Source organism: Lygodium microphyllum, chromosome 6 (genome assembly GCF_053477565.2).
Source record: "Lygodium microphyllum isolate KBCC chromosome 6, Lygodium_microphyllum_v1.1.10, whole genome shotgun sequence".
NCBI lineage: Eukaryota > Viridiplantae > Streptophyta > Polypodiopsida > Schizaeales > Lygodiaceae > Lygodium > Lygodium microphyllum.
The window spans coordinates 50,414,824-50,559,002 of NC_141140.1; the positions used below are offsets into that span (position 1 = coordinate 50,414,824).

The window sequence follows — 144,179 nt, forward strand, 5'->3', positions numbered from 1 at the left end:
TTTTTAGGCATGCAATTACTGTGCAAGTAGCAACACCTATAATTTTAGCTCCCTTTCATCCGTCTTGAACTTTTTTCACATAATGACCTTGCTTGAGATTCTTCATTGGGTACAAGTAATGCCTATGGTACCCAACAAACAATCATATGATATTAAACATCATGAGACCCAAGTGAAAATAATTAAGGAGTGCTTGCTAGGGGATGTCACAGAAGAGTGCCAAATGGGAGTCTCTTTATGTGGATATATACATTTTTTACTATTCGACAACCAAATCATATGATATTAGAGCATTAATCTTACTACCATGACTACTATTGAGAGAGAGAGAGAGAGAGAGGGAGGGAGGGAGAGATCTATGTGGAGTTTTTATGGCCAACAACAATTGTACCACATGAAGTAGGGCTTAGAACACCAAGGGTAGTCCATTTTCAAGATGTTGCACACAACATTTCAAATAAAGATTGATTTCTTATAGAGATCATTGTCTGTGCCCACATGCACATGCGTGCACACAAACAACATGGCTTAAGAGACCAAGCATAGTCCATTTTCAAGATGTTGCACACAACATTTCAAATAAAGATTGTTGTATCATAAACTTTGCTATTTGCTACTATGAACAATCACATTCACATGCACATGGGTGCACACAAACAAAAATCACACTCTTCATTCATTTTTTCACATGGTTGAGATATGCAAAAATTGTATTGTGCATTAATCTATTTATGATACTTCAATATCACTAAATGTAGGGATATTGCTTATATATTCGTGTGCCAATATGTGTACGGACAATTTCTGTGAACAATATGAACAATATTCTTGATTATGTTTTAGATACATCCTTAAATCATATCAAAAAATAGTTATTATTTGTTACATCTATAGGGCATGTTTATATGTGTGAAGCTATGGTCTTGAACACACACTTATGCATAACACGAAAGCTTTGGGGTTTATCACGCTTGGTTTTTTTGTGAATCAACCACCTATGAACTATTGCGTTGAGACATGACAATGCACCAAGTGTTACTGACATCAATGCTTCAAACCTTGGCGTGAACCACCAAGTGGACACCAAGGCGAAGCACCAAGGTGAGGCGCAAAGTGCCCAATTCTTATTTATGGATTACCTGTGAGCAAAAGTGTGCACAAATATACTTCAATGCATTTAGCACAAATGCACACTAAGTGCACATGCACACATTGAGAGCACCAAGACCCTTTTGACAAAATCACCTCCAATTAGACACCCAATTCAAATTGACACCTCAACTTAGTTGTTATAAGAAAACTTCTTAAATGCATCTCACAGTGTATACAATGAATCATTTTGTACATCTATCACGATTATAGGTTCAATGTTCCTCTTGCAACACAAGAAAACCACTCTTTGAACAATCATTTTGTACAACCTAGAAGTTCCTTCCATACGATACACTCTTGAAGTTTAATGAGATAGCATTTCTTAAAGTGTCCAAAATAACATTGACATATACAATCTACAATCATAGACATTAGCCTTGATTTGATGAGCTCTTCAAGGTTCTTAGTGAAATAAGAAAATATGAAGCTATGGCATAAGATCTTGCTCAAGTATACTAAAGAAAGATGGTATGTGGTCTTGGTTGAGTATATTAAAGAAAATTACATCTTGCAATCATTACAATTGCCTATTGATCTATGATATGATATTTATTGAACTATGGCAACTTTCACATTGAATGGACATGCATGGTATGTATGAGGGCTTGCAAAACATCCAATTAAGAACCAAATGACATGGAAATTTTCAAGATGGGTTGTAAGACAGGTAGCGGTGGGGACGGCGGAATAATACCCTAGGCAATAGCCTTTTCTTGGTAGAAATGACCCCGCGCAATCAGTTCTGTTAGTGCTAGCAGTTGAAGACTGGTTGAAAAATTAGTGGTTAGGGAATCACAGTTTAGCAATTGCATAGTGCTAGCAGCAGTAATAATAGTGCTAGATGTGGTAGTAGGTCTGCTGTTGGTGATGGATATAATCTTACAAGAACAATGGTCACAGTCATGGTGGCTGAGGTAGTCTTGTCATTGTGGTGATGATATCCATAGTAGCTGTAGTCCTTGTAGTCTTGCAAGTTGCAAGTCATGACAAAGTGGATAGTGGTGCTAATGGTGGTGGTGTGCTCCTTATGGTACTAGTAGTAAGGGTTGTGATGACAAAGTGGATAGTGGTGCTAATGGTGGTGGTGTGCTCCTTATGGTACTAGTAGTAAGGGTTGTGATGGTCATAGCAATAGCAGCAGCCAATGCAGCAACAACTGGCACTGGCACACATCATTAAAACTTGGGACCATACATTGATACTACAATGGCCTAGTGCTACCATCTAAAAGCCTCCACTAACCTAAACGTAAATTCAACCACCTGTAACACTCGTAAGACCGATGCACAGAATAAGCAATGTTCTGATTCCTGAGCCCAAAAGCTCATTCAGAAAGCATGAGAATCCATTCTAAACTCTGCAACCTAAACATGCATTCAACAACAAAGTACAGAAAAAGCGATATTGCAATTCCTCAGCCCAAAAGCTCATTCACAAGGCATGAGAATCCATTCTAAATATTCAACAACAATACTAAAATCCTGGTCTTAATAGCTGATCCGCAAGGTATTAGTATTCGCTCTGTTCCATGCCAGCATGTTATCATGGTCACATGCAGACTTACACTGTTACACACTAGCAACCAGTGTTGAATCTCCATGCTTTTACAGCCAGTGTACCCCCAGTAAGTGGGGTAGTCCGAGCAACTTTGTAATTATACAAGCCCAAGGAAAAATCATGCAGTTAGCTTAATCTAGCTTACTACAGAGTCTGTCAAAGCAACTTGATCCTCAAGTTTGTCAATTGTTTCATATTCAAAAATGTATAGTAGCATCTTAGAATCCAGTTGAAACAAGTATACATCTGCAACTTCACTATACATTCATCCCACCATACGGGTGCTCCTGTAAAATTCCCTTCGTCTTCCATCAGCCTCTTACATCTCTATCATGTTACCTGATAGTAAATGGGCAGTAGTGCCTCTTTCAAAAATAGAAGGAATGGGGTGGTAAGATTTAGTGTGCCGATGTATATACAGCTTCTCTCTCTGCAACACCCACTTGTAAAAAAATAATTGAAAACAAACGGCATAAAGTTGCCTTCAACCAGTAGAAGCTGCTTCAAAGGTAAACTGAATAATATAGACAATCATTGGTAAGATTGATTCCAGAACAAAATGGATCTGTAATGAGATCAAGAAAACTGTCATCTCAAAAGCTCATCAATCCGTCTCTGTAGGTCAGCTATGTCTCTTGTCAGCTGATCCAACTCAGTGGGATCTAGGGCACATTTCCGCTTAAACTTCTCATGCTCCTCTTCTGCCTTTTTCATTCTTTTTTCAGCATCCTATTAATTTTAAATCCATTGTGACTTAGAACTCACTCACAACAGTCAACAAAGACAACAGTAGATACATGCATAACTGAGGGCCTACCTTCCTTGCATTTTTGGATAGTTCTTTCCCCTCTGCATCATGAGTTGGAACACCTCGGTGGTCAAAAGCACTAAACAAATTTTTCTGATTGACAAAAAGTTCCTTTGGATCTGACAATGCTGCTCTGTACCTCTCCAAATCCTTGACCTTCATACCAAAAGTATGCTTAGCTATCAGGCACTCACAATATCTAAAACATGCAGTGTATCTGCTCACCTCTTTTTTACAAGACACAGAAGAAACACACTTTCTAACAGTATGAAGCCAGTTCAATCAATCTACATGTGTAGATTCTCTATACCCAAAAGAAGCTAGCAGTGCACTGTAAAGTTCTAAAACCTAACAAAACTAAAAGATAAACGAGACCAAACTTCTTTCAAGTCCAGACAATAGAGATGACAGCAGATATTTTTCGTGCATTGTTAGCCATTGATAACAGATTTTTTTGTGCTTACTTTATTACACATTCCACAAAAACACCTTATATCTTATGCAAGGAACAACCATGCTTGTACAGTGTACTTGGTGTTGGAAAATGGCAGCGAGCTATGGAGAGAGAGAGAGAGAGGAAAGACAATGACAGCAAGAGAGTGCGCTAAAGCAAAAAGAGTAGAGTGTACTTCCTAGAATGAAAGATAGAGTGAAAGTACAACTTATGTTTAGGTCAAGGGTTGACCTAACCAGTCTTCCACCAACTAACTAGAGTTAGGTTTATTTTACTCTAGAGCCTAGTGTCACTACTTTAAGTTTCTAAGACACTAGGTGTACACACCTTACATTGACACTTTAATAAGTGTCCACACCACACAAATTACATTGGGCACTGCCCATAGAATCGGCAAATTCTAACACCCCCCTACAATGCCAATGTGATGAAGTACAAGGATGATCAATCACCAAAGGGTAACAAGTTTAAGGACTTTCGAAAAGCCTTAAACTTCTCGTGTGGTAGTGCCTTGATGAAAACGTCTGCAGCATTTTTCTGTGTGAGTAGCATCAAGCTGATCTCCTGCATAGCATGTCTCTCTATTATAATGGTAATACACCTCTATGTGTTTCGTGCGAGCATGAAACACACGATTTCGTGCTACTGCAATAGCACTCTGACTATCAGAAAGAATGGGTGTAGGACCCTCCCATGGTAAATGTAGATCAACCAACAATCTTCCCAACCATACATATTCCACAGTTGCCAAAAAGGCTGCCCTGTACTCAGCCTCACAAGACGAGGTACCCACTGTAGGCTGTTTCTTGTTTAGCCATGAAATGCATGAACGGCCTAGAAAGAAACAGTGTCCACTAGTAGACTGCCTAGTGTCTGCATCACCAGCCCAATCTGAATCACTATAGTGCAAGTCTCCCCCTCAAGAAATAATAATGCATGTGATTGAGTACCTTGCAAAAATCTCAAGATCCTCTTAACAGCTTGCAAATGTATAGTCCGTGGGCTATGCATATACCAACTCACCTCAGATACTACATACTAAATGTCAAGGCATGTGTTGCAAAGATAAATAAGACAGCCAATAGCCTGGCTGTAAATTGCAACATCAGACATCTCTTCGCCATCATGCATAAATAGCTTTAAGCATGGCTCCATAGGAGTGCACATAGGTTTGCAATCTTACATACTAAACCTATGTAACAGCTTATCCACATATTGTGACTGTGACATGATGATACCATGCTGATTTTGGGTGAATTGAATCCCCAAATAATAGTGTAGGAAGCCCATATCTGACATAGCAAATGGATGTTTTAATTCAGCCTTAAAATCTACAATTTTTTCTTCTGTAGGTCCAATGAGCAGCATAAAGAATGATAATCAGCAAGTCCCCCCCCCCCCCCAAAATTAATTTTGGAGTACCATGCACGAGGAGCCTGTTTGAGACCATACAGAGCTTTATGCAACTTGCATACCATGTGCTCTTTCCCTTTAACCACAAACCCTGGAGGTTGTAACACAAAAACATCCTCATGCAAATCCCCGTCCAAGAATGCTGTCTTAATGTCCAACTGATGTACTTTCCAGCCATAATTTGCAGCCATTGCAATCACGCATCTCACTGTACTCATACAAGATGTAGGAGCAAAAGTTTCTTCATAATCTATGCATAGCCTTTTGCTACCAACCGTGCTTTGTACCTGTCAATTGTACCATCAGCCTTGCGTTTGAGTTTAAAAACCCATTTTGTGCCAATGGCCTTCTTGTCAGGGGTTGAATCCACAAGATCCCATGCAGAGTTAGTGGCAATAGAGTCTAACTCATCTTGCATGGCCTACATCCAATGTACATCTTGCTGAGCTTCGTCAAAGGAAATAGGCTCATCATCATCCTATAGTGAGCTCATCAAAACACATGCTCATCACAATCATCCACTTCTGTAAAATCAATCAAATGTGCCCCCCTTGCATCATTTGCTGCATTTCTGACACCCCTTCTAGTGCGTTGAGGTATAGGAGCATCCATTTTACTCTCCTGGAGAGTCTGTAACAACCATCTTGGGACTCTTTTGGCTGCATTTATATCATGTTGTACTACTTCCATTGCATGTGGCAAACCATCATCGATACCCTACTGTTCGGGAGCATATGATGCACCAACAGCTTGTTGTATTAAGTCTGTCTTGCCATTTACAACAAGCACAAACTCCAAAGTAAGTGGCAAAAGACCCTCAAAGATATCACCAATGTCATGGGTGGCTGGCATTTGAAACAGATCATGTGAAAATGCAGCATTTTCAGCAAATAGGACATCCCCACTAACAAAGACTTTCTTCGTACAAGGATCATTTTAACAATGGCTTGATGCGTAATGCCATGATCAAGCAAATATGTCTCAAAAGTACGAGACATGTACTCCCCCCTCTATCTGTGCAAAGTGTTTACACTTTTAAGTCAATTTCAGCTTCAAGATTTGCAACATGCATGAACACATCGGATTTTGCCTTCAACCCATACACCCATGTATACGGAGAGTAGTCATCAATAAATGTAACAAAGTACTAATGACCTCCAAGTGCACATGTCCTCATGGGAGCACAAACATCAGAGTGAATATGCTGCATTTTTCGAACAGCACACACTGCACCATCCTTTTTTAAGGCAAACCTATGCATCTTACCCAAAATACATCCCTCACATGTATGAGGAGGTGAAGTGTCCACTGGAGGCAATGCACCTACCATATGACATCTCTGAAGGGTCATCAAACTCCCAAATCTCATGTGTCCATAGCAAGCATGCCATAGCTCTGCATTTTGCATAGCGGGCAAAAGAGTAGTGACTACTAAAGCATCATGAGACTATCTATCATATGTATCCAACAAAAATAGACCCTTATGCAGAGTGCCGGATAACCCAAATGCATAATCCATCTCTCTATCTCTAACAATGCATTTGTCATCCTCAAAGGTGACCTGAAAGCCATACTTATTAAAAGCAGAGATAGACAACAAGTTCTTTGTAATGCCAAGTACAAACAAAACATCTAGAAGCATGAAATCACAACCATCTGCAATAGTAATAATGACTACCCCAATGCCACATACATCATAACTGCTGTTGTTCGCACATGTAAAACGCTTCCTAGCAAGGGTTGAATGCAAAGAGATAAACAAACACTTCCTGGAAGTGATATGCTTTGACGCCTCACTGTCAAAATACCATGTTTGCTGCGTTTCAACAGCATTAAATGCTGAATCAGCCATTGAAGAATCATAACTGCATGTAAGAAATGCATAGTCCTCGTCTACAAAGTTGACTCTCCACAAATGTAAGGGGTGGTTGTTCCCCCCCCCTCAAAAACAACATCAAAGAAATGTGAAAACCAAGATATGACTCTGGAAGAGAGTTCAGTGTAATGTTTACCAATTCAACATCCTGAATGACCTCATCAATATTGAGTAGATGCTCACGCAAATCCTGTATGTGAGTAAGATGCTCTGTCATGCTATCACCTTCATCCATAGTCACATTGGCCATCTCTCTGCGGAGATAGGATATCATTGCCTCATTGCGTGCTGCAAACATACACTCAAGTACATCCCATGCTCATTTTGAGGTCTTATAAGACTGAATGTGCGGAAAATTTGTCCTTTTTACTGACAAGGCAATCAAAGAAAGTGTCTGTGTATCTCTTGAGTCCCATTTCCTCTGATCCTCGGTAGGAGGAAGAGGAGTAGTAGCAGCAGTAGCAACACCAATACCACCATCAATAGCACCAGCAACCTGTCCTCGAGCGTTACGCTAAGGCATCTAAGGTGCAAGACCTCCTGGTCACTGCAAATCACCTACAATATAGTCCCACAAGTCCTTCGCCACAAGAAGATTACGGACCGATGGACCTTAAAACTCCATAGTGGGTAGTTTGAGCCATCAAGTTTGTCCTCCTGAGTGAGGATACCAAGGATGTTGCTTTGATCATTATTCCCCTAACGGGCCATGCTATCAATGATAGACAAATCCGCAACGAAATACTTCCATACTAAAGTATAGAGTATACTTCTCAGAGTATGAAAATCCCCCACAGGATTAAGAAACAAGTACCAAACTATCACTCAAATGCTAAAGTGTGCACAATGCCACCCAAATCAGCACTCAACCAGTAAATTACAGCAGTATACTACTGTACCACACCCGCCTCAAAATATGTACCCACAAAAGTATAAAATACAGCAACTTAATGCTGATTCTTACCAAAATTTACTACATTTTTTCAAAATTCTCTGCGCAATCTCACTGTAACAGCAATTAAATGTTGTATAACTTATTGCTTGCCTTGGAGTGTGTGTCAAATAAAAGCCCCAAATTTCTTTCTAAAATTTCGAAGAAATTGAAAAAATTTCTACCTTACATTTGAAATTTCTGCAAAAATGTCACCTCCGGATGTGTGTGAGCAATGAACAGCAGCTGAAATCTGCCTTGTGATGCGTGCCGATCCAAAAAACAAAAAAACCCAAATTTTCTTGAGCCAATGTGGAGAAATTGCGCAATGTCTATGAATTTGGTAACAATTTAAGCAAAGGGCCTCCAATTGGGCAAAAGCCCCAAATTTTTGGTGGAAATGTCCAAGAAATTGAGAAATTTCTTCGAATTAGTTGTCAATTCGAACTCTGGGAGCAAAAATTAGCAAGAGGCCCAAATTTTTTGGGTAGCACAAGCTAAGATTCGAGAAAAGATGGTTGAAATAGACTAGAAGTTCCAAAAATTTCGAGAAAACCCCAAATCTGAAAATTAGGGTTTCTGCACTTTTTAGGGTTTGCAGAAATTGGCGGGCAGGACTAAGAAAATGGAGGGCAGAGTTGAGAAAATGGCGGGCAGAGCTGAAAACAGCAGCATCTCTTCCAAAACAGCAGCTCCTCCGACTGTGTGTGGGACTGCGCGTTGGACTGCGTGCAGGGTTGCGCGCAGGCTGAAAACAGCAGATCTGGAGCAAATGACTGAGCTGGACAGAGCTGGAGCAAATGGACAGATTTGGAGGAGACAAGAGACGGCTCAGCTACAGCTCCTCTCCACTTCAGCAGCACCTCACAACAGCTGAAAACTCTTCTTCGAGCTGAGAACCAAGCTGGCAGCAGTAGGACCTTGGGTGGGATGGCACCGGCTGACGGTGGCTGAACGGAATCCGCACGTACGAGTTGCTCTGATACCAAATGTTGGAAAATGGCAGCCAGCTATGGAGAGAGAGACAGGAGAGACAATGACAACAAGAGAGTGAGCTGAAGTGAAAAGAGTAGAGTGTACTTGCTAGAATGAAAGATAATAGTGAAAGTACAACTTACATTTAGGTCAAGGGTTGACCTAACCAACCTTCCACCAACTAGCTAGAGTTAGGTTTATTTTACTCTAGAGCCTAGTGTCACTACTTTAAGTTTCTAAGACACTAGGTGTACACACCTTGCATTGACACTTTAATAAGTGTCCACACCACACAAATTACATTGGGCGCTGCCCATAGAATTGGCAAATTCAAACACTTGGCCAGAAAGATAGTACACTCCAGTTAATTATCACAGCATACAATGATCAAATCTCAAGAACTTGCTTGACCATATTTAACCGAAACAAACAGTAAGACTTTGTTTTCAGCAAGATTTCATTACTTTACAACTTGCAATATCATTCATCTTCAGTTATGTGGCCCGCATAACTCCCACAGAGCAAAGGTGGCTGAGGCCAGAGAGTGCAAGTAAATTTCTGTCATCATCATTTAATCCCACATCCTCTGACACACTTCGGCCATGGGCATTGTCTTGCTATGATTGGTGCTTGCAAGGTTCCCTAATCCTGGATCAGCACTCTAGGTGAAGGGGATAGCCAGGCAGCTTTTTCTGGGCAGTCAGCCAGCACTTGGCAGTGGCAGACAGCAGAGTGGTCAGCCTTACCATTTTCACAGCTTGACAGCAACCTACAGGGTGAAAAACAGTAGACTTGCCTTGCCAGTTCAGGCTCAGGTGTTCCCAGACATAGCTTTTGGGTGACAATTTAACATAGATATACCTAGAAGGGTGTTCCACACCAGCAAACTGTCATAAAACAGCCATTTGCTAGCATGTGGCTTAAGATAGCTGTCTACAATCTAATGTTTTTCACTTATCAACTAGTAACTACTAGTCTCATTTAGGAGTGTCGTTGCTCTCTAGGCTGACTTCCATTATAACCTATTCCTTGTGATTTTTCGGATGCTTAGAGCCACTTGTAATTCTTTTTGCTATTAAAGCACTTGTACAATCAGCAGCTTTGATCCTTTTTGCATTTCCTGGCCTCTTGACCCATGCTGGTTTTCCTTGTTCAAACCCCTCCTCCTCTACTTTGGAGGACAGATGGTATCAAAAAGTTGCACATCTGTTCTCAAATTACTTTGGTCTTGACAAAAGAGGCTGATGTTTACCTTCCTGTCAACCTTTGAAAGCAAAGAATTAAGCTTGGCCTCCTTTGCTTCACGGATCTTTTCATCACGCTGCCTTTGAAGGGTCTGTGCATCTACAAGCTCCCAGATAGATCCGTTAGGTGTGTCCTCTAGACGAACCCCAAGATCTACCATGGTGTAGTCTCGAAATCGATCTGCAGCTTCAAGTATTCTTTCCTGCACAGGCTTACTAGTTTACTTATGATTTAACCCTTCAAATGAGATATGCAGATATAAGTAAAGGCGCTGAACACAACCTTAGCAGCACCCTCTTTGATTGCTCCTCTAACCTCATCTCTAAATGCTGCAACAGCATCAAGATAAGGTCCCTGCAGAAATGAAAGTCATAATTAGTGATAAGAAGAATTTGATGAGGTAATGGTGTTGGTAGACCAAAATTTTAGGTGTCACAAGTTCAACTGAATCACCAGAATAACTTCAGGATTTCCAGAACTTGTCCCTACATCAGACCCGAAACCTATTTCACCTTCTCTTGCATCCGAAAGTCCTTCAAGTGAAAATTGCAGTGAGTAATACGATAAACCAGAGACAGCCTCGAAAGACATGAACACCAAAATATCCATATAACCCACCAAAGATCACCAGTATTTTTGTGACGAACTCTGCTGACTTTTTCACAAGAATTGCCCTTGGATTGCTGTTTGTCTGTTCAAAAAAGTAGATCTCCAAATGAAAACATAACAAGAAAAGATTGAATATAAACAGCATAATAGTATGCAAATAACAAGTCTACTCATGTCTATCATATTTAAGTGCGACTGATGGCTGTATCCAAGTGCCCTCGCCCGCACCCATGCTCCCACCCCCCCCCCCCCCCCCAAAAAAAAAGGGGGGGAAGGTTTACCTTATCTCCTAAGTTTGAAGAAGGAAAATGAGGCTAGAGATGTGCTATGGGGTAGCATTGGAGTATAGGTAAGGGAGCTGAGTCAGGATAAATAATCACAGTGGATGCTTCAGTGCAGGAAGCTACAAACAGCCACATAAAGCAGTTTGAGTTATCATTAAACTGGATTGCCACTGCATCGGTATGCTATTTTCTCGCTACAGCAGCAAGCACATATTTACGTCAAGGTTGTGTAAAAACAATGTACCTAATAGCAGGAGCAACTAGACTCTACATGCACAAAAGGGAAGCTATAGAGAGAGCAAACATAGCCAGTCTACAGACCGCAGTCACCTTGTAAGGCAGCTAAGGCATCACATGTTATTCATAGATGATTTCGCACATGATTGATGACTATCACTTCAATGGACTGAATGCTACATATGAATAAGCAACAGCATAAAGTCCCCTCTGATTTACTGACAGCCAAAGGTGTGTTATGAGTCAAACTTACGGAGGGGACCATGCTGGAATAGAGTGCACTTGAATTAAAAGAATGAGCTGAATCTAGCATGGCTGTGGCTAGTAGAAGGGAAGCTTCGTGCAGTATTTGGATGTCATTGAAGAATGTACTTTTGACAATAAAGGAAATTGCACGATTAATTGATAGAGAGTGAAAGAAAATGCAAGAATTAATTGATGCACAATAACTCAATCACAAAATGAGAGGTATTGAATTACTAAATGAGAGAAGTACAATACTCAAGGCGATCACAATGAATAATGCCACACTCGTGTGCACAAAGTGCCTTTCTGTACTAAATTGTAATTGAAACTAGAGGCAACAATTCCATTTAATAACAGTTTAAATGCCTAGGGATCCCGAATCATGGATCAAAGGTTAACGCATAGCCCATGAGATCACCTACAAAACCCCCTCCATGGAATGGCAGGACTGACATAGGAACAGTAAGAAAATCCTGGAAACTAAAAATGAGGTATAAGGTCATGGTTGCACAAGTTCATCAAGTGCATACAGCAACCTATGATAGTACAGAGTATGAAAGATCATAGAACGAATGGAATCAAATTCAGGGCTTGCTGAAAAGCCTAGGACTTACATTGATGAAGAGCCTTCATGAAAAGATCTGCCAAGTTGTCTTGAGTGGGTAAGCAAGACAACTCTTATATCTCCAGCTCACAACCGCTCACGAACATAACATGGCCGATCCTTCTACTCAGCTTGAATTTCCAACATCTCCAGGTACATCACAGCAGCTGAATCAGCCTGATTTACAGCCACAACAGCAGTTTGATACCTTATCCCATGAGCAGCCCACTATTGATGATCATTTAGAGCACACTACAGATGAAATACAGCAGCCGAAAAGAGTCCCTTTGTTGAGAAACCCAATCATTAAGTGTACGTCTTTTCCTTAATTCCCTTTTGGTATCCAACTTACAGCACCAAAAAGGTTGGCCACTCATACTTTTGGGGTGTTACCCTAGATAGTCTAGGGCCTATAAATAGGGCATAGACTTCATTCATCACACCCTGCACATACTTTTCATTCATCTTCTCTCCATATCAGATCCACTCTTCCTTCTCCATCTCTCCTATGCTTGGTGAATGCTTGTCATAGGAATGGTTCGAATGATGCCCATTGGAGCTATCTGACTACCACCCACTGATTTCTGGAGCTATCCCCATCACCAGTTGGTTGCTGCCTACATTTACATCCATGTCATCTGCATTTTCATCTTCAGCCTGGGCAAATTTCCATTTTGCTGTCCTGTCCCTTCCGGACTTCGCTCATGGATCCCTTCCGCAATTTTCAGACTGGGCAGATTTGTGTTTTGCTAGTGCAATTACATTTGGTATCATAGCAGGCTGCCCAGCTGTTCTTCACCTCCTGGAGCACACGGTTACTACTAATGCCTCCCGCAGCATCTACTTCGATATCTTATTGCTTGGAGGATTGCATTTCACTCCCTTCACACTGCAGATTCCCTATAGGAGCTGCCTCCAGAGCAGCCAGAACAATGCAATCATCTTAGAGCTTTGCTCCATTGTATCAACATGATTTTTCAGCAAGATTCATTGTTCATCATTCTTCACTCTTCTTCTTCTTCTTCTTCTTCTTTTTCTTCTTCTTCTTCTATGTTGCTGAGTTTTCTTTGTCACAATGTCTACCGTACACTTTGTGTTTCTCCTTTCTCCCCACAAACCCTACCATTTCTTTCTATGATATCAAAGCAAAGGTGCTCAGAGTGCTAAAGATCCTCTTCATTAGTGAAGACAAAGAAAGATTGCGGGATTGGCAACATTCTCCAATTCCAAAAATTTTGTTTTCCACTGTGCCGTCAAGAGGACACTACTATTTTCTCCCTACCACCCTCCCTTTGCAAGTTTGGCAAGCTGATGTTATGGCTCCTCCACAAACAAAAGGACAAACTACTGGATGCTCTTCCTCTAGCCAGAACGGTCATACCATCGAAGATTGTTGACATCAACCTTTACTCCCTATCCCACCAGAGTGTATGCATCTACTCCCTCGGCACTCCTTGTACCACCTCACCGTTCTAGGCAACAAAGATCATTCTGCATCAGCTATCAATGTTTTATACTCAAGGCAATAAGACGCATACAACCCACACTAAGTCCTTGCAAGCAAAAGGAGGCTCCAAGACCCCACAAGGCAATAAGTCATCCTAGTGACCACCGCAATGCACTATGGAGGTTTTCCCTATCTATTTTTTGATCCAGCAGCCTCCATGGCCCGTAGTTATGCAATCTACTACACTAAGAGACAATGGTTATTGGATACCGTCTCCTCCACAGTTTGCTTCTTTGAGAGACAATGGTTGTTTGACTCCTTCGGCTCCACAATCCACTCCACCAAGAGACAAAGGTTGTTGCCACCCCGTAGGTCCTCAAAAGCTTCATCTTACCCCACCTGCTTCTACTCAGGTTCGAGAGGCCACCTTTGGAAGCTATCTAGCTTTTATTCCATTGTAGCCCCGGATACCTTCTTTGACACCACCAGCAACATTTCCTTTGTCATCCATCCATGAGTTTTTTAGATTCCCTCTCTCTCAAAGGGGAGTTCAGAGAGGGATCAACCATGACTTGGTGCTTAGGCTTTCATATTCCTACCAACATGGAGACACAAAGCTTGTGGCTTCTCTCCCAACGTCGAGTTTCACGACTATCAACTCATCATGTCTACTATTCTTCACGATAGATCTCCTTTCAAGTGAAATTCTTGATTACAAGGTGGATCTATTAAAATTTTCCAATTCTTTGGGCACTGCCCAATGTTCTAGTCACTTAGTTTGCAATGTGAACACAACTAGGTTAATAACTTATGTCACCACATTTAGAGTTAGTACTAGAGTTAGTTGACTTCATTTAAGTTAGGGGTTAAGTCTACTTTAGACCTAAGGCTATACATCCATTCTATCACCTTCAATTTAGCAAGTATATTCAATCATTTTCAACTCACATTATCTACAGCTCTCTTTCTTTTCGTAAAAATCTACAGCTCTCTCTCTCTCTCTCTCTCTCTCTCTCTCTCTCTCTCTCTCTCTCTCTCTCTCTCTCTCTCTCTCTCTCTCTCTCTCTCTCTCTCTCTCTCTCTCTCTCTCTCTCTCTCTCTCTCCATTTTTTCAACAATAGGTATCAGACCTAGGCATATGGGTTTTCTCTTTCTTGACGGGGTTTTGCACGTGCAAGCACAAAGTTCCAGATCTGTGCAAAATTGGCCCAAAATTTTAGGGCTTTTCCCAAATTTTGGGATCTCAACACAGAATTGGACAATTTGACTTAAAATTTGCAAAGCCGGTACACATTTGCCCTGGAATTTTAGGGCTTTTCACATTTTAGTGAAATTCTTTCAATTTCACTAAAATTAATGCACGCAAGACTTGTAAAATTTGGGGATTTGTCCAGATTTGGTGCGAGCGAGATGCAATAGTGATATCTGTCTCAGAAATTGCAGGAATTTGTGACATTTTGTCCCCAACATTAGGGGCTTTCAATGTACATGTGCAAATTGGGCTGAAATTAACGTAATTTCTCGACATTCAAGGACATTGGACCCGTGCAATTTGGGGCTTTTGCAGTTTGGGCAAAATTTGTGCAACATTTGCTCATGTTATGTACATACAGGTTGAATTCCGCGCAATTTGGACATCAACACTTGGTAAAATTTGGGGGTTTTGCTGAAATTGCTTTATTTTGGCAAAATTGGATTGTCCTATGTATGACAGAGAAAAAGCAGATGTGTGTTTGATGCCTTGAGCACAAAATTTTGGGGCTTTTGACCGTTCTATCAAATTTTATGCCCATGGGTACATGTACAACAGAAATTGCAACTGAAATTTTCCGATTTCTCATGTAATGTGATGCACATGCCCTTGGAACAGCTGTAATCAGTTGGATAATGCTGTAGCACATGGTTTGGTGCTTCTGAAAATTTAATTACAGATCTGAAATCTGTACTTCTGCATGGTCATTTATTGTTGATTGGTACTTGTTTGTACCTTGGTCACTTGGGTGACAATTTGAGCTTGCATTTGCTGGTTTTTTTGTCACATTTGGGCTGAAAATCATGGCTGGCAGCAATGACAGCAGTAATCTGATGCACATAAAGAAGCTTGAAGGCACACATAATTTTGCAATGTGGCAAAAACAGTGCTACAATATCCTGTTACAAAAGAAGCAAGCAAAGCCGATCAAAACCAAAGGGGCAAAGCCTGCAGACATGGATCAGGACGATTGGGATGAGTTGAATGAGCTTGCACGCTCAACCATAGAGCTATCGATTTCTGATGCCTTGCTCTTCAACATTGAAGGTTTGGATTCTGCATATGCTATATGGACTAGACTGGAAGAACTGTATGCACAGAAGAGTGCTGTAAGCAAAGTGTATTGGCTAAAAAACTTATGGATTTGCATATGAAAGAGTAGATACATGGCTATTGCCAGAGGTTGCAAGAGTGATACTTTGTATCCACTTCATGTATCTAGTGTGCATAACCATGTTGTTGCCGTGACCGAGCAGCCAAGCGTTTCTTTGTGGCATGGCCGGTTGAGACACATGAGTCAAACACGAATGAAAGTGCTTTCTCATTTGGGTTACTTGCCTTGTCTTTGTTATGCTGATTTTGAGCATTGTGATCATTGCATTTATGGCAAATATGCATAGACATCACATAAAAAGTCTCTTTCTTTGAAATCTTCTCCTCTAGAGTTAGTACATTCAGATGTATGTCAAATGCCAGGATTATCTTTAGGGGAAAAGAAATGTATTACACCTTTGTCGATGATGCTACACGGAAAGTATGGGTTTACCCTATTTGTAGCAAGGATGAAGTGCTTGATAAGTTTAAAAATTTATTGGCATTAGCTGAAAATCAGACAGATAAGACACTTAAGTATCTTCGCTCTGACAATGGTGGGAAATATGTGTCCAAGGCCTTTCAGGCATTTTGTAACAGCAAAGGGATAAAGAGGGAGCTCACTGCCCCTCATAATCCGCCCCAAAATGGAGTTGCAGAGCATATGAATCGGACCATACAAGATAAGGTCCGTATGATGCTGTCTCATGCTGCATTACCCCATGGTTTTTGGGTAGAGGCTATTATGACAGCCATTCACTTGATTAATCGGTCACAAAACAGGTCTTTGGGGAGGAGGAGTTGTTAGGATTCAGATTTTGTCGAAGGGCAGTCCACGTGGCAGTCCGACCTGTTGCTAGACAGTCAGCTGCATTTAATGCAGTCGACCTACATTTGCTGGACGCCTATTTTGTGGCTATTTATAGCCGATATTTCAGCAGTCTTCACCCACTTCTATTAGCAGATTACACGCTGGAGGCTCGTGCAGATTTCATCTCTGTCTGTAGATTTCAGGTTGAAGATCGTGCAGACTGCAACGGACATCGAGGTGAACAGCAGGTTGCATCGTCGAGGTGGAGACACGCAGCCCCGCACACTGCGCCCGTGTACATATCTGCATATCTTTGTATACAGCACACTTATACAACAGATCTTCATCTTCCACTGTCTCTTTCTCTCTCTTCTCTCTGTGTTTTCTCTCTCTCAGTCTTGGTCCCACGCTTCCGCATCACTGCACTCTGACATGGTATCAGAGCAGTGTAGAAGGGCTGACTCAGTGAAGAACCAACCTAAAGAAGAGTTTCCATCGCGACACAAGGCTGCGTTTCCAGCATTTGAGGGCGAGTGAGAGGGCTGCGCCTCGGAACAAGGCTGAAGCGAGCGTGGGCGCGCAGGAAAGGAGTCCAATTGGTGGATTTGCTGCTGTTTGCTGCTGTTTGAAGAGGAGGAAGGCTGAGTTTTCAGTCTTCAAGTGCAGGTTTTGCTTTTTCATCGCCTCCGGCGAATGAAGAAAGTTCGGGACGCAGAAGAAAGAGCCCTAGCAGGCTGCGTTTTCACAGTCAGAGGGGGCTGCTTTTGCGTTTGTGAAGGCATTACATGTGAAGATGTCTACAGAGATTGACTTGGAGTTCCAGACGATCATGGACCGGAAGGTGCCTGTCTTACTGGTTCTTCCCGCCGATCAAAAACTCGATGGCGACAATTACCGCATCTGGCGCGTGATGATGTTGGCCATCCTTGAGTCCTACGATTTGGCAGAGCTTGTACAGGAGAAGATCGACCGGCCCTTGGTGAGAGATGAGTCCAAACTCTCTTCCGATGCTCGTGCGGAGTTGGCCAAGGCACAGTCTCACTGGGACAAACTGAATGCCTGGATTCGTTCTTTTCTTTTTTTGTCTTGTACTACAGCCGTGATAGCCCACATCGAGCACTTGACGGTGGCTTGGGAGATATGGCTAGAGCTTGATCAGATGTATAGCCGGATGACCCTTATGAAGCGGGTTTCTTTGGAGGTACAGATGCGGACCTTGTCCGTGAACAAGTCTTCTTCGTTGCGGGAGCACATCAACAAGCTTAGACAGCTTCAGATGCAGGTTCAGAACGCAGGAAAGCCGATTTCCTCCGAAGACATGGCGATCACACTTTTGTCCCAGTTGCCGCCACGATTCGGTGCTTTCTACTCCGCCCTTATTGCTTCGGGGCGTGAGTCTACTCTTCGGTGGGAAGAGTTGGTTCCTATGGTCTTGGACCAAGACGAACAACTGAAGGGACAGCATGCTTCCAAGTCGGAAGCCTTGACAGGTCAAGCCTCTCAGAAGAAGGGGAAGGACCAAAATAAGAAGAAGGAGGACAACAAGTCAAAGAAGGACAAGGACAAAGAATCCACCTGCCATATTTGTGGAAAGACTGGCCATTGGAAGAAGGATTGCCCTAACAAAGACAAGAAGGACACGAAGGATTCTGGAGCGATGGTTGCACCCTCATCAGCTGCATTTCTTCATCTAGCTATCATTGAGGACTCTACACCGAATGCTTCTGATGCTGCGATGACAGCTCCCCAGGCTCGAGAGTGGATTGTTGACAGTGGTGCCTCCCGGCACATGACTCCTTCATCAGTTGGTATTGCCCAATTGCGACCTTCACGTGGGCAGATTCTCATTAGAGATAGCTCTTCGATGTCTATTGCAGGACGGGGTGAGATGCAGCTTATTCCAGATGGACGTGGTGGTACTCATACTTCAGAGGTCTTGCATGTGCCAGGTTTAGGGTATCATCTACTTTCGGTTCATAAGATTTGTTCCCTTGGACTTTTGGTGGAGTTTGACAGTGATTCGGTGCGAGTCCTTGATCATGCGTCAAGGAAGGTTCTCTCATCAAGATATGAGGAGAACAGCATCTACAAATTGATGTCTTCTACCGCCCTCCCTACTCTTCTTCTTACCTCTCAGACACAGTCAGAGCTATGGCATGCTCGGTTTGGTCACCTCAACTATGATTATCTTCGGAGGGCGTCATGTGGACAGCTTGTTCGAGGGTTGCCGGACATAGTGGTGAGCCAGCAGCCATGTATCTCCTGTATTCGTGGAAAGCAACATAGGGATGCGATTCCCAACAAAGCTTCGCGGGCGGTCTTCTTCACCGATGGAGCTTGTATCTACGGATCTTTGTGGCCCTATGAGGAACGAGTCCTTGAGAGGCAGCTCGTACTTCATGTTGATCGTAGATGACTACAACAGGATGCCTTGGGCCTATTTCTTGGCGTTGAAGTCGGCGGCCTTCTCCCACTTCAAGGATTGGCTTCTCTTTGAGGAGAACCGATCAGGCCGGCGATTGAAGACCTTGCGATCCGACAAGGGTGGTGAATTTGTTTCTAATGAGTTTGCTCGTTTCTGTGCAGATAAAGGTATTCACCAGGAGTTTGCTAATACCAACACTCCTCAAGAAAATGGCATTCTTGAATGGAAGAACCGAAGTGTTATCGAGATGGCGCGCACCATGATGGAGCACCGACAGACACCTCAATTTCTGTGGGCCGAGGCTGTGGCTACTGCAGTCCACATCCTTAACCGATTCCCCACTTCAGCCGTTGATGGGATGACACCGTTTGAGGCTTACTTTGGGACTAAGCCCAATGTTTCTTATTTTAGGGTTTTTGGGTGTGATGCCTATGTTCACATTTCCAAGGCTCATCGTGATAAATTTGAAGCAACTTCCCGAAGACAGGTGTTTGTTGGCTACAGCTCTCAGTCCCAAGGCTATCGTTTGTATGATCCCGTCAAGCGGGATGTGTACACCAGTCGAGATGTGCGGTTCGTGGAGGTTCCGGCCATAGCAACGGGTGAGGAGCATCCTGTTCTTGGAGATCAGAGGAGAGTTGGGCTCCCGAGACACTTCCTTTGGAGCCCGCGCCTTTTGATTCCGATTCTGTTTCCGATACAGAGTCTATTGTTCCACCAATTACCCCCGAGGAGTTACCACCGGTGGATATTCCAGAGTCTTCAGTTGATGGAGAGAGACAAGGAGAGGTCCGGCCTCCTCCTCGTTGGACCCGTGACACACTCCGTGATTCGGGAATCGAGGGGGGTCCTAAGGAGTGGGGACCCCAAGATGGTCCGCGGCGGTCACGGCGGCACCAGGCACATTCTACAGAGCTTGTTTGCTCTAACTATTGTTTGATGACCCGTGTTATGCAGGATCGAGAGCCCACCTCCGTGAAGGAGGCTTTACAGTCCGTACCATGCAAGATAGCTATGGAAGCCGAGTTGGAGGCTATTGAGAAGAATGGCACTTGGTATCTTGTGCCTCGCCCCTCGAATATAAGGTGATTGGCGTCAAATGGGTCTTCAAGACCAAGTACCTTAGCGATGGTTCTTTGGACAAGCACAAGGCTCGCCTTGTTGCGAAAGGTTTTGCACAGCGCCCAGGGATTGATTGTCATGACACTTTTGTCCCCACTGCTCGTATGGCGACTATTCGAGTTGTTCTTGCCTTGGCTGGCCATAGGAGATGGCCTGTCTACCAGTTGGATATGAAGTCAGCTTTTCTCAATGGTGATTTGAAGGAGCAGAAATATGTAGAGCAGCCTCCTGGCTTTGGATCTTCAGATGGGCAAGTCTACAGGTTAAAGAAGGCTTTGTATGGCCTCAAGCAGGCTCCGCGTGCATGGAACGAGAAGATTGATTGTTCTTTCAGTCACAGTTGGGATATCAGCGTTCCAAGGCCGATCCGCAGCTTTATGTACACACTTCCGAGACTGGTTGTGTGCTTTTTGTGTTGTATGTTGATGATTTGATTGTCACAGGTGATGATGCATAGAAGGTCAAAGAGACGAAGGCAACTTTACATCAGACGTTCGAGATGACAGATTTGGGTCTACTCCATTTCTTCTTGGGCCATGAGATTTATCAGTCTCAAAGGGGGATTTTCATCTCTCAGCAGAGATATGTACAGGAGCTCTTGGTTTCTTTTGCGATAGAGGATTGTCGGACCATTTCTACTCCTATGGATCCGAACTGGAAGGCCACTTCACATTCAACTTCTCCGATGGCGGATGCTTCCCGCTATCGTCAGTTGATTGGATCATTGATTTGGCTCCTCAACACTCGTGTTGATCTTTGTTTTCCTGTTGGGCTCTTGGCAGGGTTCATGAGTGAACCTCAAACGGTGCATTGGCAGGCACTCAGAGGATACTTCGGTATTTGAGGGGAACATCTGATTTAGGGATTCATTATCCAGCAGGCACAGGTGGTTCAGATCTTGTACTTGCAGGTTGGAGCGACTCGGATTGGGCTGGTGATGTGGACCACAGGCGGTCTACAACAGGTTACTGCTTTACCTTGGGTGTTGGTGTTATCTCATGGAGTAGCAAGAAGCAGCCCACGGTAGCCCTTTCGTCTACTGAGGTGGAGTACCATGCCGCGTCTTCCACCACATGTGAGGCTGTGTGGCTTCGGAGATTGTTGAAGGAGCTTGGCTGCCCCCAGACTCGTCCTGCTTTGTTGCAATGTGACAATGAGAGTTGCATTGCCTTGGCACGGAATCCTGTTTTCCATGCCCAGACGAAGCACATAGAGATCCAGTACCACTTCATTAGAGAGAAGCTTCTGGATGAGACCATCGTTGTGGAGTACTGCAAGATGGAGAACAATCTTGTAGATTTGTTTACGAAGGCGCTGCCCCAGGCTCTACTTCGAAGACATGCCAAGTACCTCAGGCTTCTGCCCCGCCCAGGCTTTGAGAGGGAGTGTTAGGATTCAGATCCTGTCAAAGGGCAGTCGGACTGCCACGTGGCAGTCCGACCTGTTGCTGGACAGTCGGCTGCATTTAATGCAGCCAACCTGCATTTACTGGACGCCTATTTTGTGGCTATTTATAGACGATATTTCAGCAGTCTTCACCCACTTCTGTTAGCAGATTACACGCTGGAGGCTCGTGCAGATTTCATCTCTGTCTGCAGATTTTAGGTTGAAGATCGTGCAGACTGCAGCGGACTTTGAGGTGAACAACAGGTTGCATCGTCGAGGTGGAGACACGCAGTCCCGCGCACTGCGCCCGTGTACATATCTGCATATCTTTGTATACAGCACACTTATACAGCAGATCTTCATCTTCCACTGTCTCTCTCTCTCTCTTCTCTTTGCGTTCTCTCTCTCTCAGTCTTGGTCCCACGCTTCCGCATCGCTGCACTCTGACAGGAGTTTCCCAAGAAGCGTGGTCACACAAGCCACCTTCATATGCTCATCTGAAAGTGTTTGGCTGCGAGGCTTTTGTACACATTCCTAAAGAAAAAAGCAGCAAACTTGAGCCAAAGTCCTGTAAATGCACTTTTCCTAGGATATGGTGACGAGGGTGAAATGGGGTATAAATTGTGGGATCCTGAGAAAAGGAAAGTAGTACACAGCAATGACGTTATCTTCCGGGAAGATCACGCGCACAAACAACACGAAAAGACTGAGGAGGTCCATAGGGTTGTATTCCGGGAAGAAATACCTTTTGGACAGCAAAATGTGCCCGCTGTACAGCAGCAAATACCATCTGTAAATGAACCTCTAAATGCAGCAAATGATGCTGAAAATGATCAGCCAACTATTGCCCATGAAAATGAGCCATTACATGTGCAAGAACAGCCAGGACAGCAAGCTGTTAATGCTGATTTGCAGGCTGAAATGCTAGGATAGCATGCTGAAAATGGAAATTTGCAAGAACAGCCAGCAAACAATGACCATTGGATTAGGAGATCGTCTAGGGCTACTAGACAACCTGATAGGTTTGTTCCTGGTGCAATTAATGTGGCTGATTATGTCATGTTGACAGACTGTGGTAAACCGTCTTGCTTCAAGGAAGCAATGGATAGACAGGACAGCAAGAAATGGTATAAAGCCATGCTGTCAAAGATGGAAATCTCTTTTAAAAAATGGCACTTGGAACTTGGTGCAGTTGCCTAAAGGACAAAAAACCCTTCCATGCAAATGGGTTTACAAGATGAAGGTCACTTCTCAATCCTCACCAAAGTACAAAGCAAGATTGGTTACAAAAGGGTACAAGCAGGAGCATGGAATTGACTTTGATGAGATTTTCTCTCCTGTAGTCAAGATGACTACATTGAGAACCATTTTGGGCTTGGTTGCAATTGAGGATATGGAGATCATACAGATGGATGTAAAGATTGCGTTTTTACATGGTGATCTTCATGAAGACATATATATGCAGCAGCCTGAAGGGTTTGTTGAACAAGGGAAAGAAAATTTGGTATGTAAACTCAAAAGGAGTTTGTATGGGCTGAAACAAGTACCAAGAGAATTGTATCATAAGTTTGATACATTCATGCAGTCCCAAGGCTTTCATAGAAGTCAAGTGGATCACTGCTTGTACACCAAGAAGGCAGCAGATGGTAGCCTGATTATCTTGGTTTTGTATGTTGATGACATGCTAATTGCTGGCAGGGAGGATCTCCAGGCTACAAAAGTGTGTTGCATTGTCTACTACAAAGATAGAGTAAGTGGCTGCCACCACTGAGGTATGCAAGGAGGCTTTATGGCTTTCACGTCTGGTGGGAGAGCTTGGCATCACAGAATTACCTATTCTCCATTGTGATAGTCAGGGTGCTATCATACTAGCACAAAATCCTGTCTTTCATGCAAAGACAAAGCACATACAGGTGAAGTACCACTTCATTAGAGATGTACTTGACAACAAAAGCATTGAGCTTGTCAAAGTGCACACAGACGATAACCCTGCAGACATTCTCAGGAAGGGTCTTCCAGCAGAGCGGTTTACTCATTGCCGAGACAGATGATGGGAGTTGGATAGATATATGTATTTCAGCTTTGTACATACCTAGACTTAGCTGATTCTTTTTTCTCCTCTCAAGGCACATTGCCTTTAGGTGGGAGGTTGTTGGGAATAAAGGCCTCATACCTTTAAATGTGCTCGGGTGTGAACGCACTCTTAGCACTCGTACTTACACATATATCTATCTAAAAACCTAAAGATACACACTCGTCATTGTACCTAAAAACATGCTCATGCTCTACTCTGCTCACTCTCACTCTCTCTCTGTCTCAAACTGCGCGTAGGACAGTCTGTCTCAATCGTCGTGCTCAATCGGTCCCTACATACTATTGATAAACAACTCGTCAGGGATTGAAGAAAGCTTCATAGCATTGGTATCTTGGTTCTCAACTTGTTTGTGGGATGTTTGAATCAAACATTGGCTGGAAAATAGAGCAGGTCTGCTGTTAATTATACAAGGACAGCATACATCTACTTGGTTGTAGCTCATTTGACCTCTAGTGATATCTACTAATGCTTGGCAATGTATATGCCTTTACTCTCATGTATTTTGGCATGGCTTTGAAGAGTTCAACACTCAGATTTAAATGGTAATAGCAGACTGAAATCTATCCAAAATGCAGGCTGAAATCTGTCCTGGAATTTCTAGCACTAAAACAGGGCATTGTTTGATCAAGAAAGGCTTGAGAATGATGCAGACAATCATCCTGGATGCTTGGCAAGTGTTATAGCAACACTTATGTATACATGGGCATGATATTGGTACCCATAAATGCTTAAATGTTGGTCCATGAATGTAAGATGTTTTGTGGATGTAAATGAGCATTAAATGCTCAAATCTGGACTGAAATACTACTGGTTATAGTAGTGGACTGGCTGTAAACAACCTATGGAAAGAGTATTTGGCACTACTACTTGCATATAGTACAAACATTGATGCTTGTTTGGTCACATATTGAATCCCCAATGTACTGGGATATGTGTATGGTGGTTTAAGGATATTTTTGAGCTGAGAATACCCTGATTATTGCAGAGTTTATGCTGCTGGTCATAACAGGCTGCTTGCCTGTCATAAACTATGGCAAAGTCTAGTAAATGTCAGCATCAGTTCTACGCATCTATTGATGCTTGTATGGACATAGTTTGTTGCTGGGATGTTTTGCCACTACCATAGAATGTTTTGAACTAATTTGAGCTTGGTTTATGCTTAGTTGACTATTTTTTTCATTGCTAGAATATAGTATACAGCAAGCAGGTTATCAAGGAATTGTACCTGAAGAACTGTAAGGAATTGTTCCTAAACTACAAGAAGACTGTTCCTGAACTGCAGAAAGTCTATTCCTGAACTGCAGGAAGACTGTTCCTGAACTGCATGAAGACTATTCCTGAGCTGCAGAAAGTCTATTCCTAAACTGCAAGGAGTCAAGCACTTACAGATTGCATATAGCATTGAACACCTTAGTTGCAAATATGGCAAATGCTCAAGGCACTGACAATATTACTCAAATTGTCGGAGAGAAGCTTGACAACAAAAACTTTGCTCTATGGAAGTTCAGGATGCAAAACTTTTTGATTGGCAGAGGTTATTGGGATTTGTGAACGAGGATTGAAGTTGAACCCGAATTGCCTGAATGGAATCCGACACAAGAACAACGGAGAGCTCACCGACAATGGTCAAAAAGAGCTAGTAAAGTATTGCATTGATTTTCTTTATGCATTTTTTATGCGATGGCTATGCAGATTACCAATTGCTATTCCCCGAAGAATGCTTGGGATGCACTCGTGAAGAATTATGGTAATGTCACGTATGCAAGGAAGATGCAACTGAAGCAGCAAGTCAACATGTCTGGGAATGGCAGGAGCATTCAACCATACACGACGAAAATAAAGACCATAGCTGACCAATTGGCTACTATTGAATCTAGTGTTTCAAAGGATGATATAATTGCAGTGACATTGAATGGGTTAGAGAAGGAGTAAAAGGCATTTGATACGTCCATTTTTGTGAGAGTAGAACCCCCCGATTAGGATGAGTTACTTGCACAGCTGCTACATAAATAAGTAAAGCTTGGCTTAAATACAAGTTCAAGCACATCTCAGGGCAGAGACAATATCTTTTACTCTAGTCAGCGAGCTAGAGGTGGTAGAGCCCGTAGAGCTTTTCGAGATCGAGAAGACACTCGAAACACACATGGACAGTAACAACAAAATGCTTGGCACAGCTCAAATACGCAAGAACAGAGAGGATCTTGAGCCTTCAGAGATAGGGGGAGATCACCTAGAGGAAGAGGTGGCTCTGGCAGTCGTATCAGCAATCTAACAAGGATAAAGACTGTCATTATTGCAGAAGATATGGGCATATTACAAAGGATTGCCATAAAAAGTAAGCTTATATGAAGACAAAAGGCAAGCAACATGGACATTATACATCTTCCAGTCGTACTCAAGATGACTAGGGAGATAAATTGTTTGCTATATACAACATATATCAAAAAATACACCTAAGCAAGGCAAAGCTAAGAAATGGTACATAGACTCGAAGCATCCAATCATATGATGCCTCATGGCAAATGGTTTGACGAGTTAGTAGCAGGGTCTCATGGATTTGTATGTACTAGTGATGATACACAGCATGATATTCAACATATAGGTGTGGTTCATTTGCTCATGCCTAATGGCAAAAAGAAGAGTCTACATGATATACTACATGTACATTCTATTACCAAGAATTTACTATCGGTTGGATAATTGGCAAAACAAAATCTGCAAGTTAGATTTAACTGAAGGGGTGAGTGCGCAATGGAGTGCGAGATCAAGGCATTAGCTGAAGAGCTGACCTGAGCTAACCTGAGAGTTAGAGGAAGTAAATGCAGAGATAGGTGTACCATTTGTGATGGTATACAAAGAATAAAAGAATGTATTTATATGTTAGGGTACATTAAGGGTGTGTTCACACCTGTAAGTCTATTTACACGGAGACGAAAGGACTTTACACCCAACAACCTCCCACTTAAAGGCCCAAAGTGGTACCTTTAAGCTAACCAACTCCCACTAAATGAATGCAATGCTCATGATGAGCCTTAGTAAGAGACTTAGTGAGAACATCTATAGGGTTATCTTGGGTTTTGACCTTAGTCAATGTGACAAGACCATCATCCAAGACCTGTCAAATAAAGTGATACTGAATATCTATGTGTTTGGTACGTGCATGAAACATAGCATTCTTAGCCAGACATACTACACTCTGGCTATCACAACCAAGCATTTAAGTACTTGAAGAAAGGCCAAAATCCTTGACCACAAAGCCAAGACAAATAGCTTTCTTAGAAGCTTCAATGGCTGAAATATATTTAGCTTCAATAGTACTGAGTGCCACAATTTTTTGCAATCATGAACACCAAGAGATAGCCCCACCAACCAAAGTAAAAACATACCCACTGGTAGATTTCCTAGTGTCAAGATCTCCTGCCATGTCTGAATCACAAAATCCCTACAACTCTAGTGTACCCTTTCCATAGCATATACACTTTTCTTGTGTACCTTTCAAGTATCGGAAGATACATTTTACTACTTCCCAATGTGGCTTGCTAAGGTTAGACATGAACCTACTAACAACTCCTACTACATGAGTAATGTCAGAGCGAGTTACAACCATGGCATACATCAAAGATCCACAAGCTGATGCATAAGGTATTCCCTTCATGGTACTAGCAATTGCATCATCCTTAGGGCAATCAAATTTGCTAAGCTTTGTATGTGGCGGTAAAGGCACACCAAGAGACTTAACATCAGCCATATTAAATCTGTCAAGTACTTTGCTGATGTACTTGTCCTGTGAGAGAAACAACAAACGATGCCCTCTCTCTCTTTTAATACGCATGCCCAAAATGTGTTCAGCTACCCCCAAATCTTTCATAGAGAAGGCTGAACTCAGCTGCCCTTTAAGAGCATTCAAAGAACTCTTATGTTGTCTTGCAATTAGCATGTCATCCACATATAAAACCAGCACAATAAGACTGCCATCATCAATCTTTTTAGGGTATAAGCAGTGATCTGCATGACTGCGTTTAAATCCATGGCTGAGCATAAAGGTATCAAATTTTTTGTACCATTGTCTAGGGGCTTGTTTCAGCCCATATAAGCTATGTTTCAACTTACAAACCAAATCCTTTTTTCCTGGAATGGCAAATCCTTCTGGTTGCTTCATGTACAGCTCTTCATCCAACTCACCATGAAGAAAAGCAGTCTTCACATCCATCTGATCTAACTCTAAATCCAAGGATGCAGTGAGAGCAAACAAAACACGGAGCGTAGTCATCTTCACCACTGGTGAAAAGACCTCCTGGAAGTCTATGCCTCCCTTTTGTGTATAGCCCTTAGCAACAAGCCGTGCCTTGTACTTGGGCTTCCCATCAATACATTTCACTTTGTAAACCCATTTATTAGGACTAGCTTTCCTATCCTTGGGCAAAGGTACAAGCTCCCATGTGTTATCTGCATATAGAGACTTCATCTCTTCCTACATAGCAAGCTTCCACTTTCTCTTGTTTTCACACGACTCTGCCTCTTTAAATGTCACAGGCTCACCCTCATCAGTCAACAAAATGCAATCCAAAGATGGCTGAAACCTCTGTGGCTGCCTTCTGACACGTGTAGACCTTAACCAATGATCTATATTATCAAGCAGTGGGCCTACATCCTGAGGAATGGGCACACCATCACCAAGTGGCTGATTTTCAGCTTTTTCTTGCTGCTGTAATCTGTTTTCAGCATATTCTTCTTACTATTCTATTTCATCCTGTGCATCTATTTGTTGTCCATGATCTTCTGGTTGTAGCACAATAGGTTGCTGCTCATTTTCAGTATCAAAAGGGACAGAATTTTCAGCTAATGGCTGCTGAATGACTAGCTGTTCATGCTGAAATTTGACCTTCTTTTAGTCAAAATCACCATGTGTAGCATTTTTCAGCAACTTTGCCTCATTAAATACTACATCTCGGCTGCATACTATCTTCCTTCCCTGAGGAAGCCAAACTCTATAACCCATCTCTCCCTCATCTCCATATCCCATGAAGATGCCCTTGATGGATTTCATGTCTAGTTTGGTCCTTTGTTCTACAGGTACATGCACAAAGGCATCACAGCCAAAGAAACGCAAATGGTCATATGAACCAGGTTTGCCACACAAAACCTCTTCAGGAATACCATTTTTCAATGCACCATTGGGAGAGCAATTGCATACATAAACTGAAGTTTTAAGAGCCTCTCCCCAAAACTGCTACAAGAGATTAGCTGTGGACAGCATGCATTTGACTCTCTCACAAAGTGTACAGTTAAATCTTTCAGCCACACCATTTGATGCAGGATTATAAGGGGCTGTCAACTCTCTCTTAATGCCATGCATCTCACAAAACTTGTTAAATTCTTTTGAGACATACTCACCCCCATTATTTGTTATTATGGCTTTCAACTTAATCCCTTTTTGTATGGTAACAAAAGCATGAAAATTTTTAAAAGAGTCCAACGCTTCCTTTTTGCTCTTGAGTATTGGAATCATCAATGAAAGTAACAAAGTACCGTGCACCCCCATACGAATTTAACAGGCATAGTGCACACATCAAAGTGTACTAAGTCAAGAGCATTAGACTTCTAAACGACGCCAAAGTAATAAGGAGACTTCACTTGTTTTCCATAGAAGCAATAATTACAAAATTCGAGACCAGAGCCTTTTACATCAAATCTCCCTAAAGAGGAGAGAACCTGAAGGCCTTTTTGGCTCATATAACCAAGTCTTTTGTGCCAAAGCTCCATCTGTGAACGAACTTCAGCCACAATGCAAGTAATATAAAGCCCCCCTTTTGCTACCTTTAACAATCAGCATAGATCCCTTATGGACCTTCCAAGATCCACCACCAAAGTTAGTAAAATACCCCTTAGCATCAAGCTGCCCAGCTGATAGTAGACTCTTCTTTATGCCAAATACAAATCTGACATCCTGCAAAATCAACTCTTGGCCATTTTCAAGAGCCAAGTAAATGGTGCCAACACCCTCTATCTCACATGCATAGTTATTACCTAAGTAAACATTGCCTAGACAACCTGCAGTAAAAGTGTATTCAGAAAATGACTCCAAAGAGGGAGTAACATGAAAAGAGGCACCGCTGTCCACTATCCATGATTGTGACAGTACATCATGAGTTGAAAGTAAGGCATCAATTACCTCCTTTTTGGTGATGTGCATATCATTTGTTGCCGCTATAATATCTGCATCATTACATGAGGCTACAACAAGTATCTCTTCAGTGTCAAGAAGCTCTTCAATGACCACACTAGATGCAACATTTGCCTTTGCAACTTCTTTTGCAGAAGAGCTGTCATCATCTTTCTTATCATTCTTCTTTTTATTACCCTGTTGTTTCTTTATTTCTTGCTCTTTCTTGAAGTACCGGCAATCGGGCTTTTTATGCCCTTGATGCCCACACTGATAGAAATGTGAGATCTTGTTGTTTGCCCTTGCTTTTATCTTTATTGGCTGCATTACCCCTCTTTTCAGACCTACCTTTCATATGGTAAGCTGAGCCACTGCTTTCACCACTAGACTTTCTTTTAATTTCTTTATTAAGGATTGAACCTCTTATACCATCAAAAGTCAAAGCAAGATTGTTGCTAAGTGACACAACCAAAGATTCCCAGTTGTCAAGCAAAATCATCAATAAGAAAATAGCTTTCAATTTATCACCGAAAGCCGCCAAACCAAAGTCTTGCAACTGGCTCAAAACCACTGTGAAAGCACTCAAATGCTTAGATGCTAGCTTAGACTCATCCAGCTCCATGTCCACAAGTTTACGCATAAGATGCACTTGATTCACAGGAGTTGTATTTTCATAAGTATCCTTAAGCTTTTTCCATATAGCATAACCTGTATCAAGACGCCTGATATCTCTAAGTACATCATCAAACACTGCCATCTTAAAGTATGCAATGGCCTTCTTATTAAGTCTAGCCCAATCCACATCTATCATAACTGCAGGCTTAGTCTCCAAGAGAGCATCTTCACAATCCTTGAGAAACAAAATGCTTTGCATCCTATCCTTCCACAAGTCAGTGCCATCAAACCTCTTGATTTCAAAGAGGAATTTAGTGTCACTACTGCTAGAAGCATTTGCAGCCATTTTTCAGCAATAAACCAGAAATTCAATGCTGCAATTTATGACAACAAAAATGAGCCAAATTTTCAGCTGATTTCAGCCCAATTTTTCAGCAAATAATAGCAAGATTCGGTCCAAGTACAAGTGCAGCAGTAGAACGAATGACTTTCAGCAGTATGACTGCAATTTCAGCATACATTAAATGCATACATCACTGCCAAGTAACTCCCACTTCAGCAATATCACCAAAAATACATCTACACCAATCCCAGATCTGCAAATGATCACCTAGTCTGCTGCAACATGAATAATCAGCAATACATCAATTCAATGGGAGTTGTCCAACAAGTGTACAGCATACGTATGTGCTCGTATCATCTTCTGATACCCAAAACACCAAGAAATCTCTGCAATTTCTCCAAAGTTGCACAAACGGGAGATAAAAAATACTCAAATCACTCTGCTTATAGCCACAAGATTGTTTTTGCAATGTTCCCAAAGTGCATTGCCAAAGACTGCTTCAGCAATATTCCCAAAGTGCATTTCATGCATTAACTTTGCCAAAATTCACAGATTTCAGCAAAAGCCCCAAAATTTCACTATCAAAACTGCCCCAATTGCATTAATACATGTTCCCGAGAGCATAAAAAGGGCAAAATTAGTAAAATTTCACAAAATTTTGCAAAAGCCCTAAATGTCTCGGGTCCAATTGTGCACCAATGTCAGCCAATCTGACTCAGGTAAACAAAATTTCACCAATACAGCAGAAGCCCCAAATTTTATGGGTCCAATGTTGAGAAATTTCAATCAAATTAGTAGAATTTCAGTCAATTTGGCAAAATCCCCAATTCAAACGCGCACAATGTCTGCAATTTCTGATGCAGATACCTCAATTTTGCATGAACAACACTCAATCTAGGAAAGCCCCAATTTTCTGGGCCTAAATCTGCGCACTATGCTTGCGCACGCGAACACTCAGAAGAGAGGAGATAAAATAACCCAAAATTTTCTAGAAAAAGAACGGAAGATGGGTCCGTTGACCCACTGTCCATGTCCGTGACCTGTCAGACGTCACGTCTACCCGATCGCCGCCCCGTGATAGTCGCGCTGGCGCTTGGTCGCTCACATGTCACATTTGCCTGTGCGCGCCTTCTAGCGCCTGGTTACTAGCACCAAGTCGTAGCGCAGACACGAAGTCCAATTGTCTACCGGACACAAAGTTTAGTGCTGTCTCTGTCGTCACGTAGGTCACATCAAGACTCCATGCAGCTGTCGCTTACACATTGGTTCCCATGCTAGACTTGTCCCGTCACGTCCAATCCTTCGCCTACGTTGGTTGTCAATTGCACACTCGTCCTAGACTTCGCCGCATGCAGTTCCTATGTGCTGGTTAGTTACACCTGGTGCCCCTCAGTCAACAATCCCATCAATTGCTTGCCCACGTCTGCCTTTCACCTCGGGAAGCGTGCACTCTGTGCTCTGATACCAGTTTGAAGGGGTGAGCACACAATGGAGTGCAAGATCAAGGTGTTAGTTGAAGAGCAGAGCTGAGTTGAGAGTTAGAGGAAGTGAATGCAGAGATAGATGTACTATTTGTGATGGTACACAAAGAATAAAAGAATGTGTTTATATGTGGGTACATTAAGGGTGTGTTCACACCCGTAAGTCTATTTACACTAAGACGAAGGGACTTTACACCCAACATCAATAGGGATGGTTATTTTATTGAAGAATATGGCAATGGCTGTAAACTAATTGCCAAAGGCAAGAGAGATGGCAGAAAGTTTACATTGGATGCATCTATCTCGGAATTGAAGGCAGCCATGTTTGCCCGTGATAATGGAGCAATTCGGGATGTAGAAATCTAGCACAAACACATCGGTCATGTTAATGTACATAAGCTGAAAAATATGCAACAAAAAGAGGTTGTACTTTGCTTACCGAAGTTCAAGTACATTGATCTTGGACATGTATGCTCTGCTTGTCACTTTGGGAAACAAGCGAGATTCCCCTTCATGAGACATGTCAAAAACAATTCTTGACCTTTGCAATTGATACATTCGGATGTATGGGGTCCTGCCCATAATGCGTCTTTTGGTGGTGCCAAATATTATGTATCCTTCATTGATGATTTCAACCGATACACATGGCTGTACATTCTAAAGCACAAGGATGAAGTGCTTGATGTCTTTAAGGACTTTAAGAAGCATGCTGAAAATGAACTTGGCTGTTATATCTCATGTCTAAGATCTAATGGAGATGGAGAATATGTATCCAAAGAGTTTGACAGGTACCTTACTAAATATGGCATAAAAATGCAGCTCACATGCAGTTATACACCTCAACAGAATGGTGTGGCAAAGAGAAAAAATCGAGTGCTTATGGAAGCTACCAGGGCAATGCTTAATGAAAAGAATTTGCCAAATGCTTATTGGACTGAAGCAGTGGTTACTGCAGTTTATGTACTGAACCGAACACCTACAGCTAGAGTTCATGATTTGACTCCGTATGAGAAACTGTATGGACACAAGCCAGACATTGGTCATCTAAAAGTATTTGGCTGCATTGCCTACATACATGTGCCTGATGAAAAGAGGAAGAAGTTAGACCCAAAAGCTGTCAAAAGTGTTTTTCTTCGCTACGCACAGGAGAGAAAGACTTACAAATGCTATGATTTATCCATTTGGGAAACCCTGATCAGTAGGGATACAGTTTTTTATGAGCTGGCCTCATGGTATGGTAATCTGAATGCAATGATCTCTGATGGACCAACCAGCCTAACTTATATTGAAAATTATCCTTCAGCTAGTACGTCTATGAGTGGACCGGTTCATCTACTATTAGTCCTTGGACAAGACGACTCCGCAATCGTGCTACTGCATCCACTGACACGGATATGGCAGTGAGGGGGAAATTAGATAAAGGCAAAAAACAGATGTTTAACGATGTGACTGGCCCCCTTACAACTCGATATGAGTCACCCGGTAGTGACAGTCTTGACAGTGAATTAGGCATACCATCAATTATGACATCTTGTGCAAGGCAAAGCAGGTATGTGCTGCCTCATGAGAGGTAAGCCTAGAGTGCACCACAGTTAAGGAGGTCTGAAAGGGTCAAAAAAACAGTTAATAGACTAACACACAATGGATATTCAACCAGACATTATGCAAATATGACTAAAGTGTCAAGCTACAGAGAGCCTACGAAGTTCAGTGAGGCAGTTAGAGATGAGAATAGGTGTGCTACCATGGATGAGGAATACATAGCATTGGCTGAAAATGAGACATGGGAATTGGTCTATTTGCCTGAAGGCAAAGTACCCATTGGCTACAAATGGGTTTATAAAGTAAAATGCAAGTCAGATGGTTCATTGGAAAGATATAAAGCCCAACTAGTTGCAAAGGGATATGCACAGCAATATGACCTAGATTATGAGGAGACTTTTAACCCAGTTGCCAAGATGACAACGGTGAGAACAGTTATTGCATTAGTGGCTTCTAAGGGCTGGAAATTATAGCAGATGGATGTCAAAAATGTATTCTTGAATGGTGACATACTTGAAGAGGTGTATATGGAGCAGCCTGAGGGTTATGTACACCCTGACTATCCGACATATGTGTGTAAGTTAAAAAATGACTTGTATGGGCTGAAACAGGCACCGAGAGCATGGAATTCTCGCATAAGCACTTATTTGCAACAACTTGGTTTTCAGATAGGTCATGCAGATCACAGCCTGTTTACAAAGAAGACAGAGCATGGTTATGTTTTTCTAGTGGTTTATGTTGATGATTTAATCATCACAAGAGATGATGATCATGGGATTGCTGAAATTAAAGCAATATTACATGCTGAATTTAAAGTCAAGGAACTTAGTAAGCTGAAGTACTTTCTCAAGATTGAGGTTTGTTTACACCTCAAGGTATATGGCTGTTGCAAAAACAATATGCTCATGATATGTTGCTGAAATATGGCATGATAGAGTGTAAAGCCATGGAAACACCATTGGATGAGAATGTCAAACTTGCACTTGATGTTGGGAGTCAGATCAAGAATGTCACTATGTACAGACAGTCTAATTTACCTTGCTATTACCCGTCCTAACTTGAGTTATGCAGTGTGATTGATTAGCCAGTTTATGCAGAAACCTCGTAAGCCACGCTTAGATGCAATTAGGAGGATTATGCGGTACCTGAAGGGTACTGCTGATTATGGGTTGTTTTATGAGCATGGGAAATAATTCAACTTGACAGGTTATACGGATGCTAATTGGGCTAGTTTTGTCTATGACAGAAGGTCAACCAGTGATTTTGCTTTCAGTTTGGCAGCAGTATGATCAGCTGGAGTAGTAAGAAGCAGCTGACCATTGCTTTATCTAGTATAAAGGCAGAATACAGGGGTGCAACCTTATCAGCATGCGAAGCAATTTGCCTTGTGAAACTGCTACATGACTTGGGTATACAATTCGACAGGAATGTCACATTGCATTGTGACAATCTCAGTAGTGTGATACTCGCTAGCAACCCCATCTATCATGCTAGATCCAAACACAGAAGTTCATTACCATTTTATCAGGGAGATGGTACTTGGTGGAAAGATTGATCTACTCCATGTGAAGACAAAAGACCAGGTAGCAGATATCTTTACCAAATCACTTGGTAAAGGAAAGTTTCTGCATTTCAGGAAGCTACTTGGAGTACAAGAGTTAGCTTGAGCTTAAGGGGGAGTGTTGAGAATCAAGCTCGTGATCAATATCACCGACTGTCAAAAGATGACGTACCAGCGAGACAATAGGGTTTGCGGAAAGGAACACAGAGTGAACTCGGCAAACATGGAGAAGAGAAGAGGAGAGAAGAAACTCTAATGAATGGAATGATGAAGTTCCGAATCATGGAGTGAATGTGATACAAGGGAACAAGGGTGCCGTAGCACAAGGAAGATGGTGAAGACAGCCACGAACCACGAACCGCAATGTCCTCCTAAAGAGGTATGAGGGTAGTGGAGAGACTAGAGAGAAGAGGTGACATACTAATAAGGAATGAATGAGAGAGTGGCCTATAAATAGGCACAGTCAGTCTAGGATGGTGGCCCTTTTTGGGGCTGCAAACCCTAAACGCAAAACGCAGAAACGCAAAAACGCAAACTGCGAGTGAATGGTAAAGGGTTTCTCAACACCGACATAACCTAGACAGTTGTCGTCTTAGCTATCACTCTACATGTGTGTTGTAATAACTAAGTCGGTCAGACTCAACCACAGTTAGTGGTACGGTCAATTAGTGACCTAGTGTGTTTTCAATTATGTGTGATTAGACTTTAGTAAGCATTATGGAATAATGAGCAGAGAACAATGGGAGTTCATGACTCTCTGTTACAACTCCATGTCTTTGTCTCTCTCTCCCTCTGAATCTTGAACACTCTCAACCGTGCCTACATCTTTCTCGACCCTACCTATCATTTTTTGCAAATCTAAAAAAAAAAACACAAAAACTCTAATTTCTCAATTTGGGGGTTTTCGAAAATTTGTGCAATTTCTCATTCATCTTGCTTGACTCATCCCTAATTTCAAAGAAATTTTCAATTTTCACACTCGGTTTCAAGAAATATTGGTTTCTTTAATTGACTTGGCTAATTTTTAAAATTTCTTCAAGAAAATTTTGAATTTTTCCTTGATTCAAGTTCCTATGCATGAATCTCCATTGAAACTGCCAACATTTGCGCAATTTCTATTGGGTGTAAAGTCCCTTCGGGTCTAAAGTCCCTTAATCTCCGTGTGTATAAACTTATGCGGGTGTGAACACACCCTTATTTGTACCCTAGCATATAAATACATTTTATTCTTTGTGTATCATGATAAGCTAGTACACTCTTCTTGGAATTCTCTCACTCTCACACTAAACATTGCTCTTACTCCATTTTTGCCTCACATTTCCATTGCACACTCATCCCAACAAACTACTATCAGAGCTACAACAAAAGTGTGTGCGCTTCCCAAGGACAGTGCAAGTTAGTTCTCTGTGCGTACGCAAAGGAGTCAGGTTGTCATTTTTCAATCAATCAAGGGACAACAAGTGTTTGTTTTGATCAGGCGACAGGGCTTCTGATCGGGCGACAAGTCAAGTTGGTCAAGCATAGCTCTTTCAGGCCAGTGTGGCAATAGGCATGTGCAGCGTGGCAACAGGAGTCTGTCAAACGAGACTAGGCAACAGCTTGGCAGTCAGTTGAAGGCAGGCATCAGTACCCGAAAGCTAATGAAGATAGGTCGCAAACTGCGTGGACCCAAGCGATGGCGGCAGGCGACAACACGTAAGACATCTTTTATGACGTGGCACATCTTCCTAAGCCCCGATCCATGCATGTAAACACAGTTCTCAATTTTGTGCAGATTTGTGCTCGAAAATTTGTGACTTTTCCCAAATTTGATGCTATTCATGCATAACATTGACATTGGACCCGAAAACTGCAAAAATCGTGCACATTGGTCTTGAAAATTTTGGCGATTTTCATGTATCTGTGAAATATTGCTCAGCTGAGTCGGATTTATTGACATTGCTGCACATTTTGGACTCCAAAAATCTGGGGCTTTGCAAAATTTTGCTAAATTTGTCTGTTTTATGCTCTCGAGAACATGTATTAATACAATTGGGACAGATTGGTCAGTGAAATTTTGGGGCTTTTGCTGAAATTTGTAGATTTTGGTAAAATCAATGTGTGAAATGCACTTTGGGGACATAGCTAAAGCAATCTTGGTGCTGGAAGCAATATAATTCAAGTTTATTAGTCACCTTGCAGTGATGTACGCATGGAAGGTATGCTGAAATCTCAGTTATATTAATGAAAGTCATTCTTTCTACTGTTGTACATGTATTTGGATCAAATCTTGCTCGTATTTCCTGAAATTTTGGGCTAAAATTAGCTAAATATTCAACTTGTTATTTACTGTCATAAAATACAGCATCGGTACTTGGCACTTTGACTGAAGAATGGCCACTAATGCTTCTAGCAGCAATGACACTAAATTCCTTCTTGAAATCAAGAAGTTTGATGGCACAAGCTTTGATTTGTGGAAGGATAGGATGCAAGGCATTCTATTTCTCAGGGACTATGATGATGCTCTTTTGGAAAACAAGCTTGCAGCTATGACAGATGAGGATTGGGCTAGACTCAACAAGGCCATTGCATACATTAAAATGATTGTATCTCATGATGTACTTACAGACATTAAGCGTCTTGATACGGCTTATGCCATATGGAAGAAGTTAATGGACACTTATGAAAATACAAATCCAGTGAATAAAGTGCATCTCATACGCAAGCTTGTGAACATGAACTTGGATGAGTCTAAGCCAGCATCTGAGCATTTGAGTGCTTTCATAGGGATTTTGAGTCAGTTTGTAGGACTCTTGTTTACCGGCCTTCAATGATAAACTGAACGCTATTTTCTTGTTGATGACTTTGCCTGATAGCTAAGAGTCTTTGGTTGTTTCACTTAGCAACAACCATCCTTTAACCATTGATGGTGATAGGGGCTCTATTCTCAATGAGGAGATCAAAAGAAAGTCCAAATGGAGAATGGTTCAGCCTATCATCTTAGAGGCAGGTCAGAGAAGAGGGGTGATGTAGGAAACAAAGGCAAAAGTTGGAGTAAAAGCAAGGGCAAACAGTAGGATGTTACTTGCTATCAGTGTGGGCATAAAGGGCATAAAAAGCCCGATTGTTAGTACTACAAGAAACATCAAGGAAAGAAAAAGAAGGATGACAAGAAAGATTATGACAACTCTCCCTCAAAAGAAGTTGCAAAGGCAAATGCATCTAGTGTGGTCATAGAAGAGCTCTCTGACACGGGAGAGATACTTGTTACAGCCTCATGCAATGATGTAGATGTTATGGCAACAGCAGGTGATATGCACATCACCAAAAAGGAGGTAATTAATGCTTTACTTTCAGCTCATGATGGGCTGCCCCAATCATGGATAGTGGACAGTGGTGCCTCTTTTCATGTTACTCCCTCTTTGGAGTCATTTTCAAAATACACTGCACGTTGCCTAGGCAAGGTTTACTTGGGCAACAACTATGCATGTGAGATAGAGAGTGTAGTTACCATTCACTTAAACCTTGAAAACAGCCAAGTGCTGATTTTACAGGATGTCAAATATATACCTAGCATAAAGAAAAGTTTATTGTCAATTGGGCAGCTTGATGCAAGAGAATATTTTACTACCTTTGGTAGTGGATCTTGAAAGGTCCACAAGGGCTCTATGCTGATTGTTAAGGGAAGTAAAAAGGGGACTTTGTACTATTTGCATTGTAAAGCATTACCTCGTAAGTTTTTGGTTGTGGCTGAAGTTCATTCACAAATGGAACTTTGGCACAAAAGACTTGGCCATATGAGCCAGAAAGGCCTTCAAGTTCTCTCCGCTTTAGGGAGATTTGATGTAAAAAGCTCTGTTCTCGAATTTTGTAATGATTGCATATATAGAAAACATTTGAAGTCTCCTTATTACTCTGGTGTCGTTAAGAAGTCCAATGTTCTTAATTTAGTACACTCTGATGTGTGTACGATGCTTGTTAATTCACATGGGGAAGCACGGTACTTTGTCATTTATTGATGATTCCAATAGAAAGTCATGGGTGTATGTGTTAAAGAGCAAAAAGAAAGTGTTGGATGCCTTTAAAAGGTTTCATGCTTTTGTTACCACACAGAAACAGCTTAAGCTAAAAGCTATACGAACGGATAATGGGGAGGAGTATGTCTCTAATGAGTTCAAAAAGTTATGTGCGATGCATGGCATTAAGAGGGAGTTGACAACCCCTTACAATCCTGCATCAAATGGCATGGCGGAAAGATATAATCACACACTTCTTGCTCCCCGCAAACCCTACCATTTCTTTACACCCCTGTTGGTTGCTCAATACTCTTTTGAACAACAAGCAACCTCTTCCTTTGGCTGCCCGCACACAAGCCTCTTCTCATGATGAACAAGGTAATCTTCTTGTATATGCATTGGTGGCTACGGCACATGACGAACTTTTATGCTATAAAGATGCTTTTCTCAAATGATTATTAGGTGAAAGCAACAAATGCATAATTTAATTCCCTCCATCAAAATGACACTTGGGAGCTATGAAACTTGCCCTTCGGCAAGCTTGCAAGCGTACCAAATGGAGTTTTAAAATAAAGGAAGTCAAATAGTTCTACTAAGAAGTACAAAACCCGCCTAGTTGCTAAGGGCTATACCCAACACTAACAAATCAATTGTAGGGAGACCTTTGCTCCTATCTCTCGCATCACTACCATCAACATTATTGCCCTTGCTACCCACTTTCATTGGGAGGTACATCAGTCGAACATCAAGACAACACTTCTCCATGGATATCTCACTGAAGAGATATATATTTCATACCCTCCACAATTTGAGGTCAAGCACACAAAGCATAAAGTTTGTCATCTCAAAAAGACTTTGTATGGTTTAAAAAAAGCTCAATGGGCTTGGCATATACAAATATATTCTCATCTATTGCGTCTTGGCTTCCAAAATAGCCCTACAAAGGCTCTCTTTATATACAAAATCAAGGATCAAATTTTATTATACTCATATTTTATATTGATGACATGCTTGTTATTGAAACCAATGTTGGTCATGTCGCGAACACATGAAATTTGGAAATTCTCTAATCTTGCTGATAACATTTAATTAAGGTATTAATCAAATGTGCAAGGTTATTTAGCACATGTAATGTACATGTCAGCTACTTCATGGTAACAGGCCAAGGACTACGATAATACAATGGGTGTCAAAGGCAAAAGTTGTGGTAAGTTATGCCAACTGGGCTTTGGTGGTCGATTCGTGTCAGTTTTGACCCTACAATAGTTGTTTGGCCAATAAGTGTCAATGGTGACACTAGGGACTAGCATTAATTAATTAATTAATTAATATCAGTCTAAGGGCAACAAAGGTTAGGGACCACTCCAAGTTGCAAATGGCCTAGCCAATTCAATTATGGATGGGCAAATTAATTTTGGGCAAGGTCAAAAGGGCTAAAATTAATTTTCAAGATTATTTAATTCTGAAAATTAATTCAATGGTTGGATGATGCTAAAAAATGGATTTAGAAGGCTACCACTTGTCAAAAGATGATGCACCAGCGAGACAGTAGGGTTGGTGGAGAGGAACACGGAGTGAACTCGGCAAACATAGAGAAGAGAAGAGAAGAGAGAAAAAAAGTCTGATGAATGGAATGATGAAGTTCTGAATCATGGAGTGAATGTGATACAAGGGAACAAGGGTGCCATAGCACAAGGAAGATGATGAAGACAGCCACGAACCATGAACCGCAATATCCTCCAGAAGGGGTGTGAGGGTAGTGGAGAGGCTGGAGAGAAGAGGTGACGGACTAAATGAATCAGCCGTGAGGAATGAATGAGAGAGTGGCCTATAAATAGGCACAACCAGTCTAGGATAGCGCCCCTTTTTGGGGCTGCAAACCCTAAACACAAAACGCAGAAATGCAAAAACGCAAAATACGGGTGAAGAGTGAAGAGTGAAGGGTGAAGGGTTTCTCAACACCACTTGGCAAAAATGCCCATGCAAACTTACAAAACGTTTTTGAAGGTTCGGTCTCAGCCATTCAGTCAGTTTTCAGCCTAGGAGAGGGGGGGGGTGCTAGTCCATTTTCTGATCATAGAACAGCAATTTGCTACAAAAGACGGCCATCTAGGGACCTTAGTAGGCAATGGACAGCAAGTAAATACCTTCCAAGGGCTTGCAACAGCATTGCTGATCAAGTGATTGCATTTTGGAGGTATCTGGCAGTAGGTGACTGCATTAAATACAGGTTGGAGCAAGCAACAAGTAGATTTTAAGATTTTCTTGTGAAGAAAATCAAATTTTTCTCTTATTTGGCTCTCTCTCACCTTCTCCAACCCATTCTTAAGAGATCTCAGCATTTCTCAACCATTTTGAGTAAATCTCAGTCTAATTAGGTAGGCAGCAAAGGGATCCCTGCCATAAACCCTAAGTTTAAATTTAGGGTTTAGCGGCCACGTAGGGACCCGTGAAAACAGGATAAGGCATCATACATTGAAATTAGCACCTGCAATTTGTTGTATTGTCAAGCAAAAGGGCATTGTTCATCGGTACACTACTGCTTATACTCCATAGCAAAATGGGGTTGCAGAGAGGAAGAATCGATCACTCATGGAGATGGCCAGATATATGCTCAAAGCAAAAAGCTTGCCACACAGTTTTTGGGTGGAAGCAATTATGTGTACTTGCCATGTTTTGAAGCCCCACCAAAGCATTAAAGAATATCACGCCTTTTGAGGCTTGAAACAGCCAAAAACCTTCGGTTGGACACTTTTGTACTTTTGGGTGTCTTGCATATGCACACATTCCCAAGATACTTAGAAAAAAGTTGGATAACAAGGCTGTCAAATGCATTTTTGTGGGATACAAAAGTGAGAGCAAAGGATATAGATTATATGATCTTGTCTCTAGAAAGGTATTTGTCAGTAGGAATGTAGTTTTCAATGAAAATCAAAATTATCTCTTGCTAGTTTTGCCACATATCAGGCTGCCAGTGATGTATTTGAAGGGTTGTTGCCCATTTCATTTGGTGATTCAGCTGGAGCTTCAACAAGTGAACTTAATGTTCAGCCAGCTGCTCCATTGGATAATGCAGAAAATCAGCTCATGGCTGATCTCAAAATTCAGCTAAGTGCTAAATCTGAAATTCAGCAAGAGCTTGTGCACAGTCAGGAGGCTAGACAAATGCCTAGATGGTATTTACAGACTATGAAAGATAGTCATTTGGATGCTCCCATGGCTGGTCGTACTAGAAGGCAAGATCATATGCATGATAATGCACATATCATGGAGTTTGTTATGGCAGCAAATACAGCTGATGATGGGGAGCCTGAATGTTTTGAGGATGCACAACATAGTGTGTATTGGATGGCAACAATGCAAGTTGAGTTTGATTCCATCATTAAGAATCAAACATGGGATTTAGTGTCTTTGCCTATTGGGAAGAAAGCCATTGGAACAAAATGGGTCTACAAGCTAAAAAGTAATGCAAATGGATCCATTGACAAATATAAAGCTAGGCTTGTAGCCAAGGGCTATGCACAGAAGAAAGGCATTGACTATGAGGAGACATTTGCTCCTACCTCCCGCATGACTACCATCAGGTCTATGGTTGCTTTGGCTACCCATTATGGATGGACTGTGCATCAACTAGATATAAAGATTGTATTTTTACATGGGGAACTTCATGTAGAAGTATATGTACAACAACCCATTGGTTATGCAGTTGAGGGATCCGAACACTTGGTTTGTAAGTTGAAAAGCTACACTCACTGAGGAGTGTCGATGATCTTCAATAGGACATTGGGGCACTTTTTACTCTCCGTATGAGAGGTTCTTTCCCCTAGATTTATTCTCTTTATTTTATGTGCCTATGTTACACAGTTTCAAGCAATTATCGTGTGTGGGTGTGAACACCCTCTTTTAACCCTAAGATTTAAGGGTTGTACTTTGTACTTTCATTTTACACTGCAGTCTATTGCATTGGGTGTCGTGCTTTCACTCTCCACACTGTCTACTTCACTCTCAGCTGAGCTTCGATCCACTCATGTTCTCACACATACAACAGTGAATCACTGGTTGCGTGGGCACCAGCACTGGCTCCTCTCCCGAGTAGAAGATCCACAAGTGTGATGATGAGTAACTAAGTGAGGAGGAGGAGCCTGAATATATAGGACAAAAATATGTCCTCGATATGATCAGGTCAGGCAGCAATAAATGCTAAATATGACCAAAATGAAGACCTTAAAAATGCCTAAAATATCCTAAATAATGCACCCAACCTCTGCATGCACAAACTTACACATGAACTGACATATACGCTAACAAACCCTCGTCACTAGGGAAACTCACACAACCGTGAGCCTAAATCTTGACCGAGTTATTTCCAATATGGATTCTCCCAACTGCATGGGCTTGGGAGATGAAAATGTCCTCAATGTTGGTCATATGATGTGTACCTCCATTTTCTACAATCCCTCTCGCAGTGAGAACCTTGTCGACTATGATGGATGACCGATGTTAGTGTGAATCTAACCTCTCCACTGTCCCTGAGAATGGTTGCCACCACCTTGCCGCCCTTGCTAGGGATTATCTAGAGGCAAACTATGGTCCCAAATGCTTCACATTTGATGTTGTCCCTATGGGTAGAAAGCCTAAAAGTGTATGGGTGGAAGGATGAGCCTCCATCATGGATACACCACCCAAATAAGAGAAACGAGATGTCTAAAGGCTATGCCTAAGTGTCAAGAACCCCCCTGTTTGGTGTATAGAGTGTAATGAGGTGCACTTAATGGAGCCAAAAAGGAGTGTGTAATCGAAGATGAGGGAGGGATGGGTGGCAGATTAAACAGATTTGTAATTGGTGTGTGCAATCAGATGTTCCTTTTGTCCATTAAATGCAAATGATGAAAAAGATAATTCACCAAAATTAAATTGACCATGAGATGCAAAAGCAAAAGGAAAAGATGGAGAATAAGCACTCATCAATGAATCTTGCATCTTTGGCTTAGCTTTTCTTGTGTTCAAATGGAGAACCTATCTTCTTCAAGGCTTATGAGCGAATACTAAATTTGAAAAGTTCCTTTATCTTGAGTTCCACCAAAATCTTGCGGAAAAGTTATAGTAGATGCAAAAAAATGAGAAGTATGAAGTTACATACCTCGCATAGGAGAATAAGAGAGAGCTATGGAAGTTGTAGGCTTATACTCCATGCCTATGGCCATGTCATACTAGCTAGTCCTTTATGCAACTTCCATCCTTTCTGCAAAATCATTAGACTGATGCATCAAATCTAAAGGGAAAAACTCAGATTTACAGTCAATCTACTACTGAGCCCAATGCATCAAGATAAGATCGTACTCGCCTCGTGTAATCTCGTAAGGTCCAAGGACTCCATAGTAGTCTAATGACTTGCCGACAATGTTAAATCTTTGCGGAGTAGACTGTGTAACCTACTCTCGATGTGCTAGGCCTGGGAATATCTGATGTGGTAAAGATGTGTTATTTTCCCTTTTGTGATTCTGGCTTCTGCGAGGAGCTTTAAAATCAAGGCTAAGGTTTCTTTGAGAGCACTTGGCTTTTGTACCATGTGAAGAAATGCTCTAAACACAAAAAACACAAAATAATCGTACAACAAAGCACAAACCGAACATAGAATACAATTAGGGTTAGGGTAACTCAAAGACAATGAACACATTGAATGAAAGAAGCAAATGACTACTAAATATGCAATGTTTATACAATGAAAAAACCGCGCAAGGATGAATACTAAAACTCAAACTCTCATGTCTCAAGGACCAAGGCAAAGATACTGAGCTGGAGAGTGTGTCATACTCCTGAATGGATCCCAAAATGCAAACAGAAGACTCCGAAGGTGTTAGACAGCAGCAAACATAACTGGGACAGTCAAATTTTATGGATAGCAAGTGTCTGATGATGAAGAGTGATGATGGATAACTCTGACTGAGCCATCCTCCATGAACGGGGTGTGGACAGCAAAGCTCTATCACGTGCAATCCGCAAACACAAGACTGAGACTAGATGGAGAACAACAACCTATTTATAGAGATTTTGGGTCCTCAACAGTCTAGAATTCTCTCAAACTGCTCCCCATTTTAGGCTTCTTACATTAATTAAGCATGTTTTGGGGCAGCTCCCCATTTGAACTCTCTCAAACCACTCACCATTTTAGGCTTCTTACATTAATTAAGTATGTTTTGGGGCTGTTTAAGAGGCTAATCAGATGTAGTGCATATTTTAGTTCAACACAAGGGACAGCTGGGTTGGTGTTCTCATGGGCACTCTCCCACACATGCATACACATCAACTCCGATGTCATCTCTTTCACACATATATGTTGAGCAACCAAAATCATTAGATGCATTAATATTTTATTGTACTGCATTAACTCCTAATTTTGGAGTCTATTAATAGTCCCAAAAACACAATTATTTGTTTTTGCAAGAGGTACACTTGACTCTTTCAGGCCAGAAGTTAGCTTTGGAATCGAGGAGGTTTGATTGTAGGCCATATGTATGGGCCTTACAGGAAAAAGCCATCGCCAGCTAAGATAGATGGGATTAACAGAACACAGGATGTGTGCATAAGTGTATCAAAAGTTTGAAAACTCTTGGGAGCATGTGTGTTCTACCTAATATGGATTCCTCATTTTGCACATGTAGCTGATGCTCTTGATAAGTTGTTGAGGAAAGGTTAGAGGTTCTATTGGGAGAGAAAACACCTTCAGCACTCTCCACTGTTGTCCACACCACTGCACAGAGGACATCTCAGTTTCTGGAGTCTACCCAAGCACCAGAGTCTTCTTCGAGGTCTCTACATGCAGGCAACCTGATTTGGACTGTTCCCTCAGCCCGAACATTATCACAAACATCTCTCCCTACTGCCTATGACCTCTCTCAAACCTGGGGACATCCCTCCAGCTGATGGCAACAAGATTTGCTCCCCTCCCTACGCTGCGTTTTCTGGACAGGAGCATCTGCACCAGCTGATGTGATCCTCCACTCTGGGCCAGCTGCATTTCATGCTGATTCTGGCTGCCCAGCATCCCTAAGGCTGCCTTAGCCCTGCAGCATCTGCATTTGGTGATCATCCTCTCTTACCTGTAATTTTGACTGCTATACTCATTCCAGCCAGTCGCCCACCTCCTGGCAGCTGCCTCCAGAGTCCAGCCAGCTACATCTGCATTTTGGTACAGCTGCTCCTAGATATCTCTTGTTCATCACCTACAGCTCATGAGGATGGCGTTTGGCTCCCTCTACCTGCTGTCCAACGCAATCCAATGTCTTCTCCAACATCCCCCTGCCAGGAGGACTGCATTTGTTCCCTCCACAAAGCATTCTCATCCACAGATCCTGCCTCCTGATCAACAAGGACAGTGCAGTCATCTGCGAGCCTTGTTCGGCATCATCAACGCAACTTTGCTCACCTCAGTACAAGTCCCAAAGACACGGAGCCCTGAGGCTCACTCTACTGTATCAGCATTGTACACAATTCAGTATTTTATTCACTTTTTGTATTTTTAAGTTCTATATCAATCAGTACATACTCAGTGCTCCTCCCTGCAAATCCTACCATTTCTTTACAATATACACACACAAACACTCACATATTGAGGCTTATAAAGTTCTTCCTTATACACCATTGTTAAAGACATATGAAATGAAAGCCCAATTGAAGCTCCAAGTGGCAATCAAACACAGACAATGTAAGGAGCATGCATAAATTGAAATCCCGCATTCTATGTCGTATCCGTCCCCATTTCCTAGGATTGGGTGTCCCCTATCCCCAACACTGTCCCTATGCTCATTCCCATCTCTGCTCCCATGTTTCTATGCTTTGTGGCATTACTAGTCTTTGGGACGCTCAATCTGGCTTGAACAAACCCCTCACAGTAGAACAGACAATGAAAACTCAAAAAGGATCATGTCAAAAAGTAAGTTTGATGCTGAGTGTAATTGTCAGCAAGAGGTAGCACTCCGTCGTCTCAAACTCAGGAAATATATTCTATGCATCCTCTCTTCATGGGCACTATGTGAGAGCAAGAGAGGAGTGAGACAGATACCATCTTCGTATAAATGAAAACAACAGTATAGACTGCAGCACAGGAGATTGGACACCTAATAACTCTGAGCCGTCATGGAAAAAAATTTGCATCAGGGTGTAGTGACGGCAGAATATCAAAGTCAATGCTAAGTAGATTACTATGGTATACAAACTAGCTCGTATCTATGTACTCACATACAATCCTTAAAATAAAATAATAATGAACCTTGAAGTACAATAGCAAACTAAGGGATGTTATTCCTTTTGAGTAGGTTTAAGTACAACAGTCTGACCATCTTGGCAATATATGAGTTCACTGCACTTGCTAAGTTCAGAAGAGCAAACAAAGCGCCTCCTGTGTCGATATTATCCTCAAGCTTTTTGTCAACCTGATCAATACATAATTGCCTTCTTTCACTCAAATCAACTCCAAAGTTGTAAAACAGGATATAAAAGAAGCAATATCATTGAACATACTTCCTTTTCAGCTTCCTGTAAAGCATATTGTAATTTTTTTTCTTCATCGCCTAGTCTTTGAAGGCAATTGAAGCCCTTTGAATATGACTTCCCTTCCATATGCTTCATGTCATTGGAAGAGAATTAATCAGCTTCCTTTGAGAATTTATTATGCATTAAAACAGTATAAACTACTTGTTCAGAATCACTGAAAGCATCTTACAACTTTTCTTAAGAAATTTTTGACAATCTTGAAGAAGTTTTGAAGATCTCGTTCTTTCGCAAGGGCTTCCTTCATGACAGAGTCACTGAAATTGAGTGGCTGCCAACATCATTATCAGATATCGGTCAACCATTCACTAACAAGTACTTTCCTCCACACTTCACATGAAACAAGAAAACTGGAATATCAGGGGGAACAGTGAAAAATAAAGTTTTTCAAAGTACAAATGAGAAGGCCTTAGAAATGACATATAGACATATCAGTAACCCATCAGCTAAAATTAATACACCCTCACCCAGGCAATAGTAATAATATTATATACATTCAACTCTTATTGCTTAAATAATAAATAATACACCTTCACTCAGGCAATATAAATAAAATCATACACCTTCAACTGTTATTGCTTAAATAATACAGCTTCACCAGACAAAATAATCAAATCATTCACCTTATCCCATGCTTGACTAACAAACAAAAGTCGTAACTGCCTAGCTGTATATGACTTTAATGCCTGTATGGAGAAGCATTCCAATGTCAGCTCAAAACCCAAAACTTCTAGCCACAAAGGCAACTCAAAAACAATGCACGTACCTCTCTGATTGTAATAAAATTCTTCAATGATTTCGACATCTTCAAGCCCTCAATTGACAGATGCCCAGAATGTAGAAAGAAATTAACCCACTGCATGTAACAACTGGAATGACCATGAGACTTGTACTCCGCTTCAGATTGAAAACCAAAACCTTAGATTATCTCAGTGTAACCCTTGTGTACCTGAGAGCAATCATGATACGCCTCTGCTTGGGCTAACTCATTGTCATGATGCGGAAACATTAAATCTCTACACAACACATATACAGATCATCAGCACCTTTTCCCACATAAAATATCACATGTGATTCTTTCTTTCAGGGTCAAGCTGCTACTTCTGCATACATGACTTCTCTGTTCAATCTGGAAATCTACAGTCCAATCAATAGTATCTAGTTTGTTGAAAATCTGCAAGTGTCAGCGTACACATAAATACTTACTGTCCACCCGAATGAATATCCATGACTGGTCCAAATACTTCAGAAGCCATTGCTGAGCATTCAATATGCCAACCAGGCCGGCCACGTCCCCAAGGGGATTCCCAATAAGGCTCTCCAGGCTTACTTGCCTGTGTTCACAGCAATAACTCACTCAATGTGTTGTAGCAATATTTTCAGCTTCAAAATCAGAAACAGAGGTTGGACATTCTCACACATTTACTTATCCATAACCAAGAATTCTACTTTAGCCTTCGATTTCCCATCAACAAAGCCAACAGTTCACAAGTAGAAAATGCCAAATTTCTGAGAATTGCGAATTTGCAACACTAAACATAGAACCGTACTTTCCAAAGTGCAAAATCAATACTGTTCTTTTTCTCCATAGTTTGAAAATCTGCCTCACTTTCAGAGGCTAGTCCCAAACTCCCAACTGCACAAGGATTTAGTTTTCCATATTTATGACCAGCATCCCTGTCACCAGTCACCACAAAAGCATAAATAAAATCCCTTAAACAATTCTTATTCAGGCAAATGACAAAAGGCAGATAGATCCTACAGATCAGTAAAATAACCAGATTCAAGTACGAAGAGTTAAGAGTTATCACCCCTTGCTTATAGCATTGAAAGCGTGACTCCTGTAACTTTTCCCTCAAAATAGTCCATTTCTAACCATGCTTTTGAAAGAAGTTGAATGGACAGCAATATCTTGGCATTTCTATAGAATGCTAATCCTAGTGCAGCTCTGACCAGCCTCTCCTTTTGCAGTACGTTATAAGTTACAGCAAGGAAAGAGCTAAAGTGCACTCTTGAGCCCCAGCCGCAAGAGTAACCAATATTAACACTGAAGTGTGAATTACCATGACAGAGGCCTTGGTTCATTGAGTTGCAGACTTGAACATCATAGTGTCAGGGAGAGCTCTTTGGATATCAGTACAGATAGATGATTTGCTCGTGGCATTATTGGTGGCTTACACCCCCATCATACAGAGAGATGGGAGGGAAGTTTGCACACCGTTGAGAGATACCTACCTCAAGTTGACAGAAAGAGAATTCAATATGCTAAAGACTGTTGACACAAGAGGCAGGAGCACAGTGGCTACCAGAGCCAGTAAGCAGGCAGCCTGGGAGGAGTTTGATTTTCATTTCTGTGTACACAACCCCCAGTTTGCTTTGGAATCTCCACAGGCTCACTTCAAGTTCCTGCGAGATAGCTGCAAGTGTTAGGATTTTCTCCAAGATGACATGTTCTATGCAGAAAATTGCCCTTGGGAAAGAGGAGGCCTTGTTAGCAACATTTTCAGACTCCACTCTCTCAGAACAAACCCGGCACAGATGGTCTTATTCATGTTTATTCCGAGCAATATGGAAAACACACCATGCTTGTGCAAACATTGGCAAAAAAGAACATATGCTACAGAACAGATTATACCATGCTTGGCTAGGATTTCCTTTTCTTTTACAAGCCTCTGAACTATTACATCTTTTACTAGTTCCTTTTTTATGTGGCCTCCGCTATCTTTCTAAAGCCTAAGCATTGAAAATAAGGCTGAAACAGCCATGAATCCCCACCTGGCACTGCTAGCCAGTGCCAATGACGATGATGATGATTTCTCCATGTACTCTTTTGCAAAGGAAGAGTATGAAGGAGAAGAAAAGGAAATAAGCATTGGACCTATCACTTTGGGGCTAGAATCCTGAAAGAATAATCCACATTTTGTATGCTGAGGACTACCTCAGTTTAAAGTTTGTCTAAAGCTTTCAACTTTAACACTTTAAGTGGGAAGGTTTTAATAGCCCTTACCCCATGTCTTAAGCCTTATAAAACTTTGCTCATTGATTTATTTGGCAAATGATGAATCATAAAAGTCGATCTATGTTATGGCTCTAGTCCTTTGTTCAAGTCGTATTAGTAAATGTATAAGCAGCTGAACCTTTAATTTATTACCTACACCTTGTTCCTTGAAAGTATAACGAAGTTTAGTGCCATATGAGGTTCAGCCAAGGGTGCCCAACCATATCTTTTCAATATCTGCATATATTACATATGGAAAGTGTATACCTTCTCAATATATGCATAGATTACATATGGAAAATGTACACATAAAGAGAACACATGGTGTTTGAGAGGTTCAAAGGTCATTCATCATGGGTAAGGGTCCTAGACTACCACTAACTTCACTTTATAGGAGGCAATGATGCTGGCCAGAGATCCAAGGGGCAAGACCTTATTACTCTACTTCTTGACTTCAAGATGATTTTTGATAGATTCTATTTGGAGTTACTACAAGGAGCAATGTGAAGACACACCCCTCACAGCAATGGAGTAGGGTTGCAGCCTTCGATTCTTCTATGCACAGCCAAGTGCTTGTAACAAGTGTCAAAGTAGAGACATTTAGCATGCAGAGGTTAATCAAAAAGGGCTAGCCCCTGGCTGCTCTTCTCTCGCTTCATGGTAGTAGCATGAACTTTTTTTTCAGTCTCACAGCTTTCCATATCATGATGAGCTCATGGATATGGATATTGCAGATAACAAGGGTACTTGTGCGGATAGGAATGAGAAGAACTTTAAGATTATTTGTTACCACTATAGAAATCTTGTCTGCATCGATTGGCACAAGAAATATGATGTTGGGTTTGTGATAACACACGTGTAACCTGATTGAGTGCTTGGGTTCTCATATTGGAATTGATGTCACTTAAAAGTAGTAGCCAGTCTACCTCTTATTGAGCATCGGACAGATGGTCCTATATAGAAGGACAGCTAACATTGAAGAAGTTCTCGCTCTAGAGACTGGAGAAGGAGACAGTGATTGGAAGGTCCCCAGTAATCAAGCATCTTCGCTCAATTTTTCATCAAAGCTAGAGACTATTTCTATGCTTCATCTCTTGAAAGAGATTTTCGTCAGAGATTGTTGGCACAGTTGAGCAGCAGTTTGCTTTCCTTCATCTCTCTCCGGATGTTCACAGACAAGCATTCGCAGTACTAAGAGATAAATTGTCACAGAATTTACTTTCGAGGCAATGCCCACAAAAGGATGGATTAAGCACCTCTCGTAGGTAGGGAACCTTCTCATCATGAGCAAGATGACTAACTCATGAGGGAGGAGGCAGTATTCAAGCCTATTAACTCATAAGGAAGAAGGCAGTGTTCAAACTTGAAATTTGTGTCAAACATAATGATAAGCTTTAAAAACTGATTTTCCTTGAATATATTCATGACATTTTACTTTACGCTTCTGAAGAGAAACAAAAGATAAATATCCTATGATCAAGTGCCACCCAAACAATTGCGGAGATTGGTACAACAACTAATTTCCAAAATTACTGTCCAAATGGACCCAATAAAAAACGATGATGATAGCATGCTCAACGTGGGTTTGGAAATTTGTCAATGGGCAGAAGTGTATTGACGGGCCAAACATGTGACAATCTGCATGTGTCAAAACTGATCAATTGACCATGGCAAGCTTGCTAATGGCAACATGAGGCCACCATGTGATCATGGAGAACTTCTAAATTTCTTTTTCTTGCTTCAATTTCTTGTGCTTTCCTCTTTCCAAGTGTGTAAATAAGCTACAGGCAGAGGATTGCTTTCTATTGGCATTTATAATCAGCAGATCAAAAACAATGTGCAGAGGACATTATAAAATGTCCAGAAAACCTATCCAAGGTCAAATTAAGAAAGTGTGCTCATATGAACAACAAATCTCTAGAAAACCACATCTAGGTTGAAATAAATAAGAGTGATCATTTTAGCATCAATGACAGACATACCACCAAACACTTACATGAATGCTTTTGTATCAAAATAGACACTATTGTTAGCAACATAGGCCAAGCCCCTCTCCACAATCTTCACAATGTAGCGAATAATGACATCAATATACCTGTTCACAACCACCAAGAAAAAGATAACTTTAGAAATCACTATAGATGGTGAAGTCAACCAACATAACTTAGCCATTACATTACAAAGCTTTGCAAACTCACTCCATAACCCTTGTAAGTACATCCGGGGGCTTAACCCCCAACACTTCCATGTCATCAAAGAATTCTTCTTCATACCTGCAGAGACAAGAGGAAACCCTAAATCCAACATGGAAGCAACCCCCATAAATGACATGTAGATATTGGCACTGCCCTTTTTGCGAGAAATAATAAATCTATAAGCAAAAACCTCATATAAACTACTCCCCAAGGTGAAACACAGATACAGAAGCATGATGTACAGAACTCCAATGATACAACAAATTTAATTTTTTTTAAGTCTTATACAAGGTTGGGTGAACAGTCCCTGGATCCTATGTTAATACCAAACAGCATGTCACATATTGGACGGACCTGAAAAAACCCTGGTAACTAGAGGTGGCCAGCCTCGTCAACCTTCACATCTCCCTTGAGTTCTTTGCCTATGCTAAAGCAATAAGAAATGTTGGTGTAGGAAAATGAGTAGATGCTGTCAGAAGTGGAGCAGCGGTGGAAGCATAACATGTGCTGAAATAAACTGCTGAAACACAAGACAAAAAGAGAAAAGAAAAGAACACGATACAGATGAGAACTCAGATGTATGCACGGGAAATGGAATCCATATATCTGAACATGAGACAGTCGCATACAACAGTGAGTCACTGGCTGCGTGGGCACTGGCACTGGCTCCTCTCTCCACAGAGTCTGCAGATGGTGAAGATGAAGTGACTGACTGAGGAGGAGCCACTGAGTATAAATAGGCTGAAAAAGTGGGGAGCAATAATGCTGGTCGGACAGCATTAAAGCTGGCCGACTGGTGCATAAAATGCTCCACTGGCATAAAATGCCACACCAGAAAAATACCTAAAATACCTAATAAAAATTGCCCAGCCCAGATCAAGCTCAGACTCACACATGAGCTGACAAATACTCTGCTAACACCCTCTCTCAGATCATGAGTGATTTGATACAATACAATAGTACAATAAAAAGGGATCAGAAACTATACAACATAGAACCACCAAGTAGAACCATGGATACCCAAGCAGTGGGTGATCAAGCCACCACCAAGGTGCCTCGGAGAGAACCTGATGTCGATGTCGATCGTACCAAACACCTGAAAATAGAGAAGATCATAGAATGTCTCTGTGTCCATCACCAATGTCTCGCAGTAGCATACAAGACCATCCTGTCAAAAATGCCTCTGAACATAGGTGACCATGGATTCTCTGCCTTTGGCCAGACCGCCAAAGTGTCCCCTCACGTGAGCTCCAGACGAAAGCCTCCCGCTCTCTGTCAGATAACTAGCTCAGCATGAACCTGGATGTCAATCCCAGCTCTAGGATTTGATTCCGCCAGACTGAAGTCGATGCGTCAGGGACGTCCCTCTCTGGAACCTGTGCACCTGTATAAAAATATAGATGAGGCGCGGCTGCCCCATCTGAACACCCGCTCACACTCCCTCTCTGGCACAAGAGAGTCGTGAGGGATGACCTCATCACCACCACTAGAAAGCATGTCACATATTGGACGGACCTGAAAAAACCCTGGTAACTAGAGGTGGCCAGCCTCGTCAACCTTCACATCTCCCTTGAGTTCTTTGCCTATGCTAAAGCAATAAGAAATGTTGGTGTAGGAAAATGAGTAGATGCTGTCAGAAGTGGAGCAGCGGTGGAAGCATAAACATGTGCTGAAATAAACTGCTGAAACACAAGAAAAAAAGAGAAAAGAAAAGAACACGATACAGATGAGAACTCAGATGTATGCACGGGAAATGGAATCCATATATCTGAACATGAGACAGTCGCATACAACAGTGAGTCACTGGCTGCGTGGGCACTGGCACTGGCTCCTCTCTCCACAGAGTCTGCAGATGGTGAAGATGAAGTGACTGACTGAGGAGGAGCCACTGAGTATAAATAGGCTGAAAAAGTGGGGAGCAATAATGCTGGTCGGACAGCATTAAAGCTGGCCGACTGGTGCATAAAATGCTCCACTCGCATAAAATGCCACACCAGAAAAATACCTAAAATACCTAATAAAAAATGCCCAGCCCAGATCAAGCTCAGACTCACACATGAGCTGACAAATACTCTGCTAACAGATGCCTACCAAGACTACATTGGTAGAGCTAAGCAAAACTAAAGCTTTTGAACATTGCTATCAAGTTCGTTTTGGGACAGCTAGCAACCCAAGCAGCTCTCCTTCATGTGACCAATGGCTCACATTGGCCATGCTCTCACAGCTAGCTGATGTAGAAGCAACAAGAGGGTATTTGTCAAAGTTCCCAAGTGACGTTTAGAAAATCTGAAGCATTGGGATTGGCTAGACACACGACTTGTGTAAAGAGGAGCCTATAAGATACTTGGTTGGCTAGAGCCAAGCCTTGGATGCATCTCTTAAGGGCCTTTGATGCCTTCCAATCAAATGCAAGCCACCAACTTTTTTTCTATAATCAAAAAGCTGAAAAACATGACACTATAGTCTTGGAGATAGTCAAGTTTTGGAAGCCTCAAACTCTTGTACAAAGGTTTGGAAAACCCTCAACACATCTAAAAGGCCCAATGCAAAGTCATCGTCAATAGAGACAAAGCACTAACAATCTTGCCCAAGCTTTGAAGCTCTATTGTTCAAAATCTCAGAAGAGACTAGGACCAACTTCAAGGACCTCTCTTCACCAAGAGGATCTCAAGTGGCTGTACCTCAATATTTGGAAGAGCACAGCCAACTTTTCACAATGCATCATGGCAGCCCCACATTGAATTTTTACACCCCCCCAAAAAAAAACCCAAAGAACCTGAAAGTCAGCCTCAAAGGTTTTGTATATTCTTATATTTTGCTCCAGCCCCTATGCAATCTGCTACTTAATTCGACTAATACAACTTGACCCTCTTTCCATTGCCCCAAAAGAACAGTTACAAGAATTTACTTGGCTGCATTAGCAAGAAAATTGCCGAATCAGGTTATTTCTGGGATTCCCGCAGACATGACAGTGTTACAACTACTTTAGCTAAAATTCTGCTTATCACTTTTTAAAAAGCACACTGAAACAGCTAAAATATTGAAGAGCTATAAAAATTTTATGCAGCTACATGAGCAGGAAAATTGCCAAATAGATTGATTTTTGGCCCACACAATAAAATAACAAAATGCTATGACAACTTACTTGGCAGCATGAGCACGGAAAATCGATAAATCAGAAACACCATCTTTTCCAATGTTATCAAGATGTGATGCAAGGACATCAGCGGCTCCATCAGCAAGAAGAACCTCGATTCCTTCTTTCATTTCTAAAGATGACAAGTTTCCTTCCTTTTTTTCCAGCAGTGCAAAGGATTCACTCAGTTTTTCTAGCTTCAAGTTTTCTTGTTTCAATTTCTGTCATTATAAGTCCCACCAAAAAAGAAATCAGTATAATGTTATGTTATAGTAAACTTCCAGAATATTGCATATATCCAATGTTATGAGGGTTTAATGTGTGTATGCACTAGCCTTCCTTCCCCTAATAACAAATGCAAAGCAATGTTGAGCTAAAAATGCATTACAAACCGATTATTCTTTAAAACAGTCCCCCAAAAACATGTAAATTACCAAAAGTTTCATTAAATGGTGTGTGGTCCTAGAGAGTTTCTATGTCCAATAAGAAAAACCCTAATTTGGGAGGATCCTTTCACATCTATAAATAGACAAGCTGCCACCTTTCATCCCATCCTTTGTTGCAAATTTCTCAATCTACCATGCAGATTTAGGCCATCAACCTTCTTCCCCTAGCTGTCCAGCTCCCAATGACTGCTGCTACATGGTTTACAATTGTCATCCAACCTCCCACTGCTGCTAGTGATCAGATGCCATCATATTCAAGCAGTTACAATGTTGAGTTTACCATTGGGCAACCCATGTCTCCCCACCTCCTTCATGTAGGCCGTGCCTCGTGGAGCAACCATCGTTTTTGCCTCCCGGCTAGCAGGATTCTCATTTTGAGCGAGGCAGCCGGGCCCCCTGTTCCGAGTTTGAGTCGCCATGACTTATTATGAGGAGAGGTGGATTATGAACCGTGTCGCCCCCGTGGCGCCGTGTTCCAAGATGGTTGATTGTGGATCCTTGTGAGCCCGGAACTCTTCCGTGGTGTGATTTGGCGACTCCAAGCACCATGTTACCCTTGTGCGAGTTAGACAAACGCATTACGCGTGCTGTGAGCAAGCCGCCACGCAGGAGGGACATCAAGGGCGTAACGGCCCATGACGCGACGCAACGCAACGCAACAGACTCATGCTGTGACGCAATGGCGTGTCGCCTTGACATAGCTTGCGAGTTGGCTTCTGCTACGTGTTCAGGACGTGACGCGGTGCTGTGTGCCATGTTGCTTGTGCGGGTTTCGCGTGCGGACCCGTGGGACCAGGTATGCACCGTTACTGCATTAAGGGTTTGCATTTATTGCATTACTATCTAAGTTATCATGTTTCAGCCATGTTCATACATGCTATGCCTTCTCAGTGCAAACCCTAGCATATCTTCACAAGCAACACTCAAGCAAGCCCATATCCATAGGCAACACATTTGTATTTGTATGACATATGAATGCAACTAGCAAACCCAAGCATTGAGCGTCATTCAGTTGTTATTTGTGTGCATCATGTCCAACATGTCAAGAAGTCTAACTTTTAACTACAATCAACTTCTCTATTAACATGAATGACAGCGCACAAGTGAAAGTTTTGATACTATATGAGTACTAGAGACTCTTACACTAACATATGACAAGTAGTGCATAATCAAAAGGTTTTCTAGAGAAGACATTTCAGAAAATATATTATACTAGGCAGCTAGTATTTTAACCTCAATCTTTCACAGGAATAGACCGAAAATCCATAGTAAAATTAATGGTATTTCATAAGATGAATAACCTACACCCTCCCAGAAGAGACCAAGTAATTCTTGAATTTTTTTCTAGCAGAAAGTAATCAATACACAATCCTAAGAATCTAGGTCTTCTGCTCATTCCAGGACCATCATCCCTCAGACAGTCTGGACAAGTGCACGAGAACCGTTACTCCCTTGATCCAAAACAGTCATGCTTCTCGAAGTAGCCTAAAACCAGCATTGGATCTTTTCCTGATGTCCCCGTTTCATTTGCTAAAGTCTGATTTACTTAAGTAACTTCTCTTTAATCTCTTGCTTAAGTTTGATTTACTTAAGTCGAGGTGTCTTTCACTTTGTCGTTTTTGTGGCTGCCCAAAAAACTTGTGACAATCCCTGCAGCTCATCCAACATGGAAAACATTCAGGTCAATGGACATTTTGACCTGGGCATCAGATTGCCGAGTGCCTAAATTGATGCAACAGTGTTTTCAAATGCTTTCACACTTACACAACACTTTGGAAAAATACTGAAGTTACATATTGTGGTTACATTGTAGTCAAAGCTGAGGGGTAAATCACAAAGACCCATGACTGTCATCACTTTAAATGCTACCTTCCATTGTAGGATGACACAACTTTCCTTTTCCAAAAGACTAGGAGTTGTGGCAACCTGGGAGCCATAGGGAATGAACAACCCATTGCAATGTAGTGCTTGGAATGGCAAATAATTCCCTAAAAATCAATCATTTTCAGGACACTTGAAAGCCTCAACATACAGAATTAGATTGGAAACTCCACTTATTTAGAGAAGATAAAAGCTTTCCCTTACAAATATTGGGCTTATCACAATATGCAAAGAGTAAAAATATTGGGACAATCTTCTGACTCTACCACTATACATCTAGTTGTATTTAACACAATAGATTAGATGTGTGTGTGTGTGTGTGTGTGTGTGTGTGTGTCTCAAATCTTAATTTGAGCAGTCCTTGCTTACATTGAGCAAACCTTGTAAGTGGAATGAGCAAAGAACTACTCAAAAAGACAGCTCAAAAAATATTTAGCTTCTGAATCCATAGCTACCTTAAACAAAGTTAAAATTGGAGTGGCACAAATGCCACACCATTTGCATCTTTACCTAACTCTGAAATATGGTTATAAGCGACTGGCACAGATTATGGATCACATATCTGCAAAATCCATTCTGTGACACAGTGTAAAAGAGCCAAACATGCATCTAAATAAAAAATTGTAAACATTTGATCGTTATGCACCATTTGCAGTGTGACTCACCTAAGAAATTTCAGCTTCCACAAATAAAAAACTTACTTCTTCAAGTTCCTCATGTTGGCGGGCGGAGGATGCACTTGAAAGCTCTGCCTTCACCTCATCTATCTGCACAGCCAAGTGGAAATGGCATTAAATTTTGACTTTCTAACAAAATACACATGCATGCACATGACAAGCTAGATTTTCAAGTAATCATTTGAACTGGTTAAAGACTGTTCTGAACTCCTACCGACCCTTCCATGTAAGTTTCACAGCAGTCTGAAACTATAAAATGGAAGTACCTTCTTTATTTGCTTCTCCTTCTCTTTGGCAAAAGCAGTCAACAGATCCGCAAGCACCTAAGTCAACAGCGAAGATATTAGAAATTTGTTTGCAAAATAGCACCTGCATGTAAGTATTGACTTGCACAGAAACATGAGTGGATTTTTGAAAGACTACAAGGAGGGACTTCAAATGGTGTACAGTCAGAAAAATGGGGAAAAAAGTCCATATGCAATGGCTCAAGCTGATGAAGCTTGATACTAATAACTATGCACCAAGGACTGCCCAGTAAATGAGGAAATATGCACACTTGGTCAATACACTCCACACAAAATACAAGCAGGTTTATTGCTGTCTAAATAGTCCAAAGAGCCCAAAACATGTGCCATCAAAGTGAGGTGCAACATCTTGATCCATAGTCGGATTCCCACACATGAGTATGCAAACTTCCCACATGGAAAAAGCTGTTTCCAGATGTGGGGTATGGAAAAAATATCATTCTTTACTTTTTTCTTTTTAAAGTTGTAATGTGAAAATTTTAACAGACCTGGGGTATGGAAAAGCAAGCGTGGCAAATTCTGGGGATATCATGCTTGACCTTCCCCAAAAACCCCCCCCCACCCAAAACATAAAATTTATTATTACTTTTTGAATGCTAACACTTTTATGTTTTCATGAAACATGTGAACAATCTGCGTGTAACTGTGTGACATTGTAATTTGTAATTATGATGCTTCGAAGTTTGATCTTCTATGCTGCTTTGAAGCTACAAATTTTGAAGATTAAAAATGTATATAATATTTTATCTTTTAGGTTTTTAAAGATAAAATTAGGGCCATGTATGGGGCTGAACCATACTCCAATCATACTTCCATACGTGTACACATATGCTATATGGAAACATATTGGAAAAACTATGTCTTGATCCATCACAAGAATCTGGATTATTTTACGACTTCTCATCTCTTGAATCATCGCGGAGTAAGATGGAGTGCTCTCCTATCCAAATTTGACTTCATCATTACCTATAGGCCAAGCGACCAACAAGAAAAGCTAGATGCTTTATCTCAAAGATCCTACCTAACACCAAAAGAAGGCAATGAAGCCCATGACCAACAAAATTCAATAATCTTGAAACCTAAGCAACTGAAGTTAAGGGCAATTATCAGCAAAGCCTCAGAGGACTTTAGGTTCTTATGAAAGGTCAAGAGGGAAATTACAGAAGGCTCATTCACAAGGACATAAAGACACAATTACATCAAGGCCATATTTGCCTTGGTACGACGTACGGACGGATTACTAGTGTACAGGTACCGTACGAATTTGTACAATGTTTTTGATGCATTTTTGCCTCCTATCCTATGGACACGAACCGGCTGTCCAGAACTATTTCAGCGAATTTTCGCAGGGGTTTGGAGTAGTGTTTGGCAAAAAGGCACAGGTGTTCGACTCGGGACTCATTTAGGCACACACTCTCAAGTCTCACTCTCTCCTCGAGGCTCATCCCCACCCTCTTGTCTCCAAGCGTCAACCTCCCATCCCCTCCCTCTTCAAGCATCATCTCCTCTTCCCATCTCCTCTTCCCCCCATCCCCTCCCTCTTCATTGTTCTTCCCAGTTCCCCCAATCCCCTCCCTCTTGAAGATTCATCTCCCCACCCCATCTCTCTTGGGTCTTCAAGCCTCTAAAGCTCTCACTCTCACCTCTTCCTCCCATCCCCTCCCTCTTCAAGCAAAGATTGGAGAAGGTGAGAGAATGCTAGAAAGAGAAATTTCAGGAATTCTTCATAGAGAAACCCTTCAGATTAGTTGCTGCATGTCAAAAACTGCCAGTTAGCCATCCGCTCCTGTTGCTAGCTCATATTGACCCCAAAATTGATGTCACTTGCATCAGATGGGTTGATTGCTGCTATTCCAACCTCCAGAAGGTCACCCACGGTAGGAATATCAAACCAACAGCCTATCCTCTCTCTTTCCCTCAGCCTACATGAACTAAAATTCATCTCTCCAGCCTCCATAAACGTTTTTCAATCTTGCATGGGCATTTTTGCCAAGTCGCAGCCTTCTAAACCCATTTTCCAGCATTACACACCCATTTAATTAATTTTCAAAATTAAATAATTCTGAAATTAATTTTAGCCCTTCTAACCCTACCCAAAATTAAATGTGCCCATCCATAATTAAATGGGCTAGGCCATTTGTAACCCGGAATGGTCCCCAACCTCTATAGACCCTTAGATTGATATTAATTACTAGTCTCTAGTGTCACCACTGACACTTATTGTCCAAACAACTGTTCTAGGATCAAATCTGATACCAAACTAACCACCAAAACTCAATCAACATAGCTTATCACCAATTTTGCCTTTGACAACCATTGCATCCTCGAGGCCCTTGGCATGTTACCATGAAATAATTGCCATGTGTATCACATGCGCTAAACAACCTTGCACATCTAATTAATAACTTAATCCAATGTTATCAGCAAGATTAAAGCATCTCAAAATTTCACGTCCTCGTGACGCCTGATGATATTGCTTGTGATCGCAGCCCCTAGTTTATATCTAGGTTTTGGAGAAACCTCTTTAAACTTCTGGGAGTACAAGTGAATCTTTCTTCGGCCAATCGCCCACAACATGATGGACAAACAAAAAGCATGAATAAATGCTTGGAGGAATACCTTAGATGCACCACAATCAACTATCATCAAGATGATTTGGTAAATCTATTACCCCTTGTTCAGTTTGCATACAATAATTTATTCCATGCCTCCACTCAATTCACATCATTCTTTGCTAATTATAATCAACACCCTAGGATAGACAATCATGTAAGATCAAGGAGAAGAATCTAGCTACTACATACTTAGCTCGACACCACTTTGATATTCATAAAGAGTTGCAAGCACAAATAAAACAAGCTCAAGAAAAATATAAAAGTAATGCAAATAAGCTTCACTTACAACATCCATCATACAAAATTAGAGATAAAGTTTGGCCTCTTCGACTTGATCTATGTTCTTCTCACCCCTCCAAAAAAACTAGATTATCAATGACTTGGACCCTTCAAGATTCTTGGCCTAGTAAATCCACTCACCTATCATCTCCACCTTCCCCAATAGATGAAAATCCATCCTGTTTTCCATGTTTCATCTTGGAGTCATATCATACATCCAATATCCCCATAAGAATACTAGAGCCATCGCCTCCAATCATAATTGAAGATCACTAAGAATATGAAGTAGACAAAATCCTGGGTTCAAGAATTTGAAGAGGCAGATTACACTATCTTGTCCATTGGAAAGGCTATGATGCAAGTGAACGAACATGAAAGCCAGCTCCATATCTTCAAAGAGCTCTTATTAAGGTTCATAAATTTCATCTTCAACACCCAACCAACTGTAGATGTGCTAGGATCAAGATAAAGTGCAAATCGCTTTGAATGCAGAGTTTAGAGTAGTATGAGTGAGTAGAAAAGAGTGAGAGCATGACACACAAAGTGTTTGGTACAATGACAAGAAGTACCACTTTAGGTTTTGATTTATATATATATATATATATATATATATATATATATATATATATATATATATATAAAGTACAAGTGTAAGGGTGCGTGCACACCCAATACCGAAAAAAAGGCACGATGAGCCTTTTTTCCAACAACCTCCCACCTAAAGGCAACGTGCCTGAAGGTAGAGGAAAGAATCACCTCAATCTGTATATGTACAAAGCTGAAATACACATATACTATCCAAACCCTATCATCTCGCGGCAATGAGCAAACCGCTCTACTGAAAGACCCTTCGTATAGCAATCATAGCATACATCAAGATACCAACACCTGAGACACAAGGAATCTTGGCCATCTCAGCCTTTCCATAATCAGATGCAAGGCTGTCATATGCACTAAGTTTCACATATGGAGACAATAGTACACCAATGGCTTCCCCTCCCCCCTCCATATTGAAACGCTACAAAACCTTAGTAACATACTCTTGCTGTGACAGATAGAGAAGACCCTTCAATTTGTCCCCGAGTATACGCATGCCAAGAATATGACTGACCTCACCAAGATCCTTCATATCAAAGCTAATGTGTAAGCTCTGCTTTAAGGAGTCCAAGGCATAAACATCCTTGCCTGCAATCAACATCTCGTCCACATACAAAACCAAGAGAATAAGATTGCCATCTGCTGCCTTCATAACTTGAGAGCCATGGAATCTGTAACCAATCTTCCTCCTCGGTATTCCAACTCCCCTTGCTTTCCAAAATGACCAACAAGTCTTCAATTTGATTTGTCCCGTGATTCGGGCAATCAATTGGTATTCACCTACTTTGATGGAGATGGAAAATGCCCCAAATTCAATGATTTGTTGGTCCCTCCACTGGAATAGGCTAAAAATAGCTTTAGCCCTGTTGAATCCAAGTCTTGGAGCTTCCAATTTCTAGCACGCTTGTCGAGGCTGCTGCTAAACCCTAATTTCTACTACAAATTTGTGGAAATTCAGAGTTGGAAGCACAAGAGTGTGCACAAGAGGAAGAGAGAGAGCTCAAGTACAAGAAGATCTTGCTTAGTAAGCTGTTCAAAGGTACAACTCGTACACTCTCCTCAACTGTAAGAGTGACCTTTAGGCAGTTTATATAGCCTCTAGAGAAGTTAGGGTTAGGGTTTCCCCTTGCTCCCTTGACCTCCAGTTCATTTACACCTAGCTACCCTTATTCTCTCCAATATAAGGAGAGTTCACATGCTTACTTCTCAACACCCCCCCTCAATGCCAAGTGACATTGGATAAAGCATGATAGGATGCCCCCCCTTAATCCACAATGAGATGCCTTTATAACTCAGGCTACAAAAGATGGTTATAGGTAGAGAGTGTAGGGACCGGTTAGGCACGAAGATCGAGGCAAGTAGTCGTTACGTACAGTGAAAGAGACAAAGAGAGTGCGAGAGAGCAGAGTAGAGAGTGAGCACGTTTTTGGTACAATGACGAGTGTATCTCTTTAGGTTTTTAGATAGATATATGTATGAAAGTACAATGTGCTAAGGGTGTATTCACACCCGAGCACATTTAAAAGGCACGATGGCCCTTTCTTCCCAACAACCTCCCACCTAAAGGCAATGTGCCTTAAGAGGAGAAAAGAATCAGCTAAGTCTAGGTATATACAAGGCTGAAATAAATATATATATCCAACTCCCATTATCTGTCGGCAATGAGCAAACCGCTCTACTGGAAGACCCTTCGTAAGAAGGTCTGAAGAATTATCATCTGTATGCACTTTGACAAGCTCAATGCTCTTACTATCAAGTACATCTCTAATCAAGTGGTACTTCATCTGTATGTGCTTTGTCTTTGCATGAAAGAACAGGATTTCGTGCTAGTATGATAGCACTCTAACTATCACAATGGAAAATAGGTAACTCTGTGATACCAAGCTCTCCCACTAGACGTGAAAGCCATAAAGCCTCCTTACATACCTCAGTGGCAGCTACATACGCTGCCTCTGTAGTAGACAAGGCAATACACTTTTATAGCCTGGAGATCCAAGAGACTGCTCCTCCTATGAAAGTAAACACATACCCAGAAGTGGACTTCCTGCAATCCGCATGACCAGCATAGTCTGCATCCGTAAAGCCAACAACAGATGCCTTCTGCTTTCCAAAGCAGATGCACAACTCCTTTGTGCCTTTGAGGTATCTCATAATACCTTTCACTACATCCCAATGCTTCTTGCCAGGGGTTGCCATGTATCTGCTAACCACTCCCACTGCAAAGGCAATGTCAGGACGTGTAGCAACCATAGCATACATCAAACTGCCAACAGCTGAAGCATATGGTAACTTGGCCATTTCAGCCTTCTCATCATCAGATGTAGGGCTGAACTCTGCACTGAGTTCCACATATGGAGGCAATGGAACCCCAATTGTTTCCCCCCCCTCCATATTGAAACGCTGCAAAACTTTGAAGATATACTCCTGCTGAGATAGATAGAGTAAGCCTTTAGATCTATCTCTGAGTATTCGTATGCCAAGAATGTGATTTGCATCACCTAGATCTTTCATGTCAAAGCTTCCATAAAGACTTTGCTTCAATGAATCCAAGACATAAGTATCCCTGCCAGCAATCAGCATGTCATCAACATACAAAACCAAGATAATCAGCTTGTCATCTGCTACCTTCTTGGTGTACAAGCAGGGATCCACTTGACTTCTATGAAAGCCTTGGGACTATATGAATGTATCAAACTTATGATACCATTCTCTTGGTGCTTGTTTCAGCCCATACAAACTCCTTTTGAGTTTACATACCATTTTTTCCTTCCCTTGTTAAACAAACCCTTCAAGCTGCTGCATATATATGTCTTCATGCAAATCACCATGTAAAAACGCAGTCTTTACATCCATCTGTATGAGCTCCATATCCTCAACTGCAACCAAGCCCAAAATGATTCTCAATGTAGTCATCTTGACTACAGGAGAGAAAAATCTCATCAAAGTCAATTCCATGCTCCTGCTTGTACCCCTTTGTAACCAATCTTGCTTTGTACTTTGGTGAGGAACGAGAAGTGACCTTCATCTTGTAAACCCATTTGCATGGAAGGGTTTCCTACCCTTTAGGCAACTGCACCAAGTCCCAAGTGCCATTTTTTTCAAGAGATTCCATCTCTGACAGCATGGCTTTATACCATTTCTTGCTGTCCTGTCTGTCCATTGCTTCCTTGAAGCAAGACGGTTCACCACAGTCTGTCAACATGACATAATCAGCTTGCACCAGAAACAAATCTGTCATGTTGCCTAGTAGCCCTAGACGATCTCCTAACCCAATGGTCATTGTTTGCTGGCTGTTCCTGCAAATTTCCATTTTCAGCATGCTGTCCTGGCATTTCAGCCTGCAAAGCAGCATTAACAGCTTGTTGTCCTGGCTGTTCCTGCACATGTAATGGCTCATTTTCATGGGCAATAGCTAGCTGATCATTTCCAACATCATTTCCTGCATTCACACGTCCATTTACAGTAGGTATTTGCTGCTGTACAATGGGAACATTTTGCTGTCCAAAAGGTATTTCTCCCCGGAATACAACCCTATGGACCTCCTCAGTCTTTTCGAGGCTGTTTGTGCATGCGATCTTCCCGGAAGCTAACGTCATTGCTGCGTACTACTTTCCTTTTCTCGGGATCCCACAATTTATACCCCATTTCACCCTCGTCGCCATATCCTTAGAAAATGCATTTACAGGACTTTGGCTCAAGTTTGTTGTGTTTTTCTTTACGAATGTGCACAAAAGCCTCACAGTCGAACACTTTCAAATGAGCATATGAAGGTGGCTTGCCCATCCACGCTTCTTAGGGAACTCCCCCCCCCCCAAAGACTTGTTTGGTGACCAATTAATTAAGTGAACGGCTATCATAACAGCCTCTACCCAAAAACCATGGGGTAATGCAGCATGACACAGCATTGTACGGACCTTATCCTGTATGGTCCGGTTCATACGCTCTGCAACTCCATTTTGGGACGGATTATAAGGGGCAGTGAGCTCCCTCTTTATCCCTTTGCTTTCACAAAATGCCTGAAAGACCTTGGACAAATATTCCCCACCATTGTCAGAGCGAAGACACTTAAGTGTCTTATCTGTCTGATTTTCAGCCAATGCCAAGAATTTTTTAAATCTGGCAAGCACTTCATCCTTTCTACGAATAGGGTAAACCCATACCTTCATTGTAGCATCATCTACAAAGGTGACAAAATATTTCTTTCCCCCTAAAGATAATCCTGGCATTTGACATACATCCGAATGTACTAACTCTAGAGAAGAAGATTTCAAAGAAAGAGACTTTTTGTGAGACGTCTGTGCATGTTTGCCATAAATACAATGATCACAATGCTCAAAATCAGCATAACGAAGACAAGGCAAGCAACCCAAACGAGAAAGCACTTTCATTCCTGTTTGACTCATGTGTCCCAACCGTCCATGCCACAAGGAAACACTCGGCTGCTCCGTCACGGCAACAACATGGTCACGTACACTAGATACATGAAGTGGATACAAAGTTTCACTCTTGCAACCTCTGGCAATAACCCTAGATCCCTTACAGATCTTCCATTTTCCATCACCAAAGGTGGTATGAAAACCATCATCTAGCTGCCCTGTGCTAATCAAGCTCTTCTTGAGTTGAGGTACATGCCGTGCATGCTAAAGTGTAAAGACAGAGCCATGCTGAAACTGTAATTGCACACTGCCAATACCTGCAATCTCACATGCATAGTTGTCCCCAAGATGGACAACACTATGTCGACCCCCTGTATAGGCGGAAAACCACTCACGATGAGGGGTGACATGAAAGGAAGCACCTGAATCAAGAATCCAAGTATACATGGCATCATCTGTATCTGCAAGTAAAGCATGTGCATCAAAGTGTGAAGAGACAAAGAGTACATCACTCCCATTGTCACTGTCATGAGTGACTCATTCATCTCTTCAATTTTTACACTGCTCTTCTTAGGCTGATTGTCCTTCTTCTCTTCCTTGCTATCATCTGTCTTCTTGCCTTTTCCCTTCTCTTTCTTCCATTTATAGCAATCACATTTAAAGTGACCCTTCTTGCCACAATGATGGCATTCAACATCTTTGCCACGTGATTTACTGCGTTCCTTGCCACCATATTTTCCCTTTTGCTGTGATCTGCCCCTAGTGTGCAAAGCACTGGAAAACTTACTGGATGCATTGTTATGCCGATTCATCTCTTCCATAAGTAGAGCACTCTCTACATCAGCATACAAAAGGATCACATTAGAATTGGTCATAGCAGTCCTGAATGTATCCCAACTCTCTGGTAGAGAGCAAAGCAAGAAAGTAGAGTTAAATTCCTCATCAATCATGAACTTCAAGGCAACCAACTGGCTCAAAATGGAGTTAAACTCACTCAAGTGAATAGACATTGCTGTACCCTCTTTCATACGCAAATCCATAAGCTTTTTCAGCCAATACACTTTGCTTACAGCACTCTTCTGTGCATACAGTTCTTCCAGTCTAGTCCATATAGCATATGCAGAATCCAAGCCTTCAATGTTGAAGAGCAAGGCATCAGAAATCCATAGCTCTATGGTTGAGCGTGCAAGCTCATTCAACTCATTCCAATCATCCCGATCCATGTCCGCAAGCTTTGCCCCTTTGGTTTTGATCAGTTTTGCCTGATTCTTTTGTAACAAGATATTGTAGCACTGTTTTTGCCAAACTGCAAAGTTATGTGCGCCTTCAAGCTTCTTTATGTGCATTAGATTACTGCTGTCATTGCTGCCAGCCATGTTTTTCAGCCCAAATGTGACCAAAAAACCAGCAAATGCAGGCCCAAACTGTCACCCAAGTGACCAAGGTACAAACGAGTACCAATCAGCAATAAATGACCATGCAGAAGTACAGATTTCAAATCTGTAATTAAGTTTTCAAAAGCACCAAACCAAGTGCTACAGCATTATCCAACTGATTATAGCTGTTCCAAGGGCATGTGCATCACATTACATGAGAAATCCCAAAATTTCAGCTGCAATTTCTGTTATACATGTACCCATGGGCATAAAATTTGACACGAACAGTCAAAAAAGCCCCAAATTTTTGTGCTCAAAGCATCAAATACACATTTGCATTTTCTTTGTCATGCATAGGACTGTCCAATTTTGCCAAAATAAAGTAATTTCATTAAAACCCCCAAATTTTACCAAGTATTGATGTCTAAATTGCGCGGAATTCAACCTGGATATACATAAAATGACCAAATGCACCAAATAGCACGGGGTCCAATGTACATCAATGTCGAGAAATTGGGTAAATTTCAGCCCAATTTGCACATGCACATGAAAAGGCCCAAATGTAGGGGACAAAATGTCACGAAATTCCTGCAATTTCTGAGACAAATATGTTTGTCCTGCATCACATTCCTCAAATCTGAGAAAAGCCCCAAATTTTGCAAGTCCAATGTTGAGAAATTTCACTCAGATGAGCAAAATTTTAACAATTATGGCGAAATCCCCAATTTAAATGCACACAATGTCTGCAATTCTGACGCAAATGCCTCAATTTTTCACGAACAGTACTCAATGTGAAGAAGCCCTATATTTCTGGGCCAAAATTGCACAAATCTGAGATTTTGTGCTTACACGCGCGAAACCTCGTCAGTGGGTAAAAGAAATTTCAAAAAAAATGAATTTTTCTGAAAAATTCTGGCGGGTCCATTGACCCGCCAAGCGTCGCCGTGAGCTTGGAACCCCGCCGGCTGCCATCTAACGCGCGTCGCCTGTCCGTCACGGGCTGGTCGCAGCTCCCTGCAGACGTTGCATGTGCTGCCCGCTGGCCCCCTCTGTGAACCCCACTGCTGCCTGTTATGCCTGCTACTGCTCGTCAACTGCTGTGTGGACTGGCAACTGCTACGAGGCTTGGCAACTGCCGCTCACGTTAAGTGCTGCTTGTCGTGACCTGTCCGTTGACTCTCTCCTACTCGCCTTTGACTACCCACAATGCTTGCAACTCACGACTTGCTCGTCTGTCCTGTTCAAACTTCGAGAGACACGAACGCCTCAACCACTTCTGAATCACATCGCAAGCTCGCTCGCCTAATTCGTCATATGTTGACATGCCCAACCTACCATCTTGGGCCTCATGCACTCCTGAGCTCTCTCTTACCCACTCTGATACCAGTTTGATATAGATGGGCTAGGATCAAGATAGAACGCAAATCAGTTTCAATGCAAAGTTCAGAGTAGGATGAGTGAGCAGAAAAGAGTGAGAGCACGACACAGTGTTTGGTACAATGACAAGAACACTTTAGGTTTTGATTATATATATATATATAAAGTACAAGTATAAGGGTGCGTACACACCCGAACACCGAAAAAAGGCACGGTGAGCCTTTATTCCCAACACAACCAAGCCAAGGTCTATTCAAAGGCACACCACCGCTCCTCATGGAACTCAGTGCTAGAAGAGAGGGTAATGTAATAGACACCCAAGCAAGGATAGCCCTTGGTTTGTATGCAAGTTGGGATAGCCCTGTTTCCATGATGTTTCTAGAACATTCTAGAAGATATTTGCATCAACGTTTACATTATCGCTAATGTCAGGGTACCATGTGTCAATATGAATGTCATACCATACGTGCAAGTCATGCCATGTGGCATCCTCTTGTACCCCTTAACCTTCCTGGGCTATAGTATAAATAGGGGTCATGGGCTACAAGCTCTTCAATCTTGCCAATACTAGTTGTAAGGCTCTTATGAATTCTTCTCTTATAAGTTGTCAGAGCAATCTCATCGCTCTGGAAGAGCACTTATCATGCCCATAACACTTTCACACAATAAGTTAACCCCAAAGTTTTGGCTTGATGTTATTGTGTATTCAATCACACCCCCACTAAAGCATTGGCTGAGTGTACGCCTTATGAGGCTTGGAAATGGCCAGCAGCTAGTGGTATCACACATTCGTGTCCTTGGTTGTTTGGTATATGCTTTGGTAAACCACAAAGACATAAGCTACAAGACAAGACTATCATGTGTATTTTCATTGGTGCAAGTGCAAAAAAGTAAAGGGTACTGCTTGTATCAACCCTCTACAAACAAGATTTCCTTTTTCAAATTGTAAAGTTTAAACTTTTATGCTTCTTAAATCTTGATTATTGAATATCTCCACCTCTCCCTCTCTACATCTATTTTTACCTTCATTACCCAATTAACAAGACTCTTAGTGAGAATATTTGCAAGGCTATCTTGGGTTTTGACCTTAGTCAGTGTGACAAGACCATCATCCAAGACCTGTCGAATGAAATGATACCAAACATCTATGTGTGGTACGTGCATGGAGCATGGCATACTTAGCCAGACATACTACACTCTAGCTATCACAACCAAGCACTGGAGTACCTGAAGAAAGACCAAAATCCTTTACCAAACAACCAAGCCAAATAGCTTCCTTAGAAGTTTCTATGGCTGAAATATATTCCACCTCTATAGTACTTAGTGCCACAATTTTTTGCAACCTTGAACACCAAAAGATAGCCCCACCAGCCAAAGTAAAGACATACCCAGTGGTAGATTTCCTAGTATCAAGATCTCCTGCCATGTTCGAATCACAAAATCCTTGCAACTCTAGCGTACCCTTCCATAGCATATATACTTCTCTTGTGTATCTTTTAAGTATTTGAAGCTACATTTCACTATTTCCCAATGTGGCTTGCCAAGGTTAGACATGAATCTACTAACAAAACCCACTACATGAGCAATGTCAAGGCGAGTTGCAACCATGGCATACATCAAAGATCCGCAAGCTAATGCATAAGGTATGCCCTTCATAGCACTAGCAACTACATCATCCTTCGGGCAATCAGCTTTGCTAAGCTTTGTATGTGGCGGTAAAGGCACACCAAGAGGCTTAGCACCAACCATATTAGCCCTGTCAAGTACTTTGCTAATGTACTTGTCATGTGAGAAACAACAAGTGTTGCGCTCTCTCTCTTTTAATGTGCATGCCCAAAATGTGTTCAGTTGCCCCCATATCTTTCATTGAGAAGGCTAAACTCAACTACCTTTTAAGAGCATTCAAAGTACTCTTATGCTTTCTTGCAATCAACATGTCATCCACATATAAAACCAACACAATAAGTCTTCCATCATCAGCCGTTTTAGTGTATAAGCAGTGATTTGCATGACTACGTTTAAATCCATGGCTGAGCATGAAGGTATCAAACTTTTTGTACTATTGTCTAGGGGCTTGTTTCAGTCCATATAAGCTGTGTTTCAGCTTACAAACCAGATGCTCTTTGCTTGGAGTAGCACAACCTTTTGGTTGTTTCATGTACATCTTTTCATCCAGGTCACCATGAAGAAAAGCAGTCTTCACATCCATCTAATACAACTATAAATCCAAGGATGCAGTGAGAGCAAACAAAACACGGAGCGTAGTCATCTTTACCACTGGTAAAAAGACCGCTTGGAAGTCTATGCCTTCCTTCTGTGTATAGCCCTTAGCAACAAAACACGCTTTGTACTTGGGCTTCCCATCAATATATTTCACTTTGCTAACCCATTTATAAGGGATAGCTTTCCTATCCTTGGGCAAAGATACAAGCTCACGTGTGTTATTTGCATACAAATACTTCAAATCTTCTTGCATAGCAAGCTCCCACTTTCTGTTGTTTTGGCATGACTATGCCTCTCTAAATGCCAAAGGCTCACCCTCATCAATCAACAAAATGCAATCCAAAGATGGCTCAAACCTTTGTGGCTTCCTTCTGACACGTGTAGACCTTCTTATCCAATGATCTGTATTGTCAAGCAATGGGCCTATATCCTCACATATGTTCACACCATCACCAAGTGGCTGATTTTCAGCATTTTCTTGCTGCTATAACCTGTTTTCAGCATGTTCTTCTTGCTGTCCTATTCCATCCTGTGCATCTATTTGCTGTCCATTATGTTCTATCTGTAGCACAATGGGTTGCTACTCATTTTCGGCGTCAGAAGGGGCAGAATTTTCAACTAATGGCTGCTGAATGGCTGGCTGTTCATGCTGAAATTTGACCTTCTTTTTGTCAAGGTCATCTTGTGTGGTATGTTTCAGCAACTTAGCCTCATTAAATACTATGTCTCGGCTGTATACTATCTTCCTGCCCTAAGGGAGCTAAACTCTATAACCCATCTCTCCCTCATCTCCATATCCCATGAAGATGCCCTTGATGGAATTCGTGTCTAGTTTAGTCCTCTAATCTACAAGAACATGCCCAAAGGCATTACAACCAAAGATACGCAAATGGTCATATGAAGCAAGTTTGCTAGACCAAACCTCTTCAAAAATGCCATTTTCCAATGCATGATTGGAAGAGCGATTGCATACATGAGCTGAAGTTTTAAGAGCCTCTCCCCAAAACTGCTACGAGATTAGTTGTGGACAATTATATCTTTCAGCCATGCCATTTGATTATAAGGGACTGTCAACTCCCTCTCAATGCCATGGATCTCACAAAACTTTTTGAACTTATTAGAAACATATTCGCTCCCATTATCCATTCTTCTAGCTTTTAACTTAAGCCCTTTCTATGTGGTAACAAAAGCATGAAACCCTTTAAAAGCATCCAACACTTCCTTTTTGCTCTTTAACACATACACCCATGATTTTCTACTGAAATCATCAATAAAAGTAACAAAGTACCGTGCACCCCCATGTAAATTGACAGGCATAGTGCACACATCAGAGTGTACTAAATCAAGAGTATTGGACTTCTTAACAACACCAGAGTAATAAGGAGACTTCACATGTTTTTCATATATACAATCATTACAAATTTCGAGACCAGAGCCTTTTACATCAAATCTCCCTCGCTCATATGGCCAAGTCTCTTATGCCAAAGTTCCATCTATTAATGACCTTCAGCCTCAGCCAAGTACTTGCTAGGTAATGCTTTATAATGCGAATAATACAAAGTCCCCCTTTTGCTACCTTTAACAATCAGCATAGAGCCCTTGTGGACCTTCCAAGATCCACCACCGAGGTTAGTAAAATACCCTCTTGCATCAAGCAGCCCAACTGACAATAAACTTTACTTTATGCCAAGTATATACCTGACATCCTGTAAAACCAGCTCTTGGCCGTTTTCAAGGGCCAAGTGAATGGTACCTACACCCTCTATCTCACATGCATAGTTGTTGCCCAAGTAAACCTTGCCTAGGCAACCTGTAGTGTATTCAAAAAAAGACTCCAAAGAGGGAGTAACATGAAAAGAGGCACCGATGTCCACTATCCATGATTGGGACAGCCCATCATGACCTGAAAGTAAGGCATTAATTACCTCCTTTTTAGTGATGTGCATATCACCTACTGCTGCCATAATATCTACATCATTGCATGAGGATGCGCAAGTATCTCTTCACTATCAAGAAGCTCTTCAATGACCACACTAGATGCAACATTTGCCTTTGCAACTTCTTTTGAGCTGTCATTATCTTTCTTGTCATCCTTCTTTTTCTTTCCTTGCTGTTTCTTTCTTTCTTGCTCTTTCTTGTAGTATCAGCATCGGGCTTTTTATGCCCTTCACACCCACGCTGATAGCAAGTAACATCTTGTTGTTTGCCCTTGCTTTTACTTCTACTTTTGCCTTTATTTGCTGCATTACCTCTCTTCTCTCACCTGCCTCTAGCATGATAGGCTAAACCATTGCTTTCTCCACTGGACTTTCTTCTAATCTCCTCATTGAGGATAGAGCCCCTAACACCATCAAAGGTTTAAGCAAGGTTGTTATTAAGTGAAACAACCAAAGACTCCTAGCTATCAGGTAAAGTCTCAACAAGAAAATAGCCTTCAATTTATCATTGAAGGCCGACAAACCAGAGACCTGCAAAACTAACTCAAAATCCCTATGAAAGCACTCAAATGCTCAAATGCTGACTTAGACTCATCCAACTCCATGTTCACAAGCTTACGCATGAGATGCACTTGATTCACCTAAAATACCTAGTAATACCCAGCCAAGCTCAAACTCACACAAAAGCTATCTAGACTACTAACATCCTCTCTCAGATCATAGGTGATTGATACAATACAATGATACAATAATAATAACTCATCATACGCTATACAACAAAGAACCACCAGAATAGGACCATGGATACCAAGGCAAGAGGGTGATCAAGTCACCATCAAGGTGCCTCGAAGAGAACATAATACCGATGTCGATCGTACTAACTCTTGAAAAATACAGAGGAGTCATAACAAATCTCTGTATCTATCAACAATGTCTTGCGATAGCATACAAGACCATCCTATCAAAAATCCCTCTAAACATATATAGCCATGGCAGCCTAAAGCCAAGACCGCCAAAGTGTCCCCTTGTATGAACTCAAACGAGAAGCCAAAGCCGCTCTCTCTGTCAAATAACAGCCCATCATGAACTAGCTCCAAGATTTGAATTTGCCAGACTTCGTCAAGACATCCCCCTTTGAAACCTGTACACTAGTATACCTGTATAGATGAGACTCACTGGCCCCACCTCACCCCCCTCTCACTCTCCCTCTCTAGCACTAGAGAGTCGTCACGGGTGACTACATCAACAATACTAGAAAGAAAAAGGAGGGCATGCCCAGCCCTTCCCAAGGTTTAAAGAAGATAACCATGTCCGCACCTTGGCATTGGCCTTGCCATAAGGATCTAAGTCAAAAGTATGAGGAAGAGGATGACTCAACAAAGGAGTCAAGATCATGCTTCTTCTTTTGCTACTTTTTCTTCCTCGAAGCTACTAACTCTTTGCAATCCTTGTGCAAATGGCCTTTCTTACCACAATGACAACATTGAGTCTTCACCTTCTTCTTCATGTTAGCCCTCTCTAAAGCTATAAAGACCTCACTAAAACAACCAAACTGCGCTAGAAGCCTCCCTTGTAACCACAAACAGATCTCATGCTCAAGCAGCATTAAGGACATGAGTTGAAAAACTGATGCATGTAAATAATATTTGACCCCGCAAAGCATTGGCCACTCCATCAAACTCTAAAGGAAATTTGTAGCGCATAGCCCCCACAAAATGAGCCTCTAGAAGGGCGGAACACGTGTCGAAGCTAGTCTTGTACTTATGTGACACGAAGTAAGAAAGACTGAATAGTGTCCTTAGGCTCAAACTTCATCTGCTAGATATTGGAAAATGGCAGCCAGCCATGGAGAGAGGAGAGACAATGACAGCAAGAGTGAGCTGAAGCAAAAAGAGATGAGTGTACTTGCTAAAATGAAAGATAGAGTGAAAGTACAACTTATGTTTAGGTCAAGGGTAACCTAACAAGCTTTCCACCAACTAACTAGAGTTAGGTTGATTTTACTCTAGAGCCTAGTGTCACTACTTTTAAGTTTCTAAGACACTAGGTGTACACAACTTACATTGACACTTTAATAAGTGTCCACACCACACAAATTACATTGGGCGCTGCCCATAGAATCGGCAAATTCTAACAGCCCCCTGCAAAGCCAATGTGATGAAGTACAAGGATGATCAATCACTAAAGGGAAACAAGTTTAAGGACTTTCGAAAAGCCTCAAACTTCTTGCATGGTAGTGCCTTGGTGAAAATATCTGCAACATTTTTCTATGCGGGTACATACATCAAGCCGATCTCTCCTGCATAGCATCTCTCTCTGACATAATACTAATGTACCTCTATGTGTTTCGTGCGAGCATGAAACACAGGATTTCGTGCTACTACAATAGCACTACGACTATCAGAAAGAATGGGTGTAGAACCCTCCAATGGTAAATGTGGATCAGCCAACAATCTACGCCCCATATACATTCCACTGTTGTCGTGAAGGCTGCCCTGTACTCAGCCTCACAAGACGAGGTACCCATTGTAGGCTGTTTCTTGCTTAGCCATGAATTGCATGAACGGCCTAGAAAGAAACAATGTCCACTACTAGACTGCCTAGTGTCTGCATCACCAACCCAATCTGAATCACTGTAAGCTTGTAAGTGCAAGTCTCCCCTCCTAGGAAATAATAATGCATGTGACTGAGTACCTTGCAAATATCTGAAGATCCACTTGACAACTTGCCAATGTATGGTCCGTGGGCTATGCATATACCTACTCACCTGAGATATTGCATACTAAATGTCAGGGCGTGTGTTGCAAAGATAAATGAGACAGCCAGCAGCCTAGCTATAAATTGCAACATCAAACATCTCTTCACCATCATGCATAGACAGCCTGGCTCCATAGGAGTGCACATAGGTTTGCAATCTTGCATACTAAACCTATGTAACAACTTACCCACATATTGTGACTGTGACATGATGATACCATGCTGATTTTGGGTGAATTGAATCCCCAAATAATAGTATAGGAAGCCCATATCTGACATAGAAAATGCATGTTTTAATTCAGCCTTAAAATCTACAATTTTTTCTTTTGTAGGTCCGATGAGCAGCATGTCATCTACATAAAGAATGATAATCAGCAAAGTCCCCCCTCCCCCCCCCCCCCCCCTCATTCTTAATGTATAGAGTGGGAGCAATTGGACTATTTTTGAACCCTTTGCTAGCCAAATAAGCATCAATTTTGGAGTACCATGCATGAGGAGCCTGTTTGAGACCATAAAGAGCTTTACACAGCTTGCATACCATGTGCTCTTTCCCTTTAACCACAAACCCTAGACGTTGTGACACATAAACATCCTCATGCAAATCCCCATTCAAGAATATTGTCTTAATATCCAACTGATGTACTCTCCAACCATAATTTGCAGCCATTGCAATCACACATCTCACTGTACTCATACAAGAAGTAGGAGCAAAAGTTTCTTCATAATCTATGCCCTTCTTCTATGCATAGCCTTTTACTACCAACCGTACTTTGTACCTGTCAATTGTACCATCAGCCTTGCGTTTGAATTTAAAAACCCATTTTGTGCCAATGGCCTTGGGGTAAATCCATAAGATCCCATGTAGAGTTAGTGGCAATAGAGTCTAACTCATCTTGCATGGCATGCATCCAATGTACATCTTGTTGAGCTTCGTCAAAGGAAATAGGCTCATCATCATCCTAGAGTGAGCTCATAAACACATGCTCATCACAATCATCTACGCTTCTGTAAAATCAATCAAATGTACCCCCCCTGCATCATTTGCTGCATTTCTGGTAGCCCTTCTAGTGTGTTGAGTTATAGGAGCATCCATTTTACTCTCCTAGACAGTCTGTAACAACCATCTTGGGACTGTTTTAGCTGCATTTATATCATGTTGTAATGCTTCTTTCACTGCATGTGGCAAACCATCATCGATACCCAACTGTTCAGGAGCATATGGTGCAGCAACAGCTTGCTGTATTAAGTCTGTCCTGCCATTTACAGCAAGCACAAACTCCAAAGTAAGTGGCAAAAGACCCTCAAAGACCACCAATGTCATGGGTGTCTGGCATTTGAAACAATTCATGTGAAAATGCAGCATTTTCAGCAAATAGGACATTCCTACTAACAAAGACTTTCTTCGTGCGTGGGTCATACAAGTAATAGCCCTTGCTCTCCAAACTGTAGCCAATAAATATGCATCTTACAGCCTTGTCATCAAGCTTCCCACGAAGCTCTTTCGGAACATGTGCATAGGCTATGCAACCAAACACCCGAAAGTAGTCTACTTTGGGTTTCTTGCCATGCCAAGCTTCAACAGTGTGATCGTCTTCAAAGCCTTAGTGGGTGCACGATTCAACACATGATTTGCACACTGATGGCCTTCTAGCCAAAATTTATGAGGTAGCCCCTTGCTTTTTAGCATACAACGAGTCATCTCCATAAGAGTCCAATTCTTTCTTTCAGCAACACCATTTTGCTGAGGAGTCATTCTATGCGTAATGCCATGATCAAGCAAATATGTCTCAAAAGCACGAGACATGTACTCCCCCCCTCTATCTGTGCGAAGTGTTTGCACTTTAAAGTCAATTTCAGCTTCAAGCTTTGCAACAAGATGTTTGAAATGCATGAACACATTGGATTTTTCCTTCAGCCCATACACCCACGTATACCAAGAGTAGTAATCAATAAATGTAACAAAGTACTGATGATCTCCAAGTGCACATGTCCTCATGGGACCACAAACATCAGAGTGAATAAGCTGCATTTTTCGGACAGCATGCACTGCACCAACCTTTTTGAAGGCAAACCTATGCATATTGCTCAAAATAAATGCACCAACCTTTTTGAAGGCAAACCTATGCATATTGCTCAAAATAAATTCCTCACATGCAGGAGGAGGTGGAGTCTCCACTGGAGGCAATGCATCTACCATATGACACCTGTGAAGCATCATCAAACTCCCAAAGCTCAAGTGTCCATAGCGGGCATGCCATAGCTCCGCATTTTGCATAGCGGGCGAAAGAGTAGTCACTACTAAAGCATCATGAGACTGTCTGTCATATGTATCCAACAAAAATAGACCCTTATGCAGGGTGCCAGACAGCCTAAGTGCATAATCCATCTCTCTGTCTCTAACAATGCATTTGTCATCCTCAAAGATGAATTTGTAATGCCAAGTACAAACCAGACATCTAGAAGCATGAAATCACAACTATCTGCAACAGTAATAGTGACTGTCACAATGCCACATGCATCATAATTGCTATTGTTCAGGCTTCCCAGCAAGGGCTGAATGCAAAGAGGTAAACAAACACTTCCTAGAAGTGATGTGCTTTGACACCCCACTGTCAAAATACTATGTTTGCTGCGTTTCAGTAGCATTAAATACTGAATCAGCCATTGAAGAATCATAATTGCACGTAAGAAATGCATAGTCCTCTACAAAGTTGACTTAAGTATCATCATCAGTAGATTTGTTGGCTGATGTTTCTTGGACAGCCAAACCGGAGTTCTTTTTGCATTGATTCTCTTTGCTAATGGTGCACGAGCCAACTTCATCTTTGTTGACATGGCAGCCCGTCTAGGCATCAAAGAGGATGAGGTGGAACTCCCGAGGAAAGTTGGAATAACATGTAAAGGCCATGCAAAGCCCCTCACACCGCTCAGTAAGAAGCTTCAGTTGCATATACAAGAACATGGACAGCGAAGAGTTCTTCATTGCTCTACTTGAGGGTTGTGATATATTGCTTGGTATGCCATGGTGTCATCGTATGCATTCAATGATTGATTCTCATGCAAAAAAGATCACTATTCAATATAAGAGAAAAGTATTCATACTCGGTGTAAAGTTGAAAGGTAAATCTGTCCCTGTTGTATCTACAGTTGCCATTTCTAAGGGAATGAAAAATCATCTTTTAGTGTACTTGTTTTTTTTCTAAGGATCACATGTCATTTCTGAAAATATATGCTAATTGCTTCTCTCTGTCACTTCCAAGGCAGCTACTGCTTGAAAGGCCAGAAGATCATGGCGTAGATCTTATCCCTAGAAGTAGTCCCCTAATAAGCCACCATAGAAAGTCAATGCAGCCCAACAAGAGATTGAGTCAGGTGAATGAGCGATTAGAAAAAGGGTTGATTCATCCCAGCTCATCTCCTTTTTGTTCTCCATTAATTTTGGTGCAAAAAAGGACGATTCATGGCATATATGCATTGATTATTGTGCTCAAAACAAGATCACGATAAAGAATCAATTTCTGATTCCTCAAATTGATGATGTTATGGATAGATTGCAAGAGGCAACCATATTCAGCCGTATAGATTTAAAAAGTGGATATCATCAGATACGCATTAGACTGGAAGATGTACCTAAGACAACTTTCAAGTCATCTTTTGAATTGTATGAGTTTCTTGTTATGCCTTTTGGACTTACGAATGCTCCTGCCACTTTTAATCGGATGATGGATCACATCTTCAAGCTGCATAGAGGATTTATGGGCACTTTCTTTGATGACATGATTGTCTATTCAAAGAACAAGGCAAAGCATAGGAGACACTTGGACATTGTGTTCAATGAATTGCGTGGGCATAGGCTAGTTATCAATAACAAGAAAAGTGAATTCTTCTTGCATGAAATCCACTTTTTGGGGCATATTCTATCGGCTAATGGTATTTACATGGACCCTGCAAAGGTTGAGGCAATACAATCAAGGCTACCTTTGAGAAATGTGCATGAAAGTTATAATTTCTTAGCATATGAGATGGGCAAATGTTCTCTCTATGTTTCACTTTATGCACTGTCACGTAAGCCACAAATTTCAACTGTCAGCATGGTTTATCACCTTGAGTTGAATGCCATGAAAGAGCAATAAGTTGCTCATTTGGACTTTGCTAATGTTTATGATCAGCTTTCCAATGGCCAAAGGCATGAACACTTTGTGCTAAGAGATAGATTTTTTATGGTGCATGGACAATTGTGTATCACAAAGCAGTTAAGGCCCAAATTTATCACTGAAAGTCACAGTCCTCCGAATGCAAGACACAAAGGTATTGATGCCACAGTCAAGGCAGTGAAGCATTTTTTTATTGGCCAACTTTGAGACATGATATAGAACAATTTATCAGGACACGTATCATATGTCAGAAGGTAAAGCAGGACAGGCAAAAGATATCAGGTTTGTTGCAACCCTTGCCTACCAGATAGACCTTGGCAAAGCATTGTAATGGACTTTATTTTTTAGCTTCTTAGGACACCTACACGGAATCATGGGATACGGATTATCATTTGCAAGTTTAGCAAATAAGCCCATTTTATTCTGGTGAGGAAGAAAATAAAGGCTAATCGTATGGTACAATTTTTTTTGCAGCATATCTTTAAGTATCACGGTATACCAAGGTTGATCATTAGTAATCAAGACCCTCAAATGACTGGTTTATTTTGGAAGGGGTTGTTTGAGAATATGGATACTACGCTGAAATTCTCATCGTTTTTCTATCTACAGACAGATGGTCAATCTGAGGAAGCAAATTCCACAGTGTTAGATCTTTTGAGATGCTAGACCACAAGACATAGTGAAAGTAGTATTTGCCCTTGGTTGAATTTTCTTACAACAACATAGTCCATGGTTCCACAGGCAAAGCTCCATTTGAGGTGGTTGAGAGTAGCACGAAGGTACCACCTATTCTGCAAACTAAGGATAAGATCTTTGAGACTGATCGTTATGTAGAAAACTTGGATATAGCCTACGCAAAGATAAAGTAAGCACTTCAGAGATCGCAAAAAAAAGTAAAAGAGGACAGCTGATCGCCACAGACGTGCTTTGTAGTTTGCAGAGGGCAATTACATATTGTTGCGAAAGGCAAGGCTGAAAAAGATGAAAGAAAGAGAAAGATTGTATTCAAAGTTGAATATGAGATACTATGGGCCCTTCTAGGTGTTGGAGAAGATCAACGATGTGGCATATCAGCTGAAATTACCTCCACATTGGCGGATACACAATGCCTTTCATGTCAATTTGTTAAGGCCTCTTTATGGTGATGTGTGAGAGAATGTGTAAGTGAAATTCAACCTAAGGTTGAGGAGCTGGATGAGATTTTGGTACCCAAGCAGATTTTAGCACATAAGGAAAGAAAGGTCAAAGGTAAAGTTTCCAAGAGATGGTGAAATTTTAGAATTATTCACCAATGGATGCTAAATGGATGGAAGAGGATGATTGGCAAACCATCCTCAGTTGTTGTAGCTTTACCTAGATGCCTTTCAATTAGAGCTGACTTTATTTCATGCTCCATCAGGTTCAACAGAGCATGGGTCTGGAGTATTGCCTGATGCTCTAAGGCCTTTTCATGGTGATGTGTGAGAAGATGTGTCTATGAAATTTAACCTCCTCAGCTGAATGAGATTTTGGTACCCGAGCAAATTTTAGCACATAAGGAAAGAAAGGTCAAAGGTAAAGTTTCCAAGAGATACTTGGTGAAATTTCAAAATTATTCACCAATGGATGCCAAATGGATGGAAGAGGATGACTTGGCAAACCATCCTCAGTTGTTGCAACTTTACCTAGATGCCTTTCAGTTAGAGTTGACTTTAGTTCATGCTCCATCAGGTTTAGCAGAGCAGGGGTCCGAAGTATTGCCTGATGCTCAAGGGGAAGGTAGCACTTCCACCCTCCAGTTATGGACAGGTCTTGTATGTAGTGGATCTCTAATATATTCAACATGCATCCAAGGTGCTGTGGTGACAATATGTTTGCATGAGGTCACTACTTAGTATACTAGTCACTATGAGATGTGTGCAGATGAGTATGAGTTTCACTCGAGCATTGGAACTGTACTTTTGCACCACCTTATGATTAATTTGACATGAATTTTGCCTTAATTTTGAGACAAAAATTCTGATTAGTTTCAGCTCAATTTTTATCAACTTGAGAACCGTTTATGGTCACTTTTGGGATCAGTTTTGCATCAGTTTTTGCATCAATTGGCTGGTCAGTTTTTGCAATGAGTTTGTGATCAGTTTGGAGCCACATTTAGAGCAGTTTGTGATCAATTCTCAGATCAGCAAGTGATCGGTTTATGATTAGATTATGCTCAATTTTCAATGGTTTACATCTCGTTCTATGAACAACAGCATATGTTATGATACCATTGATGTTTTAGCCATGGTTTATACTTAGTTATGCTATGCTATGGTTCGGTTTTACCAGATGAGTTGAGCTCATGAGAAATGGACATGTCACATGATAATATGGCGTTGTTTTTGAGATTCTTTGAAAGTCTTTATGTTATGTTATGATAGGCTGATAATTTTCAGCATGTGTTGAACATATGGAACGGTTGAGCAACAGTGCGCAATGTTGTGTTAACTATGATGCCTTGTGGAATTTCCAGTCTACTATTTTGCTTTTGATGCATCTAGCAATGCAATCAGGGACGATTGCAAGGATTTTAAGAGGGAGGGTTGTCATGAGGATATGTATTTTTAAAACCTCACTTAATATGTGGATTAATTTTTAATCACATGGTTAAGTAAATGTTGCAGTGTGAGGTGTTACTAGGATTAGAGTAAATTTATGAGCCCGGGACACTAGGAAATAATGAAATGTCAAAGGCAAAAGTTGCTATAAGTTATGCCGCACAGGTACTTGGTGGTATCTGGTGTCAATTGTTGGCCTAGGTCATTCATTTGGCCATTGGTGACACTAGAGAAGTAGCGTTTAATGGTACCTAACACTAATCTGATGGTCAAAGATGGCGCAGAAACACTCAAGAATGGAAGTTGCCTAGCCAAATTAATTATTGACCAATCAGATTACTTTTTTGGGCATCGAAATAATTATTAAATTAATTTTTAGTGTTTGAAGACTAAAAATTAATATTTAATTATGGATAATGCTGAAAAAACCATTTGGAAGGTTGCCACTTGCTAAAAATACCCATGCAAGACTAAAAAACGTCTTAAGAGACTAGAGAGAGACATTTTTAGTGCATTCAACCTACAAGAGAGAGGGAGGAGATTCTACTGGTCTGATTTGTAGCCATTGAAGAACCTTTTCAGGTAGCCAAGGCAGAAGAAGACCAATCAACAGCAAGTGATAGCACCTACAAGTTGTTGAGACAAGGCAACAAAGTTTCTTCATTTTTCGCAAAGAAAGTCCAAATTTTCTCTCTCCTCAGCATTCTCTCTCATCTCCCAACCTTTCTACTTACAACATTAAGATCACCAAAGGCTGAGAAATTTCAGATTTATCTGCTATAAACCCTAATCTACAACAGACATTAGGGTTTAGTAGTAGCTTTGAGAAGCGTGCCAACAATTGAAAACTCCAAGACTTGATTCAACAAGGCTGAAGCTGTTTTTAGTCAAATTCAAATGAAGGGACCAACAAATCAATAAATTTGGAGCATTTTTTATCTCCATCAAAGTAAATGAAGGCCAATTGACTACCCAAATCAAGGGACAAATCTGATTGAAGACTTGCTGGTCATTTTGGACGGCCAGAGAAGTTGGAATTCTAAAAGGGATTGGGAAAATCCCATTGTATATCAACTTATTCTTCAATTAAGTTAAAGAAACACTAAAAGGGACCAACAAGGTGCCTATTGTCCAAGATTGTACATTAGTTTGCATTTCTCAGTTTTGCAATAAATGTTCCTACTGTAACTAGTTGTAATCAAGGAATTACCACCCATCCACAGAAGGAAGGTTGGTTTCATCAACTACTGCAATTTGCAGTTTTCCTGTTGTTGCCACCTGTCAACAACCCCCAAGAGTCGTCATGAATGCAACTACTGCTGCATTTGTCTGTCTAGGAGTGCTCTTGCTATCCTCGCTATGTTGCACAGCCTTGCACCCTCTCGAACAAGCCCAAAACAGCTGCATTTGGCTGTCTAATCCTACTTGTAGCTGACCATCATCTTCATCATCCAACATTCAATGCAAGGCTTGATTGTCGATCTTAGGATCCTAGAAAGTACAACACGCTTCTTATTAGCCCACTTTGTCAAAAGAGAATGGCTGTGGGACAGCCCTTTGCTCCTTGAGCATCCAATATATTATACCTCGTATACTCAATTTGTCCATTGAGTTTATAACTTTATTCATCTGTTTGGTGTATTATCCATTTCATTCCATTCTTTGCGTATTCTTTTGCCAATTGTGTTAATCGTATATTTTATACACTTTGTTAGCCCTTGGGTTCTCACTCATAATCCTATGAGTTCCAATTCTTAGGATTCATATCCTCACAAGACCTCTCGAGTTTATTTCAATCTCTATTTTTAGCTCTTCAAGTAGCCCCTCACCCCTTGTGGAAACTTCCTTTTGTTGACCCCTTAAAACTCCCTCCTAACCCATTTCAACATCAAAACCTTAATCCACTGCATAATTACTTATACAGGACTTCCTTGCAAGGTTGATAGGATAACCATATACAATCTCAGACGATGTTCACTTGGTCAAGGCCTAAACAATATCATCAACCTCCTTGAGAGAAATGAAGTTGGTAAGGACCCTACCACCAAAACACAACACCACATTTATTTGTCATGCCTAGGTAGTTTGGTCTTCACGTTGAGCAATCGCAAAGATCAAAACTATAGGGTGTGATATCACATTCCAAACCTAGTATCCTCTTTCACATGAAACCAATATGAGCAACATAAAAAATTTGCACTAGCTAGTCAAGAGCACAGTGCTTTTATAGAAGCAATGAAAATCACAACATGAGAAAATCGTATAAGTGCCAAGCCACTAGCATCCAAAGACTAGGAGACCCGCTAAGAAAAACTGCCCAAGGATCACATTATTATGAGAAAATGCAATCTTACGTTGCCTTAGGGTTGTAAATAAAACCTATTATACACAACAATCCTCTTTTGATGCCCTTCAACCTCTACAAATAAACTGAAGAATGCAAAAAAACTTAATGACAATCCATAAACAAAACATGATACTTACAATCTAGTAGATTTGTGCACCAAAATTGAGAGCATGGCTTTAAGGAACAACTGGTGTCAAACCTGCATGGTGTGTGAAGCTGACTTCAAATAGTCATCGAGTAAATAGTTGCGTCGAGCTCGGTTGATTATTTTGTCATCCACATCGGTCACATTCATTACATAAAATACATTGTAATTGAAGTAACCCTGAAAAGTGCAATAGATGTTACATTGATGAAAACCAAAATGCTAGAACCATAACATAGACTGCAAAGAAAAAAATCTGATGTACCTCAAGAACCCTTCGTATGATGTCAAAACTAACATAATTCCTTGCATGACCCACATGGGATGAGTCATAAACTGTTGGACCGCATATGTACCACTTAACTGCACAATCCACAAGAGATCAGTTTTCAACAATGTGGTACCAGGTGCTCATCACGTTCACTCTCCACACTCACGGTACATCAACCACAAGTACCGTATTCCTAATCCTGGTCTGATTCGTACCCCTTTGCATTGATTGAACCTTTTAAACCACGTGTGCTCTCCAGAAACCTTTATCATCTAGTAACTCATCTCACACATGCAATTGACTTCTGTATCATGGGTCCTGCAGCATATTCTAACTGAGGTCTGTGCAACATTTTTTTCACTTTTACTAAGAACCAAGCACAGCCGTTGCATCCTATGTTTGGAACTATCGAAACATAGAGCTACAGATAGAGCGCCAAGGGATTACAGAAAATGCGTGAATAAAGAGTGAAGAGGATACAGGGCAAGCCTGTGAGAATGTCCATGGAAGGAGGGAAGACTCACTCGTGCGGGAGCCGTCCTGTGTGCGGAAGGGGACTTTGGAGCCGCATAAGGTGTTGTTCAAACGCAGGCCGTGCGAAGGGGTTTCGGATGAAGGGGGGGGCGGCTTCCAATCGCGGTCCATATCTCTGGAAGCAGATCCATTGTGCGCGATCGTCATCTTCGCAGCCCGGCTTCCCGACCTGTGCTCCTCGTTTGCTTTGTTGTTGCTTATTACTTACCACTCTGCTTCAGTAATTAGCCTGCTGTGGTTCGTCACGTTCCAATTTGGACTGCCATTAGAACTAGTACGACTCGGTTCAGTCTTTAAGCGAACATGGATTAGTCTTCACGCGCTCACGTGGTAACTTTTGGTTGGCTTTAAAGAGTGCACTAGTCGCTCCTCGGCCCTTCGTGGTGAGCTGGTATGTGCTTCCCACTTGGGTTCGAAGGACCAATGTCAATAACAATTATAAAGGGACTTCATATCTTAATGATGTTTCATAACAAAGTGGGGCAACAGGGAAGCAAATCGCGCGTGGCAGCTTCACTTTCCTATCGCATAGTAACTTTGTCATCTTTGAGTGTAAAAACACTATATAATTCACTTCCATTGCACAACTATAGCATCTAAATAGTTGTAACATCTGTACAATTGCACAACCATAGCATGAACACATATTCTTCTTTTGCGTCCTCGAGCATAAGAGGTCACATGTGTGCTCACTATTTTCTCTCTTTTTTGAATCTATCTCACTATTTATTGCTAATCTCTCTCTCTCTCCCTACCCTTTTCACACCTCTCCTCTTTGTGAATTTTCTCACATGTATGTTATCTCTCTCTCTCTCTCTCTCTCTCTCTCTCCAACACCCATCGCTTCCTCTCTCCCCTCCTTTCCACCTCTCCCTTCCTCCCCTTGTTTATCCCTCTCCTCTATTTGCAACCCCTCACACAACTTTTGCATCTCTCCCCTCTGTTTTACTCTCTCTCTCTCTCTCTCTCTCTCTCTCTCTCTCATGCATTCACAAAAGGATAGACATGTACTTGCATTTAGATGTATAGAGACTCATATATGTATAGAACACCTTTTATTATGCACCAGACGTGTAAACTTTACCCATACTTGCTTTGCATGTTACAATTAGAAATAACATTACACCTGACCACAAACAAAAGACATACGAAATGCATATTTTATATTCTCTCTATCTTGAATCTCTCTTACTATTTTTTTTTTGGCTCTCTCCCTCTCTCTCTCTACCCCTTATCACCCCCCATTCTCTCTCTATGACTCTTCTCATATATTCTCTCTCTCTCTCTCTCTCTCTCTCTCTCTCTCTCTCTCTCTCTCTCTCTCTCTCTCTCTCTCTCTCTCTCTCTCTCTCTCTCTCTCTCTTGCATATCTCCTCCTCGTTCCCTCCCTCCTCCCTTTTCATCTCTCTTCTCCCTCTACAACCTGTATGTCTTCCTTTTGCCCTCTTTTTCACCTCTCCCCCTCCCTCCCCTTTCTTACCCCTCTCCTTTACCCCCAACCCCTCCATCTCTTCCCCCGCCCCCCCCCCTTTTCACACACACATGCACTCTCTCTCTCTGTCCCTCTCTCTCTTGTATTTGCATGTATAAAAGGCTAAAAATGCATTTGTACATAGGTCCACTGACACTCATATATATGTGTAATGACCATGCACCAAACTTGTAAACTTGTATATATACTTGCTTTGCGCAATAGTTAGAAGTACCTCTATATTATCCTTGGATATCACAATTACAAAGTCTAAGTGTGTCCAAGCATCACAAAAAAACCCTCAGTATTAATAATACACATAGATAAAGTAGAGCCTAAAACCAAAGTTTGTTCTAGAGATTGCGCCAATGCGAACCAAAAAACCAAAATTTTCATAGGGAGCCTAACCAAAACAGAGCTTTCTTTTCTTCGAGGAAACAGGGGAAATTTTCAACGCTCCAACACAACATGGTAGGTGAAGCAAGTCCCGTTGCCACTCCTCGCCTTGGCGATGCTATAGGGGACATGACAGTCTTTCCTCTCTTTTTGTACACTCCCATGGAATGTTTCGAGTTTTGTCGCCTAGGGGGGTTTCCCGAATCTGCCTTGCAATGGAACGTTCACAGCCGAACTCACTAGGATCGACCTAAAATTTGGGGTCCTAGTGGCCAAGGTCTCCAAACAACATTCTCTTGGACATCCTACTTTACACAGAGATACCCAAGCCGAAGTAGACCCGTGTCACACTTGGTTCAAAGAGAACGGGAAACAAGACGGATGCGCCACTCAACCTCTCTGCCCGTAGGGAATAGTCCCATCCCGATCCCCTAAAACGGTATGAATCGAGGTTCTATCCTAACAATTTCTAAAGGTCGAATGACGGTAAAATCTTGCGAGAAGCCTCCCAATTCTTTGGGACCACCCTGCCTTAGAACGGACCCGTCAGGGGTTCCTCCCACCCGCTTCCCTCAGTAGCTTTAGTTTTCTAATGAGCTTCTACCACATTTATGTGTGACATTTAAAGTCAGCTTCATTAATTAAGCCTTTTAGGAAACAAGGTTCATTCGGATAACTTATAGCACAGAAACGAAAATAGAGCAAAGCAATCTATTGACAAACAAGTTCCTTAACTTATCTTCAAGTTAATCTTTGTCTCCCACCCATACAGGAGAAATTATGTATCCCTTCTGTCCAATAGAAGTATCCCTTCTGCCCTACGGAAGTAACTGGTCCAAATCACATAGCACCACAAATTCAATCCTTTATCTAGAATAGGATCTCCCAACATGCCCAGACGTTGGGGGCCACGAAGGTCTTCAACTCCATTCTAGACCTAGCAAGGGGTGTCTAGAGCTCCACCTGACCTGCAAGCTGTCTAGGAGTGAAACATCATTCCCATGGTTAGCCTTTTCACCACTCGATCTTCGGCCCATGAATCGAGCAATGCCCTCTTTGGGTTAATCCATGGTGCAATCATGGAGGTGATCCACACGTGCAATATATCCTTCCTTAATTAAATCCTTTAGGAATCGAGCACAACAAGGCTTTCAGCCCTAATATCATTTTCTAGGAAACATTCCTTTATCCCCATGGCAACTTGTCATCACAGACCCTTGCCATGCATTTAGTATAAATCACGAGCACTTGGAAGAATCATCCAAACAACAAACTAACAACTAGTTGAATGTAAAAGCATTTAGGATGTTGTTCGATCAACCAACAAAAACCAATTGTATTCTTGCCAAACAATGCAAGAATAGTCGCAATAACATTTCCATCGCATATACGCTATTCCCCTTGGGATCAAAGAGCGATTCTATGTAAATTTTACTTAACTCTTGTATGCTCAATTTTTAATGTCATGATTATGCTATCCATAACCCCTAACCAATTCTTCCTTGTAATTGCTCTATCAACAAACAAGCCATATGCAACTAGGTGCAATTAACTTTCCTTAATACATGCACTTTGCAAGCTCGATCTTTTGGATTTGTGAGATAAAATTTATTACTTCCGATGACCTATACCCGTGCATAATAGTATGGGGCCTAACGTATCTCATACGAGAATCAAAATAAGCATCTATCAATTTGAAAATACATTACTTACGACCGGTACCGCAATTGGATTGACAGTGATGCCTTCGTCTGAAGCTTTGTTGTTGGTTATGGGATTGCCATCCGCACGTGACATTCTTCGCTTGGGGGCCATCGTCTGCAAGTAGACTTAAGAGATTAAGGTGGAATAGATTTGAGATGGGAGAGTGTAAGAGAAGATGGTTAAGTCGAGGATCGAGATAGAGAGAATTGTGCAACCTCTCGGGGTAACTCTTCTCTCTCTCTCTCTCTCTCTCTCTCTCTCTCTCTCTCTCTCTCTCTCTCTCTCTCTTGGAGGATATCCTTATCTCTACCTCTCTCTCACAGCCTCTCAGGGTCTCCTTATGCTTCCTTGTGCCTCCCCATGCCTCATATTTATAGTGAATTAGAGAATAGGGCTTGTGGCTGAGAAGTGGAGCTCTTTGTGGAGGGGGATCTTGGAAAGATCAGTGATCTGATGCTCAAATCATAAATCTGATGGTTCCATTGGCTCCAAAATGGGGGTAAAACTTTAAGACACTTGCTTAAAAAGCTCTTAGTTCACTCCTTCTTCTTTCCTCTGTTCGAAGTGTTGTTTTATGTCCGTGGACTGCGATCGTGACACGCGCGATTTCGCAAATCCCTCTCTTTATTTTTTTATTTTTATAAAATCTCCAAAACTAACTAAAACATTACTTGTCTTTTTTTTTAAATGACATCCAGTTTTAGAAATCTCCATATCTTTTTTTAGGATAATATCTAAAATATACTAGTTTTGCCCAAAATCTAATATTTTTGGACCATCCAAACTGTACACATTAATACTAATGAGTAATATAGCTCATAAGTCTCATTCACGTTGTAACTTACGTGAAGGGTAGCTACGGTCCTTGTCAATCTGAGAAAAATATTGAATTTACGACTCTCAAAATTTTAACATATATATTTTAATTAAATAAAAATCCTTAATTATTAATGTTAGTTAGTTTTTACCTTAGTTAGTCTTTAGTTCGTAACCTTACTAACTTATTAATTGACTAACTAACTTTCCAACTAACTAACTAACTTCTTTTGTGTGGAAATATTACACTTTCTTGCACCTAAAATTTTAGAAAGCCACAATGTAAACGTAAACACATCTAATAATTGACAAAGATTACTTAACTTTAGAATAATAATACCTGGCGTAACATCTTCAAACCACTCAGCAAGCATTGTCATAGCTTGATGTAGTATCACAAAGCAACCGAGGTCTTTAAATTCATATGTCGGCCACTCCCTTGGTATTCTATCAGTGTGAGATCGTCGAAACCTCTTATCATGTTCAACTTCACCCATATGCACTCGAAAACACTGAGTATATCCACAATGCACCACCTCAATAAAAACTGGAAGTAAAATCTCTATATTCACATCATCATATAAACGCTCAATGACCCTTGCAAGCGTTCTTCTTATAATATCATGCGTTGTTACTACGCGCAAGATACATTGTAGTTCCTTATGATACTCAGAAGCTAGATAATAGCCCCAACATGGAGCAGGCATCTGCAAAAGTGGAGTAAACACTTAAACATAGTGCAGGAAATAATAGTTACTATTGAGTATATACCAATCAAACGTGGCATAAAGGCCATTTCACATATGAGCCAAGCAATGACTACAAAGCTATTAAATTTCAAAGGATACATCCCTGCAAAAAAGCAAGCATACCATTGCACCCTCCAAAAAACCACATATTTGCATGGATCCTTGCAAGAAAGTAATACGCCTTATTGCATCTTCTGAAGCACATCCTTGTATACAATGTTCGTTGTGACATTCATAATGCTCCCATTTTCATCTAGCAAGACTCTCACACCACATGAGGATTTCACCCTTGAAAATGCAACATACAATTGTCCATGTGTAAATATCAGTGTCTTCAAGTAAAGACCAACAACAGACAAAGTCTACCCCTGCGACTTATTGATGGTCATAGCAAATGCCAATCAAATAAGAAATTGCCTCTACCTCATAGTAAATGGAAATTGCAAAGTGCTAGGAATAAAAGCGATCCTAGGAATGAAAACTCGTTCCCCTACATTTGTTCCTGTTATTATCTCAGCATCTATCACCTTTCTATTGAATGCCTTACATATTAATCGTGTACCATTACATAAACCTTTTCCTAGATTTAAGTTCCCAAGCAGAATAATAGGTGCATTCATCTTTAGCAGTAATAGATGGGGAGGAAACCCACCTCCAATATCTAGTGTATTTAAATACTCTATAGAGTACAAAAATGAGCTACCATCTGTCTTTGCAATCAAATCCGCACTATAGTACTGTATTACCTCTCCATGCATCAATTGCAATGCATGATGATTCAAAGAGTCCACCTCCGTATTCCACGTTGCAAGTATAGCAGCTCGCTAAAATATGCTCCAAAGTTTATCACAGTGGATACTTCACTGTACACACTATCAACCAAGGTTTCAATAGAGTGTCCTTTTAACACCATGCAAAATGGAATATGTAACTTATCACAATTCTCTGTAATACCCACTCCATCCCCTATCCCTTGAATCCAACCAATAAACCCATTATCGATTACATCACCAACAATTGACATCCGCATATTCCCAGACAACCTTAGCACCTTAACACACTGCCATAAATGAGAGTAACAAAGTGTTGCATTAACAATATCTTCATGGGAGCCCTTCATTATGACAGGAAGGATTTGTCTAAAATCACCTCCAAGTAAAGTGACATTTTCACCAAATGGTTTATCACAACTCATAATATCCCTTAAAGTTCTATCAACTACCTCAAATGCATACCTATGCATCATTGGAGCCTCATCCCACAAAATAAGACTCCACCGTTTCAATAGTTGAGCAAGATCACTCTGAATAGGAATATTACAGGTGGATCGATTACTTAGATCTAATGGAATTTTAAACCTCGAGTGAGCAGTACAACCACCCTGTAGAAGCAAAGCAGCAATGCCAGATGATGTCGTTGCCAATGCTATATGGCAATCACTGCGTAGCCTAGCAAGCAAACACTTATAAAGAAATGTCTTCCCAGACCCACAGGGACCATCCAAAACAAAAACATCCCCAGAGTTTGCACCAATAGCATCCATAATTGCAGTATATGCAACTCTCTGTCCATCATTCAACATTGCCTCCATAGAAAGACAAACTCTGCGTTGCTCTAGTAGATTATATGCATATTCATCTTCTAAAAGAGGGTTAGCACACAACTGAGAATCTGTTCAATGAGGCTCTAGCAATCCATCAAAGTCAGACAATCTTCGCCCATGCTGCCGCAAAATTGAAAGGTGAGAAGGATCGAAGCTTGCACACGAGCTATGGCGGGAGAGCAAGAGCAAGAAAGAGAGAGACAAGAAATGGGAACTCCAACAGTCACAATGTGTGACCGGGCCTTCCTTTATTTACTAGTCACTAAAAAATGAATGTAAAGAATAAAGTGACGTGACGGGCGCCCGCCACCTGCACTGTGCAGTGGCGGGTACTGTCAGTGTAGTAATACACGGGGCGGCACGGCGGAGGCGCCTTTACGCCAACAACCTCACTTAAAGGCGAATCTGCCCCAGTGAGAGAGAAAGAAAAGAAAAAGACAGTACAACTGTACATAGGTACAAGGGATGAGGAAAGGCAACATCTCATCCAACGCCCATCAATCTCCTGAGGAAGGCAAAGCGCTCAGTAGTGAGGCTTTTCGTGAGCAGATCTGCAGGATTCTCGTAAGTGGAGATATTGACAAGGTCAACAGACTTGTCCTCCACGACACCACGTATGAAGTCATACCTTACCTCAATGTGTTTTGTCTTCGCATGGAAGACCGAACTCACCGGACTTTTCTTATCATAAAGATTCTTGATCTTATTCCATAGATTCCATGCACTCTGTGCTTCCTCAAATACATTATAATGTACATGTTCAGTGAGAGACAATACAATCGTGGACTTGCATAGCTCATCAAGTTCAAGCCAGTCGTCATTGTCCATAGTTTCAGGCTGCTCCCCACTCAACCAAAGTGGCTTAATCTGAGATTTCTGCACCAAGACCTGCCAAATTTGACTCTTCCAATAAGAGTACTTGGTACCATCCAACCTTGTGATGTTAAATATGGCATTATCAGTCGAAGAGGATGCCATAATGCAGGCTGGAAATGCACAGACAATGTAAAACTGATGGCTGTTTCACTGCAGAAAATGCCCAAAATCCATTGAAATGAGCTCCAAATGGCGAGAAAAGTGTGCCAAAAGATGCTGTCCACTTAGTACTAGGTGCGGTACACCAAATCAGGATATTTCAGCATAAAAATTACTCCTCAGTCCACCAATAAATGCTTGCTGTAATAAATTTCAGAATTGCAATAATGAGAGCAAACTGTCCCAAAACTGGATCTAATGTCAACTAAACAATGCTAAGTCCAAAGCCGGCATAAAGAGGACAAAGAAAAGCCAAATGACAGTGAAAATACACGAGCATAACACCGAGAGATGTCAAATAGCACCTGCCAGTAAGAGGCACACCCCAGACAATCTAGGCAAAATATAGAACCAACTGCCAAAACCTGACACAAATAGGTGTCTGCTCAAAAGAAAGCAAATCCAAAATTGAGACTCAGCTCATAAGCATCCTGTGAACCAAGACATATACTCAATGCAACATCCAATTGTCGGAGTATAATCCCAAAGTCTCAATACATCCATAACTGCTCAATGACATAGACTGCTCCAATAGCATGTAATCCCTGCTCAAGGTCAAGTAAGTATGCAAGATGCTCCCACTGGCACAAAAGGCGTACAATCGAGTTAAGGGCTCAAGCAACCCAAGACAAAGTACCGGTGACAAGTGACCAAGTCAATGCGTCATATGCTTTCCAAGAGCATGACATACATGAAGCAACTGATGTAGCAACCACTAAGCAAAACATAATCCCAATGGCAAGATCTCTGTCAAGTCAATACATCCAGTAGCAAGCCAAAGTCAATATCCCTGTGAGTTGGAAGTGCTCAAAACATCCAAATCGGAGCTCCAAAATATCTGTCAAGCATGGACGAACTAAGAGGCATCAACCACCAACCAAAGCATGTAATGCATAGAGCTTATCCGTCAAGTACAGACATATAGGCATAAGCGGCCCAAATGCCAGTCAAGTCGACCAAACTGCCAATGACAAACCAATAATAATGGAGCAAATGCGATGCTCAAAAGCATTCCGGAATCACGATCATGAGTTCGAAATCGATCCCCAAAGTGTAATACATCATGACATAACCCATAGCATACATCCGGTATCGATAGAGAAGCAATACATGTGACAAATGAGCTTCAGCCCGCTCATGTACAATAGCTCTAAACAGTCCAAAACTGTCAATTTCCAGCCCAAAAATAATGCCAAATCATGGGCAAATCGAATGCATACATTCCCAAGACATAAGGCATCATGTAGACCGCATACGGACATCAAACAAGGTAATCGTAGTAGAGTATAAGCATCAAATGCCAATGCCAAGTGTGGCTGCCCTGTTTTCAGCACTGTATAACAGTAAATAACAGTCCCAAATCAGCCAATATTTCAGGCCAAAATCATGGCATAATCATGTGCATACATTCCCAAGGCACTAGGCATCATGTAGACCGCATACGGGCATCAAATAGCACAACCAGAATGGAGTATAAGCAACAAATCCTAATGCCAATGGTGCTGCCCTATTTTCAGCCTGTTATGACAGTCCCAAATCTGAAGAAATCAGTCCCGAATGATCAAGACCAATGCCCAAAGCTTGAATGACATCAAACATGAAGTCTATAGCCCTTTTGATCAAGGTAGAGAGCAAGAAGCAATGGCCAAGTGTGGAGCTGAAGTACACGAGTGCTAACAGCCTGGAAAAAAATGGTGCAATCTGCCCTGTTGGTGCTGAACTTGCTGCTGCTCCACATGGGCTGAAAAGGGGGTAATGGGGGGCTCAAGAAGGGCCTATCAAAGGCCTATGACAAGCCTCTTTGAGCCTTGATAGGTGTAAGGCACAATATGAGGAGAATAAGCTTCAAGGGTTTGAAGCCATGGCTGCCGTCGTTGTTTGCAACCTGTAGACTGAAATAAAACCCTGAAAGAATGATCAAATACCTCAATATCAATGCCTTGAAGGTGCCTCAATAGGCCGGGAAGGTGCTCGGGAAGCTGGGGAGTGACAGGAGCTCGGGGAGATCGGATATGGCTACTGGGATGGAGATCCAATGCGTGAAGGGAGTCGATGCGAAGGTAGAGAAGCACCGAGTCGAGCTCGAGCAAGAGGAAGCCAAGCTCTAATACCAGTTGAAAGGTGAGAAGGATCGAAGCTTGCACACGAGCTATGGCGGGAGAGCAAGAGCAAGAAAGAGAGAGACAAGAAATGGGAACTCCAACAGTCACAATGTGTGACCAGGCCTTCCTTTATTTACTAGTCACTAAAAAATGAATGTAAAGAATAAAGTGACGTGACGGGCGCCCGCCACCTGTAGTGTGCAGTGGCGGGTACTGCCAGTGTAGTAATACACGGGGCGGCACGGCAGAGGCGCCTTTACCCCAACAAAAATGTCTTGAAGACGCAATAAAGCCTTGTTTGATGCCTCTTGGTGAAGATTTGCAGAAGATACATGTGTATAATCCAGCTGGCAATTTATACAAAATATTATCTACCATTGGTGCCATAAACCTATCCCAAAGCTGACCAGACTGAGCAGGCTCACAAAAGACCAAAATTGCAGCAAATAAAGCACTTAATTGGACACTAATCTGCATAGAGGCAGCTTCTCCCAAGCACATTGCACACTCGTCATCACCCTCTAGCACGCCCTTTGCAATGCAAGCTTCCTTAAAAGTATTATACATCACATTGCCAACAGTACGCAAATCCTCAAAAGACGTACATCCACGAGACACTGTTAAGAGCATTCGCAAGTAATAATGCTCACCACATGTAGGGAGCACAAAGTATATTCAACCACATGTATTTACACTCTTTCTCTTTGTCCATGCCTTTTGCTGTGCATTCCACACCCAGTACACCAAGAAGTCTTGATAGTGAATAGCTCAAGCCTCTAGATGAACATGATTGCATGCAAACCACTTTGTAAGGGTGGTTTTCTTAACATCTTCATTTTGCATAACATCTGATATATTGTTTGTATCTCGAAACACCACACAATTCTCACAAGGCAAGTGTACTTGCAACCGTTGTATATCAGGCTTCTCATTGTGCAATGCATAGTCATATATTCACCAACACGCTTCTAAAGCAAAAACATATTGTGCATCAAATAACTCTCGATCTCATCTACTTCACGAATGCTCATACCATTCAACCTTGAGCTTCCAACAGAAAACTTAATGGTTGCACGATCATGTCCCTTGTATATATACTTATACAAATACTTAACAGCTGCCACTGTTGAGCATACCTCAACATTTATATGTGCATTATATTTCTTACTCAAGTAAGGATTGTATGGAACAATCCATCGATTATCAATAGTATTACCCTTTACTGTGATTGTGTTTCCATCATTACGTCTTCTATAAATAGGATAGCCAGAGCTATCAATAGTTGTCACATTCACAAACCTCCAAGGAAATTTTTTAGTGCATCGACCATCACGCATGCAAGGGCTCTTGGGATTCAATGCACCGCAAGGACCATGGACATTGCGCTTTGGGACAGTTTCAAACAGAGCTGAAAACCTTGCTTTATTAGGAAACTCAGCACAAACAAACCTATCATAATGGCATGCTTCAGAGGGTTTAAAATGGTGCTCCAAAATCAACAAAGTATGAGAATGTGGCAATCCTCGCTTTTGAAACTTAATCACACTAACATAGCATGCAACATTTCCAAACAAATTCATTTTCAATAATGTATGCATCATATCAGCATGTTTTTTATGAAAGAATTGAGCAGTCAAATTAAGATGATCATAAGTAATCTGTCTAAGAAACAAAGCATTAGTTATCTTTGACCACTTTGGATTACATGTCATTGTTATAAAGAGATATGGTTTTTCCTTACTCCACACTATAGCCATAGCCTCTTGATACAACTGATACATGTGCCTTGGCCCACCAGTAAAAGAAGATGGCAAAACCACCCTTTTACCAACAAAGGCACCAATAACCTATACTGGCATATTATCCATCAATCCCATCATATCTGCCAAGCCTTTATGAACTTCTGAGCATAAAACTAATTGATTCTGATGACATCAAGTTAACCTACATTGCTCTACACTACAATAAGCATCAACAATAAATTGTTGCAACAATCGACTACCACGCAACATGCAAACCTCAGTGTCCTCATGCACTTGTAGTCGAAATGCATAAAATTGCATCTGAGTAACACGATCCTTATTAGACAATCCATGCACATTAATTGGAATATTAACATTACTATAAGGCACCTTTACATGCCAACCATCATCACCCATAGGAAAAAGAAGAACATATAGCATTGGCATATATGCCCTGTGCAAGTTCGAAATAGCAATACATCGTCCATCTCGACTATAAACATGTATATCTCTATGATCGAGACTATTCTCATCGCCTTGTCCTAGCATGATAGCCGCAACTTCAATTTGCCACTGGAGCTGAGTATTGCCTATTAGCTTGCTAAATGCCAAAAATAGTATTTCTTAAATCATACAAGGGATTGTTTTGCAATTGCATACCCATGGATCTAAAAGCTTGTGCATATACATTGTATTGATGAATAATAAACTGAAGCTCTCCAAGTAAATTTGGCAATAAATTAAGCATAATACCCAATCGATTAGATAACTTCAGTTGCCATTGGAGTTGAGTATTGCCTACTAGTCTGCTAAATGCCAAAAATAGTCTTTCTTAAATCATACAAGGGATTGTTTTGCAATTGCATACCCATGGATCTAAAAGCTTGCGCATATACATTGTATTGATGCATCATAAACTGAAGCTCTCCAAGTAAATTTGGCAATAAATTAGGCATAATACCCAATCGATTAGATAACTCATGCTCAGTATCATAAACATAAAGTTGTGCAAATCTTGGTCGTTCTTGTCGTTGCACATTAGGAAGCAGAGGTCCTATACGATGATAAATGGAGCCATGCACTCTAAAGGTATAAGAATTTCCCGCAACAAATAAAAACTCATCAACATTAACACCAAGTGACACAAATGCAAGAGCACTATTATATGCCCGTATATTATTCTTAAATACTCTACTTTGAGGATGTATACCATGCAACAAATCATGCAATGGCTATGGTGGACATTGCAATGGTGGTAGCATTACTTTTCCATTCCGACAACAATGTTTACCAAACAAAACCGATCCTTGCACTTGAGTCTCACATCTCCACAATTTAGCCGAACATCGCTCACACATCTCAGAAACACTTCCCATGGAATGCACAATTGGGTCTTGAAATAGGAATATTGTAGTTGCAGGATGAATATCCATTGTAGGCAAAGCATGCAAAATGGAGCAAAAACCTCCATTTTGAGGGCTAAAGGTTGGACCATTATTGACACGTGACTCATTAATCACAGGATTTCCTACATTCTGACTTTTTTCAATATTGCAATTATAATTCATAGTAAAAGTAAATTGTTGCTCAATCAATTCACCATTCCCATCTAGAACCCCCATGCGAGAAGGCATATTTTGCATACTATGCAAGGTACTCAAAACTCCCTCATGGATCACACTACCGTGATCTAGAGCTTCTCTCTGTGAAATGTTTTGGCACCCAACCATAGCAAAATACGTCTCTTTGTGCCCCTTCGACCATGTTTTGTTTGTAGCTGAATCATTTGAGTCCTAAGCCTAGCAACTTGTCGTCGTCTATGACGCGTAGAGTCAAGTCTATGCCTATGAATACGTAACACATAATCTCTGCTAGTTGACCGATGTGAAAATCCCATATTGATAGATTCTCACAAAGCCTGCACGCCAAGAGAGACCATGCATTCTTTCAAAAAAAGACTTGATTGGGGTTAGTATTTTCAAAAAGACTTAAGAGTAGAACCAATCTAGAATCACATAATTCAAAACACTGTAGTAATTTATTTAAATCAACAAAATGTTACGTGGAAGGAACGCTAGTACTCAAAATAAACTTTATATCTATTTATATTCCATATATCATTAGATATCTTATCCAAAGAGAGACAAATAAAATTTCTATCTAACCAGCAAAAAGCGATCCCCCAAGTTTTCTCTCTAGATTGCAAGACAATAAGTTTTCCCTATAAACCTTAAGAGAGAGAGAGAGAGAAGGAGAGAGAGGGAAGGAGGGAGGGAGGGCGGGAAAGACATGAACATTCAAATTTAATTAAATATTATAATTAGACCAAACACCAATATCAAATATTACTCTCATATGCATCACATTGCAAAAATCAACAAAGTTCTATCTACATTGCAATGCCAATACTTAGCAGAGACTTGATGAAGATTCAAGAACTACCTTTGCCATGACAAAAATAGCAGCAGAGTTATCTCTTCACAAATTGCAAGAGGTTTCAAAAAAATGAAGCATATATCACCATAAGAGAGAGGAAGGGAGAGAGGGAGACATGAACATTTAAATGTAAAAATCAATTAAGTTTCCCTCTAGATTGCAAGACAATAAGTTTTCCCTATAAACCTTGAGAGAGAGAGAGAGAGAGAGAGAGAGAGAGAGAGAGAGAGAGAGAGAGAGAGAAGGAGGGAGGGAGAGACATGAACATTCAAATTTAATCAAATATTATAATTAAACCAAACACCAAGATAAAATATTGCTCTCATATGCATCACATTGCAAAAATCAACAAAGTTCTATCTACATTGCAAGAGACAATGCCTCTTCCTATAGACGAAACCTCAAGAAAGAAGTATCACATCACATTGCAAGCACCCGATACATTTTACTTAGTTTAGCTTTACTACATCAAAACCAATGTAGTCCCCACAAAAAGGAACCACACATCACTACAAAAAAGGGGTGGCCCAAGCACTATAAAACAATATGGAACCAATGATAAGCTTGATCTTGAGCAAGTCCTCCCCCTTAGTTATGACCATTCATTTGACGACTCAATTGTTGCAGTAAGGCATTAAACCTATTAACATTCATTTGAAACTGGACGAATGGTAGTCGACAAACTCTCTAGCAAATCACAGGCTCGTGGTTATCTCCAAGCCCCCAAAACGATGGCCACATATCATTCACCAATAAATTCATCAACCTGCTTGTCTAAAAAACAATTGTCGAAAGTTCCCTTACTTCAACACCCAGACCACTCAAGACTTGTTGAAGAACACTCTAGTGTGCTTTGTCTCACACATAACACTATATAAACCCTTAGCCTGTTCATGTAGCTCTGCGAAGTAAATAGCAAGTGCATGATCAACACGTGTGCATTAACTCATCTGCAATTCCATCAACTCATTCATCTTTGCCTCCAAACGTTTAAAGTCTAAAGAACTTGAAGCAGCCTCTGTGTTCCTTTGAACCCTTGCTGTTCTTGCAGATTTAGCAACACACATTCCTTGTTGCCTTGCCACTTCTTTTATTTTTCGCACACTAACTTTATTAATTCTATTAGACTCCATATTTTGGCTACAACAACATATTTACATATACAAATGATTATCTCCAAAAAAAGGATACGACACCTAGTCGTAAATACAATTAGAGCTATCTTCCATACCCATGCGAATGGCTCCAAGCAGGCAAGTGTCGAAGAGACGATGTCATGGCTGTTTTCTTTAATTCCGTTGAATCAAATGCATTCAATGGCGTCAAATGTACTATGTCTGGAACATCCGCCGTGGCATTTCTTTGTTCCATGATGGCTACACGAAACTTTCAAGAGTTTATACGAGTTCCAATAGAGAAATCTCAAAGCTACTCAAGATACAATCGATAAACACATTTGCAATCGAAAACCCTAAATTCAAGGTCATCTAGACTCAAAGATAAAAGAATAGGCACACGCATGAGCACGTGCGTAAGTGGGGCCATACATGAGCACATGCATACATGGTGCTCGCCAAAGGCCAACCAATAACCCCTCCCTCTAATGGATGTCCATGCATCCACATTTGCACATGACTCTCACATCATCGAAGGCCTAGCAAGCACCACTCAAACTTGAAAGCAAAAGAATAAACATGCATTAGACCCAACATACATAAGCAAATGTGTATATGCCCATGGTGAGCACATGCATACATAGTGTTCAATAAAGGCCAGCCAAGCATTGTCTAATCTTCCCCCCTTCTCTCTATCTCTCCCTCTTCTCTCTCTCTCTCTCTCTCTCTCTCTCTCTCTCTCTCTCTCTCTCTCTCTCTCTCTCTCTCTCTCTCTCTCTCTCTCCCCAAGCCTTGCCAATGGATGTTCTTTCGTCTACATCCATACATAGGGCTTGCCAGAGGGTCGAAGGTGTTGTAGATCCAAAGGTGTTCAAGGCTCCAACTAAAAGAATACCAAGGTGAAAGACGAAAAAAGAAACCATTAAAATGGCTCTAAAAAAGTTTTGTAATCTAAAAGAGATAGACAACATATTTCAAAATGTAGACTTCCATCAATCTAATAAGGCAAATAAGAAGTCTTGTAGAGGTTATACATACACCAAGCAAACTATAGATCTGAGGATGTGCTTATGTGGTGATTCTTTCAAGTTAACATTGCCAAAAACCTATCAAGATAAACTTTGAATGAAGCAAGTTATGCATCAAGGGCAATGTTCTCTAGTGTAAGGGGATGAGCCTATACGACAATTCATCTAGGTCAACATCGCTGAGAACCTATTAAGACTTACTATTCATCTAGGTCAACATCGCTGAGAACCTATTAAGACTTACTTTCAAATAAGTAAGTTGTACATCAAGGGCAATGTTCCCAGGTGTGATCAAGCTCTCATTCTTGCGAGTAATTAACTCACATACTCCATTCTCTGTATGACTTGCACTGTCAATAAGATCTTTCATCTTCTCATCACGATCATCCAAGGGTCCAGCATGTGGCCAATATTTTCAAATATGGTCGTATATCTCCCTTATATAGCCCTTGATTTCTTCCAACTCATCCTATATCCTCACTCGATCACCAAGGTTCCCTTCATATTTCTCCCCCAGCATTCTCTCAATCCTCTCCAGATGACTACCAATGTTCTCACTAAGAGAAATCGAAGCTCTTTGATGTCGAATAATGTCTTTACTTGCTTCTCAATCCCATCCAAATGACGAATGATTCTCAAGAACCCAATAGAACTATCATATCCTCCAACATGCTTGAGTGCACGATGAATTGCCTTCCTCCTTGTAATATCTTTCACCTTGCGCATACCCATTTGTTCGCTAGGAATGCATTGTACAACATTTGATGTAGACACGTTCTTGTTTGCTACAAAAGCCTCCATGCTACGCAAAACACATGCGTTAACATTAAGGTGCATATCAACTATCCTTAAAATTTAGAAATAGTGAAAAATCCTAAACGACATTAGATTAGCCTTCCAATACATTAAATTTGAAACATATGTGATTTACACCATGTGATCGATCACGATAAGATTTACTACAGCAAGCATCACTTGGAGTGAGGGTTCCAATATGTTTATCCCATGTGCAGGACTCAAGTGGATCCTTCACTAACTCACATATAGCTAATCCAAGCAAATTCACATGGCTTCCTAGTAGGCCAGAGATTAGAGTTATTGTCACAATGGATGTATTCATTTGAATATCCCTATGAATACATCCCTCATGATGCGAAACCCCTCTCTTAGTCTCTTGTCTTTGTTCACAAACCATGGACAAATTCAAAGTTCTGTATAATTATACCCACCTCACAAATTGTAATGAGCAAAGTCGAGGATGGATCTTTTAATGTACATAATGTTACAACAACCAATGAGTTGGGATTTTAATTGGAATGAGGTTTTTTCCTCAAACAAAGAGGATCGATCATGATAAGATTTACTACAGCAAGCATCACTTGGAGCGAGGTTCCAATTTGTTTATCCGACATGCAAGACTCAAGTGGATTCTTCACCAACTCACATACATGTATTTCAAGCAAATTCACATGGCAAAGTAAATGATTGATCTATCTCTCAATAATGAAAGTCATAAATAAACAATATTATCACTTAGCCCCTTGTGCATTGAATGCTATAAGATGGACCCCTATAGTCCAACGGTGCGCACTGCACAATATCCTTCCCTAGAAAAGCACTACTTAATAATCCATGAAGAACATAAGTATAGAAATTTGTAGTCCCTACATTAGAGTTCAAGAGATATGGCTCCATCCTAGTACCTACAGGGGTTGATAATATAACACATATCTTAATATTAATATAGAAGATAATAAAATAAGGATAAATTTAAATCCCCATATTGTTGATATCTTGCACTCCATGTCTTAAAATGCATATCTTAATCTTAAACTGATTATTCTAACATAATGTACATCCTCATATTTTAAAGTGTGTGGGCAAGTGTTCTCTATATAAATCCAACATTGAAAACTCCACTATTTCAAAAGCTGAGAGAGAGACACACACGCACACATACAAACACAATGTTTGCCTATAAAACCAAATTATTACACAAACTCAAATCAAATTACGAAAAAAATTGCATCCTACATGAGACAGAGAGAGAGAGAGAGAGAGAGAGAAGAGAGAGAGAGAGAGAGAGAGAGAGAGAGAGAGAGAGAGAGAGAGAGAGAGAGAGAGAGAGAGAGAGAGTATTAAATCTTCCACTCCATGTACTAAAATCAGTGAAGATAATGAAATAAACATAGATTTAAATCCCCATATTGTTGACATCTTGCACTCCATGTCTTAAAATGATTATTCCAACATAATATAGATCCTCATATTTTAAAGTGTGTGGGCACAATGTTTGCCTATAAAACCAAATTATTACACAAACTCAAATCAAAATATGAAAAAAATAGCATCCTACATGAGACATTACAAGATATAGACCTTATACCGACGTTTAAAGCAATGAAAATACAAACAACAAAATTTGCCCCTGTCGTCGCAAAAAGCGTCGTTATTGACGACGCCATAGAAACGTCGCTATTGGCGCCGCTATATACGCCGCATATAGCGATGCAACCAGTAAATTTGCGACGCACATAGTGACGCCAATAGTGACGCGAGCAGTAAATTTGCGACGCACATAGTGACGGTAACAGGGAAAAAAAAATTTCACATATAGCACTGTGTGCTATATGAGAGCCATACAAAATAGTTTCTACACTACTGTATACAAAGCGCTTGCAAACAAAAAGAATGTATACTGAAATCATAAAATTGATACATAAAATAAATACATGATCGCATAAAAAGTAATTGGTACAATCATGACAGGATATCACTAATACATAGAAAATGTCTACATAGATCAGGCGACTAGAAAATAAAGGTGTGTGAGCTCTAAGGATCCAAGGGTGAGCTACAAATCCTTGTCCCCTGAAAGCTCGTCCTGTCACAAAGGAGCATCGAATGGATTTTGTAGAAAAAGAAACAACACATCAATCCACCATACAATAATGCATTCAAATATCTCATGGTAACTATGGACAAGAAAGATAAGTGACTTACAGGGCCGCCGCGTCTATACAATCGGTCGATCAATGCATTGAGACTGTGCCTCTCTGCATATCGAGTCTCAAGGCCTTGCGAATCGCGATTTGTAATGGAGTGCTGCAAAGAAAACAAAATGCTAACTGTTAGAAACATGATTGTTAGTACAAAGAATATTTCAAAAAAACAAACAAGCAAAACAAAAGAGAAACTTACAAAGTCCTCCAAATATGTCCTGTGGCCGCCACTCCCAAGATGATGGACCACTCCGGCCTCGAGTCGTGCCCTCGCCGCCTCGCGCTGCTGACTCCAACATCCTAGAGAATTTGTGGCCTCCTCCCTCTGTCGGCGCCAGTCGTCTGTATCTAACCACTCGGGCTTTGCAGCCCCACTCTTGATTACCTTGCGTGCGTTGGATCGTCTATGTGACATGTATGCACGCATGCAATCCATCATTCGGCCCGTAGAGAATCTATCTATTGCGGCTGGCATCGGAAACTTCTCGTGCAAGGATGCTACTATGTAGTCCTTGCTCCCCTCCGGTATGTTCTTCCAATGATCCAAGACATTGTGTCGAAAAACTTGTTGGCACAACTCTCTTATGCGAGCCATCACCCTCCTCCCCTCATCATTTATGATGATGGCTCTTGACCTACTATCAACCAGATATCCATAACCGCTAGGAGTCTGCCTAAGATGGGTCCTCTCCCATCTCCGTCCACGCTCCTGGGCATATCCAGGAGACCCCTCTACATCTGGTGTACCGACGGGGGTAACCTATCTCGGAGTGGCACTTAAAGGGGTGCCACCAAAAGACGGCTGCGCAAAAGCTGGAGTAGATGTCCCCACAGGTGTGACAAATCCTGGAGGTGACACAGCTCCAGCTGAACGACAAGACAGAGACACCACATCCGTGTCTCCACAACAGCATTCCCCTGATCCCGAAGCAGTCCCTCCCTCTGGCCCAAGTCGTGAGCATCGAGATCGTCTGCTCGAAGCTGAAGCATCTGATCGCGCTGAAGCAGATCTAGCAGAGCGCCCTGACGAAGAACGAGACAACTCTTGGTTTGCCATCTCTCTGAATCTCGCAAGCTGGTCTGGAGACATGCGTGCCATCATGTCTTGAAACTCCTCATCGCTCATCCCTCGACTCATCCTGAAAATATCACCTACACAGATAAAAAATGGTGTTAGAATAATCAATTTAAACTATACAAAGCACAGTAATATATATCATTTTAAAAAAATCCCTCTTAAAATGCATATCTTATGTACCTTTATAAGAGATCTAAACAACGAATTGAGTAATACAATTCTCCAAGAATGAAGTGTCCTATGGTCCCATGTTAATCTCCTGACACAACTCTGCATACACTAGAAGGTCGATAGACTTGTCACCACAAAAGAATGAGTCTGCCTCGTTCTCAAAAAATTATTGGACTCATGTATTTCCATCATTGTTAGCCGATGCGGGCTCCAAGCTTGCGGCAGCCTCCACCCCTTGTAATATCGACCCCTCTATTTGTATATTATCTTCATCTATGCCCGGAACATCGCTTTGATCATATACTCTCGCACTTTGAGGAGTTGAAGGTATAACATACCACCATCGAGGTTGTCGGGGGTTTGGATAGAAGATTACGTGTTCACAAATATGTACAAAGCGAGTTCAAACCATTGTGACATAAACCATGTCGTATTACAATTAGCAAGCAAATGACTCTATGCACTTGTTTACAATGGGCCGGCAACACAAAGGTGTCGCGCAAATCCGTCTATTTTTTTTTGGAATCTATTTCGAGAAATCCAGATGGACCTCGTCGAACTGTTGCTCCAGCTCCTCCAAGTACCACTTTGAACCACTGCACATCGAATAGTATCATGGAGAAGCTACGGTAATCCACCGTAATAATACTTTGCAAGTTCCTAAAATACTCCATCTCATCCACAACCGTGTTCGGATCCGTTGCTCGTCGCCGGCTCTCTTGCTCAAACCTTGCCATGACACCACAGTCCATTGTGGAGTGCATTTTGTCAATACGCTCCACGCGAAAATGTCGTCCGCACAACCACGCTGCACTATATATTTTGTATTGTACATTGAAACACTCTTTATGTCGCATATAAAATTTAGATATGACATATTCTAAACCCCTCATCACCTTTGGACTACATCCCCTTGAGAATTCCCACTTCTCCATTGAGACCTCTGTCCCTTCGCTGGATGCTGTGGTCAAGGCTCCATGCAACCATCGTGTTGACATAAACCGCGGCATCTCCACCATGCATTTAGGATATCGAATCGGTCGATGACGCGTACTGCGTCGGAATTCAGCTCGCGCTTCCTCTCGATCTTGCCTTGCAATCTGGTACTTGGCGAGCCACGTCTCCATGGAGGCATGGTGCAACATACAAAAGTGACTCACCTTCTCTTCCATTGAGGCATCCATTCTTTTTTCTACCCCATTTCCAACCACCACATCTCCAGTCAGTCTATCATCGTCCTTCAGCGTCCATAGCATTTCATTGTCTGGTTCCACCGTTGGTAGCCATTGTGAGATATGCACTAACGCCTCTGACACCAACCAACCTTCGGCCATGCTACCTTCTGGCTGAGCTCGTTGTCGCACAAAGCCTTTCAGGGTTTTCATGAAGCGCTCTACGAAGAACATCCATCGCGTATGGACATGTCCAGCAATCTCCACTTCGTCCACAAGATGCACAAGACTCACAAGAATGGATTTGTATCGTGAGCATGCTAGTGGGCAGGTATTTCTCAAAGAGACAGATCGTCTCCACTGCTCCCCGCCTCACAGATTCAATAGAGGACGTCTTAATCTCTTTCTGTGAGATCCATTGCACCAAAGTCGACAACTTGTAAATGGCCCCGCGAATTTCTGGAGTAAGGCATCCTGCGATCGGTATTTGCAGGTGGTAATATATGATATTTCAATAACCTGTAAAAAATCGTAAAAGACCTTGAAAAAGCACAAATGTTTGTAATAATAGTGTTTTAAAAAAAAAACAATGAAGCCTATGTGCAAGGTACCTGAATAACTGGGTCACACTCGTATCGCTCCACCCGTATTTTGCTTGCACACTTAAGAGTGCAAGCAATGTCTCAACCGAAATACTCGGCACCCATCATATAATGGTATGCATGCTTCCTCTCTAAGCGGGTCAGATGTCTCGACATCCATGGGAATCAATGCATTGATCATTGCCTCCATCTCAGGCTCCAAGATTGTAGGTAGGTCGGGAAGGTTGTCTGTCTCCTCTGGCATTGACGGTATAGATGGGCATTGCGAGTGGTGGATTGGCTCCTGCAATCCATCCATCGCACGTCCACGAACTCTTCTAATTGGCCGCAAAGGGTGCACTCCCCCTTGGGTCGAGACATCACCCCCTTGGATAGAAAATTTGCCAACAAGACCCAATCTTATTGTGTATGGTTTTCAATTAGCTTGCGAGTACAATGCATGATTAATATTAACTTCAAATTACCATTTGTTGAAAATCCGCAATCGCCTGATCAATGATCTCAGATTGAAACTTGCCAAATTGTCGTACGCGTTCTATAGACAATCGACGTTTTCGTCTAATTGCCAACTTGTATTGAGAGTAAGGACATGGGACACGCTGATTAAGATACGCCTCGCGATCTTGAATAATAAGACCTTCTTCGTTTTCCATCTTATCTACATTACAAAAAACGAGGCATGTCAAGTTGCAAGTTGACCATAAATCTTGCATTGTACATAGTAGTTGAGAGATTTATTGATGTTATATCTCGGCCCTATATCATGCTCAAGGATTTGTTTGTTCCGGTAGATAATTATTCGTTATTGTAAAAAACTGCACTAGAGGGCTTTGAGTATAAGTAATCCATTTATGAGCATCATTGAGGATCTCTTAGTCTAATAATAAATCAGTCTCAACAAAAAGCATCTTAGAAATGTGGTTTTTTTGTCCTAGGATCGCGTATTAAAATTAATGCCATCTATGAAATTTATCAACTATAGTAATAAAATTTATTTCAATCAATTCTACTCATAGTCATAAGACCTGAGAGAAAATATCCTATACTCAATTTAAGGGATTCTTCTTCTATAACAATACTTTTGGGTTCATTTTGATGAAGTACCATAATGACCATTAGCTAGGGTATCATTTTCTTTTAGTCCTTCCGTTGACTAGTTGGCATGATTTCTAATTTGTTATGCCTATAAAGTTAATACAAAAACAATGAATTATGCATATCACAATTAGATCCCCTACTTGGACATTATGAATGGCATGACCAATTTTAAGCCATCTTAAAGAGTCACCAATGTACGTGGCCCATGGCAAAGCACATTGCATACCATTATCGATAAGTCTATTATCGTGCATCTTAAATCTCCTAATTAGACTTTATAAAGTGTATGACTAATTTTTTGCCCTCTTAAGGAGTCGATATAATGGTACCCATAAAAAAAGCAAAGTGGATACCATTACCATAATCATGGATATGCTATCATTCCAATATATGTTATCTTTCTCTTTCTCTCCCTCTCCCTCCCTCTCTTTCTCTTTCTCTCGCATTTTCTCTCCCTCTCACAATATAACTTAACACTCTCCAAAAGCAAAAGGGAGAGGGAGAGAGAAAATGCACTCCCTCTCCCTCTCCCTCTCCCTCTCTTTCTCTCATTCTCTCTCATTTCCTCTCCTAAACAAGCAAAAAAGAAAGTGATTGAAACCTTTAAGAAGCAAAAGGGAGAGGGAGAGAGAGAATGCACTCTCCCTTCCTCTCCCTCTCGCTCTCTTTCTCTTTCTCTCCCTCTCTCATTTCTTTCCCCTCCCTCTCTTTCTCTCCCTCTCTCTCCCTCTTCCTCTCTTTCTCTCTCATTTCCTCTCCTAAACAAGCAAAAAAGAAAGTGATTTAAACATTAAACAAGCAAAAGGGAGAGGGAGAGAGAGAATGCACTCTCCCTCTCTCTCTCTCTCTCTCTCTCTCTCGCTCCCTCTCCCTCTCCCTCTCCCTCTCCCTCTCTTTCTCTTTCTCTCCCTCTCTCATTTCCTTCCCCTCCCTCTCCCTCTCTTTCTCTCCCTCTCTCTCCCTCTCCCTCTCTTTCTCTCTCATTTCCTCTCCTAAATAAGTAAAAAAGAAAGTGATTTAAACATTAAACAAGCAAAAGGGAGAGGGAGAGAGAGAATGCACACTCCCTCCCTCTCCCTCTCCCTCTCCCTCTCCCTCCCCCTCTCTTTCTCTTTCTCTCCCTCTCTCATTTCCTCCCCCTCCCTCTCACTCTCCCTCTCTTTCTCTTTATCTCCCTCTCCCTCTCTTTCTCTCACATTTCTTCTTCTAAACAAGCAAAAAAGAAGGTGATTTAAACCTTAAACAAGCAAAAGGGAGAGGGAGAGAGAGAATGCACTCTCCCTCCCTCTCCCTCTCCCTCTCTTTCTCTTTCTCTTTCTCTCCCTCTCTCTCCCTCTCTTTCTCTCTCATTTCCTCTCCTAAACAAGCAAAAGAGAAAGTGATTTAAACCTTAAACAAGCAAAAGAAAGAGAGAGGGAGACTCACCGATGAGATATGGCGAGTGTGGGGCGGCTCCTCTTTGCGATGAAGGCTCCTCCTCTCCTTCGCGAACAATGGCGGCGGCGGCGGCAAGTCTTCTTCCTCTCCTTCTATCACGACGGTTGCTCTCTCCCTTGCTCTTGCTCTCAAAATACACAAGCCGCAAACGCGAAATGAAACCGCGCTCGGTTTCAGCCCGCTTTTTTCCCTTGTGGAGCGTTGCTATTTGCGTCGGCGATGCAAATAACGGCGCCGTTACCCGCCGTTGCTAATTGGCGTCGCTACCAGCTCAAATCCTTGTAGAGAGAGAGAGAGAGAGAGAGAGAGAGAGAGAGAGAGAGAGAGAGAGAGAGAGAGAGATTTTAATACTCTCTCTCTCTCTCTCTCTCAACTAAAAACACCTAAAGAGTTAATAAATATATACAATTGTTATAAATATAGACATATATTTATAACAATAACAATTACAAATATTAACTTAATAACTAACAGTAACAACAATAACAATAACAACAAACATACAACTATAATAACAAAATAACTAATCAAAATAAAAAATTTAGCAATAACAATAACAATTAACATTGACATTAATATTAACAATTACAATTAATTAACAACAACAACAACAACAATAATAATAACAATAATAATAAATAATAAATATCAACTCAATAATCAACAATAACAACAACAAACACAATATAATAAGAATTAAATAATAATAGCTCATCACAATGATAACTAATAACTAAGAATTATTCATAAATCAATTAATTAACTAATAATAATTATTAAATAACTAATCAAAATCAATAATTAGCAATAATAATAATAATTAATATTAGAAATTAGAATTAATCAACAATAATAATTAAAAATATTAACTTAATAACTAACAATAACAACAACAACAATAATAACAACAAACACAATATAATAAGAATAAAATAATAATAACTAATCATAATGATAGCAATAACAATAATAATATAATAATAACTATAACTAACGAACAAATATATACAATATAATAAAACTATACAAAAACAACTAATAACTTAATTAATCACCATCAACTAATAATTATCACTTAAATTAACTATACTCTACTTAACAACTAACTAAGTAACAAATACAATATAACTACATAAAAACAATTAATAACTAACAACAATCAAATAATAATAATAATAATAATAAAATTTATTAAATAGATTCAATAATAATAAAAGAAAAATACTCAATTATTAAATTATTAAAATCAATTAATATAATATAATATAATATTTAAATTAATTAATTTTAACAATAATCTATATCTATAACAATAATAATAAAACAACTAATCAAAATCAATAATTAGTAATAACAAAAACAAATAATAATAATAATAATAATAATAATATATATATATATTATAATATTATAAATATGATGATGATTATTATTATTATTGATAATTAACAACAACAACAACAAGAATAACAACAATAATAATATATTAATATTAATAAATTTAAGAAAACCTAGATAATGTTATACAATCTAACAACATGATAATAACTATAACTAAGAAATACATACAATATAATAACTATACAAAAACAACTGATAACTTAACTAATAATAACAATTATATCTATACTCTTTCATATTTTGGCTATTTCTTATTATAATATAATGTATAGATCAATCTATAATATAATCTATATTGTATAATATATATCTATAACAACAATAACATCAACACTAACACTAACACGAACATGGATTAGTCTTCACGCGCTCACATGGTAAAATTTGGTTGGCCTTAAAGAGTGCACTAGTCGCTCCTCAGCCCTTCGTGGTGAGGTGGTATGTGCTTCCCACTTGAGTTAATTCGAAGGACCAATGTCAATAACAATTGAGGGACTTTGTATCTTAATGATGTTTCATGGAGCAATAAGGTTCATGGGTAGTTGAGTCATAAAGAAGCCAATTTGTATGCATGTGCCTGTTTGTTTGGTCTCATAAGCTCATCATTTTTCTCTCTTATCTTTTTCACTCCCCTATCTCTTCTCTCTTCTTCTCCCTCTATAGTTATTTATTTATTCATTCATTCATTCATTTTTCTCTCTTATTTTTTCTATGTTTTCTTCTTCTCTCTCTCTCTCTCTTTCTCTCTCTCAATTCTTTATGTCAAAATTTTTCCCTCTTTGCCTTTTATTTTAGTTTGTTTCTCTCTCTCTCTCTCTCATCAAATATAAAACTAAAAGTAATTTATAATATAAAACATCAGATATACATATAATCTCTTTTATGCATCAAAAGTATAAAATTTTATCTATACACAAAGTTGATATTAATTGGATCTCACAAAGTTTGAAGTTCAAGTCAAACTTTCCCTTCTCACACACACACACACACACACACACACACACACACACAATTTAAAATAGACTTTTCTCTTTTTCCCCTTCTCCCTCCCTCTTTTCCTCTTTCTTCTTATTATTCTCATCTCTCTCATTTTGTTCTCCCCCTCTCTCCCTGCTTTTCTTTTCTCTCTCCCTCTCCCTCTCCCTCTCTCTTTTCTTCTCCTCCCCTCTCTCCTCTCTTTTCCTTCTCTCTCCCTCTTTTTTCCTTTTTCCCTCTCTCTCTCTCTCTCTCTCTCTCTCTCTCTCTCTTCATTCTCTTTTTAATTTTTTTCTTTTCTCTCTATTATAAATTTTATCTTTCCTCTCTCTATAGTTCTCTCTTTGTGTTCATATTCTTTCTCCTCTCCTTCTCTCTCATTTTCTTCTATCTCTCTCTCTCCCTCTCTCTCTCTCTCTCCATTCTCTCATTAATTTTCTTTTATTTTCTCTCTCTATTATAAATTTTATCTCTCCTCTTTCTATTATTCTCTCTCTACTTTCTTATTCTTCTCCTCTCTATTCTCCATTTCTTATTTTTTTCTCTCTCTATTTAAAATTTTAAATTTTCTCTCTCTATAATTCTCTCTGTGTTCATATTCTCTCTCTTCTTCTCCTCTTTGTCTCTCCTTTTCCTCTCTCTCTCTCTCTCTCTCTCTCTCTCTCTCTCTCTCTCTCTCTCTCTCTCTTTTCCTTCTATATCCCTCTCCTCTTTTTTTTCTCTCCCTTTCTCTTTTAAATTTTATCTTTCCTCTCTCTCTCTATTATTATTCTCTCTCTCCCTTCCCCCCTTCTCTCTTTCTCTCAAAGTATGTGAAAAACTATGTCAAAAAAGTGTAAATAAAAAAACATTTTTAAATATATTTAATTAAAGGAAGAGAAAAAAGAGGGAAGTTTAAATTAAAAAGTTTAATTTAACTAAAAGACGGGGAGGAGAGAGAGAGAAACTTTTGATTTAAAAAGGGTGAGAAAGATACGTTTGTGAAAAGTTTGATTTAATTAGAGAGATCCTACACGTGAGAGAGAGGGGAGGTTAGTTAAAAAGGGGAGGGGAAAGAGAGAGGGAGAGATTGAATATGAGGGGGGGGGGGGTGAAAGGTGAGAAGGATCGAAGCTTGCACACGAGCTATGGCGGGAGAGTAAGAGTAAGAAAGAGTGAGACAAGAAATGGGAACTCCAACAGTCACAATGTGTGACCAGGCCTTCCTTTATTTACTAGTCACTAAAAAATGAATGTAAAGAATAAAGTGACGTGACGGGCGCCCCCGCCACCTGCAGTGTGCAGTGGCGGGTACTGTCAGTGTAGTAATACATGGGGTGGCACGGCGGAGGCGCCTTTACCTCAACAACATCCCACTTAAAGGCGAATCTGCCCCAGTGAGAGAGAAAGAAAAGAAATAGACAGTACAACTGTACATAGGTACAAGGGATGAGGAAAGGCAACATCTCATCCAACGCCCATCAATCTCCTGAGGAAGGCAAAGCGCTCAGTAGTGAGGCTTTTCGTGAGCAGATCTGCAGGATTCTTGTCAGTGGAGATATTGACAAGGTCAACAGACTTGTCCTCCACGACACCACGTATGAAGTCATACCTCACCTCAATGTGTTTTGCCTTCGCATGGAAGACCGGATTTTTAGCCAACTGAATGGTACTCATAGAATCCGAATGCAGTGTAGGTATAGCATCAATCCCAAGGTCAGCAACTAGACGGCCTAGCCATATGGCCTCCTTGCAAGCCTCAGTGGTGGCTGCAACATACTCGGCCTCAGTGGTAGACAAAGCCGTACACTTCTGAACCCTGGATATCCAAGAGATAGCACCTCCAGCATAGGTGAATACATAGCCAGAAGTGGACTTTCTACTATCTGCATGTCCTGCATAATCGGAGTCAGTGTACCCCATGACCCCTGTATCCTGGCTGCCATAGCAAATACACATATCTGTTGTGCCCTTCAGGTACCTCATGATACCCTTCACAGCATCCCAATGTTTCTTACCAGGTGTAGCCATATAGTGTGCCACAACACCAACTGCAAAGGCAATATCTGGACGAGTGGCTATCATGGCATACATCAAACTGCCCATGGCTGAAGCATAAGGGATCTGGGCCATCTTGGCTCTCTGCTCATCTGTCTGTGGACAATCGGCCTGTGATACCTTCACATAAGAAGGCAATGGACAGCCAATAGGCTTTACGTCCTGCATGCGGAAGCGCTCAAGGACTTTATGAATATACTCCCTCTGTGACAAGTAGAGGAGTCCCTGATGCCTGTCGCGTCTAATGCGCATACCAAGTATGTGAGAGGCCTATCCCAAATCCTTCATCTCAAAGCTCTTCTTCAGCTGAGATTTAAGAGCATCTAGCTCATCATGAGCTTTTCCTGCTATCAACATATCATCCACATAGAGTACCAAAATAAGCAATGAACCATCACGGGCTTTCTTCGTGTAAAAACACGGATCCATAGCACTCCTGCTATAGCCCTGTGACTGCATAAAGGCATCAAACTTATGATACCATTCCCTAGGTGCCTGCTTCAAGCCATAAAGACTTTTCTTCAACTTGCACACTAGGTGCTCCCTGCCAGGTTCTGCAAAGCCCTTAGGCTGCTCCATATAGATCTCATCATGCAAGTCTCCATGTAAGAAAGCCGTCTTGACATCCATCTGATATAGATCTAAGTCAAGCTGAGCAACCAAAGCCAAGACCAAGCGCAGGTGGTCATCTTAACCACAGGAGAAAAGACCTCATCAAAGTCTACACCATGCTCATGCTTAAAACCCTTTGCTACCAATCTAGCCTTGTATGCCAGCTTGGGGTGTCCAGGGGTACTTTTCAGCTTGTACACCCACTTGCATGGCAAAGCCTTCTTGCCCTTAGGCAAGGCAACCAAATCCCAAGTCTCATTCTTATGCAAGGAGTCGATCTCAGACTGCATAGCCCTCTCCCAGGAGTGACTGTCACCCCTGCGCATAGCCTCATCATAAGTGAAAGGCTCTCCTGCATTTGTAACCAAAATATAATGCATAGAGGGCTGAAATCTATCAGGTGGACGTCTGTCTCTAGCAGACCCCGTCTCACTGTAGGCTCTGCTGCCTGCCCAACTGCCTATCCAACACCCTGACCATGAGCATCTGCTGCAGCTGTAGGCTGTCCAACTAGCTGTTCTAGGCTCATCCTGAAAGATCACTCTGCGGATCTCAACCACTTTCTCAGGCTGCCTGTGCATCTTGTCTTCATGGAAGACTACATCATGGCTGCGTACTATTTTCCGCGCCTGCGGATCCCATAGGCGATAGCCCATCTCTCCTGAATCACCATAACCAAGAAAGATGCATTTAATGCTCTTTGGATCCAACTTACTCCTCTTATCCTTGGGCACATGGCAGAATGCCTCACATCCAAAGACACGGAGATGCGCATAAGAGGGTGGCTTACCAGCCCAAACTTCCTCTGCAACCTGGAAATCCAATGCACTAGAAGGCGATCGGTTTATGACATGCACTGCCGTACTAACTGCTTCAGCCCAAAAGCTCTGTGGTAGGCCTGCATGGCTAAGCATAGAGTGGACACGCTCCTGAATAGTCCTGTTCATGAGCTCAGCCAAACCATTCTGGGCAGGGGTGTAAGGGGCGGTCAACTGACGCTTAATACCCCTATCATCACAAAATTGCTCAAAAGCACGTGAGACATATTCTCCCCCATTGTCAGTCCTAAGGCATTTCAGCCTATACCCAGTCTGGTTCTCAATAAGAGCAAGCCAACGCTGAAAGATTGCCAAGACATCAGACTTTTGCTTTATGGGATAAGCCCACACTTTTCTAGAAAAATCATCAATGAAGGTAACAAAGTACTTCGCGCCACCCATAGACATACACGGCATGGGCCCACAAACATCTGAATGCACCAAAGCCAAGGACTCACTCATGCATGGCCTACCCGATTTCTTATGCGTAGACCTATTCTGCTTACCATAAAGACAATGATCACACGAGTCAAAACGTGCATAGTCCAAAGGCAGAAGATACTACAAACCAGATAACATTTTCATTCCCTTCAAAGACATATGCCCCAAATGGGCATGCCAAAGTGATACATGTGGGATAGAGCCCACTGCCAAAACATGGTCTATAGAAGACCCAGATACAACAAGAGGATAAAGGCTGCCAGCCTTGGTGCCTCTAGCAAGCACAAGTCTGCCTTTGGTAATCTTCCAGGCAGAATCCCCAAAAGAGACATGAAACCCTGCATCATCCAACTGTCCTGCAGACATAAGACTGCGCATAAGCGCATGTACATGAAGTACATCCCTGAGCAAAAAGGAACTGCCAGTGGAAAACTACAACTGAATATCTCCACAGCCCACAATATCAAGAGACCTGTCATCTCCAAGTTTGACTGATCCAGATACAGTACGGTAAGAGTGAAACCACTCACGATAAGGCGTCACATGGAAGGATGCACCTGAATCCAATAACCAGTACTGTGCATACATACTAGGTGTCTTAGTCAAGTGTGAAGCATCAGAAGAACTAGCTGCAAGTATGAACTCATCACTACCATCGGAATCCTCGGTTTGCATGACATTAATTTCTTCAATTTTGACGCTGGACTTTGCAGGTACTATGCTGCGATCAGAGGACTTCTCCTGCACTTTCTCTTTGCCCTTATCCTTGCGCTTCTCATTGCGCAACTCATGACACTATGGTTTGATATGGCCCTTTTTCCCACAATGATGACAAGTGACATTAGCGTTGCGCCCACACGACTTTCCACGAGATTTAGACCGACCCTTCTGCGAGTCACTACCACGGTTATTACCACGATCATTCCTGTCATTCCTGCCTCTAACTGTCAAAGCATGTGAAACACGAGAGGCATCCAAGTTTTTGCGATTAACCTCTTCCTGCAGAAGAGCACTCTCAACATCATTCAGTTTCAGAGTAGCACTAGAGGCACATAGGGCAGTGTGGAATACATCCCATGACTCATTCAAAGTCCCAAGCAAGAAAAGAGGAGTTACTTTCTCTCCAAAGGTGATATCCTGCGAAGTCAGGTTCTTCAGTATAGCATGGAACTGGCTCAAGTGAGCACACATAGTCGCATTATCCTTCATGCGCAGATCCATAAGCTGCTTCAACCAGTACATCTGACTCGCCGGACTTTTCTTATCATAAAGATTCTTGATCTTATTCCATAGATCCCATGCACTTTGTGCTTCCTCAAATACATTATAATGTACCTGTTCAGTGAGAGACAATACGATCGTGGACTTGCATAGCTCATCAAGTTCAAGCCAGTCGTCATTGTCCATAGTTTCAGGCTGCTCCCCACTCAACCGAAGTGGCTTAATCTGAGATTTCTACACCAAGACCTGCCAAATTTGACTCTTCCAATAAGAGTAGTTGGTACCGTCCAACTTTGTGATATTAAATATGGCATTATCAGTCGAAGAGGATGCCATAATGCAGGCTGGAAATGCACAGACAATGTAAAACTGCTGGTTGTTTTACTGCAGAAAATGCCCAAAATCCACTGAAATGAGCTCCAAATGGCGAGAAAAGTGTGCCAAAAGATGTTGCCCACTTAGTACTAGGTGCGGTACACCAAATCAGGATATTTCAGCATAAAAAATACTGCTCAGTCCACCAATAAATGCTTGCTGTAATAAATTTCAGAATTGCAATAATGAGAGCAAACTGTCCCAAAACTGGATCTAATGTCAACTAAACAATGCTAGGTCCAAAGCCGGCATAAAGAGGACAAAGCAAAGCCAAATGATAGTGAAAATACATGAGCATAACACCGAGAGATGTGAAATAGCATCTGCCAGTAAGAGGCACACCCCAGACAATCTAGGCAAAATATAGAACCAACTGCCAAAACCTGACACAAATAGGTGTCTGCTCAAAAGAAAGCAGATCCAAAATTGAGACTCAGCTCATAAGCATCCTGTGAACCAAGACATATACTCAATGCAACATCCAATTGTCGGAGTATAATCCCAAAGTCTCAATACATCCATAACTCCTCAATGACATAGACTGCTCCAATAGCATGTAATCCCTGCTCAAGGGTCAAGTAAGCATGCAAGATGCTCCCACTGGCACAAAAGGCGTACAATCGAGTTAAGGGCTCAAGCAACCCAAGACAAAGTACCGGTGACAAGTGACCAAGTCAATGCGTCATACGCTTCCCAAGAGCATGACATACATGAAGCAACTGATGTAGCAACCACTAAGCAATACATAATCCCAATGGCAAGATCTCTATCAAGTCAATACATCCAGTAGCAAGCCAAAGTCAATATCCCTGTGAGTCGGAAGTGCTCAAAACATCCAAATCGGAGCTCCAAAATATCTGTCAAGCATGGACGAACTAAGAGGCATCAACCACCGACCAAAGCATGTAATGCATAGAGCTTATCCGTCAAGTACAGACAATAGGCATAAGCGGCCCAAATGCCAGTCAAGTCGACCAAACTGCCAATGACAAACCAATAACAACGGAGCAAATGCGATGCTCAAAAGCATTCCGGAATCACGATCATGAGTTCGAAGTCGATCCCCAAAGTGTAATACATCATGACATAACCCATAGCATACATCCGGTATCGATAGAGAAGCAATACATGTGACAAATGAGCTTCAGTCCACTCATGTACAACAGCTCTAAATAGTCCAAAATTGTCAATTTCCAGCCCAAAAACAATGCCAAATCATGGGCAAATCGAATGCATACATTCCCAAGACATTAGGCATCATGTAGACCGCATACGGGCATCAAACAAGGTAACCGGAGTAGAGTATAAGCATCAAATGTCAATGCCAAGTGTGGCTGCCCTGTTTTCAGCAATTTATAACAGTAAATAACAGTCCCAAATCAGCCAATACTTCAGGCCAAAATCATGGCATAATCATGTGCATACATTCCCAAGGCACTAGGCATCATGTAGACTGCATACGGGCATCAAATTGCACAATCGGAATGGAATATAAGCAACAAATGCTAATGCCAATGGTGCTGCCCTATTTTCAGCCTGTTATGACAGTCCCAAATCTGAAGAAATCAGCCCCGAATGATCAAGACCAATGCCCAAAGCTTGAATGACATCAAACATGAAGTCTATAGCTCTCTTGATCAAGGTAGAGAGCAAGAAGCAATGGCCAAGTGTGGAGCTGAAGTAGATGAGCGCTAACAGCCTGGAAAAAAATGGTGCAATCTGCCCTGTTGGTGCTGAACTTGCTGCTGCTCCACATGGGCTGAAAAGGGGGTAATGGGGGGCTCAAGAAGGGCCTATCAAAGGCCTATGACAAGCCTCTTTGAGCCTTGATAGGTGTAAGGCACAATATGAGGAGAATAAGCTTCAAGGGTTTGAAGCCATGGCTGCCCTTGATGTTTGCAACCTATAGGCTGAAATAAAACCCTGAAAGAATGATCAAATACCTCAGTATCAATGCCTTGAAGGTGCCTCAATAGGCCGGGAAGGTGCTCGGGAAGCTGGGGAGTGACGGGAGCTCGGGGAGATCGGATATGGCTGCCGGGATGGAGATCCAATGCGTGAAGGGAGTCGATGCAAAGGTAGAGAAGCACCGAGTCGAGCTCGAGCAAGAGGAAGCCAAGCTCTGATACCAGTTGAAAGGTGAGAAGGATCGAAGCTTGCACATGAGCTATGGCGGGAGAGCAAGAGCAAGAAAGAGAGAGACAAGAAATGGGAACTCCAACAGTCAATGTGTGACCGGGCCTTCCTTTATTTACTAGTCACTAAAAAATGAATGTAAAGAATAAAGTGACGTGACGGGCGCTCGCCACCTGCAGTGTGCAGTGGCGGGTACTGTCAGTGTAGTAATACACGGGGCGGCACGGCGGAGGCTCCTTTACCTCAACAGGGGGTTTAATTAAAAAGGGGAGGTTTCGAAAAAGGGGTAAGTTTGGAAAGCCTGTAGAGGTTTAGGGCTTTCTGAATCTATAATCAAAATTTTAGAGTAGTGTAAATGTTTAATACACATGTTTCTGTTTGTGTGGTCTCATATGTGTGTGTGTGTTCTCATCATTTTAATATTATCTCATCTCTTTTTTTTCCCGAGTCCCCTGTATCTCATTGTTTTTCACCTCATATGTGTGCATATTGTGTATGCATGTGTGTGCATGCATGTATGTGTTTGTGTGTAGATGTATGTATTTGCATGTGTGTGTATGCATATATGTATGTGCATGCTTTTTAAGTTTGTATCTATTCTTGCTCATCTCCTTTATTTCCTCTCTTCTCTCTTTCATGATTCTCTCTCTCTCTTTCTCATTGTTTTTTCTAGTCTCTCTCCACATTTTATCCCTTGTTCAAATGTTCACATGTGTACATATGTACATATATGAGTGTGTGTGTGTGTGTGTGTGTGTGTGTGTGTGTGTGTGTGTGTGTGTGTGTGTGTGTGTGTGTGTGTGTGTGTGTGTGTGTGTGTGTGTGTGTGTGTGTGTGTGTGTGTGCGTGCGTGCGTGCGTGCGTGCGTGCGTGCGTGCGTGCGTGCGTGCGTGCGTGCGTGCGTGCGTGTGTGTGTGTGTGTGCGTGTGTGTGTATTGCATTTGTGTTGTAATACATTTGTGGGTGTTTTTAGAATATGCACACATTACATGCAAGTGTTTAACCATTAAAATATCATTTCATCTAATATCTTGGCAAGTACGTCATCAAGTTGATCCTCTATTTAAGATCATGGTTAGCTTTGAATCAAAGATGTCACCATGAGCATGAAGCGAAAGAGGAACTAACAAGCACACAACAACATAGATGAGGAAGTTTAAGTTGTTTGTGACTCAACTATTTCATTAAATCCTAGTCTTTGCATTCAAAGCTCAAAGTGTTGTATGAATACGCATTATTGGTTCCATCTAAACCTTTATATAGGTCTACAAAGTCATAAGTTGAACAAGCTTCGAGAAAAAGTATAAAAGTGGGTAATCTGAATATGCATGCATAGGTTTGTGATAGCTATACTCGCTAATATGATGAAGTTGAATGTAAAAATGGGGGGAGAGAGAAAGAGGGAGAGGGAGAGAATTTATTGCTTTTGTTTGACTTCCTTGCAAAGGACATTACTCATCTCTCTAATACAAGTCTTTATATTTCTTTTGTTAGTATTGCAACCCCTGGATAGGTTCACAAAACAAGTGTGTTTAAGGTTCAAGGCTTTTTTGTTTATTATAGTCTCTTCCCTTTTTATATTTTGCAATTAAAACTTTTGGTGGAGCTTTACGAAGTTTATTTGTGTGTGTGTGTGTGTGTGTGTGTGTGTCTGTGTGTGTTAAGAAGAAGAAAAAGATTCTAGCACATTTTTTAAAGCTCTTCCTAGGTAAACATACCATTTGCACATCCTTGGAGTTTTACTTGGCATTCAAGTTTCTATTGATTAGAACACTTACAGAAATACCAAATGCCACTAATAGATGAGAGCATGTAAAACCCAACTTATTAACGTTGTATGGGATGGACCTCTTATGTATTTTGGTGGGGTACATAATAAAGTTTTTATGAATGCAGGTGTGTGGTCGCGATATTGTTTTCATAACGACGTGCACATGTATGTATGTGTTCATGAGAGTTGTCAACATTGATATTCCTTATGACAACAAAAGACTTGGAAGTTAGGGAATTTAAATGTGCTACTCTTATTGAAACTTGTTTGAACCCAAAGAAGAGAATCAATTCTAAAGATGGCAGAATGCTAATTGTTATAGAATGGTATGGGGAAGAGGTGGACATTGTAAAGCTATATGGATATGATTATCTTAGGCTAAGGAAAGCAATGTGAAGAAGAATATGCAACTCTAACTTACCTCTATTTAGCCATGTGCAGTATACCTCAATGGCTTATTAATTACATACTAGTCATCCAACTCAACTTATTAATTTCTCCTTGATATTTGAATCAATCTCTTTGGTTTGTGGAGAAGAGTAAGTAATCATAGCAATAGGTATAGATGTAATACGGTCATCAATTTTTGGAGGGAGAGGACAACAATCTTACAAGTCTAGTCACTTCTATTTATAGCACACGGTGAAAGACCGTCGTCAAGCTAGTTGGACACAGATTTGAGATGAGAGAGAGAGAGAGAGAGAGAGAGAGAGAGAGAGAGAGAGAGAGAGAGAGAGAGAGAGAGAGAGAGAGAGAGAGAGAGAGAGAGAGAGAGAGAGAGAGAGAGAGAGAGAGAGAGAGAGAGAGAGAGAGAGAGAGAGAGAGAGAGAGAGAGAGAGAGAGAGAGAGAGAGAGAGAGAGAGAGAGAGAGAGAGAGAGAGAGAGAGAAGGAGAGTTGCATGCGGTTTTTCTCCTCACAACCCCACCCTGGAGCCTTACAACTCGAGTTGGCTACCAGGACCTGATTGAGAGAGAGAATAGAGCTACATCACCAACTTGCATTGTGGATAGGTGGCCAACATCACCAACCTACATTGTCAACAAAATCAATGTCATCACAATAACATCAACATCACCAGCCTGCATTGTCAACAACATCAATGTCACCACAATAACATCAACATCACCAGCCTGTGTTGTCAACAACATCAATGTCACCACAATAACATCAACATCACCAGCCTGCGTTGTCAACAACATCAATGTCACCACAACAACATCACCATCACCATCTTGCATTGTCAATAACATGCATAATTGACATATGGCCAACATCATTGTCCACATCATTCTACACTCCACCGCTTATAGTTATGGATATTGCATTTGATATTGTGTTGAATGGGCTGCACTCAGCTCACATCGATATCTTGTTTGATAGGTACTCTCCTCCATCACTTTTGAAATCTTAGTAACCATGCCAAAACATGGATTTCATTTGGAAGCTCTAAGAGCTCTGAGATCGTTTGTGTAGACCATTTCGAAGCTCCCAAAGCTTCCAAATGGAGTCCATCGTTTGGCCTCATAGTTATTGTGCTGAGCTCTCATAGTTATTACGTTTAGCACTTCATGCAAGGATCATGGTGTAAATTTGATAATAGATAGTGAGATGGAGAAAATTAGTATTTAGATCCAACAATGCAAGTTGAGACATACTAGTATTTATGAATTCATCAAACTTGTTCATCTAGGGATGCTCGAGTATCAATTTACATGGAACGCTTATCTATTATATGTGGGTACCCCATATTTATTAAAAACACAGATACTAAAATTGAAGGTCAATGGTTTAGTTCTTACATATTTTTGTTATCTATAATTGATGGTAAGGAGTATCCGAGCTAGGAAATGCATTTAATATACGAGAAGTAATAACAATTCACACTACTATAAGGATCAAGTATAGAATATCCGTCACACATTTTTTCAAATCATGTTATGGTTGTTCAATCTCAAGACACACACACGCACGCACGTGCGCGCGCGCGTGCACACACACGCACAGAAGAGTTGCATCACCAACTTGCATTGTCAACATCTTGCATCATTGATAGGTGGCCAACATCATTATAATCAATAACATCAACATCACTAGCTTGCATTGTTGATATCATCAATGTCACTAGCCATCATCAACAACCTACATGGTTCATAGGTGGCCAACATCACCCTACCCTTTGTCACTTGCACTTATTGATATCATGCTTGATAGATACTGTACTCCATCTCTTTTGAAATCTTAGTAAGCATGCCAAACCATGGACTTGCAAACCATTTTAGAGCTCCCAGAGCTTCCAAATGGAGTCCATAGTTTGGCTTCCTTATAGTTATTATGTTTGAACTCTCATAGTTATTGCGTTTAGCAAATTGTGTAAGGATCATAGTGTAAATTTGGTAATAGAGAGTGAGATGGAGAAAAATAGTCTTTAGATCCAACCAAGTGGGCCAGAATATACTAGTATTTATGAATTAGTCAAACTTCTTCATCAAGGAATGCTTGAGTTTATTGCGTTTAGCAAATTGTGTAAGGATCATAGTGTAAATTTGGTAATAGAGAGTGAGATGGAGAAAAATAGTCTTTAGATCCAACCAAGTGGGCCAGAATATACTAGTATTTATGAATTAGTCAAACTTCTTCATCAAGGAATGCTTGAGCATTTATTTACATGGAATGCATATCTATTATGCCTAACTTATTAAAAACATAAACACTAAAATTAAAGATGATCGGTTTAGTTTTTACATATTTTTGTTATTTATAATTGATGGTAAGCAACATATGAGCTAGAAAACGTGTTTAAATAGGAGAAATAATAATGATTCACATTTGCTATAAAGATCAAGTACTACTATACAATATTCAAAATACAATTTTACAATCACATTATGGTTGCTAGGTACTGAGAGAGAGAGAGAGAGAGAGAGAGAGAGAGAGAGAGAGAGAGAGAGAGAGAGAGAGAGAGAGAGAGAGAGAGAGAGAGAGAGAGAGAGAGAGAGAGAGAGAGAGAGAGAGAGAGAGAGAGAGAGAGAGAGAGAGAGAGAGAGAGAGAGAGAGAGAGAGAGAGAGAGAGAGAGAGAGAGAGAGAGAGAGAGAGAGAGAGAGAGAGAGAGAGAGAGTGTGTGTGTGTGTGCACGTGTTTTTCATTTCATTTGATGCAAGGGGTGTTTGGTCACACATGTCACAACATACACATACATCCCTTAGTGAGCTTACTTATGAGCCATTATTGACAATATACAAGTCAAACCTCTTCAACTTAGTAGTGTGATTGAATCTTGAACTAGCCCAGTCAAGTCATAAGGGTTTAGCAAATTATGAGTGTGTCTAATTGATGAGAGGACCACTTCTGCCTTGTGAAAGGGGTTGAAAATTGCAAAACAATTCTATACACATTTCTAATGAAGCCAGAAGATATAGAGAACAAGAATGGTGATTTGAGCCTTGTGTTGATGATGTTTCTAGTGATCACACCTAATTAAAGTCACTAAACTCTTATACATTTAGCTAAACAACCAAAAGTTTTTACCAAATTCTCTTGTTTTCTATGATCAAGTAGGATTTGCCAATTGTTGTCTTTGAAGTGGGATCGTAGTTATGAAGGGCCTTGCCCTAAGATGGTGTCATAGAATGGCTCTAGAAAAGTTACTTATAGTCCTTGGAGTTGCGTTATTTGCCATAGCTCCTCACACGAGATGGTTTGATAGGCATGGCAAGAATCAATGTGGGGTGCGTAGCTCTACTAGTATCATGGTGGCCAATGTCAAAAGCTCTATGTGCCATGAGAAGATCTAGTTGTGTCGAGACATGGGTGCTTATGGGGTGGCCTAATACAAAATTTGCAGGCCACCCACCATCATTGTCATCTTTATTCTTTGTTCTTTACTATGATAGAATAATAAAACGAAGGCAAATCACACATTATGATCGTTGGAGTTCCCACATACTAGACTTGCTATCTTGGGTTCAAACTTCCATAGCCATAGCTTTTACTTCTGCTTGTGCTCTTCTCACTCTCACTCATGCTCACCATTTAACTTGTATTATAGGGGGCATTTGAGGAGCGCCATTCTACTTCATCCCAAAAAGAGAGCTTCAACCTAGCTTCCATGGCAGCCATGTCTTCATCCATTTGAGGTAAGCATAAACTTCCCACCTTCTCTAACTTCTTCCTTAGCTCTAGGAGGACTTCAACCATTACCAAGTGATCTCTAAAGGTTAGCCATAGTAAAACAAGTGCCAAGAGTAGTCCCCCACATTTTTTTAATGCATTTTTAGGGGGTTTCCCTACTACTCCTACCTCGAGCATTTGTCTCAACCATCTTTTCTTGTGCTTGGCCTAGATATTGGGGTTTTTATTTGGCATATTGGACTCCATCTTGGGCATCATGTCAGGAAGTAATCATTATCCATTGATCAACAACCGTGGGCAAACCTATTGTTCATATTTTGGGGCAACAAACATTTGAATGCTTATGCTTCTTTCGTGCTTATTCATTGAAGGTTTAATGTCAATATAATGTATTGATGCTTGGGGATGCTTTATGGATCAATTAGAGCTCACTTTCTTTACTATTATAAATAGTGGACAACAAGTATATGTCTTGAATATAAGTGAAACCTATGCTTTTATGCCACATGAATGCTCTTGATCATGTCTATGCTTACCACTTTTGGTTATATAGGATATGCTCTTCTTTAAGCTTTGAACTTTGGCTTTAAGCTCTTTTACATTCATATTTGGCAAATGCTACATTGGTCAATGATCTCCTATTTATGAGCTTGGATGTTAATGCCATTTATATGCTAGTAGACACTTGTTTCAAGCACTCTACTATTTCTACTTTGCGGATAGTAATATATTTGCATACAATTGGCTCACTTTTGGGAATGTTTCATTGAAATTATGGCAGCCCATTCTCTCTTTATTTTGTAGTCCTAATGGTCGATCCTTCTAGTGCTTTTGGGGATAGTGCCATCTTTAACATTAACAAGTTGGATGGCAATAACTTTAACTATTAGAAGACCTAGATTTGGAAAGTTTTGGTGCAAAACAAGGAGGTTAAGCCATTGAGATGCAATGGCATAAAGCCAAAAGATATGGATATTGATGTTTGGGAGGAGCTTGATGAGTCATGCAAGTCCACTATTATTTTGTCTTTGTCTAAGAAAGTATACTTTAATGTCATTGAGACTACTAGTGGTACATGGCAGTTATGGGAGAAAATATGAGATCTTTATGATAAATTAAACCTTGCTTCATAGTTGTACTAGATTGAGAAGCTTGTGGACCTTTGTATAAACGAAGACACTCCTACGTCTACTCATTTCAATGAGTTCCACTAGATTTGCAACGAGCTTACATCGCAGAAGATAATCTTTGATGATAATATTAAGTCTATGATTTTACTTGTTACTCTTCTTGAGTCATGGGGTACATTCCATACTACCATTAGCACTAATGCTCCTGAAATGCCACAAAAAAACAACCAGGGAGCAAAATCTATGCTCATGAGCATCATTATCGAGAAAGAAGATAGAAACTGTCATCTACATCCTCACTTTCATCATTACTCAAGATAGCCATTGAAGAAAAGAGAGAGAGAATTGAACGTGAAAAGGAGAGTGTGGAATGAGATGCACATTGAGGATGAATAAGAGGAAGAGGAGACACACCCCTTCACCCCACGACTCACGATCCACAACTTTTCATTAAAATTGAGGTTACATGGACTAAGATACAAGCCTTAAAATTGAAATAGGTACATGTGGCTTTATAGTATTAGCCAATTGCATATCTTTGCAAGATTTAAATGAAAAATGAATTGGTAATAAGGGTTTTTATCGATGTAGAGAGGGAATATTATGTTTAGTTTTTGCCATATTTCTCGGTTCATCATGCTCTTAAGGATGACTTTAAATACTCATATGTAGAGGGAGCTTTACTCATTGAAGAGGTTAATAAGAAGAATGTTGAGGTAGCTTGTGCCTTTTATGCTCTCATAGTTAGAGGCAAGAATGATGCTAGATGCAATTATGACTATCATGATAGAGACCCATAGTAGAATAGGTCTAAGTCTTGATCTTATGGGTAGGGTCATAGTAAATCCTATGGTTCTAAGTCTTCTCGTACATGTCATTATTGCTAGAAATAGGGATATATATGGTCACAATGCCATAATATGATCTAGGATAGGTGTGATAAAGACAAAAGGAAAGTGCAAGAGAATGCTAAGTCATCAGATGATTAGTGAATCACTAAATCCACTATCAAGATTGGAGAGATTGATGTATTGGAGTACAATTCACATGATTATATATTGGCTACTTTTGCACTTGGTACCACATATTTGACTGATGGTTAGTCTTCATTCTCTCAGCATTGGCTACTTTATTCAAGGGCTTCCTTCCATGCAAGTCATGACCCCACATCGCAGTTGGTTCTATAGTTACCATACCAGTTCTCATTGTGTCTGCCATGGAGATGATCATGTATGTGATATTTTTGGTATCAATCATGTATGTTTGCAATTTCCTAATGGTACTTCTTTTGTTTTGCATGATGTACATCATGTTTTGGCTTTGACCAAAAGCCTTATCTTTATTGGATAGTTGGATGATGTTGATTATCATGTTTCTTTTGGTTATTTTTCTTGGAAAATTACTTGTGGGTGGCAGTCTCGTTTTTTTATAGAGGTGCCAAAATTGATAGTCTTAATCCTTTGGTTGTTTTTGGATCCACTAATCATGTTTTGGCCATCACTGACATTCCTTATGCATTTGTATCTCATTGTCACCTTAGGTACATGTCACTTAAAGGAATGAGAGTTTTGACTTATTTGTAGTATCTCCCACCCTTGGACTACTCTTATTTTGATTCATGTGATCATTTTGTATATGGCAAATAGTCTCATAATACTCATAAGAAGTTCGACTCTATGCGCATGGTTGAACCCTTGGCTCTTGCTCATTCTTCAAATGTTTGTGGTCCCGTACCCTATGAGTCTTCTTTGGGTGGTGCTAAGTATTTTGTCACATTTATTGATGACTCTTCACATAAAGTTTGGGCCTATCCTTAGAGGTTTTAGCCACTTTTCAGTGCTTTATTTCTTTGGTTGAGAACCAATTCGAGTATAGGCTGAAATGCCTAAGATTAGATAATGGGAGTGAGTATGCATCATGTGCTTTTGAGTAGTTTTGTGATGATTGATGCATTAACCAACAATTGAATACTTGTTATACCCCACCCCATAATGGTGTTACAAAGCACATGAACACAACCATTCAAGAGAGAGTCCATAGTGTGCCTTGTCAAGTAGGCTTACCTTATAGATTTTGAATAGAGGCAATTGCTACTGTAATTCATTTGATTAATAAATCTCCATGCACTGCTCTTGGTGGTAGAGTTACAAAGGAGCTATAGTCTAGCAAATCTCCTTTATATGTATACCATTTTGCCATATAATCATGACAAGTTGGATCCAAAGTTTGCTAAATGCATCTTTCTTGGATATGGTGTTGATGTTGGGGGTTTAAGACCGCATGTGCCCACTGCCTACATTTTTACTTGTACTTGCTACTTGCATACCTGTATACTACAAGTGATGCTCGCCTGTTGTTATCACTTTATTCTTTATTCTTTCTATGACAATAGAATAAGGGAAGGCATATCACACATTGTAATTGTTGGAGTTTCCATGTGCTGTCTTGCTCTCTCTTGCTTGAACCTCCATAGCTCTTGCATCTTCTTGCATTCACTTATGCTTCCACCTCTCACTCCACCTTTTAATTAATATCAAAGTGGGCATTTGAGGAGCTTCACCAACATTCACTTCAGCTTGGGAAGAGCACTTCATTTACAACTTCCATGGCAGCCACTCAATGACGTATGCATCCACTCAATCTCTTCCCGTGGATTAGGTTCACCACTTCTAACCTTTATTAGGACATTCCCCAACAATATTTGAGCTTCACCCAATGCTCCCTTAGCTCTACAATAGTCAACCAAGGCCATAGGAATAGCCTTGCAATTTGTAGTGCCAAATCTAGGGTTGTTCCCTAATCCTCTTGCCTCAACCATTAGTTCATGGAGCTCTTGTAGCTCATTGCTCGGCTTTAACGGGTTCTTCCAAGCTTCTCCACTTTGACTTGAGTAGCGTTTGCAAGGTTTTGGATCAACCAATGCTCTACAATTTAGGATAGGTTTGTTGTTCACTATTTGGATATCAAGTAATTGCTTGGTTTATGCTCTATTAATACTTATGGGGCAAGTTTGTAAAGCCCAAATGATGTATTGATGCTTGGGAAAGGCTTTTGGATCTATTAGAGCTTGTTTAGCTCAGCATTTGAAGGGTTCTTTGCTATTATACCCTATGGGCAACAATCATTCAAGATGAAAGCTTATGTTTTGAATGATTGTAGATGCTTTAGGGATGGTACATGGATGCATTGAGGCTTGGCATTGTTGTTATGGCCGAATATGATTATGTTGAGCTCTAGGCTTTGGATTTGAGCTTTGTTGCCTACTTATGGGTCTGAAGGGCTATTGCGAATACATGCTCTCAGATGTATTGCTTTATATCATTGGGCACATGTATGCTATGAGGCATATGTATTGGGCTTTGCTTTACTCTTAAACATTATGGTTTACTTTCATGGTGGGAGCACTTTGATCCTTTATTTGAAGAGCTTGGACTCTTGAGTTAGTGGGAGACTCTTACTTGCCTATGTATATATCCTCAATTGGTTCTAGTCTATATTGTTTATGCAGATACTTATGATTGTGGGTTGATTTAGCTTTGGTTTGTACAGTTGATACTTTCTCCTGTCAGATTGGTTTGTTAGCTTTGGATGCATGCTTGGTTATGCACTTGAGCCTCATTGTTCATATGCAATGAATTAGTTGCAAATTGGTGGATCTTAGTTGCTTTTGGAGATCTCGTATGCACAATTGGCTTATGTACATGCAACTCATTCTTGGGGGTAAAGGTGCATGTGCCTAGCCACTCGTGTATTAGTTACACTAATAGTACCCATACCATGTATTAGTTACCCACATACCTGTACACTGCAAGTGGCAAGCGCCCATCATTGTCACTTTATTCTTTATTCTTTCAATGACATTTGAATAAAGGGAAGGCCAATTACACATTGTGAGTATTGGAGTTCTTGCCCTATTGTGGGCAGCAAAGGCAACAGAAACTCCATGCTAGTTTGTGCCTATTTGTAGGTTAATTGGGACAACATCACTTGTCCAACATTTCCTCCTCATTGGGCTGTTCACATTGAGCGCTTACAACTCCTCCTGGATGCTCAGCATTGGCTTTAACCTGCTTGTGGTTATGCAGTTGAGCCTGATTATTGACACAGTGGGATATTCACTTTATACACATACTCTCTTTACATGCTATATGCCTGCAATTTATGCCTTGAGGGTTGATCTAAGTTGACACTTGTCTTGGACTCACACCGATTTCTGTCAGGTCCTTGCCGGTTATGCATACACTTGTCTTGGCTTTTTAGTGATCTTTTGCTCATTTAGTGATGCCTTTGGTTCCTCTCTTATGTTACCTCGAGGCCTGCTACATGCATGACCATTATGCCAGTTAATGTATACCACATTGAGATAGATTATAGTTGACAACTTTGGGTGCTTGTCTTATGTATGTTGGTTGCTAGAATTACTTACATACCCCACATGATGCAGGATATCACTTGACAGTTCCAGTTTGTCGTGTATCGTCGTGTATCAGTGATAGCTCAATTTTGGCTTGGTTTTCTTACTGCAGTATTTTATTTACAATAGACTATAATGGCAAAATTTAGCACTTTTCATGAGGATAATCACTTCTGTTTGATAGTCATTTATTCATACTATGTGGACAACTTCTTGGCTCAATAATTCCTCTTGTCTTCAGCTTGATCTGGCAGTGGTTTTAGGCCTAATTTGTAGGTTATTACAACAACTTCTTTTGCCTTTCTGTGCCTTCACTTGGTCTCAGTATGGCAAGTGGTTCCAATGATAGTGCTATCTTTAATATTGATGAGTTGGATGGCACCAACTATAGCTATTGGAATGCCCAAATTTGGCAAGTTTTGGTTTAAAAAATGTAGGTTAAGCCTTTGAAACATGAGGGTGTTATGCCCAATGTATTGATGTATAGGATTGGGTTGAATTAGATGAGCTATGTAAGTCCACCATCATTGGAAGCGGTAAGAGTGGAGATGGATACTTGGAAGACCACATCAGTTGACCTAGACACCATCTCAGCTATGCTCAAGGGCAATGCTCAAATTAGGAAATCTTACAGGCCACTAACTAAGTATATCCCTTGCCCTGAGGATGAGCAAGATTGGATGCATGTGCTAGCCACAATTGATTTGCCATTCTTGGATAATGAGGAATACAAGCAAGATGCTAAGGGAGTCGGTAAGCCTAGAGACACGCTTGTAGTACCAATTTGCATGATGGCTAGAAGCTCGCATGGGTGACCCACCTCTGTCACATTCCACATCTCGAATAACAAACGAAACCTCCATGAGATCTTAGAACACTTGACTAACAAATTAGCTGGTAACCCAACCACAAATCTTAAACTACTCAAGGATCTCTTGAATGAACCCAAGTGGTCATGGACCAAGGTGCATGACCTGAACTTGATGTACAATTGAGCATTAGCCCCACTAATGATGACAAGGAACCACACTTAGGAGATGACAAGCAGTTGGATGAGGACTATTGCAATGATGAGTACGAAGATTGTTGTTCCTCCAATGATGAGAGCGAAAAAGAGATCGACACGATAGAGTATGGCACTGAGGGGCATGAGGTTGAACAAATATGGGCAGACTCCAAACTGTAGAAAAAAGTATCTTCAAAATTGAGAAAGGAGTCACACAAATGGGTTGCAATCACACCTAGTTGGAGCACATATAAGTGATTGATTATGAAGGAGAAAATCTTGCCCAACCAAGTGTTACACCAGTACTTAGAAAACAAAATCACCATCGGAGCTACGACCTCTAAGAGAGACTCCCTCTTCTAGCGAAGATAGAGAGTTTGATTCTGAGTTGAAAGTAAGCTTGGACAATGATCTTGAGATGCCTTGACCACCTAAGACCAAATGCACCAAAGGAGGCCTACTGATCCACCTTAGGCATCGAAGGTTGAAGGAGGGAAAGAGGAAACAACCAGACATCCGTAAGTTGAGGAGCAAAGGAAGCCGCAAGACCTGTCGAAATGATTCACAAGATTTAAGAAAGGTGAGAGGGTAGTGGTCTTGCTAGGAGTAAAGACGAGGGCAAGCGAGTGAGCCTATAGAATAACCCGCTAAAGCCAAGGAGGTCAATCTAGCTAAGGAAGGGGAGTTGCCCCGACCTATTTTTATGGTCGATGACTTGACCAAGGAAGAGGAGGAAACTCTTATTAATCTCTTATGAGAGTGCATATATGTGCTCGCTTGGTCCCTCAATGAGCTAAAAGGGATAGATCCAAGTGTAGTGACTCGTAACATCCCGATGACACTCGATGCAATGCTAGTCAATCAATGATTGTATTCGATGAATCCCAAACATGCTCACACTGTGAAAGAGAGGAAATCAATAAGCTGCTAAGAGTAGGATTCATTTATGAAATCAAGCACAGGGACTGGGTATCACCCATAGTGATTGTAATGAAGAAGAATGGAAAAATTAGAGTGTGCATCAATTACAAGAAAGTCAACAGTGCCACACAAAGAGAGATAATTATCCGCTGTCATATATTGAGCATATGCTCAAGAGGGTGGCAAGTAAAGAGGCCTACAGTTTCTTGGATGGCTTCTCCAGATACAATCAAGTGCAAGTGCATCTGGATGATAGGCAGAAGACCGCATTCGTTATCGAGTGGGGTATCTTTGCCTACGTAGTCATGTCCTTCGGGTTGACGAATGCACTAGCCACATTTCAAAGGCTCATGTGTCCCATTTTCAAAGACATGCTTAGGCAAGAGCTAGAGGTATTTGTTGACAATTTATGTATCCACTCTAATTGGAAGCACGTCTAGGTAAGCTCCAAGCAGTCTTTGAAAGATGTAGACTGTATCGTTGAACCCCTTGAAGTGCTAGTTCTAGGTAAAGTACGGATGCATCCTAGGGCACATGGTGTCAAAGAATGACATTGCCACCAACTTCTCAAAAGTTAGGGTTCTCATCGACCTTCCACCACCAATCGACTACAAGGGAGTTTAGGCCATACAAGATACTATTGATGATTTGTGTTAAACTATGCATTAATCCCTAGGCCTCTATACAAATTGCTGGTGATATTTGAAAGGACTTAGGAATGTCAACGTGCATATGAAGAGTTGCTAACCATAGCACCAATCCTACGAGCCTTGGGCTAGACCATAACCTTCCATGTACACATTCCATGTACACATTGACGCCTCAAAGTTTGCCATGGGAGCTGTGTTGTGCCAGCCGAGTGAACACAATTTAGACTATCTAGTGAGCTTTACTAGTATATAACTCATAGATAGTGAGATGAACTACTCCACCAGGAAGAGGGAAGGGTTAGCCATGGTGTTTGCTCTAAGAAAATTTGGCATTACTTTTTGGCCACACCTTTTGTCTTCTTTATTGACCATCAAGCCTTGTTTTGTCTTGTTAACAAACCTTGCACTATGGGACACATTGCTCGATGGGCTATAGAACACATTGCAATACATGCTAACATATTGCTAGTAAATGTTTGACTTCTCTGTGGTCCTACACAAAGGGAAGAAGCACTATATGGCCGACCATATGTTTCGCATATCCACAAAAGAAGCCATCGGATAGGGCATCACAAATGACTTTCCTGACACACATATGTTTAACTTGTCGAACGAAAGGGACTTGTTTAGAGCTGACTTGATGCCATACTAGGTAGATGACATAGTCTAAGTGCTTGAGTACGTGTGAAGAAACATGGATCTAGAGCATAGCACTGACTATGGAGGACAAAAGTTGATAACAAGACTCATAGTGACATAGACAAGAAGACAAACTATTGCTCAAGTGAATTAGGTTCCAAGATGTAGGTTTGGACTCATAAACACAATCTTGAGCTGACCATGACAGAGACACGGAATGAAGTACAAAGTATAAAATAACATTTCATTGAAAAGTGAACCAAGTAGATGTATTTATAGCTTTTTAGCTTCTCCACTCTATGGGATTTAAGACATCTCTTCCTAGAGCATACATCATTTGTTATTTCTCAAAACTCCCCCTCAAATGATGAGTCCCTGCACTTGCTGGCATTTTCCCCCCCCTACATGCTAACATGGCTCAGGAGACTAGCTCATAGGTAGCCTAATTGAGTTAAAGCTTGAGATTTTACATCTTTGGCAAGGGTTTTTACAAAGTGAATCCACTATGGGAATAAATTCCTTAGAACAATATGTCATAGTTGTTAATGGTAGCAGAAGCATCTTCTTCTTCTTCTTCATTCATGAATTGACTTTGGTGGTGGTCATTCTACATCTACTGTGCTCTTTTCTCATGGAAACATTTACTGGCAATATGGCCAGTCTTACCACAATAATGACATGTCATTCGACTTTTCTTGTTAGTGTTGAATCCTTGACCTCTTCCTTTGGGTCCAACAGCTCCTTTGGTGTATAAGAAATTTTCCCTTGAGTTGGTCTCTTTTACATCTTTGCTTTTAAATTTGCTTTCTCCATCAAGCAGTGAGTGCTCAACGTCTTTGAGTGAGAGATCGGGAACATTACTTAGTGTTGAAACAAGGTTCTCATACAGTTCATGATTAACAATGGCAAGTATTTTTAAGAGTTGCTAACTGAGTTTTAAGGCTCTTGAACTTATTGATGCATATAGTCATAGATGAACTGCCTTTTACATCCAACTTATAAAACTATATAAGTAATTTTACCTTTGATTTGATTTTGTCAAGTTCTTTCCATGCCTTCTTTACATCCCTGATGCTAGAGATGTGGTGTAATACATCATTTGGTAGACCCCAGGCAATAATACCTAGAGCTTTGTTGTTCATCTTCTTCCATGCCTTTGTTTTAGGCTGGTCTTTTGCATCATATTTCTCTTTAGCATCTTCTGCATCATCTTCTTCAAAAAGATCCCAAAGGTCTTTCCTCATGAGATGATACATGGTTTTCTCTTTCTAGGCGTGAAAGCCTTCACCATTAAACTTTGCTATCTGCTCCAGTTTAGTCATCTTAGAAGGAGGTCTTACCACGAGAACACTCGGGCAGTGTCTATCCTTTTACACAAAAATTGAGACTTACAAATGGATTTGATCAATAGGGCTTTAAATCATTACACGTGCTAAGAATAGGTTTTTGAGTAGCTGAGGTAAAATCAGTGAATGGCTTGTTCATGGGTGAGCTAAATACACAAGAGACATTGATTGAGTATCAAGAGATACTATTGATGTTGAGTCTCCTTGTTGAGATAGATGTTGTTGACTTGATTCTTTCCAAATCTTGAAAAATCCTCAAGGACATGTCCTCCTTGTTGATTAATCAGTGGCATTGAGTAGATGAGAGTTGCAAGGGGCCCCTTGAGTCTTCCAACTAGCAAGGATAAGCAAATAAGGTGAGAAATGAAGCTTAGTAACTTTTTGGCTATGATGGATTGTGATTAGGGTTCTCAACCTAATTGGTTTTTCGTCTATAGCAGTATATACACGCAGTCAAATGACAAAAGATTTGATGGAGAGATGGCCCATATAGTAAGCTTCAATTGCCTTATGCTTGTAGGGAGAATCGTAGCCAGTGTGCACAACAACAACAGTACGAACAATGCAAACTAGACATATTCAAAAAAATTTCATAATGCTTGAGGTATAGTGTACCAATGTCAGTAATTGAGGTGCCAAAGAGAAGCTCCAGGAGTAGGGGAAGAAGTTTGCAGAAGAGATCTTAGTGAGATATTGCTTATATTGGGAGATCTAGGGGCTCCAAGGTGAGTGGGTGCAAGTTGGCTATGGTGACCAAGAAGAGATGTGTGAGAATGAAGTAGGAGATGAACTCATGCACTTGTCCTGAGCTAGAGCTGAGCTGTGAGAAGTTGGGGGAGTAGGGAGAAGAGCAAAAATGGAAGCTAAGCCATGCTCGACAAGCTCTGATACCATGTGAAAAAACATGGATCTAGAGCATAGCACTAACTATGGAGGACCAAAGTCGATAACAAGACTTATAGTGACATAGACAAGAAGACAAACTATTGCTCAAGTGAATTAGGTTCCAAGATGTAGGCTTGGACTCATAAACACAATCTTGACTTGACCATGACAGAGACATAGAATGAAGTACAAAGTACAAAATAGCATTTCATTGAAAAGTGAACCAAGTACATGTCTTTATAGCTTTTCAGCTTCTCCACTCTCCTCACTATGCATATGGGATTCAGGATATCTCTTCCCGGAGCATACATCGTTTGTTATTTATTAATTGTATGCACTACCTGAAAGACCCATCAAGAAGACCCGACTTAGGCAACTCATCCTTAAAATACAACCCTATCAGTTGATAGTAGTAGGACAACTCTATAGGTTAGGGTGGCATGACAGCTTGCTGCGTAGATGTGTGTATGAACATGAGATGCATGATGCACTTGCAGAAGCAGACAATGGAATTGCAGGAGGGCATTTTAGTGGAGACATGACAGCCTGCAAGGTGGTGCTGTCTCAACTATTGTGGCCTACTCTTTTTCAAGATATAGCACGATTTGTAAAGCACTGCGACGAGTGCTAACAAACCAAAGTATCCGTTTGCAAGGAAAAAATGGAACTAAGTCCAATCATTGCAAGGAAACAATTTGAGAAGTGAAAAATTGACTTCATTGTGCTGTTTAGCCTTGTTCCATAATACTCGTAGGCCAAGTACATCATTGTTGCTACATACTATCTCACAAAATGGGTAGAAGTGTGAGCCACGAGGAAAAACGATGCTAGAACCACTCCTAAGTTCCTTTGGGAGCAGGTGATCTCACGATTTGGCTCCCCCATTGAACTAGTTAGTGATCAAGGCACACACTTCATTAATGAGGTGATCACTCACCTCTTGTTAACCTTTCTGATGATCCATAAAAAATCCTCACCCTACTACCCTCAAGCAAATGGCCACGCTGAGTCTACTAACAAGATCTTAGTGAGTGTCTTGACCAAAGTAGTCTCTACCTCCTTGTGCATAGTGGTTGGGACAACAAACTAATGGCAGCCTTATTGGCCTATCAAACATCCTATAAAAAAACAGTAGGACAGAGTCCCTTCAAGTTAACCTATGAGACTAAAGCCTCTTCAAAGATGGGAGAGAGAGGCAGGGAATACTCCATATCCATGAGCCTTTAGGCTCTCATTATGTTTTCTTCATTATTCAAGAACTAACTGAGAAGTACGCAATACAGTGTAAAAATAAACTGGACTAGGTGTAGACCTAATTGACTAACTCTAGTCAGGTCGTTGACTAACACATGCCCGACTTATTCAATGTAATCACATGGAGACAGCTGTACACACACACTAGCTGTCACAGATGTCGGTCACTCATAAAGACGGACTGAAGTGAGCTTGACTTCTAACACTCCCACTCAAGCTCAAAACAAAACTCAAATCATCTGCATCACTCCAAGTAGCTGTCTAAAGTGAATGAACTTATCTTTACCAAGTGATTTGGTAAAGATGTCTACTACCTAGTCTTCAGTCTTCACATGCTCCAAGTCAATCTGATCTGCTAAAACCATTTTCCTGATGAAATGGTAGTGAACCTCAATGTGTTTCGATCTTGCATGATAAACAGGATTGCTTGCTAACATGACACTCCTTAAATTGTCACAATATAGCCTTACTTTGCTGTCCAAGTGTACTCCCAAGTCATTCAACAACTTCTATAACCACATAGCTTCATAGGCCGCTAAGGCCGCACCACGATACTCTGCTTCCGTACTGGACAGTGCAACTGTAGGTTGTTTCTTACTCTGCCAACTGATCATGCTACTACCCAATCCAAATGCATAGCCACTGGTTGACCTCCTGTCATAAGTTCAACCAGCCTAGTCAGCATCAGTATACCCCATCAAGTCAAGGGGTTTCCCATATGCATAAAATAGCCCATGATCTATGGTACTCTTTACATATCTCAGAATTCTCTTGACTGCATCCAAGTGTGGTTTGCGAGGCTTCTGCATGAACTGAATGATCAGCCCCATAGCATAACTTAAGTTAGGTCTAGTGATCGTGAGATAGGTCAAGCTGCCTACCATCTGTCTGTACATGGTAACATTCTCAATCTCTGTCCCAACATCAATCTGCAGCTTGACATTCTGCTCTAAAGGCATATCCATAGGCTTGTAGTCATCCATACCATATTTCTGTAACATGTCTTGAGCATACTGCTTCTGTAGCAACCATATGCCTTGAGGTGTAGAGACAACCTCAATCCCTAAAAAATATTTTAGCTCTCCTAGGTCCTTGACCTTAAACTCAGCCTGTAAACATGTCTTTACTTCAGCAATCCCGCTTTCATCATCTCATGTAATGATCAAGTCATCAACATAGACAACTAGGAATACATAGCCATGATCTTTCTTCTTCACAAACAAACTATGATCAGCATCACCCAATCGGAAACCACGTTGCTGTAAATAACTGCTATGTGAGCATTCCATGCTTTGGGTGCCTGTTTCAGCCCATATAATACCTTTTTCAGTCGGCATACATGTGCTGGAAATTCTGGATGCACATAACCTTCAGGCTGTTCCAGGTAAACTTCTTCCTGTAACTCTCCATTTAGAAAGGCATTCTTTATGTCCATCTGCCATAGTTTCCAGCCTTTAGCTACTGCCAAAGCAATCACAGTTCTAACTGTAGCCATCTTTGCTACATGGCTGAAAGTCTCCTCATAATCAAGGCCATATTGCTACGCATACCCTTTTGCAACCAGCTGGCCTTGTATCTTTCCAATGATCCATCTGATTTACATTTTACCTTATACACCCACTTACAGCCAATAGGTGTTTTGCCCTCAGGGAATTGTACCAAATCCCATGTGCCATTTTCAGCCAAAGATGAATATTCCTCATCCATAGCAGCATGCCAATCCTCATTTGCAACTGCCTCATCAAACTTACTTGGTTTTCTAAAACCTGTTACTTTCATCATATAAGCATAATGACGGGATGAATATCCAGTGTAAGTGTACCTATCAACAGGTCGTCTGACCCTCTCTGATCTCCTGAGCTGTGGCTCATTGTGAGCTTGCCTCTCATGAGGCAGCACATAACGACTTTGCCTAGCACCTGGCATCATAACAAACGGAATCCCCAATTCACTGTCTAAGCTATCACTGCTAGATGAGTCATAACCTGCAGTGAGTGGACATGTTACATCTTCAAAAACCTTTTCTTTTCCCTTATTTGTTCTCCCCCTCACTGACATATCCGTGTCAGTGGATGCAGTAGTGTGATTGTGCAATTGTCCTGTCCAAGGACTCACTGTAGATGATAAATCACCTGTTTGACCACTCATGGAAGTACTCTTTGCAGGAGTATTTTCAGCACGACTCATACTGGGTGAGCCATCAGTAGAGCACTGCAACAGGATTCCCATACCAGGATACTAACTCATCAAATACCACATCTCTGCTTATGAGTGTCTCATGCGTAGAAGGTACACAACACTTATAAGCTTTCTGTTCTTGTGCATATCCCACAAACACACTCTTCATTGCCTTAGGATCCAGTTTCTTCCTCTTCTCATTCGATATATGCACATATGCAATGCTGCCAAATACCTTCAAGTGCGAAATATCAGGTTTATGACTATACAGCCTCTCATATGGAGTGACATCATGAATCCCTACTGTAGGGGTTCGATTCAGCACATAGACAACAGTCATCACTGCTTCAGCCCAATAACCATTTGGCAGACATTTCTCATTCAGCATAGCTCTAGCTGATTCCATCAGGACCCTGTTTTTCCTCTCTGTAACACCGTTTTGCTGCGGTGTATAGCTACATGTGAGCTGTCTTTTGATCCCATATTTAGCAAGATACCTGTCAAAGTAATTAGAGACATATTCACCTCCTCCATCTGATCTCAAACAGGATATGTAGCAGCCCACCTCATTTTCTGCATGCTTCTTGAAGTCTTTGAATACATCAAACACATTATCTTTATGCTTCAAAATATAAAGCCAAGTGTACCTACTGAAATCATCAATAAATGATACATAATACCGTGCACCTCCAAAAGAAGCATTATGTGAAGGACCCCAGACATCAAAGTGCACCAACTGTAAAGGCCTAGTGCTGTTTTTTACATGTCTCATGAAAGGAAATCGTGTCTACTTCCCAAATTGACATGCAGGGCATACATGCAAAGTCATTATACTTGAATTTGGGTAATCCAAGTACTACTTCCTTCTGCTACATAGATTTCAGCTTTTGTACATTGACATGTCCAATCCGCTTATGCCAAATCTCTACATCCCGAATGGCACTCTCATCATGAGCAAACATGGCTATCTTAAGTCCCGAAATGGTCGCATCCAATGTAAACATCCTGCCATCCCTTCTGCCCTTGGCAATTAACTTGCAGCCATTTCCATACTCCTCAATGAAACATCCATCTTTGTTAAATCTCACTTGCAGATTCTGTTCTGCCATTTGACTCACAGACAAAAGATTCTTTGTTATGGTCGGTACATGTAATACATCATGCATGCCTTTCTTCTTGCCATCAGGCATCATGAGAGGAACAATCCCTTTATGCTTGATGTCATGTTGGGTGTCATCCCCAGTACATACATGGCCATGTGTACCTGCAACCATCTCATCAAACCACTCTTCATGTGGTGTCATGTGGTTTGACGCTCCAAAGTCAATGTACCATCTATCATCTCTATTATGTCTCGATGCATTTTTGGATACATGCTGCATGGCAAAGAGTCTATCAACTTGCTCATCATGAGCACCACTAGAAGATGCATAGTGCCCATGCTATCTGCCCTTTGCCTTCATATCTCCCTGCTTCTTGTAACAGTCTATTGCAATGTGCCCATACCTGCTGCAATAATGGCAATCCTTGTCCCTATTGGACTGATTAGATGACTGCCATGAACCAGATCCACCACCTCTACCACGGGGTGATCTCCCCCTGCATC

At 41.0% G+C, this 144,179-nt stretch overlaps 2 protein-coding genes across 2 annotated transcripts; both read right to left on the reverse strand.

Moving 5' to 3' along the window:
- Positions 1-2,879: 2,879 nt before the first annotated feature.
- Positions 2,880-87,822, reverse strand: LOC148034544 (uncharacterized). The gene is made up of 22 exons (XM_087679479.1): positions 87,467-87,822; positions 86,937-87,034; positions 86,726-86,851; positions 59,871-59,927; positions 59,629-59,694; positions 56,610-56,821; positions 53,468-53,542; positions 53,266-53,364; positions 49,822-49,948; positions 49,478-49,605; positions 49,221-49,287; positions 49,038-49,127; positions 48,895-48,957; positions 48,444-48,542; positions 48,242-48,343; positions 48,058-48,153; positions 11,030-11,102; positions 10,865-10,944; positions 10,694-10,765; positions 10,419-10,613; positions 3,527-3,673; positions 2,880-3,438 (listed from the first exon to the last, which is right to left on the reverse strand). Exons 1-22 carry the CDS (start codon positions 87,621-87,623, stop codon positions 3,298-3,300), a joined length of 2,370 nt encoding a protein of 789 aa, XP_087535605.1. The 5' UTR covers positions 87,624-87,822; the 3' UTR covers positions 2,880-3,297.
- Positions 87,823-92,794: 4,972 nt separating this feature from the next.
- LOC148034545 (uncharacterized) lies at positions 92,795-100,716 on the reverse strand. Its single transcript, XM_087680678.1, has 6 exons — positions 100,560-100,716; positions 97,760-97,969; positions 93,835-94,283; positions 93,619-93,672; positions 93,036-93,436; positions 92,795-92,900 (listed from the first exon to the last, which is right to left on the reverse strand). The coding sequence occupies exons 1-6, from the start codon at positions 100,714-100,716 to the stop codon at positions 92,795-92,797; spliced, it is 1,377 nt and encodes a 458-aa protein (XP_087536804.1).
- Positions 100,717-144,179: the final 43,463 nt, after the last annotated feature.

Coding starts and splice junctions, on each gene's coding strand:
- LOC148034544 (XM_087679479.1), bottom strand. CDS start 87,623: ATGACGATCGCGCACAATGGATCTGCTTCCAGAGATATGGACCGCGAT. Junction 49,288..49,477: donor GATATTCATTCGGGTGGACA/GTAAGTATTTAT, acceptor TGTGTTGTGTAG/AGATTTAATGTTTCCGCATC. Junction 3,674..10,418: donor TTTCAAAGGTTGACAGGAAG/GTAAACATCAGC, acceptor TTTGGTATGAAG/GTCAAGGATTTGGAGAGGTA.
- LOC148034545 (XM_087680678.1), bottom strand. CDS start 100,716: ATGGGGGTTCTAGATGGGAATGGTGAATTGATTGAGCAACAATTTACT. Junction 97,970..100,559: donor CTTTAGCCCTCAAAATGGAG/GTTTTTGCTCCA, acceptor TGCTCTTAACAG/TGTCTCGTGGATGTACGTCT. Junction 94,284..97,759: donor TTGTGAGCCTGCTCAGTCTG/GTCAGCTTTGGG, acceptor CTCATTGAACAG/ATTCTCAGTTGTGTGCTAAC.